Here is a 144,179-nt window from a genome sequence, read left to right on the forward strand (position 1 = left end):
CAATGCCCTACTCTACTCTGTTTTTGAGTATATACACCAACTCAATATGCTCTTTCATGTAAAATACAGAAATTTTATATTTAAGCGTATCGAAAAAAACTAAATGTTTCCTAGGCACCCCGATGTTAAAAACAATATTGCCCTGAGTATAGTCTATCAGAAAAAATATACAATGCCCTATTCTACTCTGTTTTGGAGTATATACACCAACTCCATATGCTCTCTCATGTAAAATGACGAAATTCTATATTTTACCGAATCAAAAAAAAATCTAAATATTATCTAGGCACCCGATTGTTAAAAGCAAAATTGCTCTGAATATAATCTGTCAGAATAAATATACAATGCCCTTTTCTACTCTGTTTTGGAGTATATACACCAACTCAATATGCTCTCTCACGTAAAATACAGAAATTTTAATTTTACGTGAATCAAAAAAAATCTAAATAATATCTAGGCACCCCAAAGTTAAAAGAAAATTGCTCTGAATATAGTCTGTTAGAAAAAATATACAATGCCTTATTCTACTCTGTTTTGGAGTATATACACCAACTCAGTATGCTCTCTCATATAAAATACAGAAATTCTAATTTTACCCGAATTGAAATAATCTAAATATTATCTAGGCACCCCAATGTTAAAAACAAATTTGCTATAAGTATAATCTCTCAGAAAAAATATACAATGCCCTATTCTACTTTGCTTTCGAATATATACATCAGCTCCATCTGCTCTCTCATGTAAAATACAGAAATTCCATATTTAAGCGAATCGAAAAAAATATAAATATTATCTACGCACCCCAATATTAAAAGCGAAATTGCTCTGAATATAGTCTGTCAGAAAAAATATACAATGCCCTTTTCTACTTTGTTTTATAGTATATAAACCAACTCAATATGCACTCTCATGTAAAATACAAAAATTCTAATTTTACCCAAATCGAAATTGTCTAAATATTATCTAGGCACCACAATGTTAAAAACAAAATTGCTCTGAATATAATTTTTAGAGAAAATATACAATGTTTTTTCTACTCTCTTTTGGAGTATATACACCAACTCCATATGCTCTCTCATGTAAAATACAGAAATTCTATATTTAAGCAAATCGAAAAAAATCTAAATATTATCTAGGCACCCGAATGTTAAAAGCAAAATTGCGCTGAATACACTCTGTCAGAAAAAATATACAATGCCCTTTTCTACCGTTTTGAAATATATACACCACCTCAATATGCTCTCTCATTTAAAATAACAAAATTGTAATTTTACGCAAATCGCAAAATATATAAATAATATCTAGGCGCCCCAAAGTTAAAAGAAAATGGCTCTGAATATAGTCTGTTAGACAAAATATACAATGCCTTTTTCTACTCTGTTTTGGAGTATATACACTAACTCACTCTGGTCTCTCATGTAAAATACCGAAATTCTACTTTTACGTGAATCGAAAATAATCTAAATATTATCTAGGCACCACAATGTTAAAAGCAAAATTGCTCTGAATATAATCCGTCAGAAAAAATATACAATGCCCTATTCTACTCTGTTTTGGTGTATATACACCAACTCCATATGCTCTCTCATGTAAAATACAGAAATTCTATATTTAAGCGAATCGAAAAAAATCTAAATATTATCTAGGAACCCGAATGTTAAAAGCAAAATTGTTCTGAATATAATCTGTCAGAAAGAGTATACAAAGTCCTATTCTACACTGTTTTGGAGAATATACACCAACTCAATATGCTCTCTCACGTAAAAGACAGAAATTCTATATTTAAGCGAATCGAAAAGAATCTAAATATTTTCTAGGCATCCCAATGTTAAAAGCAAAATTGTGCTGAATATAATCTGTCAGAACAAATATAATATGCCCTTTTCTACTCTGTTTTGGAGTATATACACCAACTCAGTATGCTCTCTGATGTAAAATACAGAAATTCTAATTTTACCCAAATCGAAAAAATCTAAATATTATCTAGGCACCCTAATGTTAAAAGCAAAATTGCACTGAATATAGTATGTCAGAAAAAATATACAATGCCCTTTTGTACTTTGTTTTGGAGTATATACACAAACTCAGTGTGCTCTATCATGTAAAATACAGAAATTCTATATTTAAGCGAATCAACAAAAATCTAAATATTATCTAGGCACTCCAATGTTAAAAGCAAAATTGCGCTGAATATAATCTGTCAGAACAAATATACAATGCCCTTTTCTACTCTATTTTGGAGTATATACACCACCTCATTATGCTCTCTCATTTAAAATACCGAAATTCAAATTTTACGTGAATCGAAAACACTCTAAATAAAATCTAGGCGCCCCAAAGATAAAAGAAAATGCCTCTGAACATATTGTGTTAGAAAAAATATACAAAGCCTTATTCTACTCTGTTTTGGAGTATAGAAGCCAACTCAGTATACTCTCTCATGTAAAATACCGAAATTCTAACTTTTCGTGAATCGAAAAAAAAGTAAATATTATCTAGGCACCCCAATGTTAAAAACAAAATTGCTCTGCATAAAATCTGTCAGAAAAAATATAAAATGCTCTATTCTACTCTGTTTTGGAGTACATGCAACACCTCCATATGTTCTCTTATGTAAAATAAAAATATTCTATATTTAAGCGAATCAAAAAAATTCTAAATATTATCTAGTCACCCCAATGTTAAAAGCAAAATTTCTCTGAATATAATCTGTCAGAAAATATATACAATGCCCTTTTCTACTCTGTTTTGTAGTATATAGACCAACTCAATATGCTCTCTCATGTAAAATACCGAAATTCTAATTTACGTGAATCGACAAAAACTAAATGATATCTAGGCGACCCCAAAGTTAAAAGAAAATGGCTCTGAATATAGTCTGTTAGAGAAAATATACAATGCCTTATTCTACTGTGTTTTGGCGTATATACACCAACTCAGTTGTCTTTCTCATATAAAATAACGAAATTATAAATTTACGTGAATCGAAAAAAATCTAAATATTATCTAGGCACCCCAATGTTAAGCAGAAAATTGCTCTGAATATAATCTGTCTGAGAAAATATACAATGCCATTTTCTACTTTGTTTTGGAGTATATACACCAACTCAATATGCTGTCTCATGAAAAATACAGAAATTATATATTAGAGCGAATCAAAAAAAATCTAAATATTATCTAGGTTCCCCAATGTTAAAAGCAATATTGCTCTGAATATGATCTGTCAGAAAAAATACACAATGCCCTTTTCTACTGTTTTGTAGTATATACACCAACTCTATATGCTCTCCATGTAAAATACCGAAATTCTAAATTTGCGCGAATCGAAAGAAATATAAATATTATCTGGGCAACCCAATGTTAAAAGCAAAATTGTTCTGAATATAAACTGTCAGAAAAAATATACCATGCCCTTTTCTACTCTGTTTGGAGAATATACACAAACTCCACATGCTCTTTCATGTAAAATACAAAAATTCTATATTTAAGCAAATCGAAAAAAATCTAAATATAATCTAGACACCCTAATGTTAAAAGCAAAATTGCTCTGAGTAAAAACTGTCAGAAAAAATATACAATGCCATTTTCTACTCTGTTTTGTAGTATATACACCAACTCAGTATGCTCTCTCATGTAAAATACCGAAATTCTAATTTTACGTGAATCGAAAAAAATCTAAATTTTACCTAGGCAACCCAATGTTAAAAAAAAAATTGCTCTAAATATAATCTGTCACAAAAAATATACAATGCCCTATTCTACTCTGTTTTGGAGTATATACACCAAATCAGGATACTCTCTCATGTTAAATACCGAAATTCTAAATTTACGTGAATCGAAAATATTCTAAATATTATCTAGGCACCCCAATGTTAAAAGCAAAATTGATTTGAATATAATCTGTCAGAAATAATATACAATGCTTTTTTCTACTCTGTTTTGGAGTATATACACCAACTCAATATGCTCTCTCATGTAAAATAGAGAAATACAAATTTTACACGAATCGAAAAAATCTAAATATTATGCAGGCACCACAATGTTAAAAACAAAATTTCTCTGAATATAATGTTTCATAGAAAACGTACAATGCCCTATTCTACTCTGTTTTGGATTATATACACCAACTCCATATGCTATCTCATGTAAAATACCGAAATTCAAATTTTACGTGAATCGAATAAAATCTAAATAATATATAGGCGCCCCAAAGTTAAAAGTAAATGGCTCTGAATATAGTCTGTTAAAGAAAGTATACAATGCCTTATTCTACTCTGTTTTGGAGTATATACACGAACAAAATATGCTCTCTCATGTAAAATAAAGAAATTCTAATTTTACCCGAATCGAAAAATCTAAATATTATCTAGGCACCCCAATGTGAAAAACAAAATTGCTCTGAATATAATCTGTCAGGAAAAATATACAATGCTCTATTCTACTCTGTTTTGGAGTCTATATATTAACTCCATATGCTCTCGCATATAAAATACCGAAATTCTAATTTTAACAAAATCGAAAAAATCTAAATATTTTATAGGAAAGCCAATGTTAACAACAAAATTGCTCTGAATATAATCTGTCAGAAAAGATATAAAATGCCCTATTCTACTCTGTTTTGGAGTATATACACAAACTCCATATGCTCTTTCATGTAAAATACAGATATTCTATAATTAAGCGAATCGAAAAATCCTAAATATTATCTAGGCACCCCAATGTTAAAAACAAAGTGTCCCTGAATGTAATCAGTCAGAAAAAATATACAATGCACTACTATACTCTGTTTTGGAGTATATACACCAACTCCATATGCTCTCTCACGTAAAATACAGAAATTCTATATTTAAGCGAATCGAAAAAAACCTAAATATTATCTAGGCACCCCAATGTTAAAAGCAAAATTGCTGTAAAAATAACCTTTCAGAGAAAATATACAATGCCCCTTTCTACTCGGTTTTGGAGTATATACACCAACTCAATATGCTTTCTCATGTATAATATCGAAATTCTAATATTACCCAAATTGAAAAAATCTGAATATTACCTAGGAAGCCCAGTGTTAAAAACAAAATTGCTCTGAATATAATCTGTCCGAAAAAATATACAATTCCCTATTCTACTCTGTTTTGGATTATATACACCAACTCAGTGTGCTCTCTCATGTAAAACAACGAAATAAAAATTTTATGTGAATCGAAAAAAATCTAAATATTATCTAGGCACCCCAATGTTAAAAAAAATATTGCTCTAAATATAATCTGTTAGAAAAAATATGCAATGCCCTATTCTACTCTGTTTTGGAGTATATACACCAACTCAATATGCTGTCTCATGAAAAATACAGAAATTATATATTAAAGTGAATCAAAAAAAATCTAAATATTATCTAGGTTCCCCAATGTTACAAGCAATATTGCTCTGAATATAATCTGTCAGAAAAAATATGCAACGCCCTTTTCTACTCTGTTTTGTAGTATACACACCAACTCAGTATGCTCTCTCATGTAAAATACAGAAATTCAAATTTTACTCGAATCGAATAAATCTAAATATTATCTAGGCACCCCAATGTTAAAAGCAAAATTGCTCTGAATACAATCTGTCAGAAAAAATATATAATGCCCTTTTCTACTGTGTTTTGTAGGATATACACCAACTCAATATGCTCTCTCAAGTTAAATACCAAAATTTTAATTTTACGTAAAATGAAAAATATCTAAATAATATCTAGGCGCCCCAGAGTTAAAAGAAAATGTCTCTGAATATAGTCTGTTAGAAAAAATATACAATGCCCTACTCTACTCTGTTTGGGAGTATATACACCAACTAAGTATGCTCTCTCATGTAACATACCGAAATTCAAATTTTACACAAATCAAAAATATCTAAATATTATCTAGGCACCACAATGTTAAAAATAAAGTTGCTCTCAATATATATGTCAGAAAACATATACAATGCCCTATTCTACTCTGTTTTGGAGTATATACACCAACTCAATATGCTCTATCATGTAAAATACAAAAATTCTATATTTAAGTGAATCAAAAAAATCTAAATATTATCTAGGTACCCCAATGTTAAAAACAATATTGCTATGAATATAATTTGTCAGAGAAAATATATAATGCCCTATTCTACTCTGTTTTGGAGTATATCCACCAATTCCATATGCTCTATTATGTAAAATACAGAAATTCTAATTTTACTTGAACCGAATAAATCTAAACATTATCTAGACACCCCAATGTTAAAAACAATATTTCTCTGAAAATAATCTGTCAGAAAAAATATAGAATACCCTATTCTATGCTGTTTTAAAATATATATACGAACTCCATATGCTCTCTCATGTAAAATACAGAAATTATATATTTAAGCGCATCGAAACAAATCTAAACATTATCTAGGCACCCCAATGTTAAAAGTAAAATTGCTGTGAATATAATCTGTCAGAAATAATATACAATGTTTTTTTCTACTCTGTTTTGTAGTATATACACAAACTCCATATGCTCCATCATGTAAAATACAGAAATTCAAATTTTACGTGAATCGAAAATAATATAAATAATATCTAGGCGCCCCAAAGTTAAAAGAAAATGGCTCTGAATACAGTCTGTTAGATAAAATATACAATGCCTTATTCGACTCTGTTTTGGAGTATATACACCAACTCAGTATGCTCTCTCATGTAAATTACAGAAATTCTAGATTTAAGCGAATCGAAAAATATCTAAATATTATCTAGGCCTCTTAATGTTAAAAGAAAAATTGCTCTGAATATAATCTCTCAGAAAAAATATACAATGCCCTTTTCTACTCTGTTTTGTAGTAAATACTCCAACTCAATATGCTCTCTCATGTAAAATAGAGAAATTCTAATTTTACCCGACTCGAAAAAATCTAAATATTATCTAGGCACCTCAATGTTAAAAACAAAATAGCTCTTAATATAATTTGTCAGAAAAAATATACAATGCCCTATTCTAAACTGTTTTGGAGTATATAAACCAACTCCATATGCTCTCTCATATAAAACACAGAAATTCAATATTTCAGCAAATCGAAAAAAATCTAAGTAATATCTAGGCGCCCCAAAGTTAAAGAAAATGGCTCTGAATATAGTCTGTTAGACAAAATATACAATGCCTTATTCTACTCTGTTTTGGAGTATATACACCAACTCAGTATGCTCTCTCATGTAAAATACCGAAATTATAATTTCACGTGAATCGAAAAAATCTAAACATTATCTAGGCACCCCAATGTTAAAAGCAAAATTGCTCTGAATATAATCTGTCAGAGAAAATATACAGTGTCATTTTCTACTTTGTTTGGAGTATATACACCAACTCAATTCTCTCTCTTATGTAAAATATGGAAATTCTAATTTTACGGGAATCGAAAAAAATCTCAATAATATCTAGGCGCCCCAAGGTTTAAAGAAAATGGCTCTAAATATAGTCTGTTAGAGAAAATGTGCAATGCCTTATTCTACTCTGTTTTGGAGTATATATACCAACTCCATATGCTCTCTCATGTAAAATTCCGAAATTCTTATTTTGCACGAATTGAAATAAATCTAAATATTATCTAGGCACCCCAATATTTACAACAAAATTGCTCTGAATATAATCCTTTAAAAAAATAAAATACAATGCCCTATTCTACTCTGTTTTGGATTATATACACAAACTCCATATGCTTTCTCATATAAAATACAGAAATTCTACATTTAAGCGAATCAAAATAAATCTAAATATGATTTAGGCACCCCAGTGTTAAAAGCAAAATTTCCCTGAATATAACGTGTCAGAAAAAATATACAATGCCCTTTTCTTCTCTTTTTTGGAGTATATACACCAACTGAATATGCTCTCTCGTGTAAAATACCGAAATTGTAATTTTACGTGAATCGAAAAAAATATAACTAATATCTAGGCGCCCCAAAGTTAAAAGAGAATGGCTTTGAATATAGTCTTTTCCAAAAAATATAGAATGCCTTATCCTACTCTGTTTTGTAGTATATACACCACCTCAGTATGCTCTCTAATGTATAATACAAAAATTCTAATTTTACGTGAATCAAAAAAAATCTAAATATTATCTAGGTACCCCAATGTTAAAAGCAAAATTACTCTGAATATAGTCTGTCAGAAAAAATATACAATGCCCTATTCTACTCTGTTTTGGAGTATATAAACCAACTCTGTATGCTCTCTCATGTAAAATACAGAAATTTTAATTTTACCAGAATCAAAAACATCTAAATATTATCTAGGAATCCCAATGTAAAAACAAAATTGCTATGAATATACTCTGTCAGAAAAAATGTACAATGCCCTATTCTTCTCTGTTTTGGAGAATATACACCAACTCCATATGCTCTCTCATGTAAAATACAGAAATTATATATTTAAGCGAATGGAAAAAATTCTAAATAATATCTAGGCGCCCCAAAGTTAAAAGAAAATGGCTCTGAATCCAGTCTGTTACAAAAAATATACAATTCCTCATTCTATTCTGTTTGGGAGTATAGACACCAACTCACTGTGCTCTCTCATGTAAAATACAGAAATTCTAATTTTACCTGAATCGAAACAGTCTAAATATTATCTAGGCACCACAATGTTAAAAACAAAATTGCTATGAATATAGTCTTTCAGACAAACTATACAATACCCCATTCTACTCTGTCTTGGAGTCTATACAGCATCTTTATATGCTTTCTCAGGTTAAATATAAAAATTCTATATTTAAGCGACTCGAAAAAAATCTAAATATTATCTAGGCACCCCAATGTTAAAAGCAAAATTGCTCTGAATATAATCTGACAGAAAAAATATACAATGACCTTTTCTACTCTCTTTTAAATTATATACACCAACTCACTATGCTCTCTCATGTAAAATACCGAAATTCTATTTTTAAGCGAATCGAAAATAATCTAAATATTTTCTAGGCACCCCAATGTTTAAAACGAAATTCCCCTAAATATAATCTGTCAGAAAAAAATATACAATGCCCTATTCTATTCTGTTTTGGAGTATATACACCAACTCCATATGATCTCTAATATAAAATACAGAAATTCTATATTTAAGCAAATTGAAGAAAATCTAAATATTATCTAGGCACCCCAATGTTAAAAGCAACATTGCTCTGAATATAATCTGTCAGAAACAATATACAATGGCATTTTCTACTTTGTTTTGGAGTATATACACCAACTCAATATGCTCTCTCACGTAAAATACCGAATTTCTAATTTTACGTGAATCGAAAAAAATGTAAATAATATCTAGGCGCCGCCAAGTTAATAGAAAATGGCGCTGAATTTAGTCTGTTAAAAAAATATACAATGCCTTATTCTACTCTGTTTTGTAGTATATACACAAACTCAATATGCACTCTCATTTAAATACCGAAAAACAAATTATACGCCAATCGAAAAAAATCTAAAAAATATCTAGCCACCCCAAAATTAAAAGAAAATGACTCTGAATATAGTTTGTTAAAGAAAATATACAATGCCTATTCTACTCTGTTTTGGAGTATATACACCAACTCCATATTCTCTCTCACATAAAATACAGAAATTCCATATTTAAGCGAATCGAAAAAAATCTAAATATTATCTAGGCACTCCAATGTTAAAAGCAAAATTGGTCTGAATATATTCTGTCACAAAAAATATACAATGCCCATTTCTATACTGTTTTGGAGTATATACACCAACTCAATATGCTCTCTCATGAAAAATACCGAAATTCTAATTTTATGCGAATCGAAAAAAATCTAAATAATATATAGGCGCCCCAAAGTTAGAAAATAATGGCACTGAATATAGTCTGTTGGATAAATTATACAATGCCTTATTCTACTCTGTTTTGGAGTATATACACCAACTAAGTTTGCTCTCTCATGTAAAATACCAAAATTCAAATTTTACGTGAATCGAAAAAAATCTAAATATAATCTAGGCAACCGAATGTTAAAAGCAAATTTGCTCTTAATATAATCTGTCAGAAAATATATACAATGCCCTTTTCTGCTCTGTTTTGGGGTATATACACCAACTCAATATGCTCTCTTATGTAAAGTACCGAAATTCTAATTTTACGCGAATAAAAAAAAATCTAAATAATATCTAGGTGCCCCAAAGTTAAAACAATATGGCTCTGAATATAGTCTGTAAAAAAAAAATATATTGCCTTTTTGAACTCTGTTTTCGAGTATATACACCAGCTAAGTATGCTGTCTCCTGTAAAATAACAAAATTATAATTTTACCCGAATTGAAAAAATCTAAATATTATGTATGCACCCCATGTTAAAAACAAAATTGCTCTGAATATAATCTTTCAGAAAATATATAAAATGCACTGTTCTACTCTGTTTTGGAATATATAGACCAACTCCATATGCTCTCTCATGTAAAATACAGAAATTCTAATTTTACGAGAATCGAAAATACCTACATATTATCTAGGCACCCCAATGTTAAAAAAAAATTGCTCTGAATATAGTCTGTTCGAAAAAATTTACAATGCCTTATTCTACTTTGTTTTAAAGTGTATACACCAACTAAGTACGCTCTCTCATGTAAAATACCGAAATTCTAATTTTACGTGAATCGAAAATAATCTAAATAATATCTAGGCGCCCCAAAGTTAAAAGTAAATGGCTCTTAATATACTCTGTTAGAGAAAATATAAAATGCCTTATTCTACTGAGTTTTGGACTATATACACCAACTCAGTATGCCGTCTGATGTAAAATACCGAAATTCTAATTTTACGTGAACCAAAAAAATCTATATATTATCTAGGCACCCCAATGTTAAAAGCAAAATTGCTCTGAATATAATCTGTCAGAGAAAATAGACAATGCCTTTTTCTACTTTGTTTTGTAGTATATTCACCAACTCCATATGCTCTGTCATGTAAAATACCGAAATTCTAATTTTACGTGAATCGAAAAAAATCTAAATAATATCTACGTGCCCCAAATTTAAATGAAAATGGTTCTGAATATAGTCTGTTACAAAAAATATACAATGCCGTATTCTACTCTGTTTTAGAGTATATACACCAACTCTGTGGGCTTTCTCATGTAAAATAAGAAAATTCTAATTTTCCGCGAATCGAAAAAAATCTAAATGGTATCTAGGCGCCCCAATGGTAAAACCCAAATTGCTCTGAATATAATCTGTCAGAAAAAATAAGCAATGCCCTTTTCTTCTCTGTTTTGGAGTTTATACACCAACTCAATATGCTCTTTCATGTAAAATACCGAAATTATAATTTTACGCAAATCGTAAACAATCTAAATAATATCTAGGCGCCCCTAAGTTAGAAGAAAATGGCTCTGAATATAGTCTGTTAGAAAAAATATACAATGCCTTATTCTAATTAGTTTTGGAGTATATAAACCAACTCAGTATGCTCTCTCATGTAAAATACCGAAAATTTTAATTTTAGTTGAATTGAAAAAAATTAAACATTATCTAGGCACCCCAGTGTTAAAAACAAAATTTCTCTGAATATAATCTCTCAGAAAAAATATACAATGCCGTATTCTACTTAGTTTTGGAGTATATACAACAACTCCATATGCTCTTTCATGTAAAATGCAAAATTCTATATTTAAGCGAATCGAAAAAAATCTAAATATTATCTAGGCACCCCAATTTTAAAAGGAAAACTGCTCTGAATGTAATCTTTTAGAAAAAATATACAATGCCCTTTTCTACTCTGTTTTGGAGTATATACACCAACTCAATATGCTCTCTCATGTAAAATACATAAATTCTAATTTTACGCAAATTGAAAAAAATCTAAATAATTAGGCGCCCCAAAGATAAAAGAAAATGGCTCAAAATATAGTCTGTTAGAAAAAATATACAATGCCTTATTCTACTCTGTTTTCGAGTATATACACCAACTCAGTATGCTCTTTCATGTAAAATACAGAAATTCTACATTTACCCGAATTGAAAAAATCTAAATATTATCTAGGCACCCCAGTGTTAAAAATAAAATTGTTCTGAATATAATCTTTAAGAAAAAATATATACTGCCCTATTCTACTCTGTTTTAGATTATATACAACAACTCCATATGCTCTCTCAAGTAAAATACAGAAATTCTATATTGAAGCGAATGGAAAAAAATCTAAATATTATCTAGGCACCCCAATGTTAAAAGCAAAACTTTTCTGAATATAATCTGTCAGAAAAAATATACAATGTCCTTTTCCTCTCAGTTTTGTAGAATATACACCAACTCAATGTGCCCTCTCATGTAAAATAGCAAAATTCTAAGTTTACGTGAATCAAAAAAAATCTAAATAATATCTAGGAACCCCAAAGTTAACAGAAAATGGCTCTCAATATAGTGTGTTAGAAAAAATATAGAATGTTTTATTCTACTCTCTTTTGGAGTATATACACCAACTCAGTATTCTCTCTCATGTAAAATAACGAAATTCAAATTTACGTGATTCGAACAAAATCTAAATATTATCTAGGGACCCCAATGTTTTAAAGCAAAATTGCTCTGAACATAATCTTTCATAAAAAATATACAATGCCCTGTTCTACTCTGTTTTGGAGTATATACACCAACTCCATATGGTCGCTCATGTAAAATACTGAAATTCTAATTATACCCGAATCGGAAAAAACTAAATATTATATAGGCACCCCAATGTTAAAAGCAAAATTGCTCTGAATATAATCTGTCAGAGAAAATATACAATGCCCTTTTCTAGGCTGTTTTGGAGTATATACACCAACTCCATATGGTCGCTCATGTAAAATACCAAAATTCTAATTATACCCGAATCGGAAAAAACTAAATATTATCTAGGCACCCCAGTGTTAAAAACAAAATTGCTCTGAATATAATCTCTCAGAAGAAATATACAATGCTTTATTCTACTCTGTTTTAGAGTATATAAAACAACTCCATATGCTCTCTCATGTAAAATGCAGAAATTCTACATTTAAGCGAATCGAAATAAATCTAAATATTATCTAGGCACCACAATGTTAAAATCAAAACTGCTCTGAATATAATCTGTCAGCAAAAATGTACAATGCCCTTTTCTACTCTGTTTTGTAGTATATACACCAACTCAATATGCTCTCTTATGTAAAATATACAAATTTTAATGTCACGCGAATCGAAAAAAGTTTAAATAATATCTAGGCGCCCCAAAGTTAAAATAAAATGGCACTGAATATAGTGTGTTAAAAAAAATATACAAGGCCTTATTCTACTCTGTTTTGGAGTATATACACCAACTCAGTATGCTCTCTCGTGTAAAATACAAAAATTCTAAATTTACGTGAACTGAAAATAATCTAAATATTATCTAGGCACCCCAGTGTTAAAAGCAAAATTTCTCTGAATATAATCTGTCAGAGAAAAAAGCCAATGCCCTTTTCTACTCTGTTTTGGAGTATATACACCAACTCAATATGCTCTCTCATGTAAAATAACAAAATTCTAATTTGACGTGAATCCAAGAAAATATAAATAATATCTATTGCCCCAAAGTTAATAGAAAATGGCTCTGAATATAGTATGTTACAAAAAATATACAATGCCTTATTCTACTGTGTTTTGGAGTATATACAGCAACTCCATATGCTCTCTCATCAAAAATAAAGAAATTCTAATTTTTCTTCAATCAAGAAAATCGAAATATTATCTAGGCAACCCAATGATAAAAACAAAATTTCTCGGAATATAATCTGTCAGAAAAAATATACAATGCCCTATTCTACTTTTTTTTAAAGTATATACACCAACTCCATATGCTCTCTCATGTAAAATACAGAAATTCTATATTAAAGCGAATCAAAAAAAATCTAAATATTATCTAGGCACCGCAATGTTAAAAACAAAATTGCTCTGAATATAATCTGTCAGAAGAAATATACAATGCCGTATTCTACTTTGTTTTGGAGTATATCCACCAACTCAGTATGGTCTCTCATATAAAATACCCAAATTCTAATTTTACCCAAATCGAAATAATCTAAATATTATCTAGACACACCAGGGTTAAAAACAAAATTGCTCTGAATATAATGTGCCAGAAAAAATATACAATGCCCTAGTCTACTCTGTTTTGTAGTATATACAACAACTCAATATGCTCTCTCATGTAAAATACAGAAATTCTAATTTTACACAAACCTAAAAAAATCTAATTTATATCTAGGCACCCCATAGGTAAAAGAAAATGGCTCTGAATATAATCTCGCAGAAAAAATATACAATGCCCTTTTCTACTTTGTTTTGGAGTATATACACCAACTCCACATGCTCTCTCATGTAAAATACAGAAATTTTAATTTTAAGTGAATCGAAAAAAATCTAAATAATATCTAGGCGCCCCAAAGTTAGAGGAAAATTGCTTTGAATATAGACTGTTAAAAAAACATATACAATGCCTCATTCAACTCTGTTTCAAAGTATATACACCAACTCATTATGCTCTCTCATGTAAAATACCGAAATTCTAATTTTACACGAATCGAAAAATATCTAAATAATATCTAGGCACCCCAATGTTAAAAACTAAATTTCTCTGAATATAATCTGTCAGAAAAAATATACAATGCCCTTTTCTACTCTGTTTTGGAGTATATACACCTACTCCATATGCTCTCTCATGTAAAATAAAGAAATTCTATATTTAAGCGAATCGAAAATAATCTAAATACTATCTTGGCACCCCAATGTTAAAAGCATAATTGCTGTCAATATAATCTGTCAGAAAAAATATACAATGCCCTTTTCTACTCCGTTTTGGTGTATATACAACAATTCAATATGATCTCTCATGTAAAATACCGATATTCTAATTTCAAGCAAGTCGAAAAAAGTCTAAATAATATCTAGGTGTCCCAATGTTAATAGAAAATGGCTCTGAATATAGTCTGTTAAAAAAATATACAATGCTTTATTCTACTCTCTGTTGGAGTATATACACTTATTCAGTATGCTCTCTCAAGTAAAATACCGAAATTGTAATTTTACGGAAATTGAAAAAAGTCTAAATATTATCTAGGCACGCGAATATTAAAAGCAAAATTGCTCTGAATATAATCTGTCAGAAAAAATATACAATACCCTATTCTACTCTGTTTTGGAGTATATAAACCAACTCCATATGCTCTCTAATGTAAAATACAAAATTTCCATATTTAAGCGAATCGAAAAAAATCTAAATAATATTTAGGCACCCCAATGTTAAAGGGAACATTGCTATGAATATAATCTGTTTGAGAAAATATATAATGCCCTTTTCTACCCTTTTTTGTAGTATATACAGCAACTCAATATGCTCTCTCATGTAAAATACAGAAATTGTAATTTTATAAGAATCGAAAAAATATAAATATTATCTAGGCACCCCGATGATAAAAACAAAATTTCTCTGAATATAATCTGTCAGAAAACATATACAATGCCCTATTCTACTCTGTTTTGGAGTATATACAGCAACTCAGTATGCTCTCTAATGTAAAAAAAAAATTATAAATTTACACGAATCGAAAAATATCTAAATATTATCTAGGAACCCCAATGTTAAAATCAAAATTGCTCTAAATATCATCTGTCAGAAAAAATATACAATGCCTTTTTCTACTCTGTTTTGGAGCATATACACCAACTCAGTATGCTCTCTCATGTAAAATACCGAAATTCAAATTTACGGGAATCGAAAAAATCTAAATAATATCTAGGCGGCCCAAAGTTAAGAGAAAATGGCTCTGAATATACTCTGTTTGAAAAAATATACAATGCCTTATTCTACTCTGTTTTGGAGTATATACACCAACTCAGTATGCTCTCTCATGTAAAATAGACAAATTGTATATTTAAGCGAATTGAAAAAATCTAAATATTATCTACTCACCCCAATGTTAAAAACAAAATTGCTCTGAATATAATCTGTTGGAAAAAATATACAATGTTCTATTCTACTCTGTTTTAAAGTGTATACACCCACTCAGTATGCTCTCTCATGTAAAATACCGAAATTCTAATTTTACGTGAATGGAGAAAAATCTAAATATTATCTAGGAACCCCAATGTTAAAAACAAAATTGCTCTGAATATAATCTGTCAGAAAAAATATGCAATGCCCTATTCTACTCTCTTTTGGAGTATATACACCAACCCAGTATGCTCTCTCATGTAAAATACCGAAATTATAAATTTACGTGAATCGAAAAATATCTAAATATTATCTAGGCACACCAATGTTAAAAGCAAAATGGCTCTGAATATAATCTGTCAGAGAAAATATGCAATACCCTTTTCTACTGTGTTTTGTAGTATATACACCAACTCAATATGCTCTCTCATGTAAAATACAGAAATTCTAATTTTACAAAAATCGAAATATTATAAATATTATCTCGGCCTTCAATGTTAAAAACAAAATTTGTCTGAATATAATCTGTCAGAAAAAATATACAATGCCATTTTCTACTCTCTTTATACTATATACACCATCTCACTTTGCTCTCTCATGTAAAATACCAAAATTCTAATTTTACGCAAATCAAAAAAAATCTAAATAATATCTAGGCGCCCCAAAGTTAAAAGAAAATGGCTCTGAATATAGTCTGTTAGAAAAAATACATAATGCCTTATTCTACTCTGTTTTGGAGTATATACAACAACTCAGTATGCTCTCTCATGTAAAATACCAAAATTCTAATTTTACGTGAATTGAAAATAATCTAAATATTATCTAGGAACCCCAATGTTAAAAACAAAATTGCTCTGAATGTAATCTGTCAGAAAAAATATACAATGCCCTATTCTACTCTGTTTTGGAGTATATACACCAACTCCATATGCTCTCTCATGTAAAATACAGAAATTGTATATTTAAGGGAATCAATGAAAATCTAAATATTATCTAAGCACCCCAATGTTAAAAGGAAATTTGCTTTGAATATAATCTGTCAGAAAAAATATACAATGCTTTATTCTACTCTTTTTTGGAGTATATACACCAACTCCATATGCTCTTTTATGTAAAATACAGAAATTCTTTGTTTTAGTGAATCGAAAGAAATCTAAATATTATGTAGGCACCCCAATGTTAAAAGCAAAATTGCTCTGAATGTAATCTGTCAGAGAAAATATACAATGCCCTTTTCTACTTAGTTTTGTAGTATATACACAAACTCAATATGCTCTCTCATGTAAAATACAGAAATTCTATAAGTGAATGAAAAAAGCGTAAATATTATTTAGGCACCCCAATGTTATAAGCAAAATTGCTCTGAATATAATCTGTCAGAAAAAATATACAATGCCTTATTTTACTCTGTTTTGGGGTATATACACCAACTCAGTATGCTCTCTCATGTAAAATACCGAAATTCTAATTTTACGTGAATCGAAAAAAATATAAATATTATCTAGGCACCCCAATGTTAAAAGCAAAATGGCTCTGAATATAATCTGTCAGAAAAAACATACAATGCCCTTTTCTACTCTGTTTTGTATTATATACACCAACGCAGTATGCTCTCACATGTAAAATACCAAATTTTAAATTTACGCGATTTGAAAAAAATCTATAAAATATCTAGGCGCCCGAAAGTTAAATGAAAATGTTTCTGAATATAGTCTGTTAGAAAAAAAATACAATACCTTATTCTATTCCGTTTTGGAGTATATACACCAACTAAGTATGCTCTCTCATGTAAAATACAAAAATTCTAAATTTACGTGAATCGAAAATAATGTAAATATTATCTAGGCACCCCAACGTTAAAAAAAAATTGTTCTGAATATCATCTGTCAGAAAAAATATACAATGCCTTATTCTACTCTGTTTTAAAAGATATACACCAACTCCATATGCTCTCTCAAGTAAAATAGAGAAAATCTATATTTACGTGAATCGAAAAAAATTTAAATATTATCTAGGCACCCCAATGTTATAAACAAAATTTCTCTGAATATAATCTGTCAGAAAAAATATACAATGACCTATTCTACTCTGTTTTGGAGTATATACACCAACTCAATATGCTCTCTCATGTAAAATACAGAAATTCTATATTTAAGCGAACCGAGAAAAATCTAAATATAATCTAGGCACCCCAATGTTAAAAGCAAAATGGCTCTGAATATAATCTGTCAGAAAAAATATACAATGCTTTTTTCTACTCTGTTATGGATTATGTACACCTACTCAATATTCTCTCTCATTTAAAATACCGAAATTGTAAGTTTACGTGAATCGAAAAAAATCTAAATATTATCTAGGCATCCCAATTTTAAAAGCAAAATTGCTCTGAATATAATCTGTCAGAGAAAATATACAATGCCCTTTTCTACTCTGTTTTGGAGTATATACACCAACTCAATATGCTCTCTCATGTAAAATACCCAAATCCTAACATTACTCTAAGTATCTCATAAAGTGCACAAGACCCCCGGGATGTTGTTTTTTATAACTAGGGGAATACAGATGACATTACTCACGATATTACTGAGGCTGTTTGCCGGTCCTGTGATAATGTTTCTAATATCCAGATAAGGAGAGGAGAATGTTTCTGCCCATAGGCAAATCCTCTAAATACGGCAAGAGGAGTACACCGTGCTGTGATATGGTCACTAATGTAAACAAGAAAACAATTATATTGAATTAAATATTGCAAGGTGTTAACCCCCCCTATAATTTTCCTTCTAATTTCAAGGGGGTGAGGAGGACATTTTTGTCAAAATGGTGGAGGTGTAACTACAGCTATTGCCTACTATATAATAAAAAAGGATAAAATTATTATTTACATATGATATGATTGCCAGTATCATATTACACCACATTTTCAAAATATCTCTGCCTCAGCAGCTGTTGGTCTGGCAGCCAAGCGAGGGTGTCCCTATGCAACCAGGTTGGGCTTTGCAGCTGCTACGGGCCCTTTGTGGTTTGTCTGGGGGCTGCTATGGGCCCTCTGGCTGTGGCTGTGGTAACAGCCACATAGCCAGAGGGTCTCTCAGCATCCAGGGAGGGCCTGGCGGCTGCTACTGACACTCTGGCAGGGGCTATGGGCACAGCCACCTAACCAGGGGGTCCCTAGGTAGCCAGGGTGGGGCTGGAAGCTGCTACAGGCCCTTTGGCGGGAGGTGTGGGGATACCCTGCTCTTCACAGGTACACAGTTTGCACCTATTTCTACATGTGTAGATCGTTTACATAATGGGCACATATTTGTACCCATGTACATATGTTATTATCACAATAAACATATATGTACATAATATGTGTAAAATAAATATGTACTTTATACGTACCTAATATAAACAATATGTACTTTTTGGTGATATTATGTGATATCTACATATTATTGATTATATATCTTAGTGCGATAATATGTATGTTACCACTGAAATTTTTAGAAATGTACATAGAGTACACTTTATGTACCTATGCATTGTGTACACATTATAGAAATAAATAGGTACATATTTTACAGATTATGTACATTTTTTTACATGTGTATTTTGTACACATATGTACAGCAGAGTAAATATACAGACTATACCTATTTTATACATTTATTGTGATATGTCAATATATGTACACATGAGTACATTCTGGGATATAATTTTTAGCATATTAGACAGGAATTACACCGGTGACCAAAGTGGGTTTACACCCAGGTGCGCACATAGTTTATACATGTACATGTGGTGCTTATCATGTACTCATGTACAGAATGTACATGTCTACATTATATATACATAGGTGTACGCAGCATACATAGGTACATACTGTGCACACATATGTACACGTGCATATATTGTACATCTGTACATAATGGGTACATGATGTACATGTGTACACATCATATCACAATAAATGTAAATATACATGTTTGCAATATGTACGTTTATATTATGTATTACATTTATTGTGATTATATATGCTGTTGTGATATGATATCATTGTGACATTACAAATGTACATATTATACACATTATGTACCTATGCATTGTGCACAGATTATAGAAATAGAAAGAAACATATTTTACAGGTTATGTACATTTTATTTACTTGTGTATTGGGTACACAGAGTAAATGTACAGATCTTACTTACTTTATACATTTATTGTGATATGCCCATAAATGTACACATTAGGAGTACATTCTGTGATATTACGTTTAGAATATAAGATAGAAATTACTCTGGTTACCAAAGTGGGTGTAAACTTATGTCTGCACATATTTTGTACATGTACATACTGTGCATATTATGTACTTGTGTACAGAAGGTAACTATCTACATTATATGTATGTATGGGTACAGAGCGTACATATGTACATACTATGTACATATATCTACACCTGAATTTATTGTACATCCGTACATAATGGGTCCATGCTGTACATGTAAACACATCGTCATACCACAATAAATGGTAATGTATGTAATGTGTGAAATACGTACATTTATATTATGTATTACATGTGTATTGTGATTGTATATGCTGTTCTGATATCATTGTGATATTACAAATCTACATATTGTACACATTATGGACATACCTATTATGTACATATTATGTACACATAAATGTACATATTGTACAGATTATGTATATTTATTGTACCTCTGTATGGTGCACACATATGTACATCACAGTCAACGTACGTATGGTACATTTTCTGTGCATTGTTTGTAATATTTCAGTAAGACTACACATTATAAGTATATTCTGGGATATGATTTTTAGTATGTTAGATAAAAATTACTTTCAATATCAAAGTGGGTATACACTTATGTGTGTCCATTTTGTGATATTATCCATCATATCCTGAGTAGGTATTTCTCTCATTGTGAAAGCAGGTTTACACTCTCGGATTGCTCCAATATCAAGGCAAACTAAAACTCGTCTGTGATGTAGTTAATAATATACTGAGGACAAAGGATGACCATACCCTGAATATCGCAGGAAGTGTACACCACCACTGTAGTATTGTTTCTAATGTTCAAAAACGGACAGGATATTACTCCAAATATCTCAGAAAGCACACAAGCCCCCAGTGATATTGTTTCTAATAACTAGAGAATTACAGATGACATTACCCACGACGTGACTGGGGCTGTACTCTGGTCCTGGAATATTGTTCCTAATATCCAGAGAAGGAGAGGAAAATGTTGCTGCCCATAGGGAAATACTCTTAATACGGCAAGAGGTGTACACCATGCTTTGATATGGTCACTAATGTAAGCAAGAAAACAATTACATTGAATTAAGCATTGCAAGGAATGAAACTCTCCTATGATTTTCATTCTAATGTCAATAGGGGTGAGGATGACATTTTTGTCAATATGGCAGAGGTGTAACTGGAGCTATTGCCTAATATACAAAAAAACAGAATAAGATTATGATTTTTATATAATATGGTTGCCAGTATCATATTACACCGGATTTGCAAAATAGCTGGGCCTCAGCAGCTGTGGGCAGAGCCCACAATCGAGGGGACCCCTAAGCAGCCAGGGTGGGCCTGGGGGCTGCTCTGGGCTTTTTGGTGGGGTCTGTGAGCACATCGACCCATCTAGGGGTCCCTGAGCAGCAGCCATGGTTGGACTGGGGGCTGCTACGGGCACTCTGGCATGGGCTGTGGGCACAGACACCTAGTCAGGGGGTCCCTAAGCAGCCAGACTGGGCCTGGGGGCTGCTTTAAGGGGGCTTTGGTAATAGCGTGCTGTGCATTGGTACATAGTTTGCACCTATTACTACATGTGTAAATAGTTTTAAAATCAGGCATATATATGTACATGCGTACATATGGTGTTATCACGATAAATTTATATTTACATAATATGTGCAAAATGCATATGTACCTAATGCATACCTAATGTGTACAATATGTACTTTTTTGTAATATTAGACAATATATATTACTGTGATTATATATCTTATTGTGATTAAATATATTTTATCACTAATATTTTAAGGAATGTGCATAGTGTACACATTATATACCTATGTATTCTGTACAAAATATAGAAATATATAGGTACATATTTTACAGATTATGTACACTTTTTCTACATGTGTATTGTGTACACCTATGCACAGCAGAGTAAATGTACAGACTGTACCTATTTTATACATTTCTTGTGATATGCCAATAAATGTACACATTATGAGTACATTCTAAAATATAATTTTTACCATATTAGAAATTACTCCATTGACCAAAGTGGGTGTACACTCAGGTGTGTACATAGTTTATACGTGTACATATTGTGCATATTAGGTACTCATGTACAAAATGTACATGTCAACATTATATGTATTTATGTGTACATAGTGTGCAAATGTACATACTGTTCACACATATGTACATGTGCATATTTTGTATATGTGTACATAATGGGTACATGATGTGCATGTGTACACACCGTGATACCACAATAAATGTAAATGTACATGATGTGTGCAATATGTACATTTATATTATGTATTACTTGTGTATTGTGATTTTATATGCTGTTGTGATTATATGATATCATTGTAATATTACAATAAATGTACCTATTGCACACATTTCATACATACCTATTGTGTACACATTATGTACCTGTAATTACACATATTGTACAGATTATGTACGTTTTGGGTACATCTGTATTGTGTACACATATGTACTTAACACTGTATGTACATATGGTATGTATTCTGCACATTGATTGTAACATCTCAATAAGTGTACACATTATGAGTATATTGTGATATATGATTTTTAGTATATTAGATAAAAATTTCTTTCTATATCAAAGTGGGTATACACCCATGTGTGTCCATTTTTTGATATTATCCATCATATTTTAAGTAGGTATTACTCTCATTTTGAAAGCAAGTGTTCACTCTGTGATTGTTCCAATATCACAGGCAAAGTACAAGGCTTCTTTAGTGTACTACCTAATGTCCTGAGGACAAACGATTATTATACCCTGAATATCGCAGGAAGTGTACACCACCACTGTAGTATCGTGTCTAATATCCAAAACCGGAAAAGGTATTACTCCAAGTATGTGATAAAGCACACAAGATCCCCGTGATATTTTTTCTAATAACTAAGGGATTACAGATGACATTACTCACGATATGACTGGGGCTGTCCGCCGGTCCTGTGATATTGTTCCTAATATCCAGAGAATGAGAGAATAATGTTGCTGCCCATAGGCAAATCCTCTGAATACGGCAAGAGGAGTACACTGTGCTCTGATATGGTCACTAATGTAAACGAGAAAACAATTATATTGAATTTAACATTGCAAGGGGTGAAACCCCCTTATGGTTTCAATTCTAATGTCCAGGGGTGTGAGGATGACATTTTTGTCAATATGGCAGAGGTGTAACTAGAACTATTGCCTAGTATATAAGAAACCAGAATAACATTATTACCATATGATATGGTCGCCAGCATCATATTACACCACATTTTCAAAAGAGCCGGGCACAGCGCCCTAGCCAGGGGGTCCCTAAGCAGCCTGCGTCAGCCTGGGAGCTGTTACGGGCCCTCTGGCGGGGAATGTGGTTACAGCTCCCTAGCCAGGGGCTCCTTAAGCAGCCAGGGTGGGCCTTGGGGCTGCTACGAGGGGGGCTGTGGTAATAGCCTGTTCTGCACAGGTACATAGTTTTAATAATGAACACATATTTGTATAAGTGTACACATGGTGTTATGATAAATATATATGTACATATGTGCACAATACATACAGACCTAATGCGTACCTACTGTGTACAATATGTACTTTTTTGTGATATTACATGATATATATATATATTACTGTGATTATATGGGTTATTTTGATTATATATATTTTATCACTGATATTTGAAGGAATGTGCATAGTGTACACATTATGTACCTATACATTGTTTACACATTATAGAAATATGTAGGTACATATTTTACAGAGTATGTACATTTTTTGTCCATGTGCATTGTGTACACATATGTACAGCAGGGTAAATGTACAGATTGTACCTATTTTATACATTTATTGCAATATGCCAATAAATGTACACACTATTACTACATTCTGAATTATTATATTTTGTATATTAGATAAAAATTTCTCCGGTTACCGAAGTGGTTGTACACCCAGGTGTGTACATCGTTTATATGTGTACATATTGTGCATAGAACGTACTCGGGTACAGAAGGCACATATCTACATTATATGTACACATGTGTAGTGTACATATGTACATGCTGTACCCACACATGTACACTTGCATATATTGTGCATCTGTACATAATAGGTACTGTACCCACACATGTACACTTGCATATATTGTGCATCTGTACATAATAGGTACATGATGTACATGTTTACATATCATATCACAATAAATGTAATTGTACATCATCTTTGCAATATGTACATTTATATTGATATTACATATTACATGTGTATTGTGATTTTATATGCAGTTGTGATTATATAACATTGTGATATTACAATAAATGTACATATTGTACACATGCGCATACCTATTGTGTGCACATTTCGTACATATATTCATACAAATGATACAGTTTATGTACATTTATTATACATCTGTATTGTGTACATGTATGTACATCAGAGGCAATGTACATATGTTACATATTCTGTACATTGAGTGTAATATCCCAATAAGTCTACACATTATAAGTTTTTTCTGGGTTATGACTTTTAGTATATTAAATAAAAATGACTTCCAATATCACAGTGGGTATATACCCATCTGTGTTCATTTTGTGATATTATCCATCATATCCTAAGTAGGTATTTCTCTCACAATGAAAGAAGGTGTACACTCTGTGATTCTTCCAATATAATAGGCAAAGTGCAACGCTTCTGCGATGTAGTTCCTAATATCCCAGGGACAGAGGATGAGTATACCCTTAATATCGCAGGAAGTGTACACCACCACTGTAGTATTGTTTCTAATATCCAGAAACTAAAAGGATATTACTCCAAATATCTCCAAAAGCACACAAGACCCCCGTTACATTGTTCTTAATAACTAGGGGATTCCAGATGACATTGCTCATGATGTGACTGGCGCTGTAAGCCGGTCCTGTGATATTCTTCCTAATATCCAGATAAGGAGAGAAAAATGTTGCTGCCCATAGAGAAATATTCTGAATACTGCAAGAGATGTACACCGTGCTCTGATATGGTCACTAATGTAAACAAGAAAACAATTATATTGAATTAAACATTGCAAGGGGTGAACCCCTCCTATGCTTTCAATTCTAATGTCAATGGGGTGAGGATGACATTTTTGTCAATATGCCAAATGTGTAACTAGAACTATTGCCTAATATGTAAAGAACCACAATAACATTATCATTTCTGTGTGATAGGTTGCCAGTATCATATTACACCACATTTTCAAAATAGCAGGGCCCCAGCAGCTGTGGGCACAGCGCCCTAGGCAGGGGGTCCCTAAGCAGCCAGCGTGGGCCTGGTAGCTGTTATGGGCCCTCTGGCGGGGGCTGTGGGTACAGCCCCCTATCCAGGGGGTCTTTAAGCCGCCAGGGTGGGCATTGAGGCTGCTACGAGCGGAACTGTAGTAATAGCCTGCTGTGCATAGGTATGTAGTTTGCACCTATTTCTGCATGTGTACATTGTTTAAATAGTAGGCACATATTTGTATATGTGTACATACGGTGTTATGATACATATATATTCTCATAATATGTGCACTATACATATGTACCTAATACATACCTACTGTGTACAATACGTACTTTTTGGTGATATTACACGACATATATGTATTACTGTGATTATATATCTTACTGTGATTATATATATTTTATCACTGATATTTTAAGAAATGTGCATAGTGTACACATTATGTACCTATGCATTGTGTACACATTATAGAAATATATAGGTACATATTTGACAGATTATGAACATTTTTTGTATATGTGCATGTGTACACCTATGTACAGCAGAGTACATGTACAGATTGTGCCTATTTAATACATTTATCACAATACGACAATAAATGTACACACTATGCCTACATTCTGGGATTTTATATTTAGTATATTAGATAGAAATCTCTCCGGTTACCAAAGTGGGTATACACCTATATGTGTACCTAGTATATACGTGTACATATTGTACATACTGTGTACTCCTGTACAGACGGTACATATCTACATTATATAAACATATGTGTAGTGTACATATGTACATACTGTGCACACTTATGTACACGTGTATATACCGCAAATCTGCACGTGTGCATGATGTACATGTGTACATATCATAATATCACAATAAATGTAAATGTATATGTGTGCAATATGTACATTTATATTGATATTATGTATTATGTGTATTGTGATTATATATGCTGTTGTGATTATATGAAATCATTGTAATATTACAATATATTTACATATTGTACACATTATGTACATACCTACTGTGTACACATTATGTACATATAAATGTACATATTATACAGATTATGTACATTTTTTGTACATCTGTATTGTGTACACATATGTACATCACAGTCAATGTACATATGGTACATATTTTGTACGTTGATTGTAATATCCCAATAAGTGTACACATTATGAGTATATTCTGGGATATGATTTATAGTATATAAGAAAAAAGTTACTTCCAATATCAATGTGGGTATACTCGCATGTGTGTCCATTTTGCTGTACCTTCTATTAATCTTTGCCATTGAACATGATAGCGAGAGGTGGTTCTTTTCTCTAACAAGGTTTTCTGTTAATATAACTCAACTCTACTACCTTGTGGCCTCTGTATCTTCCATTGTAAATTGTAATTACCTATAAAAGAGAATATTTTGACATCACGTATCTACCTCTTGGATCCATCAGCCAGAGGCCTAAAATAAAAAAGACATTCCCCCCACGAATGGTTATATAGTGGTTGACAACCCCACTTTCTTCTAGGTAAATAATATCCTCTCTTTAACAGTAGCTACTTACAAGATTTGTGCATAAAGAATGTGACTTTTTTATCAGTATCTAGTTTATTCTTACATAAATTTCTAAAATACTGAGAGAATATTCTGATCATTGGTTATGTGCTATTTTAATTTAATTTTTTCCTCTCAAATTTTATCTTAACTGCATACTCTACCCTGTTTATAAGACTGCCCTATGGTTAAATTTAGTAGGTAGTAAATTATCCTGAGCACACAGAACAATTCTTTTTGTAATCAACTCTGAAACATCATTGAAAGAGCAAGGATATGGGAATTAGATTTATCTGGCTTTTATTTCTGGTACTTACTTGCTCTCTGACCTTGGGCAACTTATGTATTGCTCTGAGTCTCATCTTCTTCATCTGTAAAATGATCATAGTAATACCTAATTCATATGCAGCTTGGAAATGTGTAATTTAGTGATTTATATAAAGTTCCTGATACAATTTCTGACAAAATAATAGACACCCCACGAGAGATAACCATAATAATCAGAGTTTATATTCACATTAACTGGGATAAAATTGATCTGAAAATACAGCATAAAAAAGCAGCCAAAAATTCACAAGCATATATTTCGCTTGCCTTTTTATACAGAGCTGGAAAAGTTCTCATCATTATCTCATCCATTGCCTGCAGCACGATCGTTCCAAAACTCCTCCTAAGACCGTCTGCCAAGGTGGAACACACTCAACTGCGTGTGACTCTGCCTTTTCTGACTATTTTTGCAAGATTTTTCTCATAGAGTATTATTAACAGAGAATGGGGCTGTTATCAAGGTGACTAGGAATGGTGCATTCTCAGTTCAGACTCTGATGGAATATCTACTTGATCTGGTGCAACTCCAGCTGTGCTCTTGGCTTTCCTCACTTTTGTGGTTCCGAGAATGCAAATATTCTCCCATGGCTTCCTTATTTTGTCTTTCTCCATGAGGTCTCATTCAAGTATAAACATTCCCTTCAATTTTCTCAACTCATTTTATATTGTCTGAATAACCTTGATAATTTTCCCTTTCCTAAAGCTATAGACCTTCTTTTTGTGTGTAAGAACAGATTACTCACAAATGTTTACTGTCCGCTAAACATTTATGTGTAATCGGTCCTTAATTCTACACACAAAATATCATCTCTACCAACATTTTACAACTATAGTCTTTCTATAGAGAACTATGAAAGGAACTTGCTCTAAAGGAGAAACTTCCAGAGCTAAACCAAGGGTCTGACAATTGTTAACAATATGTTATTCAGTAAAAATATTTTTTCAGTTAACAGAGAAGAATGCCATGGACAAAATGGCAAAACAGAACTTTTCAGCACTTATTCCTTCACAGAAACATCAATTTGAACAGCCATCCGTGCATCAAAGTGTCTTCAAAAGAGACAAGGAATCCAGGTGAGAGGTTATAGCACGTTTGTGGAGTAGAAAAGTAAGAAAAACGGCATAAAATAGAGTATAAAAGAGAGTTTTCTATTACCTGCATTACCCCGCCCCTAAACCTGGGTAGTGCAGCATGGAAAGAGATACTATGTATGTGCAGAGAGGAGAGTAAATGTAACACCTGACTTCAACATCAACTCCAATGCCAGGCACAATTCAGTGAACTCAACACCAGGCAGGTTTCTATAGCCACAGGCTATGGGACAGACCCTGTCAACCCAAGCTCCAGGCCTTCCCCTATGGCTCTAAGATCTAATGTCTGCAACCTCCATGGCTCCTATCGACATAGGCTCCAGGCCTTCGCCACAACCAGGCCATTTATGGCTTCCCCAGGCTCCACACTGGTTACTATAGACTCGTAAGTGCCTGGATAAACAAACCTCTACATCGACACAGTGGAATATTATTCAGCAATTAAAGCAATAATCTTTGAATGTGGCTTTTGTTGCATTAAAAAAGCACGTGAGCTATGAAGCCATTAAAAGACATAGAGGAAACTCAAATACATACTACTAAGTGAAAGAAACCAATCTCAAATGACCACTTACTATATGAATCCAACTATATGACATTCTGGAAAAGGCAAAACTATAGAGACATCAAAACGTTCAGTGATTGCTGGGGGTTGAACAGTGAGGAAGGATAAATGGGCAGAGCATAGAGGATGTTTAGGGCAATGAAACTACTCTGTGTGTTACTATAATGGTAGACACATGCCATTACACCCTTGTCACAACTCACTGAATATACGACAGCAAGAATGGTCCCTAATGTCAATTATAAACTATGGGTGACAGTGATAAGTCAATGTTGGTTCATCCATTGTAACAAATGTACCTCTCTAGTGAAGAAGGCTGATAGTGGAGGAGGCTGTGCATTTGGGGAGGTGGGAATGTAGGCACTCTCTGTACTTTCCACTATGCCTCACTATTCACTTTACACTGCTCTAAAAATAAAGCGTATTTTAAAAAAGATTGAGCTGTTGATATAAGCCCAATGTCTACTTTGATGTCCAGAAATGTTTCTTTTAAAACGCTAATACACCACTTCCTGGAAGAAAATATTTGTTAACAAATTCTTTTCTAGAACAATTATTTTTGTGGGTGTTCCTGTCACAACCATACATAAAAATCAGAATATGCAGCAACATCTTGATACTCTAAAAACACAATACCAAAAACGTTAAGAAAATCATTTCTAAATTTGATCTAAGCCAAAATGTGGAGAAGCAAGAGGGAAGAAAATTATTTCTGTATAATGAGATTATAGGTTGTTTCTCTGAACTCCTCTACAGTTTTCAGTATTTTCCAACTTCTATCATGGAGATATATAAATATATAAGTAGATATGTAGATATATAGTCATTATATATATATATATTTATATATAATAAATAAACAGATATTTTTATTTTTATTATTTATTAATGTATTTATTTTTTGAGACGGAGTTTCGCTCTTGTTTCCCAGGCTGGAGTGCAATGGTGCGATCTTGGCTCACCGCAACCTCCGCCTCCTGGGTTCAGGCAATTCTCCTGCCTCAGCCTCCTGAGTAGCTGGGATTACAGGCACGTGCCACCAAGCCCAGCTAATTTTTTGTATTTTTAGTAGAGATGGCATTTCACCATGTTGACCAGGATGGTCTCGATCTCTTGACCTCGTGATCCACCCACCTCGGCCTCCCAAAGTGCTGGGATTACAGGCTTGAGCCACCGCGCCTGGCCTACAGATACCATTTTTAAAAGATATATTTATGTATTTTATATATTCATACAATATACACATGTTCATATATACATCATGTTATCACCATTATGGATATAAAGAAGGACATTAAAATAGTGAAAAGATTAAAATAAAATGTACCAAAATGGAAACAGTGATTTAACTCTGCCTAGCTTTATGTGATTAAACAAGGTATTTTTCAAATCTATTTTTCTTTGCTTTCTAGAGGCTTTATAATAAATCTATATTTTTATATTTAAAAGCCTAATTTTTATTAAACAAAAATTCAGCAACACTGTCTTTAGAACATTTTTTAAATCAACTTGAGCATGAAGAAAATGTTATGACTATGGTGGTGAGCATTTTGAAAGATTAGCAGAAGCAGGGATAATGTGACATTTAGCTGATCTTTCAAGGGAAGCTAGACAAATGACACTTTTCGAAAAAAAAATAGTAACTAGTGTTGAAACATGGTATTGCCAGTATGATTAAGAAGGAAAGTGTCAACTTCTTCTGTGGAAAATCCTAACATTACCAAACGTAAGAAGGCAAATACTTCAACAACAGAAATGAAAAATATCTTGATTCATATATTTAACACTTTTTTAGAGTTTAATCGCAAAAAGTCTATTTTGAAGAAAAGAAAAAAATCTTACTCGTGTATATTACCCTTTGCAGTGAACTGGCCAAATAAGTCTATCCAAGGTAAGTTGAATACCGAGCATGCTGGAAACATTTTTATTGACATCATCTCTTATCCCTACAACAATAGTGCAAGGAAAGGTTTAACATCTTCTTTTTACAGAGAGGAAAGCTGAGGCTCAAAGACATATAGTAACTCATTTAACATCACACGTCTAATACGTGGTGGAGGTGGGACCTATACTACATCTGTCAGACCTTAAAGTCTGTGTTCTTCTTTCTACCTCTCTGCCTCAGTCCAACAATTGGGGTCTTTACCATGATGCCTCACGAGTTCACGAGGCACTTTTCAGGAAGTTTTTGACTCAGACTTTATCACTCAGCAAGATACCTCAAGTAATTTACGAAATGTGACTTGAAAAGCAGGTTGTAATTCCAAAAGCAAAAATCCAAACACAAAAGATAAAGTCTTAATCAGTAGAGCTTTACAGAAGGAAGTAATGTAGGTAGTAAGGGCACTTTCGGAAATGTCTGGAAGTAGAGGAGTCGATGTATCACCTGTTAGAAATTGTACTCGCTTGGTAGCAAAATTTTCCTTGTGTTCACTTAAAATAATAGTCTTGTTGTTTTAAAACCAACACACAGTCAGAGGGTGACTTGGATGTTTATTTTTTATTCTCTTTGCCTTCTTGTTTTGAGAATGGATTTTTCCTAAATTATAATTATTATTGTAACTTACATAAGTGCAGCCGATTTTGCTTTTAAGGATAAAACTACATTTAAGTAGCGTTGTCTGGATTATCAAAACCAGGCCCTGAAGAAGTGAGTTCCTAAAGGGTAGGAACTTCGCTTATGTCTATATCTCAGTTGTGTTAAACAGAATAACTGGCGCAAATTAGCAAATGATGCACTGAGTAATCATAGAACAAAAGACTTTATGAAGAACTAAGTTTCAGATTCAGGGTGACGCTAAAGAGCTAGTGTACCAGAGGATGGTATGCCTTCTGCAATCACAAAAGCAGCATTCAGTCTGATTTGGGCTCTAAGAAGTGCTCCTTGAGACCTGAAATTTTATCCTAACACTGCCACTAACAGGTTAAGTCAGAAAGAGTTCACTTCCCAGAGCTTTCGATTTCTGGTTTCCAAATCAGCACAATGAGAAACTGAAAAGAAGGAAAGAGAAAAAAAGAGAGGGTCAGAGATCCCTCCTGCTTCTACAATGCCATGATTTGGACACAGGGTTTGGGCAACCGTGGCCCATCCACCAATTCCTGCCTGTCGTCTCTTGTCAGACAGCTCATGAGCCACGAATGTGAAAGAATTCAAAAAAGTAACAATATTTTGGGACATGTCAACAATTATATAAAATGCAATTTTCAGTTCTCATAAAAGTACTTTGGAACTCAGCCCCACTCCTTTATTACCCATTTCTATGGCTGCTTTCACACCACAACCACAGAGATAAGTAGCTGTGACAGAGACCATATGGGCTGCTGAGCCTAAAATATTTACTGCCTAGACCTTTCCAGAAAAAAAAAGGATTGCTGATCTTTTACACAGACAATCAAGCAAGCGATCACCTGAGAACATTAAAATCTGTGTCTAGGACAAATGGGGTCTATCTAAACTAGGGAATAATCTTCCCCACTACTTATGCAAGAACATTCACCCTTGAGAGAGCAGGCTACATGGCTTGGCAGCGCTACTGCCACCAGTCCAGACTTCCCCTCACCTGTGCCCTATAAGTGACCAGCATTTCTAGGCATCCGTGGAGCAGCGGGGTGCATTCTCATGGCTGGCCCCACACCTTCCCTTCCTCCTGCTTCCTCACATTCTATTTTCTGAGTGGTTGTTAAAGGAACGCTGAATTTTGCTGTCACTTTTTCAGACCCCAATTCCACTTATGACAGTCTTGGTACCAGGAAGCATTCCAAGTTCCTATCTCATCACCACAACCGCCTGCTTCTCACTTAGTCCAGATGAGCTTGCCACAGTGCACTTGCTTTTTAATCGCTGTCTTTCTTCTTGCCTTCACCTCCTCTCCCTCCCTCTCTCCCTGGCTCTTTCTGTCACACGGGTGTGTGCACATACACAAGTTCCGATTAGATAAAAGAAGAAACACTTTTTAAGTTTCTTTCTAGACCTAATAGAAAATTCTTTTTTTTTTTTTTTTACAAAAACAGAGCTGTTTTTTTCCATTGAAAAAGTGTGGGTGTCCTTCCTTTTGGAGAGTGACAATCATTTTCTACATGGCCTTCTGACACATTGCATGTTGCACATATGTGTGTGTGCACATGTGCATATGAGTGTTAGAGTGTGTGTGTGTAGCAGGGAGGAAAGAGATGAAGGAGAGTGTGTATGTGCATGTTGGTTCATATGAGTGTGAGTGTGTGCATGCACGTGCCTGTGTGTGTGCACATGTGTATGAGCATGCTTGTATTTGCGTATGAGAATGTTCATGTGAGAGAAAGAAAGAATGCGTGTATGTGTGAATGTTTATGTGTGTGTATAGCAGGGAAGAAGGGGATGAAGGAGAGTATGCTAAAAAGAGGACACCTCAGAACAGTCAAATAAAAGATTCCATATTAACATCATATCTTGTTAAAATACAGGATTCCCAAGTCAGTCACCTTCAAGCTGGAAGCCTGGAGTGTAAAAAGAGTGGGTGTTCTTCTCTGACAACTTATTGTCAAAGACGATTTTATGATCAAAAATATATTCGAATAAAAGTACCTGAGAAAAGTACATAAAGAGAATATAGCAAAATGTTAACAATGGTTTTCTTTGGGTGAGAGGAAGAAGAGGCAGGTTGTGGGTGATCTGTTTCTTTTAGTTCAACTATTCTGCATTCCTCACTTCTAAATTTTGGATATTAAGCTGGAGAGAAAGAACATGAATATAAAGATGAATTCGCTGAATGGAGCAACGAATGCTGAGTTAGCCTAAAATGTATGGCTACCTTCTATATCTAATTATCTGTGGGCAAATCAGAAAACACCACTTTCAGAAATTTTTTTTTTTTTTTAGAAATGAAGTTTTGCTCTTGTTGCCCAAGCTGGAGTGCAATGGCACAATCTCGGCTCACCGCAGCCTCCGCCTTTTGGGTTCAGGCAATTCTCCTTCCTCAGCCTCCCGAGTAGCTGGGATTACAGGCACACACCACCATGCCCAGCTAATTTTTTGTATTTTTAGCAGAGACAGGGTTTCACAATGTTGACCAGGATGGTCTCGATCTCTTGATCTTGTGATCCACCCACCTCGGCCTCCCAAAGTGCTGGGATTACAGGCTTGAGAAACCGTGCCCAGCCAGAAATTTTTTTAAATGTGTTTTACGTTATTTTCCCTTTCAGCCTAAGGACTAAAAATTGAACACAACTGGATCTGCGCCATTGCCTCAAAGATTCTTAGCCTAGTTCGATATCCATTGTCTGGACACTCCTGCTTTTTAGACAGAAAACAGGGCTAAATTCCTATTGACTTCCAAATACACAGACCCACAGATTTGTCACAGTAGCCTCTCTCTCTCACCCTGTCTCTGTTTGTCTGAGTCTCTCTTTCTTCCTCTCTCTCTTTTCTCACATCATCCCCAAATCAGAATGCATATATAAAAATTTGATTAACTGAAACATAGAATAATCAAGATTTTACTACAAGAGAAAGACACAGACTTCAGCTAAGATGTTTGATTGAATACCTGCATATGCCTTCACTCCATCATTAAACCACATTAACACGGGATGATTAAAAATAAATAAACCAACAAAGATAAAAAGAAAATAAAGACAATCCCTTCAGCATATAGAAAACTGGCAAGCAGAAGCTGTCAGTGACACCAGACAGTAGACCCAGAGATGCTAAATCCCAAGCCAGTGGCAGGAAGGCAACCAGGATCCCCAAGGGTTCAAGAGTTGGCAGCTAAATTTACCTAGGGAATTTATGTTTCAGTAGTAGGTAGATCCCAGATCCTCTCCCTAGAATCGGTGACTGCATCCCACGGTGGTGCCAGGGCGGAGGTTTCCTCTCTATAGGGTAAAATTTGGTGTCTCTAGGCAGGAGCTCTCTAGACACAAGTGCTTAAATGTACACACTGAACACTGAGATCCTCCAGGTTTTTCTACCACTGAGTTCCAATGAGGGTGGCAGATACACTTGGTCAGAAGTTAAGATGATTTTTCTCTAGAGAGAATCTCTCTTGCTCAAAAAGAAAAGGTCTGACCCAGCAAGACCACCGCCCACAAAATGTTACAATCACAGAACTTCCATCAGCTTTTAGCTTTTCAGTGCTCCATTTTTTTCTTGCAGACACAGACAGCTAAGGGTCACCAGGCATGTGAGCAAAGCTTCTAACATGAATGGCCGAGACCAGAGCTAGAAGACACATAAATGCAGCCTGAATGAGGACTGTGCTAGGAGATAAGACCTTCTGAAACCCATATGAATGTTCTCGAAGAGATAAAAGTGTTACCATTTTCATGAAACAAGAACCAAATTTAAAGAAAAAGTAAACGCTTAGAAATTAAAAATATGACAGCAGAACTTGTGAAAAATTCTTGTTAGAATAGTAAGACAACCAAGTTGAGTAGATGAACCTTATGTCTTCCAGAAATAGCGATAAGAAAAAAGTTGAAATCCGGAAGAAAATTTGAACAGGTTCAACACTAAAATGATCAGAATTGCAAAGACAGAAATAGAGACAGACAGAGAGAGAGAAAAAAGAACAGACACACGCAGCAAATAAGAAAGAGAGAGATAAACCCTAACACAGTAATTGCTGGAGACTACAACACCCAACTTTCAGCACTGGACAGATCTTCCAGACAGAAAACCAACCAATCAACATGAAATTTAATCTTTACTACAGACCAAATGGAACTGATATTCAAGGAACATTTCATCCAATGACTGCAGAATACACATTTTTTCAACTCAACACATAGATCATTCATAAGTATAGAAGATACCTTAGGTCACAAAGCAGATGCAATCACATTTGAAATCAGGACTAAGAAATTCATTCAAAACCATACACTTACATGGAAACTGAGTAACTTGCTCCTGAATGACTCCTGGGTAAATCATGACATTAAGGCAGAAATCAAGAAGTTTAAGAAGTTCTTTGAAAATAATGAGAACAAAGGTACAACTTACCAGAGTTTCTGGGATGCAGCTAGTCAAGTAGTGTGGAGAGAAATGTATAGTACTAAATGCTCACATCAAGAAGTGAGAACTTGGAACAGCTGCGGTGACTCACTCTTGTAATCTCAGCACTTTTGGAGGCCAAGGCGGGCAGGTTACAAGGTCAGGAGTTTGAGACCAGCCTGACCAACATGGTGAAACCCCATTCTACTCAAAATACAAAAATTAGCTGGTGTTGTGGCACATACCTGTAATCCCAGGTACTCAGGAGGCTGAGGCAGGAGAACTGCTTGAACCCAGGAGATAAATGTTGCAGTGAGCCCATATCACACCACTGCACTCCAGCCTGGTTGAGAGAACAACACTCCATCTCTAAAACAAAATTGAGATCTCAAGTTAACTACCCAACATCACAATTAAAAGAATTAGAAATCCAAGAGCAAAGAACACCCTCAAAGCTATGCTGAATGGGAGTGGGGAGAGAGGGTATCTTTATCTTGTGCCAATTTTTAAGGGGAATGCTTTCAGCTTTTGTCCATTCAGTATGATGCTGGCTGTGGTTTTGTCACATGTGGCTCTTATTATTTTGAGGTATGTTCCTTCAATACCTGGTTTATTGAGAGTTTTTAACACACATGAAAGTTGAATTTTATCAAAAGCTGTTTTTGCATCCATTGAGATCATCATGTGGGTAATTTTTTTCTTTAGTTCTGTTTATGTGACGATGACATTGATCAATTTGCATAAGTTAAACCAAACTTGCATCTCAGGGAGGGTGGTTGTGACCAGGAATTGATCAGTTTCTTTTAGATTTCTCAATTTTTTCAGGTTCAGTGGCTCACATCTGCAATCCCAGAACTTTGGGAGGTCAAGGTGGGTTGATCACCTGAGATTGGGAGTTCAAGACCAGCTGGATCAACATGGAGAAACCCCATGTCTACTAAAAATACACAATTAACCAGACATGGTGGCACATGCATGTAATCCCAGCTACTCAGGAAGCTGAGGCAGGAGAATCGCTTGAACTCAGGAGGCAGAACATGCACTAAGCCGAGATCTCACCATTGTCCTCCAGCCTGAGCAACAAGCACAAAACTTCATCTCAAAATTAAAGAAAAAAAAGTGCCTACAGTTGTACATAATATTATCTGAGGGTGGTTTGTATTTCTGTGGGGTCAGTGGTAATATTGCCCTTATTGTTTTTGATGGTGGTTATTTGAATCTCTTCCCTTTCTCCTTCATTGGTCTAGCTTCAAGTTTATTATTTTTTAACCAGTATGATTTTAATAGACCAGTTACTGGGTAGTAAATTGAAACGTACAGAGTGCCATCTCCAAGAGCAGTCATGATTTCATTTGGGTTCTTGAAAAATGTTAAGAAGTAGGTTGAGTTTTATTATTTTTTTCAGAAAACCAGCTTTTGAAAAATTTATGTGGAACCAAAAACCGCCAAGGCAATCCTAAGCAAGAAGAGCAAAGCTGGAAGCGACATGCTACCAGACTTCAAACTGAATTACAGGGCTACAGGAAACAACAGCATACTACTGGTACAAAAACAAACACATAGACTAATGGAACAGAATAGAGAATCCAGAAACAAAACCAAGCTTCTACAACTATCTGATCTTTGGCAAACTTAACAAAAACAAGCAAGGGGGAAAAGATTCTCCCTATTCAATAAACGATGCCAGAATAACTGGATAGCCATATGCAAAAGACTGAAACTAGACCCCTTCTTTACATTACATACAAAAATTTGCTCAAGGTAGATTAAACACTAATATGTAAAACCAAAAACTATAAAAGCTCTGCAAGACACGAGACAATGCCATTCAAAACATAAGCACAGGCAAAGATTTCAACATGAACATGCCAGAAGAAAAGGTAACAAAAGCAAAATTGAAAACTGGGGTCAAATTAAAATGAGAAACTTTCACACAGCAAAATAAACTACCAACAGAGAAAACTGACAACCTACAGAATATGAGAAAATGTTTGTAAACTATGCATTCCACAAAAATCTAATATCAAACATCGGTAGGGAAATTAAATTTACAAGAGGAAATCAAACAACCCATAAAAACGTGGGCAAAGAACATAAACAGACAATTTTAAAACAAGACATATATGCAACAAGCAATCATATTAAAAAAGCTCAACGTCACTGATTATTAGAGAAATGCAAATGAATATTATAATAAGATACCATCTCACACCAGTCATAATGGCAATTATTAAAGCAAAAAAAAACCACATACTGGCAAGGTTAGAGAGAAAAACAACACTTACACACTGCATTCGGGAATGCAAATTTTAGTTCTGCCATTGTGAAAAAGTGTCATGATTCCTCAAAGACCTAAAGAGTGAAATACCATTTGATTCAGCAAACCTAGTAATGGGTTACTAGGTATGTACCCAAGGGAATATAAATCCTTCTGTTATAGAGACATGTGCACGCATATGTCCATGGCAGCACTGTTCACAATAGCAAAAATATGGAATCAAGCTAAATGCCCATCAATGGTAGACTGGATAAAGAAAATGTGGTACATATACAACAAAAAACACTAGGCAGCCACAAAAGAATGCGATCATGTTCTCTTCAGGGACATAGATGAAGCTGGAGACTATTATTCTTAGCAAACTAATGCAGGAACACAAAATCCAAATACCAGATATTTTCACAGGCAAGTGGGAGCTAAATGATGAGAACACAGGAACATACAACAGGAGGAAGAACAGCACACACTAGAGCCTTTCAGAGAGTGGAGAATGAGAGAAGGAAGAAGATCAGGAAAAACAACTAAATGGGACTAGGCTTAATACCGGAGTAATGAAATGATCTCTACAACAAACCTCATGACAGACTTTACCTAAATAACAAACCTGTGCTTGAACCTTTGGACTTAAATAAAAGTTAAAAAAAAAGGCAACTTCTCAAGTTGAATAACATAACCTCCTAGGTTTAAACACATGAACACGAACTCACACCAAGGAACATTGTCTTGAAAATCTGCAATATATGACAAAGGAAAACAGCTCTCCTAAGTTTTCAGAAAAGTTTTTTAAAAAACAGTATTTACAAAGAATCAAAAATCAGAATAATTTCAGGCTTCTCAACAGCACTACCAGAAGCTGGGAAATAATGGAATAGTATCTTTAAAACTTGAATGGGAAATTATTCTCAATCAAAAATTCTATGCCCCACCAGTCATGTAAGTGTAAGAAGAAATAAAGTCATATTTCAGAACAATTTGCTTCAGTGTATCCTTGCTTGAATAAGTTACTGGAGGATACAGTCCACAAACAAGAGATTCAGGGCACGGGGCAGTGCAAAACAACAGAGTGGGTTTGTATTTGTATTGAAAAGACAGCAGCATTCGAGAGTTAGGGAATACTGGAGGAGGAGTTTTCTCCAGCATCCCTGGAGCCCACACCTCTCATTTCCACATTCCTATGTCCCATTGCTGCCCATGAATTCTGATCACCTATTCCTTTGATAGAGGTATTTCTCTCACCGATTAGCTGTAGTCAAGTGGCTCTTTCTTGGGCTACAGGAGGAAATCTATTGCTTTTCATTAAACATCAATTGGATTAACCTAGGCTTAAGGTCAGCATTATGCCATCGGCTGTATGTTCTTGGGAAGACATCTACTCACAAACTGGTTAAAGAACGTGGCCCTCCTACCTCTGACTTGTGTGATTCTAAGCAAGCTATTTAGCACCCTCTCATCTGTGAAACAAACATAAAGTTCTTATCTTGGGCTCCACAAACAGAAAGTGTTGAACAAGAACAGTTTCTTCTCCTCCAAGGCCAGACCATATGGAGGACCCTAAGACAGCCACAGCCTTGGTCAGTAAGACAAACACAAGGTTCAAATTGCACCATTAAAACTGTGGCCAAACGTTTGCTCTGCCTCTGAGTCACTCACTGTCATAAGGCTCTACCAGTTCCTATTCCAGATAGGAAGTGGGCTTTTCTTGGTTTTTGTTGTGTTTTTTAAGAGATGGAGTCACCCAGGCTGGAGTACAGTGGCATGACCATAGCTCACTGCAGCCCCAAACTCCTGAGCTCAAGTGACCTTTCTGCCATGGCCTCCTGAAAGAAGCTGGGCCAACAGGGCAGCAGGTATGCATCCCCACCCCCAGTAATTTTTTTTGAGAGATGGGGTACCGCTATGTTGCCCAGACTGCTCTCAAATTCCTGGCCTGAAGCAATTTTCCCATATTAGCCTCGTAAATTTCTAGGATTACAGGTGTGAGCCACTGTGCCCAACAGGTGTTCTTAAATGCAATTTCCACACTGCTATTCTGAAGAAGGGCAAGAAGCAAAGAGACCCTCCTTGAAACATAGAAAATAAAAGCATTCACTATTAAGTGGAGGCAGAGTTGATGATCAGCCAAAACTACTTCAACTGTAATCCAGAAGTCCCATTGATACAGGAGTTCTAAAGAAATTATTTCGTCAGAGATTGAAAGTAAGGAAGTCTTTGGTAAGGTTTCCCTTTGAATAAAAAGCAGCCCCAAAACCATTTCTAACAAAGAGCGGCCTGTAAAATCGAGCTGCAGATATAGACAAGCAAGCTGGAAGCTTGCACAGGCGAATGCCAGCAGCTGTAACAATAGGAGGCTACTTGGGTGCCAGGCATGCTCAACCTGACGGCTTTATCTTCCTTTTTCTTTATCAACCACAAGTGCAGTAAGGGACAGACAACATGCACTGGACAAGTAGAAACCCTTTATGCGTAAGAAGATTTGGGTGGATAGCCAGCTTCTTCACGAGCTATGTAAAGCTCTCAGCTGGTCCAACCCATATTTGGACCCTATGTAAATCAAACACCACCTCCTCAACAAGTCTATAAAACCTTGTGCAGTTCACCAGAAAACCAGAAAACACACTCAGAAGCCCCCCTCTCTCTCTGCAGAAGAGAGAGATGTTCTCTTTTCTTATTTTGCCTGTAAAACCTCCATTCTTAACCTCACTCCATGTGTATTGACATCCTTGATTTTCTTGACATGAGGCAATGTACCTTGGGTATTACCTCAGATGGACAATGCTGCTTCATCATAGTTCTGTTTTGTTCAGGTTGTGGGACAAACGGCTCCTTTCCTCTGCAACCTCAGCTCAACCTTACTCAGGCCTCCTTCCAGCAGAATCACAGAGCCAAATGAAACCCCTTAAGTCTTCTTTTAAATTGGCAGCCGCTCCAAAGAAAGCAGCATGATGAGTTTCAGGTGGCCCGGGGTGGGGCAGTGCTACTTTGGCTTCTCCGTGCTCAGTCCCTCTCAGTTCAAAAGCGCACCACGTGGAGCAATACAACACCTGCTCATCTGAGTTTTAAAAATAGTGGGAGGAAAAGCGCTGTCTTCATGCTTATTTCCCTGGCAGAGGGGAGGTCATAAAACACTAATTTCTAAGCAGTGGACCAGAGTTTTACTGATCTCTTCTTTTACTGACCCATGTTTACCCAGAGAAACCACATCACAAATCTGAGTCTCCTCTGGCAAGAGAAGGAATCGGATTCATGATTCTCTCAGCCCCCTTTCCACAGTAGAGTTCTGACTCCACTTCTAAAATACTTTTCTGCAAGCCTCTGTACCTCATAAATGTTTTACTCTACTCGAGACAGCAAAGGGAAGCACAGATTAGCTACTGTTTCCAGAACAGTGGAAACATGCTGTCTTCTCCACGTTTGGCATTGGAGTCAAAGATCAAGCGCCAAAGAGTAGTTGTCAAGAATCCTTTCATTTACAGTCAGGTTCTAGACTTTTAAAATGGTGTGGGCAAAAACCAGTTTTGCCAGAATAGGTTATTATCTACCTCTTACCTTTATAGGATAGGACTAAAAATTCTCTTTTTTAAGACAGAGTCTTGCTCTGTTCCCGAGGCTGGAGTGCAGTGGCATGATCTCGGCTCACTACAACTTCTGCCTCTCAGGTTGAAGTGATTGTCCTGCCTAAGCCTCCTGCGTAGCTACAATTACAGGGGCCCACCAATACACTCAGCTAATTTTTGAATTTTTGGTAGAGACAGGGTCTCCCCATGTTTGCCAGGGTAGTCTCCAAAGCCTGACCTTATGATCTGCCTACCTGAGCTGCCCAAAGTACTGGGATTACAGATGTGAGCCACCACGCTGGGCATTTTTTTTTTAATTACACTGAAGACTTTTGAAAGGGTTGTGTGTTGTATGAACTCCCTCCTCACCCAATTCTCATGGATGGGAAAATGCTCCTGCTTCATTTTAAAGCTAATGAGCTGCCTGAACAGGAACTTCTAATTAACCATTCAAACTGATTAGCTCACGCCCCTGAAGGCTGGATAACAGGGGAACTGCTATCCCATCTGAATACAATCCAAAGGCAAAAGGCTGTGGCCAAGTTGAAATAATGGGGCAGATAGAAGCGATAAACACTGGAGCTGGGAGTGGCCCGTACTTCAAGTTAAGCCAAACAAAGGTGTTTGCATGTTTTATATGGGCAAAATAGGAATTCCATAATAGAGAAAACCATTGATTTTAAGGAGGACGCTGCCCTGAAAAGCTTCCTGCCAGGGGTAAGGAAGAGGCTGCCCAGGACCCCCAAAGGCAGGTGGTAGGAGGGCTCTTAGTGGCTTCCTAGAAACTGTATTACCTGAGGTAGTGAACTGCTGTCAGAGATCCCTACCAGGAGAATTTCTCAGGAACGCATGAGAAAGGGCCCAAAACTGCATGCCTGCTCCTAAAATGTGACACCATAATACAGCTGAACTATTCAATAAGGCCCTATCTGTTCCTCTGTCTCTCCTTTCTCCCTGCCCCTATCCAACCCTAGAAGAGCCAGAAAGCACTGCTAAGAAGTGAGGGTGGGTGGTCATAAACAAACACACTGCCCTCCTTTCCCTTCCCACTGTGGGTTTCTCAGGCTGAGGCTGTCACAGAGGAGGAGGGATGAAAATTGTTTTCGTTGATATTTTATCATGAACATTTATGAACGTACAGCGAAGCTGAAAAAACTTTACAGTGAACACTTTAACTGTATCTTCACCAACTTGGAGTCTTGTTTTATCTCATGTCCATCCATAGATCCATCTTTCTATCCATCCAGTAATCCATTATAATTTTTAGGCATTTTAAAGTAAATTTCAGACATCAGTAACTCAACGTGCATTAACTAGAATTTGGTACCTTTTTCTTTCCTTTTGGTGTAAAGTTTACAAATGATGAAATGCAAAAATTTTAAGTATGTATTTACCGAATTTTGACAAAAGTATACATATGTGTAACCCAAAACTCTATCAAATAAAGAACATTACTATAATCCCTGATATGGTTTGGCTGTGTCCTCACCCAAATCTCTTCTTGAATTGTAGCTCCCAGAATTCCCACGTGTTGTGGGAGGGACCTGGAGGGAGAGAATTTAATCATGGTGACAGTTTCCCCCATACTGTTCTTGTGATAGTGAATAAGTCTCACAAGAGCTGATGCTTCTATAAGAGGAAAGCCCCTTTGCTTGTTTCTCATTTCTCTATTGTCTGCCACCATGTAAGATGTCCCTTTGTCTTTCTGCCGTGATGATGAGGCCTCCCCAGCCAGGTGCAACTGTGAGTCCCTTAAACCTTTTTTGAATAAAGTACCCAGTATCACGTATGTCTTTATCAGCAGTGAAAAAACGGACTAATACAATCCCAGAAAGTTTCCTCATGACTTGTCTCAGTCTCCAGCTCTGTACCCTTAGATTTTTTTCATTGTAGACTAAGTTTGCCAACTTTAGAAATTCCACATAACTTGAATCATGTTGTGATCACCCTATATATAAGGCTCCCTTCAGTCCACAAAATAATTTTTATATTTATCAGTCAGGTTACACATATCAGTATCTCTTTCATTTTTATTGCTGAGTAGTATTTCATGCTATGAAATAACGTAGTTCGCTACCTGATCCTCTATTTGTGGTCACCAGAAATATTTTCAACTTTTGATTATTATGAGTAAAGCTATTGTGGTCTTCTATAAGTATTTTTATTAACATGTATTTTCACTAATTGGGGTAGATTCCTAACTCGGAAATTTATTAGAGATGAGATGTATATTCGTTCCATAAGAAAATTCCAGAAATTTGACAAAGTAGTTGTACTGTTTTATAGTCCCATTAGCAATAGTTATAGTTGTGCTGTATTCTTGCCAACATTTGGTGTTTAGTCTTTCCCAACCTAGTTATTTTGTGGGGTGTGTAGTAGTATCTCACTGTGGTTTTAATCTGCATTTCCTTGATGTTAACCATTTTGTCCCACTTGTATATTATCTTTGAAAAGTGGCTCCTCAAATTTTTTCCCCTTCTAAACAGGAATTGTTGTCTTTTTTTCTTTTAGTTGTTCTGTCATCCAGGCTGGAAGGCAATGGTGCAATCTTGGCTCACTACAGCCTCTGCTTCCTGGGCTCAAGCGATCCTCCCACCTCAGTCTCCCAATTAGCTGATACCAGGCTAACTTTTTGTATTGATATTAGCCAACACACAAGGTTAATTTTTTGTACTTATACTAGGTGTCAGGGTCTCACCATGTTGCCCAGACTAGTCTCAAACTCCTGGCCTTAAGCCATTTATCCTCCTCAGCCTCCCAAAGTACTGGCACTACAGGTGTGAGCCACTGTGCCCAGCCTTATTTTCAGATTATAAAACTGCTTCTTTTTTTTTTTCTTGTTACATTTACTTAATCTCAGTAGAAAGAAAAAAAAAGGGGGTAAACAGAAAGGAAATAGAAACTCCATAAAAAATAGTTATCAGGTGCTTGTGATATCCGCTCAGAAAGCAGTTTACAGGGGCTTGTGATAGTAGTTTACATTTCAGAGATTTTACATTTCAAAGATACAATGGAACCCTTAAGGTGGCTGGTTAAACCTGTTTTTCACCAGGAGCTAAAACAAAGGCTTGGCTCCAGGGAAAATATGGGCAGAGGTCTCTGCTCCTCTCAGGCATCTCAATTGCAGTAAGTTTATTGCTTACACAGAGACTGATGGGGACATGGAAGCAGACAGCACAATGTCCTCATAAACTGCAGGCCTTTGCTTTGCATTCTGTTGTTGCTTTTAGTGAGTCAGCTCATGGCCCTTTGTCTCACTCGACAGCTCTCGAGGTGGGGAAATGCAGACAGGTCCAGCAGCCAAACTGGGGCGAGTCAACTAGCTGCCTCGAGCCCTTGGCGCGAACACTACAAGGGCCCAAAGGGATTAACTACAAATACAGTTTCAAGAAATCCCTTCTATGATGGGTGTACACAGATAACGTGACTAAAATTCGAAACCCAAGCCTTCTATAAAATGAACCTATGTGTCCTATTCCACTACCAACTCCAAGCAGCAAACCCCCAACACCCAGTTAATGAAAAGGAACACGCTTACAATCTCGCACGTCCGAGAGAAAACAGGCGATATAGTAAGCTAGCCATCAACTTTGGACAATCGAATGAGTATGTACGTACCGCAATCAACATTAACTTTCACAGAATTAGATCAGTTAATCACAGCTATTTTCGGGAAAAAGTGGGCGGCTCTAAAAAGAGCCTTTGTGAGTTGGATTTAATTACTGCCCAGAAAGCTTTACGCTCTCTCCCCACGAATGCAGCGAGCGAGCTGAATGTCCTTGGGCATGATAGTCACCCGCTTAGCGTGGATGGCGCACAGGTTGGTGTCCTCAAAGAGCCCCACCAAGTAGGCCTCGCACGCCTCCTGCAGGGCCACCACCGCGGAGCTTTGAAAGCGCAGGTCAGTCTTGAAGTCCTGAGCAATTTCTCGCACCAGTCGTTGGAAAGGCAACTTTCGGATCAGCAGCTCGGTTGACTTCTGGTAGCGGCGAATCTCGCGCAGGGCCACGGTGCCGGGCCGGTAGCGGTGCGGCTTCTTCACGCCGCCGGCTGGAGCGCTTTTCCGAGCTGCCTTAGTAGCCAGCTGCTTCCGCGGCGCTTTCCCCCCAGTGGACTTACGTGCAGTCTGCTTAGTACGTGCCATTGTGAACTAACTGAAAACACAAAGCCCTAAATCAGGCTCTTCACTGAAAATAGATTTATGACCATTTTCTGTCAGGCTGTGGCTTGCATATTCTTTTGTTTAATGTATCTTTTAATTTTCCCGGACACATTTTCTGCAAAATTCGTGTTAGTTTTTGTTGTATTTTTCAGATACTTTGTTCATTTCATCTAAGTTGCAGAATTTGTCACCATGACGTTGTTTATGATAGTCTCTTATTATCCTTTTCACGTCTGCAGGATCTGTAGTGATAGTTTCACTTCGCTTTCACTTCTGATATTGATACTGACCATTTGTGTTTCCTCTCTTTTTTTCATGATCAGAGTAGCTTAAGGTTTATTAATGTTGATATTTTGAAACAACCAGCTTCTTTGATTTGTTAGTTTTCTCTATTATTTTGTCTGTCTTCAATTTGGTTTATCTCTGCACTTTTATCTTTATTGTTTCCTTCTTACTACTTCGTTGGAGTTTTCTTTGCTCTGTGTGTGTGTGTGTGTTTCCAATCTTCTTTAGGTGAACATTTACGTCATTGATTTTAGACCTTTCTCTTTTTCTTCTATTGCAGTATAAGCATGTACGGCTATACTTCCCTCTGGGAACTCCCATAGCTGTAATTCATAAGTGTTGGCATGTTGTATTTTGATTATCCCTTAGAATAAAATATTTTATATTCTACCTTTTGATTTCTTCTTGGGCTTGGGTATTATATTTAATCTCCAAGTACTTGGAGCTTTCCTAGTTCTCTTATTGTTAATTTCTGTTTTAATCCTATTGTGGTCAGGAAACATACACTGCATGAATTCAATTTGATTTAATCTATTCAGTCTTGTTTTACGACCTAGCATGTGACCTATCCTAGTGAACACTACATATACTTGAAACATACAGTATTCTGTGGTTATTGGGTGTCGTCTTCCATTGGTTTGTTTAAGATGGTGGAGAGTGTTGTTCAGGTCATCTGCATCTTGACTAAGATTTTGTCTAGTTTATCTATCAATTGCTTGGGAGATGGGTATTAAAATCATCAATAAAAATTGTGGATTGTTTATTCCTTTAGTTCAATTTTGTTTTGTGCAAATTGACGCACAAATTATTTTTAATCCATTTTTTGATGAAATGACTCTTCTGTAATCATGAACTATCCCTCTTTCTCTTTGGAAATACTGTTTTGACTTAAGCATATTTTATTTGGTATTAATATAGCTTCTTCACACTTCCATTACTGACTGTTTGTATAGTATATCATTTTAAATGTACTCATTTAGGGTCAGGTACAGTGGCTCACACCTGCAATCCCAGCACTTTGGGAGGCTGAGGCAGGTAGATCACTTGAGGTCAAAAGTTTAGGACAAGCCTATCCAATGCAGTGAAACCCCAGCTTTCTTAAAAATACCCCCACATTTAGCTAGGCGTGGTGGCAGGTTTCTGTATTCCCGGCTACTCAAAAGGCTGAGGCAGGAGAATTGCTCGAACCCAGGAGGCGGAGTTTACATTGAGCAGAGATCGCACCACTGTACTCCAGCCTGGGAGATAGAGTAGGACACTGTCTTAAAAAAATTCAAATGTACTTATTTAAACCTACGTATATTTGTCTTTTTTTTTCTATTCAAAGTGTGTATTTCATATACAGCACTGGGTCTTGTGGGTTTTTTAAATCAATTCTGGCAATCTGCACTTGAATTGGAGTATGTGGGATGATTCATTAACATTTAACGTTATTAAATATAGATTTATTAGTGGTTGAATGATGTAATTGGATTCAAGCTTACAATTTAATGGTTTGTTTCATTATTTTGTTTGTTTTTGTTTGCATCCCCTTCCCCACTTTTTGTCCTGTCCCTTTTCTCCTGATGTCTTTTGGACTCTTTAAATACTTTTAAAATTTCATTTTAAAGTATCCATGACTTATTAGATGTAGTGGTTGAATATTCCTTATCTGAATTCCTTGGGACTAGAAGAGTTTTGGATTTTAAACTTTTTTCATATTTTGGAACATTTACATATACATAAAGAGATCTCTTAAAGATATAACTGAAGTCTAAACACAAAATTCACCTATGTTTACGTACACCTCATACACATAACGCAAATAAAATTTTACATATTTTTAGCAATTTTGTGCACGAATCAAAGTTTGTATACATTGAACCATCAGAAAGCACACATATCGCTATCTCAGCCATCGATGTGGATGAATTTCAGATCTTGGAATATTTTGGATTTTGGGGTTTATGGATCAGAGATGCTCAACCTCTACCTGTTTTCATTGTTGATTATTTTATGTGTTAAATATGTAAAAAAGGGTTAAGTTTTCAGCTGAATGAGATTTTTGAGTTTGGAAATTAAACTAAACAGGATTTTTCTGAAGTTCCAGGATACAGGTGCAGAATGTGTAGGTTTATTATATAGGTATATGTGTACCATGGTGCTTTGCTGCACCTATCAACCGTTCATCTAGGTTTTAAGCTTCACATGCACTAGCTATTTGTCCTAATGGTCTCCCCATCTCACCCTCCTCTGACCCCCAACTGGCCCCAATGTGTGTTGCTCCCTCCCTGTGTCCATGTGTTCTCACTGTTCGACTCCCAATTATGAGTGAGAAAGTGTGGTGCTTGGTTTTCTGCTCCTGTTTTGAACTAGACAGAATTTCTTAATATCTTAAATTGCTCAGTGAAATAGAAAATATCAAAGATTCTACCCAACAGGTGGGTAAGAATGAGTCCACGTAGCAACTTTGATAAAGTGAAGGGAAATAGCAAACCATTTCTGATTGCTCCCTGCCACAGCCAGTGCATTCAACCTTTTTACTGTCCTTTTATTATTTTTTCATTGTTCTTACAGTCATTATTATTTTTCCCCACATGAAAAAATAAAAGTGGTGGGATTGATAGTGAGGAAACAGACTGACAGCTGCCCCTACACCTGAGTTTAACTTTTGAGAAATATAGTCAACATGATGATTTTCACACAGGGCTAGTAGGCCTTCTGCATCTGTTATAATTCCTGTTATGTTGTGGACAGAAAATAAATTTTTCTCTCCATGGGAACCTGTTAGTGATACTTGAGAACAATGTCAACTGTAGGCCAAAACCAAATACAAGTGGAAATATTGTTTCTTTTTTTTTGCAGTATTCCTTTTTTAAGACCTGAGATAGGAGGAAAAAAAAGGAAAGAACTATTGACATGTGCAACAACATGGCTGAATATCAAAAACATTTTCTTGACTAAAAGAAACCTTACATATGGAGTGATCACAATATAATTCTATTTCTATCAAACTTTAAAATCTGTGCTGAAAGAATATTTAAAAGTATATGTGGGTTCGGGACCGACTAAGAGGAGGCAAAACTGAACTTTTTACTCTCTGCTGTGATCCAAAACCCATGCTATAAACTTTGTACACAGTATCTCATTTAATCCTCAAAATCACCCTAACAGGTAGTTACTGTCACTCCCCCTGCTTCAAACAGAACATAAAGCTCAGAGAATCCAGGTACTGTGTTTTCTTTTTTTTTTTTTTTTTTTTTTTTTGAGACGGAGTTTCGATCATGCCACCCAGGCTGAAGTGCAATGGCGTGATCTCGGCTCACTGCAAGCTCCGCATTCTGGTTCAGGCAATTCTCGTGCCTCAGCCTCCCAAGTAGCTGGGACTACAGGAACGCACCACCATGCCCAGCTAATTTTTTGTATCTTTAGTAGAGATGGGGTTTCACCATGTTGACCAGGATGGTCTCGATCTCTTGACCTCGTGATCCACCTGCCTCGGCCTCCAGAAGTGCTGGGATTACAGGTGTGAGACACCATGTCTGACCCGGTACTGTGTTTTACACCTACTTAGAAGTCACCAATTCCTAAAGTTCTATAAAATGTTCTAAATAAAAATGAATAAAGTAGGCAAAAAAAAGACCATGTAAATAGCATTTCTACAAACATCTCCTAAGACAATTTTCACATCGATGTCCAAAGACATTTACAAGAACGTTTCCACAACACTGTTTAAAATAATAGAAAACTACAAGCAACCTAAATGTCCATGGAAGAGTTAGATTCTTTCTCTTATTTCCGTATAATGCAATACTGTGCTGATGTAGAGATATCATATTCATTTTTAAAAATTACATTCACCTTCTTCTCATGGATCCAAGGAGATATGTTAGAGAATATCTATTGCATTTGGACATAAACATAAATACAAAGGAAATAGTAGGGGCTCTCTACAAGTGGTTATATATTGGAAGAGGAAGAAGAGAAAAATAAAAGGGATCATGAACTTTGTATATGCTTTGGTAGTGTCTGGTTTTGTATATAACTTGAATTTTTTCATAAATATATTTTACAGTCTGCATAATTACTAGGTAAGAAGACAAGTAAGTCACTTTAGTATAAGTTCTTCCAATTACTGCAACTGATTTCTACAGCCAGAATGTTCCCAGAACCTGAAAAGAGGAAGCACTAGAAATGGAAGGCAGAAATACTGACACTAGAGGGCCAGAGCTGGAGAGGGTGGATCTAATGCAGCAAATCCATCAGCAGTTCTCATCGCCATCTTTGAGAAACCTCACAATTTTCCGTGCTTAATAAATGAGTTAAATTGAAAACAAACACATGACAGTGGTGCATGAGAAAGGTTACATGTGTCCCGAATAATAAAGTCTGTGCACAATATAAATTAAAACATACCATTTTACATTCATAAGATTGACAAACAAAAAGTAAAAGCCTAGGAATATCAAGTGAAGCCAAACACAAAACAAGTTTCCCCACATTTCCTGTGGGAATACAAATTGTTACAACTACTTTAAACAATTGGAAATTCATAGTAAAAATGAAGACAAGCCTCCCCTACAATTTACCAATCCCTCTTCTGGGAACACAGTAAGAGAGATTCTTCCCAAGAAACCTGTAAACAAATGTATATGGCACTATGCATGTAATTGTACATCGTGGTATTTCCATATGGTAAAGTATTATTCGGCAGGGAAAGTAAGTAGACCAGAGGTAGACATTTCAATATCAATAAGTTTTAGAAAAATAAAATGGAGTATAGGAAGCTGCAACTATATCTGTAATGCTTTGTTTAGCCAGGAAAATAAAGGGACACGTGGGGAGGGCAAAGGACAACAAAAACTAAACAATCTGAAACACATGCAGAAAAATACCCATATTTTAAAATTTTCCATTGCTGCTTATATTAGTTTCTGTCTTTTCTATACGCTTGAAGTACTTGATAATCAAGAAAATATAAAAGGCATAGGAAAAAGTATTCTGAGAAAATACATCGAAAAGTTTATGGTTATTAGATTTGGTAAGATTTTAAATGACTTTAATTTTCTTTGTTATAACTCTCTATATGTCCTAGTCATACCATATTAAATGTGTATTTCATTTATGACAATAAAAATGTACTATTTAAAAACTCATATATATGCAGTTTTATCTGACATATGATGAAACTCTACGAAACATAGATTCAGCAAAAATACTGAGAACAAGAACAAAAATAATGATATTAAGAGTTGTTGACTTTTAGATGGAGCTATGAGTGACTTTACATTTATCTCTAAACTCGATTTTTCTATAGTGGGCAAGTAAAACATTTGTGAAAGCTAGCTTAAATAGAAAGCTATAGGTTTTAAATGAAAAGGAATTCAAATAATTTTCCAGCATGATAAAATGTTCATATTCCTAAATATAAACTACTTTACAAAAGCACCAGTGATTTTAAAGAAACATTAGATGATTTTTAAAGGAAGTCAGTTATGATACTGCAGTTTATAGTGATACTGAGTGTTTGCTAGCTCCACTAATCAGGATATTAAGTTAATAGTATATAATATGCCATAAAGAAATTATATGAGCAGAGGTTACTGCAAAAGGAGAACACAATGATTTTAAGTGGGCTGGTGACCTGAATTTCTTCCAGGGAGGGGAAACATCAGAGTCATTTGATCAATGCAGTGCCTTTTATAAATCTTCAGGAAATTTCCTATGAAGGCCTTAAGAAGATGGATTTCTTATTACTTCTGATGTATGTTCCCATGAAATTTTTACAATTGCCACCATGGGCCTGCCCAGCCTAAGAGATGGAAACTGTGAGTCCAGCCCACTGATGCCCACCATCAGTAAGAAGATTGCACACTGAGGAGGCCATGACCAGCCTGCTGACTGAAATCTATACTGTAAAAGGACGATGCTTCTCCAGCAATCCTGAAACCCTGCCCTAGGATCAATGAAAAGTGGTGTCAACCTTAGAATTTCAATATGCCTAGGCAGATAGTTATCTTTAAATATAAGAACAGTATCATTTTCTGGAGAACCCAAAAGAATCCAGAAAAATTCTACAGTAGTCTACTCTGCCCTTCCTCCCCGTTCCGTCTTGTTAGTAACAGCCAAATCCAGGCACAAAGATGTCCTAACTTCTACACCTGAGGTTGCCCACAACGTGTGCTAGGTGACGCATCTTATAGAGCACATATGCAAACAATTATGGGATTTGAAAAACAATAACTCAGGCAGAAACATTAGGAATTAGTGCCCCTAAGTGAACCAGTGGGAATAAAGGAGGCTTAGAGAGTTTAAACAACTTTCCCCAGTAGCTGATAAGTTATGGTAGCCTTAGACAAGCTGACAAGAGTGGTAGCAAAAACGCTTCGAGGATTACAAATTGTTCTACTATAAGGTTTTAAATAGGTTTCAAAGGCAAAGAAGAGGAAATGAAGCCATGAATTTTACAATCTACATATTTTTAGCCCTTTCTCTTTTTTGCTTTTCTTGGGTAAACTAATTAGACCCTGCAAACACATTCCCACCCACAATGTTGTCTCCATTGCTTTAGGGCCTCACCTGTGAGCAGCCAGAGGAAATGCAGCTGACCCCTTATCTAGTTAACAACCTTTTATACTCTGCCCTTTCGCTTTGCTTTCTCCATGCCAACATAAGACATACAAAGATTCTTCTGCCTCCAAGATGCTGCAGCTTTCTTCTCAGCTAGTTACCCCCAGCTAAAAATAACTGTTCCACATACTCAGAGATATATGGCAATCAAGCAACCAAGTGCCCCTTTTGCCAATGACATGTTTTTAAAAAATATGTTCAATGAGAGGCTCTTTGAAAATTATTCACTTTTTTCTGAGTTGCAAAGGAAAACGAAAGGCAAATTATGGCTCTATAAGCAACTGTTTGCACAGATCCCATTAATTCGCCATCCACAGGGCTATTGACAACTAGCTCTTTTCTCTTGTCATTTCACTTACCAGGCAGAATTGATTACAAACTTAATTTCTTTGGGGGTTATTCAGGTTAGAGAGGGCCCCTTGATAATGCAGAAGTCATAACGGCCACCAGAGACAGGAGAACAATAGCTCCCAGTGCTTCCACAATGGAGAGAGAGATAACTGAATGTCATATTCGGAAGAAATTCAAACCATCATTGATTTTTTCAGATGAAAAAACTGAGGCTTAAAGAGGTTAGGGGGTTAACCACAGTCAGTCAGTGTTTTAGTTTGCAGCAAAGCTGAAAGCAGGCGCTAAGCATTGCAACATCTGGTGTCTTCCTTCCTCCCCTCCATCCTGCTGCTAGTAGTGTCAGGGCAAATACAAGCCAGTTCAAGGAAATGTGGCCTTCAGCGAGGAGTACTAAGGACCAAGCACCAATGCATCTTGCCATTTACAACAAATTTCTTAATTACAAGGCTTCATTTATTCACAGAAGCTGCCTCTTTTGTACAAAGCCAAACACACACACACACACACACACACACACACACACACACACAGTGTGACAGAGATAATTTATCATTATCTGAACGCACTCAGGGTGGTCAATTTCAACCAGAGTGAAGAACAGAGAAAGGCAGGGTCAAGGGCACTATAGAAATAGCTGTTCCTGCTTCACTTTTCAGCCCTCCCTCACCTCCCATCAGCCCACTTTCATTACTTTTCTCTTTGATGCAAAATCTGAAAATCTTGGTCAGGCAGCTCTGCTTATCAGTGGGTTCTGAATAACCCACTTTTATCAAACTTCATCTGATGGACCCAAAATATATTTGATCTTAGCAAAAAGTACCCTTATCAGTCCTAAAATGACACTGTCCCAAAGTGAATAGTGTTAGCAGCCAACTCCCTAGAACCAGAAAGAAGTATGTTTAAATCTTCAATCCATCACTTTCTAGCCATGCTGTCATGTCCAACTCATTCTTCTTAAACAATATCTCACTAAGCACACTAGACTGTAGAAATGCACACAGATAGGGCCTTACCTTTTCTGGCTTTATTGCTGCGAGGCAGCAGTGGACACTAACATATCTGTCACTCCAGTTAATGTAAAGCTTTAACTGGTACAAGTGCTTTGCAGGCAGGTCTCTGGAACAATGAGAGCACCCAGGAGAAGGCTTTGCTTTAGTTACAAAGGTCAGGAAAGGTTTCCCCTAGGGAGGGACCGAGATCAGAAGCATGAGTGGGTAGTAAGTGGGCAAAGTAAGGACGATCTGGCATTCCTGGCAAATATGTGGTGCAGGGGGACCTGGACCTTGGCCAGTACAAGATGCTGAGTCTTTGCAGTGCAGAGCAGAGAGGAGGGGCACGCCATGAGGACAGAGAAATGGAAAGAAGACTGTGGCCGTGGTGAGGTTTGTCCTCATTCTAAGAAGGACTGGGAGGTATGGGGCATGGTCTGACTTAAGTGGAGGACACATTGGAGACAACATGGACACAGACACACAGGTGGAAGGCCAGGAGGTAATCCACAGAAGGGCTGCAATGAGAATTTTAATGGAAAGAAAAAACAGAAGCTAAGGGATAATTAAGAACTAAAATCAGCAGGCCTGAATGGTAAGTTGGATATGAGAAGTGAGAGAGAAAGGGATAAACCAGAGCTCACTCATAGGACTTTGGCTTGTGTGACTGGATAGGTGGTGGCACCATTTTCTAAAAACCAGAATGGAAGAAGGAGCAGACTAGTGACTTAAACCTCATAGCCTCAGTTTTATCATCTGTAAAATGGGAATAGTCCTACATATATCACAATGTCTTTGAAAGCATTAGAAAATATTCCTAGAAAATGAAGCCTTCATACAAAGCGGTGTATGTTTCTCCCCCAAATAAATGGGACCTGATTCAGTAGTGAGCAAAGAGAAAAACAGGGGAGAGGGAGAATATGTTCAAAGGGATTTGAGAAATTTGCTCCCCACACACAATGTAAATTACTATGAAAATACTGTGTTAGAAAAAATATACAAGGCCCTTTTCTACACTATTTTAAAGTATATACACCGTCTCAATATTGGCTGTCTTGTAAAATACAAAAATTCTATTTTTATGCAGTTACAGAAAATATAAATACTCTAATTTAACCTTAAAAAATTACTCTGAAGACACTCTGATAGAAAAAATATACAATGCAATTTTCTACTAGGTTTTAAAGTATATGCACCGACTCAATATTCTCTATCTTGTAAAATATGAAAATTCTAATTTTATGCGTTTACAGAATATATATATACTCATTTTAACACAAATGTTAAACACAAAATTACTAAAAATATAAATATTCCCTTTTTTCCCCAACGTTAAAAACAAAATTGTTCTGACAATACTGTTAGAAAAAATATACAATGCCCTTTTCTATTCTGTTTTAAAGTATATACACCATCTCCATATTCCCTCTTGTAAAACATGGAAATTCTATTATTACGTGAAAAGAGAAAATGTAAGTATTTCCTTTTGACATCAATGTTAAAAACCAAATTACTCTAAAGACACTCTGTTAGAAAAAATACACAATGCTTTTTTTACTATCTTTTTTAGTATATACACAATCTCAATATTCTCTCACATGCAAAATACAAAAATTCTAAATTTACGTGGTTAGACACAAATATAAATATTCTCTATGCACCCCAATGTAAAAAACAAAATTGCGGGGAAGATACTCTGTTTGAAAAAAAATACAATGCTCTTTTCTACTCTCTCATGGTGTATATATACCATCTCAATATTCTCTGTCATGTAAAATACTGAAAATCTAAATTTATGCTGTTAGAAATAAATAGAAATATCCTCTATATCCCCGAATGATATAAGCAAAATTGCTCGAAAAATAATCTGTTAGGAAAAATATACAATGCCCTCTTCTACATTCTTTTGGAGTATATACACAATCTCAATATTCTTTGTCATGTAAAATAAAAAAATTATAAATTTCCGTGAATAGAAAAACATATAAATATTATCTATTTACCCAAATGCTGAAAGCAAAATTGCTCTAATGATAATCTGTATGAAAAAATATACAATGCCCTTTTCTACACTCTTTTGGAGTATATACACCAAATCAATATGCTCTCTCATGTAAAATATTAAAATTCTAAATTTACGCAAATAAAAAAATATATAAATATTATCTATGTAACACAATGTTAAAAGCAAAATGGCTCTATAGAAAATCTGTTCCAAAAAATATACAATGCCCTTTTCCACAATGTTTTGGAGTATATACACCATATCAATAAGCTCTCTCATGTAAAATATTTAAATACTCAATTTACGCAATTACAAAAAATATAAATATTTTCTATGTACACCAACGTTAAAAGCAAAATTGCACATAATATAGTGTGTAAGAGAAAATATACAATTCCCTATTTTACTCTTTCCTAAAGTATATCCACCAAATAAATAGGCTCTCTCATACAAAATACCGAAATTTTAAATTTACGCCAATATAAAAAAATCTAAATATTACCTAGGCACCCCAATCTTAAAAGCAAAATTGCACTGAATATCATCTGTCAGAAGAAATATACAGTGCCCTTTTCTACTCTGTTTGGAGTATATACATCAACTCAATACGCTCTCTCAGGTAAAATACCGAAATTCTAATTTTACGCGAATCGAAAATAATCTAAATATTATCTAGGCGCCCCACAGTTAAAAGAAAATGGCTCTGAATATAGTCTCTTAGAAACAATATACAATGCCTTATTCTACTCTGTTTTGGAGTATATACACCAACTCAGTATGCTCTCTCATGTAAAATACAGAAATTCTATATGTAAGCGAATCGAGAAAAATCGAAATATTATCCAGGCATCCCAATGTTAAAAGAAAAATTTCTCTGAATATAATCTGTCAGAAAAAATATACAATCCGCTTTTCTACGCTGTTTTGGAGTATATACACAAACAACATTCCCTCTCATGTAAAATACCAAAATTCTAATTTTACGTGAATTGAAAAAAATGTAAATATTATCTAGGCACCCCAATGATAAAAACAAAATTGCTCTGAATATAATCTGTCAGAAAAAATACACAATGCCCTATTCTACTCTGTTTTGGAGTATATACACCAACTCCGTATGCTCTCTCATGTAAAATACAGAAATTCTATATTTAAGCGAATTGAAAAAAATCTAAATATTATCTAGGCACCCCAATGTGAAAAGAAAAATTTCTCTGAATATAAGCTGTCAGAAGAAATATACAATGCCCTTTTCTACTCTGTTTTGGAGTATATACACCACCTCAATATCCTCACTCATGTAAAATAAAAAAATTCTAATTTTACCCGAACCTAAAAAATCTAAACATTATATAAGCACCCCAATGTTGAAAACAAAATTGCTCTGAATATAATCTGTCAGAAAAAATATACAATGCCCTATTCTACTCTGTTTAGGGGTATATACACCAACTCAGTATGCTCTCTCATGTAAAATACCGAAATTATAAATTTACGTGAATTGAAAAAAATCTAAATATTATCTAGGCACCCCAATGTTAAAAACAAAATTACTCTGAATATAATCTGTCAGAAAAAATATACAATGCCCGATTCTACTCTGTTTCGGAGTATATACACCAACTTCATATGCTCTCTCATGTAAAATACAGAAATTCTATATTTAAGCGAATCGAAAAAAATCTAAATAATATTTAGATGCCCCAAAGATAAAAATATGGCTCTGAATATAGTCTGTTAGAAAAAATATACAATGTATTATTCTACTCTGTTTTGGAGTATATACACCAACTCAATATGCTCTATCATGTAAAATACAGAAATTCTAATTTTACCCGAATGAAAAAAATCTAAACAATATCTAAGCACCCCAATATTAAAAACAAAATTGCTGTGCATATAATTTGTCAGAAAATATATACAATGCCCTATTCTACTCTGTTTTGGAGTATATACACCAACTCAGTATGCTCTCTCATGTAAAATACAGAAATTCTATATTTAGGCGAATTGAAAAAAATCTAAAGATTATCTAGGCACTCCAATGTTAAAAGCAAAATTGCTCTGAATATAATCTGTCAGAAAAAATATACAATGCCCTTTTCTACTGTTTTGTAGTATGTACGAAAACTCAATATGCTCTCTACTGTAAAATATCGAAATTCTAATTTTATGCATATCGAAAAAAATCTAAATTATATGTCGGCTCCACAAAGTTAAAAAAAAATGGCTCTGAATATAGTCTGTTAAAAAAATATACAATGCCTTATACTACTTTGTTTTGGAGTATATACCAACTCAGTATGATCTCTCATGTAAAATACCGAAATTCTAATTTTACGTGAATCGAAAAAAATCTAAATACTATCTAGGCACCCCAATGATAAAAACAAAATTGCTCTGAATATAATGTGTCAGAAAAAATATACAATGCCCTATTCAACTTTGTTTCGGAGTATATACACCAACTCCATATGCTATCTCATGTAAAATACAGAAATTCTATATTTAAGGGAATCAAAATGAAACCTTAATATTATTTAGGCACCACAATGTTAAAAGCCAAATTGCTCTGAATATATCCTGTCAGAAAAAATATACAATGCTTTTTTATACTTTGCTTTGTAGTATATACACCAACTCAATATGCTCTCTTATGTAAAATACAGAAATTCTAACTTTACCCAAATCCATAAAATCTAAATATTATCTAGGCACCCCAATGTTAAAAACAAAATTGCTCTGAATGTAATCTGTCAGAAAAAATATACAATGCCCTATTCTACTCTGTTTTAGAGTATATACGCCAACTCAGTATGCTCTCTCATGTAAAATACCGAAATTCTAATTTTCCGTCAATCGAAAAAAATATAAATATTATCTAGGCACACCAATGTTAAAAGAAAAATTGCTCTGAATATAATCTGTAAGAAAAAATATACAATGCCCTTTTCTACTCTGTTTTGTAGTACATACACCACCTCAATATGCTCTCTCATGTAAAATACCGAAATTCTAATTTTACGTGAATCAAAATAAATCTAAATGATATCTAGGTGCCCCAAAGTTAAAAGAAAATTGCTCTGAATATAGTCTGTTAGAAAAAATATACAATGCTTAATTCTACTCTGTGTTGAAGTACATACACCAACTCAGTATGCTCTCTCATGTAAAATACCGAAAGTCTAACTTTACGTGAATCGAAAAACATATAAATATTATATAGGCACCCCAATGTTAAAAGCAAAATTGCTCTGAATATAATCTGTCAGAGAAAATATACAATACCCTTTTGTGATTTGTTTTGGAGTATATACACCAAATCAATATTCTCTCTCATGTAAAATACGGAAATTCTAATTTTACGCGAATCGAAAAATCTAAGTAATGTCTAGGTGCTGCAAAGTTAAGAGAAAATGGCTCTGAATATACTCTCTTAGAAAAAATATACAATGCCTTATTCTACTCTGTTTTGGAGTATATACAACAACTCAGTATGCTCTCTCATGTAAAATACACAAATTCTAATTTTACCTGAATTGAAAAAATCTAAATATTATCAAGCACCCCATTGTTAAAAACAAAATTGCTCTGAATATAATCTTGCAGAAAAAATATAGAATGCCCTATTTTACTCTGTTTTGGAGTAGATACACCAACTCCATATGTTCTCTCATGTAAAATCCAGAAATTCTATATTTGAGCGAATCGAAAAAAATCTAAATATTATCTAGGCACCCTAATATTAAAAACCATACTGCTCTGAATATAATCTGTCAGACAAAATATACAATGCCCTATTCTACTCTGTTTTGGAGTATATACACCAACTCCATATGCTCTCTCATGTAAAATTCAGAAATTCAATATTTAAGCAAATCGAATAAAATCTAAATATTATCTAGGCACTTCAATGTTAAAAGAAAAATTTCTCTGAATATAATCTGTCAGAGAAAATACATAATGCCTTTTTCTACGGTGTTTTGTAGTATATACACCAACTCAATATGCTCTATCATGTAAAATACAGAAAATTCTAATTTTACCTAAATTGAAAAATCTAAATAGTATGAAGGAACTTCAATGTTAAAAACAAAATTGCTCTAAATAGTATCTGTCAGAAAAAATATACAATGCCCTATTCTACTCTGTTTTGTTGTATATACAACAACTCAATAAGCTCTCTCATGTAAAATACAGAAATTCAAAATTTACCAAATTCGAAAAAATCTAAATATTATTTAGGCACCCCAATGGTAAAAACAACATTGCTCTGAATACAATCTGTCAGAATAAATATACAATGCCCTATTCTACTCTGTGTTGGAGTATATACACCCACTCAGTATACTCTCTCATGTAAAATATCGAAATTCTACTTTTACGCGAATCGAAGAAAATCTAAATAATATCTAGGCGTCCCAAAGTTAAAAATAAATGTCTGTGAATATAGTCTGTTAGAAAAAATATGCAATGCATTATTCTACTTTGTTTTGGAGTGTATACACCAACTCAGTATGCTCTCTCAGGTAAAATACAGAAATTCTAATTTTACGTGAATCGAAATAAATCTAAATATTATCTAGGCACCCTAATGTTAAAAGGTAAATTGCTCTGAGTATAATCCGTCAGAGAAAATATACAATGCCCTTTTGTGCTCTGTTTTGGAGTATATACACCAAATCAATATGCTCTCTCACGTAAAATACCAAAATTATAATTTTACACGAATCGAAAAATATAAGTAATATCTAGGTGCCGCAAAGTTAAAAGAAAATGGCTCTGACTATAGTCTGTTTGAAAAAATATACCATGCCTTATTATACTCTGTTTTGGATTATATACACCAACTCAGTATGGTCTCTCATGTAAAATACAGAAATTCTAACTTTACCCGAATTGAAAAAATCTAAATATTATCTAGGCACCCCAATGTAAAAAGCAAAATTTCTCTGAAAATAATCTGTCAGAAAAAATATACAATGCCCTTTTCAACTCTTTTTTGTAGAATATACAAGAACTCAATATGCTCTCTCATGTAAAATACCGAAATTTTAATTTTACATTAATCGAAAGACATCTAAATATCCTCTAGGCACCCCAATGTTAAAAGCAATATTGCTCCGAATATAATCTGTCACAAAAAATATACAATGCCCTATTTTACTTTGTTTTGGAGTATATACACCAACTCAGTATGGTCTGTCATGTAAAATACCGAAATTCTAATTTTACGTGAATCGAAAAAAATCTAAATATTATCTAGGCACCCCAATGTTAAAAACAAAATTTCTCTGAATATTATCTGTCAGATAAAATATACAATGCCCTATTCTACTCTGTTTAGGAGTATATACACCAACTCAGTATGGTCTCTCATGTAAAATATTAAAATTCTAATTTTACGTGAATCGAAAAAAATCTAAATATTATCTAGGAGCCCCAATGTTAAAAGCAAAATTGCTCTGAATATACTCTGTGTGAAAAAATATACAATACTTTTTTCTATTCTCTTTTGGAGTATAGACACCAACTCACTGTGCTCTCTCATGTAAAATACGGAAATTCTAATTTTACGCAAATTGAAAAAAATCTAAATAATATCTAGGCACCCCAAAGTTAAAAGAAAATGGCTCTGAATATAGTCTGGTAGAAAAAAAACACAATGCCTTATTCTACTCCGTTGTGGAGTCTATACACCAACTCAGTATGCTCTCTCTTGTAAAATACAGAAATTCTAATTTTACGTGAATAGAAAATAATCTAAATATTATCTAGGCACCCAATGTTAAAAGCAAAATTGCTCTTAATATAATCTGTCAGAAAAAATATACAATGTCCTATTCTACTCTGTTTTGTTGTATATACAACAACTCAATATGCTCTCATGTAAAATACAGAAACTCTGATTTTACCAGATTCGATAAAATATAAATATTATCTAGGCACCCCAATGTTAAAAACAACATTGCTCTGAATATAATCTGTCAGAATAAATATACAATGCCATATTTTACTCTGTGTTGGAGTATATACACCCATTCAGTATGCTCTCTCATGTAAAATACCGAAATTCTAATTTTACGTGAATCGAAAAAAATCTAAATAATATCTATGCGCCCCTAAGTTAAAAGAAAATGGCTCTGAATATAGTCTGTTAGATAAAATATACAATGCCTTATTCTACTCTGTTTTGGAGTGTATACACCAACTCAGTATGCTCTCTCATGTAAAATACCATAATTCTTATTTTACGTGAATCGAAATAAACCTAAATATTATCTAGGCACCCCAATGTTAAAAGGAAAATTGCTCTAAATATAATCTGTCAGAGAAAATATTAAATGCCCATTTGTGCTCTGTTTTGGAGTATATACACCTAATCTATGTGCTCTCTCATGTAAAATACCGAAATTCTAATTTTACACGAATCGAAAAATCTAAGTAATATCTAGGTGCCACAAAGTTAAAAGAAAATGGCTCTCAACATAGTCTGTTAGAAAAAATATACAATGCCTTATTCTATTCTGTTTTGGAGTATATACACCAACTCAGTATGCTCTCTCATGTAAAATACGGAAATTCTAATTTTACCCGAATCAAAAAAATCTGAATAATATCTAGGCACCCCAATGTTAAAAACAAAATGGCTTTGAATATAATCTGTCAAAAATAATATACAGTGCCCTCTTCTACTCTGTTTTGGAGTATTCAAACTAACTCAGTATGCTCTCTCATGTAAAATACCGAAATTATAATTTAACGTGAATCGAAAAAAATCTAAATATTATCTATGCACCCCAATGATAAAAAGAAAATTGCTCTGAATATAATCTGTCAGAAAAAGTGTACAATGCCCTATGCTAGTCTGTTTTGGAGTATATACCCCAACTCCATATGCTCTCTCATGTAAAATACAAAAATTCTATATTTAAGCGAATCGACAAAAATCTAAATATTATCTAGGCATCCCAATGTAAAAAGCAAAATTGCTCTGAATATAATCTGTCAGAAAAAATATACAATGCCCTTTTCTACTCTGTTTTGTAGTACATACACGAACCCAATATGCTCTCTCATGGAAAATACCGAAATTCTACGTTAATCGAAAAGCATCTAAATAATCTCTAGGCACCCCAATGTTAAAAGCAATATTGCTCTGAATATAATCTGTCAGAAAAAATATACAATGCCCTATTTTACTCTGTTTTAGAGTATATACACCAACCCAATATGCTCTCTACTGTAAATTACCGAAACTCTAATTTTACGCAAATCGAAAAAAATCTATATAATATGTAGGTGCCACAATGTTAAAACAAAATGGCTCTAAATATAGTCTGTTAGAAAAAACATACAATGCCTTATTCTACTTTCTTTAGGAGTATATACACCAACTCAGTATGATCTCTCATGTAAAATACCGAAATTCTAATTTTACGTGAATCGAAAAAAATCTAAATACTATCTAGGTACACCAATGTTAATAAGAAAATTGCTCTGAATATAATCGGTCAGAAAAAATATAGAATGCCCTATTCAACTTTGTTTCGGAGTATATACACCAACTCCATATGCTCTCTCATGTAAAATACAGAAATTCTATATTTAAGGGAATCAAAATAATACCTAAATATTATCTATGCACCACAATGTTAAAAGCAAAATTGCTCTGAATATAACCTGTCAGAAAGAATATACAATGCTTTTTTATACCTTGCTTTGTAGTATATACACCAACTCAATATGCTCTCTCATGTAAAATACAGAAATTCTACTTTTACCCGAATCCAAAAAATATAAATATTATCTAGGCACACCAATGTTAAAAACAAAATTGCTCTGAATATAATCTGGCAGAAAAAATATACAATGCTCTGTTCTACTCTGTTTTGGAGTATATACACTAACTCAGTATGCTCTCTCATGTAAAATACCGAAATTCTAATTTTACGTCAATCGAAAAAAATCTAAATATTATCTAGACACCCCAATGTTAAAAACAAAATTGCTCCGAATAAAATCTGACAGAAAAAATATACAATGCCCTATTCTACTCTGTTTTAAATTGTATACACCAACTCCATGTGCTCTCTCATGTAAAATAAAGAAATTCTATATGTAAGCAAATCGAAAAAAATCTAAATATTATCTAGGCACACCAATGCTAAAAGAAAATTTCTCTGAATATATTCTGTCAGAAAATTTATACAATGTTCCTTTCTACTCTGTTTTGTAGTACATACACCAACTGAATATGCTCTCTCACGTAAAATACAGAAATTCTAATTTTACCCGAATCGAAAACATCTAAATATTATCTAGGCACCCCAATGTTAAAAACAAAATTGTTCTGCATATAATCTGTCAAAAAAAAGATACAGTGCCCTAATCTACTCTGTTTTGGAGTATATCCACAAACTCCATAAGCTCTCTCATGTAAAATACAGAAATTCTATATTTAAGCGAATCAAAAAAAATCTGAATATTATCTAGGCACCCCAATGTTAAAAACAAAACTGCTCTGAATATACTCTATCAGAAAAAAAATACAATGCCCTATTCTACTCTGTTTTGGAGTATATACACCAACTCAATATGGTCTCTCATATAAAATCACGAAATTCTAATTTTACGCAAATCGAAAAAAATCTAAATAATATCTAGGCACCCCAAATTTAAAAGAAAATGGCTCTGAATATAGTCTGTTAGAAAAAATATGCAATGCCTTAATCTACTCTGTTTTGGAGTGTATACTCCAACTCAATATTCTCTCTCATGTTATATACCGAATTTCTAATTTTACGTGAATCAAAAAATCTAAGTAATGTCTCGGTGCCTCAAAGTTAAAAGAAAATATCTCTGAATATAGTCTGTTAGAAAAAATATACAATGCCGAGGGGGACTCAACATGGCGCTGTGAGAACAACCCAGGATTGGAGCCCGCGTTGAATCCGCAAACGGTGAGTCAGTGCTGCATTTCCAGACTGATCTTTGTTGCCCACACAACGGGGAAACTCCCAAGTATAAAAAGACACGGGACACCAGGCAGTAGGTCTGCCTGGCGAAGCCGGCAGCCGGGGCGGCGGTGGCCGGCCCTACCCAGCAATCCCCACATGGCGCGCTTGTCCGGGTGCCTTGTTTAACCGGCAGCCTGAGACTTGAGAGGGCTGGACTTGAGACTGAACGAGACTTGCACAGTAGCCCAGCCCAGGGGATTGCAGGGACAGATCGTTTGGGATACCCAGTGGGACGAACAAAACCGCGATTTCAAACTATCCAGGGCAGACGGTCCGAGACGCTCTGTGGGGGAGGGGCGTCCACCACTACGGAGGCAACCTGCCCCAACCGAGATACACGCCCACTGCTGACGCAGCCAGCCGGTGCCGAGGCAACCCGCCCCAACTGAGATTCACGCCCACTGCTGACGCAGCCAGCAGTTACCGAGGCAACCCGTCCCTACTGAGATACATGCCCACTGCTGATGCAGCCTGCCGTTGCTGAGGCAACACGCTACAACGAAGAGACTCCGCCGCAGGGCGTGGCAGAGACCACAGCAGAGCCGGCAAGAACAGCGCGAATCACACAACAGCAGGGCGGAGCCTCGGCAGCCAAACAGTGGCTAGTCTGCCTTCGAGCTGGGCAGGACACCTGATCGGACATCCAAAAATGAAGCCCAAACCCCTCAACACAGAGCATTTGAGAAAAAAAAAAGGGTTGTTTAATGAGCTGTGTTGCAGCAGAATCAAACATAGCAGCCTAACAGCCCTGAATGAACAACAGAGTGCACAGCTCAGCAATTAAACCCCTATAAAGTACAAACTGTCTCCTCAAGCAGCTCCCTGACCCCTCTATATCCAAAAGACTTTCATTAGGCAGGCATCATCCTGGGACAAAGAGAGCAGAAAAAGAAACTGGTAGCATCCCTCGCTGTGCCATGGCTACTAGAGGTGCACCCCAGACAAGCAGGGTCTGGAGCGGACCTCAAGAGTCATACAGCGAAGGGGCTAAACTGGTAGAAGGAAAACCAAGCAACAGAAATACTTCATCATCAAAATTCTGGGTGTCCACTCAGAGACCCAAACGAAAAGTCAGCAACTACGCAGACGACCAGCGGACAAATCCACAAAGATGGGAAGAAACCAGCGCAAAAAGGAGGAAAACACCCGAAACCAGAACACATCGCCTCCTAGAAAGGACCAAAACTCCTCACCAGCAAGGGAACAAAGCTGGACGGAGAATGACTGTGACGAAATGACGGAATTAGACTTCAGAAGATGGATAATGAGAAACTTCTGTGAGCTAAAAGATCATGTATTAAATCAATGCAAAGAAACTAAGAACCTTGAAAAAAGATTTGAAAAAAGATTCGAGGAAATGATAACAAGAATGGATACCTTAGAGAGGAATATGAATGAATTAAAGGAGCTGAAAAACACAATACGAGAACTTCGCGAAGCAAACGCAAGTTTCAATAGCCGAATTGACCAAGCAGAAGAAAGAATATCTGAAGTCGAAGACCAACTCAATGAAATAAAACGAGAAACCAAGATCAGAGAAAAAAGCGCAAAAAGGAATGAACAAAGTCTCCAAGAAATGTGGGACTATGTGAAAAGACCTAACCTACGTTTGATAGGTGTACCAGAAGGGGATGAAGAGAATGAATCCAAGCTGGAAAATACTCTTCAGGACATCATCCAGGAAAATTTCCCCCACCTAGCAAGACAGGCCAACACTCAATTGCAGGAAATACAGAGAACACCACAAAGATATTCCGCAAGAAGAGCAACCCCAAGGCACATAATCGTCAGATTCAACAGGGTTGAAATAAAGGAGAGAATACTAAGGGCAGCCAGAGAGAAAGGTCGGGTCACCCACAAAGGGAAGCCCATCAGACTCACAGCAGATCTCTCGGCAGAAACACTACAAGCCAGAAGAGAGTGGGGGCCAATATTCAACATTCTTAAAGAAAAGAACTTTCAACCCAGAATTTCATATCCAGCCAAACTGAGCTTCAGAAGTGAAGGAAGAATAAAATCCTTTGCGAACAAGCAAGTACTCAGAGATTTTGTCACCACCAGGCCTGCTTTACAAGAGCTCCTAAAAGAGGCACTACACATAGAAAGGATCAATCAGTACCAGCCATTCCAAAATCACACTGAATGCTAAAGAGCTTCAACATAATGAAGAATCTACAACAACTAACAGGCAAAACAGCCACTTAGAATCAAAATGGCAGTATCAAATTCACACATAACCATATTAACCCTAAATGTAAATGGACTAAATGCACCAATCAAAAGACACAGACTGGCAAATTGGATAAAAAGCCAAAACCCATCAGTGTGCTGTATCCAGGAAACCCATCTCACATGCAAGGATACACAAAGGCTCAAAATAAAGGGATGGAGGAAGATTTACCAAGCTAATGGAAAGCAAAAAAAAAGCAGGAGTTGCAATTCTCATCTCTGATAAAATAGACTTTAAAGCAACAAAGATCAAAAGAGACAAAGAAGGCCATTACATAATGGTAAAAGGATCGATACAACAAGAAGAACTAACGATCATAAACATATATGGACCCAACACAGGAGCACCCAGATACATAAGGCAAGTTCTTAATGACTTACAGAAGGACTTAGACTCCCACACAATAATAGTGGGAGACTTTAACACTCCACTGTCAATACTAGACAGATCAACCAGACAGAAAATCAACAAGGATACCCAGGGCTTGAACTCAGACCTGGAGCAAGCAAACCTGGTGGACATTTACAGAACTCTCCACCCCAAATCCACAGAATACACATTCTTCTCAGCACCACATCACACCTACTCAAAAATTGACCACATAATTGGAAGTAAAGCACTGCTCAACAAATGCAAAACAACCGAAATCATAACAAACAGCCTCTCAGACCATAGTGCAATCAAGTTAGAACTCAGAATTCAGAAACCGACCCAGAACCGCACAGCTTCATGGAAACTGAACAACTGGCTCTTGAATGTTGACTGGGTAAACAACGAAATGAAGGCAGAAATAAAGAAGTTCTTCGAAACCAATGAGAACGAAGACACAACTTGCCAGAACCTCTGGGACACATTTAAAGCAGTCTCTAGAGGAAAGTATATAGCAATAAGTGCCCATATGAGGAGAATGGAGAGATCCAAAATTGACACCCTATCGTCAAAATTGAAAGAGCTAGAGGAGCAAGATCAAAAAAACTCAAAACCCAGCAGAAGACAAGAAATTACTAAGATCAGAGCTGAGCTGAAGGAGATTGAGACACGAAAAACCCTTCAAAAAATCAATAAATCCAAGAGCTGGTTTTTTGAAAAGATCAACAAAATAGACAGACCACTAGCCAGATTGATTAAAAAGAAAAGAGAGAACAACCAAATAGATGCAATAAAAAATGATAAAGGGGAAATCACCACAGATTCCACAGAAATTCAAACCATCATCAGAGAATATTACAAACAACTCTATGGGCATAAACTAGTAAACCTGGAAGAAATGGATAAATTCCTGGACTCCTGTGTCCTCCCAAGCCTAAACCAGGAGGAAGCTGAAACTATGAATAGACCAATAACAAGGTCTGAAGTTGAGGCAGCAATTAAGAGCCTACCTCACAAAAAAAGCCCAGGTCCAGACGGGTTCACAGCCGAATTCTACCAGACACACAAGGAGAAGTTGGTACCATCCCTTCTAAAACTATTTCAAACAATCCAAAAAGAGGGAATCCTTCCCAAATCATTTTATGAGACCAACATCATCCTGATACCAAAACCCGGCAGAGACCCAACGAGAAAAGAAAACTTCAGGCCAATATCCATGATGAACATAGATGCAAAAATCTTCAATAAAATATTGGCAAGCCGATTGCAACAGCAAATCAAAAAACTTATTCATCATGATCAAGTAGGATTCATCCCGGGGATGCAAGGCTGGTTCAACATACGCAAGTCTATCAACGTAATTCACCACATAAACAGAACCAAAAACAAAAACCACATGATTATCTCAATTGACGCAGAGAAGGCATTTGACAAAATTCAACAGCCCTTTATGCTAAAAACCCTCAATAAACTCGGTATCGATGGAACGTATCTCAAAGTAATAAAAGCTATTTATGACAAACCAACAGCCAATATCATACTGAATGGGCAAAAACTGGAAGCATTCCCTTTGAAATCTGGTACTAGACAAGGATGCCCTCTCTCACCACTCCTATTCAATATAGTACTGGAAGTTCTAGCCAGAGCAATCAGGCAAGAAAAAGAAATAAAGGGTATTCAAATAGGAAAGGTGGAAGCCAAATTGTCTCTATTTGCAGACGACATGATAGTATACCTAGAAGACCCCATCGCCTCAGCCCAAAAACTCCTGAAACTGATAAACAACTTCAGCAAAGTCTCAGGATATAAAATCAACGTGCAAAAATCACAAGCATTCGTCTACACCAATAACAGACTTAAAGAAAGCCAAATCAAGAGCGAACTGCCATTCGCAATTGCTACAAAAAGAATAAAATACCTAGGAATACAACTCACAAGGAACGTAAGGGACCTCTTCAAGGAGAACTACAAACCACTGCTCAACGAAATCAGAGAGGACACAAACAGATGGAGAAACATTCCATGTTCATGGTTAGGAAGAATTAATATCGTGAAAATGGCTATACTGCCCAAAGTAATTTACAGAATCAACGCTATCCCAATCAAGCTCCCATTGACTTTCTTCACAGAACTGGAAAAAACCACCATGAACTTCATATGGAACCAAAAGAGAGCCCGCATAGCCAAGTCAATTCTAAGCAAAAAGAACACACCGGGGGGCATCACACTACCGGATTTCAAACTATACTACAAGGCTACAGTAATCAAAACAGCATGGTACTGGTACCAAAACAGAGATATAGACCAATGGAACAAAACAGAGGCACCGGAGGCAACACAACATACATACAACTATACAATCTTTGATAAACCTGACAAAAATAAGCAGTGGAGCAAGGATTCCATGTTTAACAAATGGTGTTGGGAAAACTGGCTAGCCATGTGCAGAAAGCAGAAACTGGACCCCTTCCTGACACCTTACACTAAAATTAACTCCAGATGGATTAAAGACTTAAACATAAGACCTGGCACCATAAAAACCCTAGAAGGAAATCTAGGCAAAACTATCCAGGACATAGGAGTAGGCAAGGACTTCATGAACAAAACACCAAGAGCATTGGCAACAAAAGCCAAAATAGACAAATGGGACCTAATCAAACTCCACAGCTTCTGCACGGCAAAAGAAACAGTCACTAGAGTGGATCGGCAACCAACAGAATGGGAAAAAATTTTCGCAGTCTACCCATATGACAAAGGGCTGATATCCAGAATTTACAAAGAACCCAAGCAGATTTACAGGAAAAAACAAACAAGCCCATTCAAAAGTGGGCAAAGGATATGAACAGATACTTTACGAAAGAAGACATATATGAGGCCAACAATCATATGAAAAAATGCTCATCGTCACTGGTCATCAGAGAGATGCAAATCAAAACCACATTGAGATACCATCTCACGCCAGTTAGAATGGCGATCATTAAAAAATCTGGAGACAACAGATGCTGGAGAGGATGTGGAGAAAAAGGAACACTTTTACACTGTTGGTGAAAGTGTAAATTAGTTCAACCATTGTGGAAGACGGTGTGGCGATTCCTCAAGGCCTTAGAAATAGAAATTCCATTTGACCCAGCAATCCCATTACTGGGTATATATCCAAAAGACTATAAATCGTTCTACTATAAGGACACATGTACACGAATGTTCATTGCAGCACTGTTTACAATAGCAAAGACCTGGAATCAACCCAAATGCCCATTGATAATAGACTGGATTGGAAAAATGTGGCACATATACACCATGGAATATTATGCAGCAATCAGAAATGATGAGTTCGTGTCGTTTGTAGGGACATGGATGAATCTGGAAAACATCATCCTCAGCAAACTGACAAAAGAGCAGAAAATGAAACACCGCATATTCTCACTCATAGGTGGGTGATGAAAAATGAGAACACATGGACACAGAAAGGGGAGTACTAAACACTGGGGTCTATTGGGGGGAAAAGGGGAGGGCCAGTGGGAGGGGGAGGTGGGGAGGGATAGCCTGGGGAGAAATGCCAAATGTGGGTGAAGGGGAGAAGAAAAGCAAAGCACACTGCCATGTGTGTACCTACGCAACTGTATTGCATGCTCTGCTCATGTACCCCAAAACCTGTAATCCAATAAAAAATTAAAAAAAAAAAGAAAAAAGAAAAAATATACAATGCCTTATTCAACTCTGTTATGGAGTATATACACCAACTGAGTATGCTCTCTCATGTAAAATACAGAAATTCTAATTTTACCCAAATCGAAAAAATCTAAATATAATCTAGGCACCCCAATGTTAAAAACAAAATTGCTCTGAATATAATCTAACATAAAAAATATACAATGCCCTATTCTACTCTGTTTTGGAGTATATACACCAACTCCATATGTTCTCTCATGTAAAATACAGAAATTTTATATTTAAGCAAATCGAAAAAAATCTAAATATTATCTAGGCACCCCAATGTTAAAAGCAAAATTGGTCTGAATATAATTTGTCTGAAAAAATATACAATGCTTTTTTCTACTCTTTTTTGGAGTATAGACACCAACTCTGTGTGCTCTCTCATGTAAAATACCGAAATTCTAATTTTTCACGAATCGAAAGAAATCTAAATAATATCTAGGCGCTTCAAAGTTAAAAAAAATGGCTCTGAATATAGTCTAGTAGAAAAAATATACAATGCCTCATTCTACTCTGTTGTGAAGTCTATACACCAACTCAGTATGCTCTGTCATGTAAAATACAGAAATTCTAATTTTAAGTGAATCGAAAAAAACCTAATAATATCTAGGTACCCCAATGTTAATAGAAAACCTGCTCTGAATATAATCTGTCAGAAAAAATATAGAATGCCCTTTTCTACTCTGTTTTGGAGTATATACACCAACTCAATATCCTATCTCAAGTAAAACACCGAAATTCTAATTTTACGTGAATCTAAAAAAATCTATATAATATCTAGGCGCCCAAAGTTAAAAGAAAATGGCTCTGAATATAGTGTGTTAGAAAAAATATACAATGCCTTATTCTACTCTGTTTTGGAGTATATACACCAACTCAGTATGCTCTCTCAAGATAAATACCGAAATTCTAATTTTACGTGAATCGAAAAAATCTAAATATTATCTAGGCACCCCAATGTTAAAAGCAAAATTTCTCTGTATATAATCAGTCTGAAAAAATACACAATGCCATTTTCTACTCTTTTTTCGAGTATAGACACCAACTCAGTATGCTTTCTCATGTAAAATAACGAAATTCTAATTTTACGTGAATCGAAAAAATCTAAATAATATCTAGGCACCCCAAAGTTAAAAGAAAATGGCTGTGAATATAGTCTGGTAGAAAAAATATACAATAAGTTATTCTGCTCTGTTTTAAAGTCTATACACCAACTCAGTATGCTCTCTCTTGTTAAATACAGAAATTCTAATTTTACGTGAATCGAAATAAATCTAAATATTATCTAGGCACCCCAATGTTAAAAACAAAATTGCTCTGAATATAATCTTTCACAAAAAATATACAATGACCTATTCTACTGTGTTTTGGAGTATATACACCAACTCGCTATGCTCTATCATGTAAAATACTTAAATTCTATATTAAAGCCAATCGAAAAAAATCTAAATATTATCTGGGCACCCCAATGTTAAAAGCAAAATTGCCCTGAATATAATCTGTAAGAAAAAATATACAATGCCCTATTCTACTCGGTTTTCGAGTATATAAAAAAACTCAATATGCTCTCATGTAAAATACAGAAATTCTAATTTTACCCGAATTGAAAAAATCTAAATATTATCTAGGCACCCCAATGTTAAAACAACATTGCTCTGAATATAATCTGTCAGAATAAACATATAATGTTCTATTCTACTTTGTGTTGGAGTATATACACCCACTCAGATTGCTCTCTCATGTAAAATACCGAAATTCTAATTTTACGCGAATAGAAAAGATTCTAAATAATATCTAGGCGCCCCAAAGTTAAAAGAAAATGGCTCTGAATATATTCTGTTAGAAAAAATATGCAATGCCTTATTCTACTCTATTTTGGAGTATATACACCAACTCTGTATGCTCTCTCATGTAAAATACCGAAATTCTAATTTTACGTGAATCGAAGAAAATATAAATATAATATAGGTACCCAAATGTTTAAAACAAAATTGCTCTAAATATAATCTGTCAGAAAAATAAAAAAAATGCCCTATTCTACTCTGTTTTGGAGTATATACACAAACTCCATATGCTCTCTCATGTGAAATAGAGAAATTCTATATTTAAGCGAATCGAAAAAATCTAAATATTAATTAGGCACCCCAATGTTAAAAACAAAACTGCTCTGAATATAATCTGTCAGAAAAAATATACAATGACCTATTCTACTCTGTTTTGGAGTACATACACCATCTCAATATGCTCTCTCATGTAAAATACCGAAATTCAAATTTTAACCGAATTGAATAAAATCTAAATATTATATGGGCACCCCGACGTTAACAGCAAAATTGCTCTGAATATTATCTGTCAGACAAAATATACAATGACATTTTCTACTCTGTTTTGGAGTATATACACCAACTCAATATGCTCTCTCATGTAAAATACCGGAATTCTAATTTTACGCGATTCGAAAAAAATCTAAATAATATCTATACGCCCCAAAGTTAAAAGAAAATGGCTCTGAATACAGTCTGTTTGAAAAAATATACAAAGCCTTATTCTATTGTGTTTTGGAGTATATACACCAACTCAGTATGCTCTCTCATGTAAAATACTGAAATTCTGTATTTCAGCGAATTGACAGAAATCTAAATATTATCTAGGCACCCCAATGTAAATAGCAAAATTGCTCTGAATATAATATGTCAGAAAATATATACAATGCCCTTTTTTAATGTGTTTTGGAGTATATATATCAACTCAATATGGTCTCTCATGTAAAATACCAAAATTCAAATTTTACGCGAATCGAAAAAAATCTAAATACAATCTAGGCGCCCCAAAAATAAAAGAAAATGGCTCTGAATATAGTCTGTTACAAAAAATATACAATGCCTTATTCTACTCATTTTTGGATTATATACACCATCTCAGTATGCTATCTCATGTAAAATACCGAAATTCTAATTTTACGTGAATCAAAAAACATCTAAATATTATCTAGGCACCCCAATGTTACAGCAAAATTGCGCTGAATATAATCTGTCAGAAAAAATATACAATGCCCATTTCTACTCTGTTTTGGAGTATATACACCAACTCAGTATGCTCTCTCATGTAAAATACCGAAATTCCAATTTTACATGAATCGAAAAAAATCTAAACAATATCTAGGTGCCCCAAAGTTAAAAGAAAATGTCTCTGAATATAGTCTGTTACAAAAAATATACAATGCATTATGTAAAATACTGAAAATCTAATTTCACCCGAATCCAAAATATCTAATATTATCTAGGCTCCCCAATGTTAAAAGCAAAATAGCTATGAATATAATCTGTCATAAATAATATACAATGCCCTTTTCTACTTTGTTTTGGACTATATAAACCAACTCAATATGCTCTCTCATGTAAAATAGAGAAATTCTAATTTTACCCGAATCGAAAAAATCTAAATATTATCTAGGCACCCCAATATTTAAAGCAAAATTGCTCTGAATATAATTTGTCAGAAAAAATATACAATGCCCTATTCTACTCTGTTTTGGAGTATATACACCAACTCAGTATGCTCTCTCATGTAATATACTGCAATTCTAATTTTAGGTGAATCGAAGAAAATCTAAATATTATCTAGGCACCCCAAATTTAAAAGAAAAATTGCTCTGAGTATAATCTGTCAGAAAAAATATACAACTCCCTTTTCTACTCTGTTTTGTAGTATATACATCAACTCAATATGGTCTCTCATGTTAAATAGTGAAATTCAAATTTTAAGCGAATCGAAAAAAATCTAAATAAAATCTAGGCTCCCCAAGGTAAAAGAAAATGGCTCTGAATATATTTTGTTAGAAAAAATATACAATGCCTTATTCTACTCTGTTTTGGATTATATACACCAACTCAGTATGCTCTTTCATGTAAAATACAGAAATTCAAATTTTACGTGAATCGAAAAAAATCTAAATAATATCTAGGCGCCCCAAAGTTAAAGGAAAATGGCTCTGAATATACTCTGTCAGAAAAAATATACAATGCCGTATTCTACTCTGTTTTGGTGTTTATACACCAACTCCATATGCTCTCTCATGTAAAATACAGAAATTCTATATTTAGCGAATCGAAAAAAATCTAAATACTATCTAGGCTCCCAAATGTTAAAAATAAAATTGCTCTGAGTATAATATGTCAGAAAATATACACAACGCCCTATTCTACTCTGCTTTGGAATATATTCACCAACTCCATATGCTCTCTCATGTAAAATACCGAAATTCTAATTTTACGCGAATCGAAAAAAATCTAAATAATATCTAGGGCCCACAAAGTTAAAATAAAATGGCTGTGAATTTAGTCTGTTAGATAAAATATACAATGCCTTATTCTACTCTGTTTTGGAGTATATACACCAGTCAGTATGCTCTCTCATGTAAAATACCGAATTTCTAAATTTACGTGAATCTAAACAAATCTAAATAGTATCTCAGCATCCCAATGTTAAAAGCAAAATTGCTCTGAATATAATCTGTCACAGAAAATATACAATGACCTATTCTACTCTGTTTGGACGTATATACACCAACACAATATGCTCTCTCACGTAAAATACAGACATTCTATATGTAAACGAATTGAATAACATCTAAATATTATCTGGGCACCCCAATGTTAAAAGCAAAATTGCTCTGAATATAATCTGTCAGAAAAAATATACAATGCTCTTTTCTACTCTGTTTTGTAGCATATACAACAACTCAGTATGCTCTCTCACGTAAAATACAGAAATTCTAATTTTACCAGAAACGAAAAAAGCTAAATATTATATTGGCACCCCAATGTTGAAAACAAAATTGCTCTGAATGAAATCTGTCAGAAAAAATATACAATGCCCTATTCTACTCTGTTTTGGAGTATGTACACCAACTCAGTATGCTCTCTCATATAAAATACTGAAATTCTAAATTTACGTGAATCGAAAAAATCTAAATATTATCTAGGCACCCCAACGTTAAAAGCAAAATTGCTCTGAATATAATCTGTCAAAGAAAATATACAATGACCTTTTCTACTCTGTTTTGGAGTATATACACCAACTCAGTATGCTCTCTCATGTAAAATACCCAAATTCGAATTTAACGTGACTTGAAAAAAATCTAAATATTATCTAGGCACCCCAATGATAAAGCAAAACTGCTCTGAATATAATCTGTAAGAAAAAATATAAAATGCCTTATTCTACTCTGTTTTGGAGTATATACACAAACTAGGTATGCTCTCTCATGTAAAATACCGAAATTCTAATTTTGCACGAATCTAAAAAAATCTAAATAATATCTAGGCGCTCCAAAGTTAAAAGAAAATGGCTCTGAAGATAGTCTGTTAGAAAAAATATAAACTGCCTTATTCTACTCTGTTTTGGAGTATATACACAAACTATGTATGCTCTCTCATGTAAAATACTGAAATTCTATTTTTACGTGAATCGAAAAAAATCTAAATAATATATAGGTGCCTGAAAGTTGTAAGAAAATTGCTCTGAATATTGTCTGTTAGAAAAAATATAGAATGCCTTATTCTACTCTGTTTTGGACTATATACACCAACTCCACATGCTCTCTCATGTAAAACACAGAAATTCAATATTTCAGTGAATCAAAAGAAATCTAAATATTATCTAGGAACCCCAATGTTAAAAGCAAATTGATCTCAATATAATCTGGCAGAAAAAATATACAATGCCCTATTTTGCTGTTTTTTGGAGTATATGCACCAACTCCATATGCTTTCTTATGTAAAATACAGAAATTCAATATTCAAGCGAATTGAAGAAAATCTAAATAATATCTATATGCCCCAAAGTGAAAAGAAAATCACTCTGATTATAGTCATTTAGAAAAAATATACAATGCCTTATTCTACTCTGTTTTGGAGTATATACACCAACTCTGTATGCTCTCTCATGTAAAATAACGAAATTCTAATTTTACGTGAATTGAAAAAAATCTATATATTATCTAGGCAACCCAATGTTAAAAGCAAAATTTTTATTAATATAATCTGTCAGACAAAATATACAATGCCCTTTTCTACTCTGTTTTGGAGTATATACACCAACTCATTATGATCTCTCATGTAAAATACAGAAATTCTAATTTTACGTGAATCGACAAAAATCTAAATAATATCTAGGCGTCCCAAAGTTAAAAGAAAATGGCTCTGAATATAGTCTGTTAGGAAAAATATACAATATCTTATTCTACTCTGTATTGGAGTATATAAACCAACTCAGTATGCTCTCTCATGTAAAATACCGAAATTCTAATTTTACGTGAATCGAAAAAAATCTAAATATTATATAGGCACCCAAATGTTAAAAGAAAAATTGCTCTGAATATAATCTGTCAGAAAAAATATACCATGCCCTTCTCTACTCTGTTTGGGAGTATATACACCAACTCAATATGCTCTCTCATGTAAAATACAGAAATTCTAATTTTACACGAATCGAAAAAAATCTAAATAATATCTACGCGCCCCAAAGTTAAAAGCAAAATTGCTCTGAATATAATCTGTCAGAAAAAATATACAATGCCCTATTCTACTCTTTTGTGGAGTATATACACCAACTACAATGCTCTCTTATGTAAAATACAGAAATTCTATATTTAAGCGAATCGAAAAAAGTTTAAATATTATCAAGGCACGCCAATGTTAAAAGCAAATTGCTCTGAATATTATCTGTCAGAATAAATATACAATGTTCTTTTCACCTCTGTTTTGTAGTATATACACCAACTCAATATGCTCTCTCATTGAAAATACAGAAATTCTGATTTACCCGAATTGAAAAAAATCTAAATATTATCTAGGCACACCAATGTTAAAAACAAAATTGCTCTGAATATAATCTGTCAAAAAAAATATACAATGCACTATTCTACTCTGTTTCAAAGTATATACACCAACTCAGTATGCTCTCTCATGTAAAATAAAGAAATTCAATATTTAAGCAAATCGAAAAAATCTAAATGTTATGTAGGCACCCCAATGTTGAAATCAAAATTGCTATGAATATAGTATGTCAAAAAAAATATACAATGCTTTATTCTACTCTGTTTTGGAGTATATACACCAACTCAGTATGCTCTCTCATTTAAATACTGAAATTCTAATTTACGTGAATCCAAATAAATCTAAATATTTTTAGGCACCCCAATGTTAAAAGCAAAATTGCTCTGAATATAATCTGTCAGAAAAAATATACAATGCCCTTTTCTACTCTGTTTTGGAGTATATACACCAACTCCATATGCTCTCTCATATAAATTACAGAAATTCTACGTTTAAGCGAATCAAAAATAATCTAAATATTATCTAAAAACCGCAATGTTAAAGCAAAATTGCTCTGAATATAATCTGTCAGAAAAAATATACAATGCCTGTTTCTCCTCTGTTTTTTAGTAAATAAACTAACTCAATATGCTCTCTCATGTAAAATAACGAAATTCTAATTTTACCCGAATCGAGATAATCGAAATATTATCTAGGCACCGCAATGTTAAAAACAAAATTGCTCTGAATATAATCTGTCAAACAAAATATACATTGCCCTTTTCTACTCTGTTTTGGAGTATATACACCAACTCCATATGCTCTCTCATGTAAAATACAGAAATTTTAATTTTACCAGAATCGAAAAATCTAAATATTATCTAGGCACCCTAATGTTAAAAACAAAATTGCTCTGAATATAATCTGTCAGAAAAAATACATAATGTCCTATTCTACTCTGTTTAAAATTATATACACCAACTCAGTATGAACTCTCATGTAAAATACCGAAATTTTAATATTACATGAATCGAAAAAAATATAAATATTATCTAGGCACTCCAATGTTAAAAGCAATATTGCTCTGAATATAATCTGTCAGAAAAAATATACAGTGCCCTATTCTACTCTGTTTTGTAGTATATACACCAACTCCATATGCTATCTAATTTGAAATAGAGAAATTCTATATTTAAGTGAATCGAATAAAATCTATATATTATCTAGGCAGCCCAATATTAAAAGAAAAATTTCTCTTAATATAACTGTCAGAAAAAGTATACAATGCCCTCTTCTACTCTGTTTTGTTGTATATACCACAACTCAATATGCTCTCTTTTTTAAAATACCGAAATTCTAATTTTACCCGAATCGAAAAAATCTAAATATTATCCAGGCACCCGAATGATAAAAACAAAATTTCTCTGAATATAATCTGTCATAAAAAATATACAATGACCTATTCTACTTTGTTTTGGAGTATATACACCAACTCAGTAATGTCTCTCATGTAAAATACCGAAACACTAATTTTACTTGAATCGAAAAAAATCTTAATATTATCTAGGCACCCCAATGCTAAAAACAATATTGCTCTGAATATAATCTGTCAGAAAAAAGGTACAATGCCTATTCTACTCTTTTTTGGAGTATATACACCAACTACATATGCTCTCTTATGTAAAATACAGAATTTCTATATTTAAGCGAATCGAAAAGAATCTAAATATTATCTAGGCACCCCAATCTTAAAAGCAAAATTGCTCTGAAGATAATCTGTCAGAAAAAATATACAATGCCCTATTTTACTCTGTTTTGTAGTATATACACCAATTCAATATGCTCTCTCATCTAAAATACAGAAATTCTAATTTTACACGAATAGAAAAAAATTTAAATATTATATAGGCACCTTAATGTTAAAAGCAAAATTTCTCTGAATAGAATCTTTCAGAAAAAATATACAATGCTCTTATCTACTCTGTTTGGTGTATATACACCAACTCAATATCCTCTCTCATGTAAAATACCGAAATCCTAATTTTATTTAAACTGAAAATAAGCTAAATAATATCAATGTGCACGAAAGTTAAAAAAAATGGCTCTGAATATAGTCTGTTAGAAAGAAAATACGATGCCTTATTCTACTTTGTTTTGGATATGTACATCAACTAAGTATGCTCTCTCATATAAAATACCGAAATTCTAATTTTACCGGAAACAAAAATATCTAAATATTACCTAGCACCCCAATGTTAAAGAAAAATTGCTCTGAATATAATCTGTCAGAAAACATATACAATGTCCTTTTCTACTTTTTTTTGTAATATATACACCAAAGTAATATGCTCACTTATATAAAATAGAGAAATTCTAATTTAACGAGAATCGAAAATTTCTAAATATTATCTAGGCACACCAATGTTATAAACAAAATTGCCCTTAAGATAATCTGTCAGAAAAAATATACAATGCCCTATTCTACTCTGTTTTGGAGTATATACACCAACTCCATATGCTCTCTCATGTAAAATACAGAAATTCTATATGTAAGTGAATCGAAAAATATCTAAATATTATCTAAGCACCCCAGTGTTAAAAGCAAAATTGCTCTGAATATAATCTGTCAGAAAAAATATACAATACCCATTTCTACTCTTTTTTCGAGTATATACACCAACTCAATATGCTCTCTCATGTAAAATTTTGAAATTCTAATTTTACGCGAATCGAAAAAAATCTAAATAATATCTAGGCGCCTCAAAGTTAAAAGAAAATGGCTCTGAATATATTCTGTTAGAAAAAATATACACTGCCTTTTTCTACACTGTTTTGGAGTATATACACCAACTCCATATGCTATCTCATGTAAAATACAGAAATTCTATATTTAAGTGAATCGAATAAAATCTATATATTATATAGGCACCACAATATTAAATGAAAAATTGGTCTGAATATAACCTGTCAGAAACAGCACACAATGCCCTTTTCTACTCTGTTTTGTAGTATATACCCCAACACAATATGCTCTCTCATGTAAAATACCAAAATTGTAGTTTTACCCGAATCGAAAAAACTAAATATTATCTAGGCACCCCAATGATAAATACAAAATTGCTCTAAATATAATATGTCAGAAAAAATATGCAATGCCCTATTCTACTCTGTTTTGGAGTATATACACCAAGTCAGTATGCTCTCTCATGTAAAATACTGAAATTCTAATTTTACGTGAATCGAAAAAAATCTAAATATTATCTAGGCAACACAATGATAAAAACAAAATTGGTCTGAATATAATCTGTCAGAAAAAATATACAATGCCCTATTCTACTCTGTTTTGGAGTATATACACCAACTTCATATGCTCTCTTATGTAAAATACAGATATGTTATATTTAAGCGAATCGAAAAGAATCTAAATATTATCTAGGCACACCAATGTTAAAAGCAAAATTGTTCTGAATATAATCTGTCAGAAAAAATATACAATGCCCTTTTCTACTCTGTTTTCTAGTATATACACCAACTCAGTATGCTCTCTCATGTAAAATACCGGAATTATAATTTCATGCGAATTGAAAAAAATCTAAATAATATCAAGTCGCCCAAGAGTTAAAAGAGAATTGCTCTGAATACAGTCGGTTAGAAAAAATATACAATGCCTTATTCTACTCTGTTTTGAATATATACACCAACTAAGTATGCTCTCTCATGTAAAGTACCGAAATTCTAATTTTACACCAATCAAAAAAATCTAAATATTATCTAGGCACCCTAATGTTAAAAACAAAATTGCTCTGAATATAATCTGTCAGAAAAAATGTACAGTGCCCTATTCTAGTCTGTTTTTGAGTACATACACCAACTCCATATGCTATTTCATGTAAAATACAGAAATTCTATATTAAAGCGAAACGAATAACATCTATATATTATCTAGGCACCCCAATATTAAAAGAAAAATTGCTCTCAATATAATCTGTCAGAAAAAATATACAATGCCCTTTTCTACTCTGTTTTGTAGTAAATACACCAACTCAATATGCTCTCTCATGTAAAATACCGAAATTCTAATTTTACCTTAATCGAAAAAATCTAAATATTATCTAGGCACCCCACTGTTAAAAGCAATATTGCTCTGAATATAATCTGTCAGATAAAATATATAATGCCCTTTTCTACTCTGTTTGGAGTATATACACGAACTCAATATACTCTCTCATATAAAATACAGAAATTCTATATTTAAGCGAATTGAAAATATCTAAATATTATCTAGGCACCCCAATGTTAAAGCAAAATTGCTCTGAATATAATCTGTCAGAAAAAATATACAGTGCCCTTTTCTCCTCTGTTTTGTAGTATATAAACCCACTCAATATGCTCTCTAATTGAAAATACAGAAATTCTAATTTTACCCCAATCGAAAAAATCTAAATATTATCTAGGCACCCCAATGTTAAAAACAAAATTTCTCTGAATATAATCTGTCAGAAGAAATGATAAATGCCCTATTCTACTCTGTTGCGGAGTACATACACCTAATCAGTATGCTCTCTCATGTAAAATACCGAAAATCTAATTTTACGTGAATCGAAAAAATCTAAACATTATCTAGGCACCCCAGTTATAAAGACAAAATTGCTCTGAATATAATCAGTCAGAAAAAATATACAATGCCCTATTCTACTCTGTTTTGGAGTATATACACCAACTTTATATGCTCTCTCACATAAAATCCAGAAATTCTATATTTAAGCGAATCGAAAAAAATCTAAATATTATCTAGTCACCCCAATGTTAAAAGGAAAATTTCTCTGAATATAATCTTTAAGAAAAAATATACAATTCCCTTTTCTACTCTGTTTTGTAGTATATACACCAACTCAATATGCTCTCTCATCTAAAATACAGAAATTCTAATTTTACGAGAATTGAAAAAAATTTAAATATTATATAGGCACCTTAATGTTAAAAGCAAAATTGCTCTGAATAGAATCTTTCAGAAAAAATATACAATGCCCTTATATACTCTGTTTGGAGTATATACACCAACTCAATATGCTCTCACATGTAAAATAACGAAATCTTAATTTTATGAAAATCGAAAAAAATCTAAATAATATCAAGGTGCACGAAAGTTAAAAAAAATGGCTCTGAATATAGTCTGTTAGAAAAAAAATACAATGCCTTATTCTACTCTGTTTTGGATATATGAATCAACTAAGTATGCTCTCTCATGTAAAATACCGAAATTCTAATTTTACCCGAAACAAAAATATCTAAATATTATCTAAGCACCCCAATGTTAAAGGAAAATTGCTCTGAATATAATCTGTCATAAAAAATATACAATGCCCTTTTCTACTCTGTTTTTTAGTATATACACCAACTGAATATGCTCTCTCATGTAAAATAGAGAAATTCTAATTTTACCAGAATCGAAAATTTCTAAATATTATCTAGGCACACCAATGTTATAAACAAAATGGCTCTTAAGATAATCTGTCAGAAAAAATATAGAATGCCCTATTCTACTCTGTTTTGGAGTATATACACCAACTCCATATGCTCTCTCATGTAAAATACAGAAATACTATATTTAAGAGAATCGAAAAATATCTAAATATTATCTAGGCACCCCAATGTTAAAAGCAAAATTATTCTTAATGTAATCTGTCAGAAAAAATATACAATGCCCTTTTCTACTCTTTTTTCGAGTATATACACCAACTCAATATGCTCTCTCATATAAAATAATGAAATTCTTCTACGCAAATCGAAAAAAATCTAAATAATATCTAGGCGCCCCAAAGTTAAAAGAAAATGGCTTTGAATACATTCTGTTAGAAAAAAATGTACAGTGCCTTATTCTACTCTATTTTGGAGTATATACACCAACTCAGTATGCTCTCTCATGTAAAATACCGAAATTCTAATATTATGTGAACTGATAAAAATCTAAATATTATCTAGGCACCCCAATATTGAAGCAAAATTGCTCTGAATATAATCTGTCAGAAAAAAATACAATACCCTTTTCTAATGTGTTTTGGAGTATACACACCAACTCAGTATGCTCTCTCATGTAAAATACCGAAATTCTAATTTTACGAAAATCGCAAAAAATCTAAATATTATCTAGGCACCACAATGTTAAAAACAATATTGCTCTGAATATAATCTGTCAGAGAAAATATACAATTCCCTATTCTACTATGTTTGGAGTATATACACCAATTCCATATGCTCTCTCATGTAAAATACAGAAATTCTATGTTAAGGCGAATCGAAAAAAATCTAAATATTATCTAGGAATGCCAACGTTAAAAGCACAATTTATCTTAATATTATCTGTCAGAAAAAATATACAATGCCGTTTTCTACTCTGTTTTGGAGTATATACACCAACTCCATATGCTATCTCATGTAAAATACAGAAATTCTATATTTAAGCGAATCAAATAAAATCTATATATTACATAGGTACCCCAATATTAAAATGAAAATTGCTCTGAATATATCCTGTCATAAAAAGTATACAATGCTTTTTTCTACTCTGTTTTGTAGTATATACCTTAACTCAATATGCTCTCTGATGTATAATACCACAATTCTAATTTTACCCGAATCGGAAAAATCTAAATATTATCCAGGCACCCCAATGATAAATACAAAATTGCTCTGAATATAATCTGTCAGAAATAATATACAATGCCCTATTCTACTCTGTTTTGGAATATATACACCAACTCCATATGCTATCTCATGTAAAATACAGAAATTCTATATTTAAGCGAATCGAAAAAAATCTAAATATTATCTAGGCACCCCAATGTTAAAAGCAAAATAGCTCCGAATATAATCTGTCAGAAAAAATATACAATGCCTTATTCTACTCTGTTTTCTAGTATATACCTTAAATCAATATGCTCTCTGATGTATAATACCACAATTCTAATGTTACCCGAATCGAAAAAATCTAAATATAATCCAGGCACCCCAATGATAAATACAAAATTGCTCTGAATATAATCTGTCAGAAATAATATTCAATGCCCTATTCTACTCTGTTTTGGAGTATATACACCAACTCTGTATGCTCTCTCATGTAAAATACCGAAATTCAAATTTTACGTGAATCGATAAAAATCTAAATATTATCTAGGCACCCCAATGCTAAAACCAAATTGCTGTGAATATAATCTGTCAGAAAAAATATACAATGCCTATTCTACTCTGTTTTGGAGTAAATACACCAACTACATATGCTCTCTTATGTAAAATAAAGAAATTCTATATTTCAGTGAATCGAAAAGAATCTATTATCTAGGCACACCAATGTTAAAAGCAATATTGTTCTGAATATAATCGGTCAGAAAACATATACAATGCCCTTTTCTACTCTGTTTTGTAGTATATACACAAACTCTGTATGCTCTCTCATGTAAGATACCGTAATTATATTTTTATGTGAATCGAAAAAAATCTAAATAATATCAAGTCGCCCGAAAGTTAAAAGAAAATAGCTCTGAATATTGTCTGTTAGAAAAAATATACAATGCCTCATTCTACTCTGTTTTAAATATATACACCAACTAAGTATGCTCTCTCATGTAAAATACCGAAATTCTAATTTTACACAATTCAAAAAAATCTAAATATTATCTAGGCACCCTAATGTAAAAAACAAAATTGCTCTGAATATAATCTGTCAGAAAAAACGTACAGTGCCCTATTCTACTCTGTTTTGGAGTATATACACCAACTCCATATGCTCTCCCATGTAAAATACAGAAATTCTATATTTAAGCAAAACGAATAAAATCTATATATTATCTAGGCACCCCAATATTAAAAGCAAAATTGCTCTGAATATAATCTGTCAGAAAAAATATACAATGCCGTTTTCTACTCTGTTTTGTAGTAAATACGCCAACTCAATATGCTCTCTCATGTAAAATACCGAAATTCTAATTTTACCCAAATCAAAATATCTAAATATTATCTAGGCACCCCAAGGTTAAAAACAAAATTTCTCTTAATATAATCTGTCAGAAAAAATATACAATGCCTTATTCTACTCTGTTTTGGAGTATATACACCAATTCCATATACTCTCTGATATAAAATAGAGAAATTCTATATTTAAGCGAATCGAAAAAATATAAATATTATCTAGGCACCCCAATGTTAAAGCAAAATTACTCTGAATTTAATCTGTCAGAAAAAATATACAATGCCCATTTCTCCTCTGTTTTTTTAGTATATTAACCCACTCAATATGCTCTCTCATTGAAAATACAGAAATTCTAATTTTACCCGAATCGAAAAAATCTAAATATTGTCTAGGCAGCCCAATGTTAAAAACAAAATTGCTCTGAATATAATCTGTCAGAAGAAATAAAAAATGCCGTATTCTACTTTGTTTTGGAGTATATACACCAACTCAGTATGCTCTCTCATGTAAAATACCTAAATTTTAATTTTACGTGAATCGAAAAAAATCTAAATATTATCTAGGCACCCCAATATTAAAAAAAAATTGCTCTGAATATAATCTGTCAGAAAAAATATACAATGCACTATTCTACTCTGTTTTGGAGTATATACACCAACTCCATATGCTCTCTCATGTAAAATCCTGAAATTCTATATTTAAGCAAATCGAAAAAAATCTAAATATTATCTAGTCACCCCAATGTTAAAAGCAAAATTGCTCTGAATATAATCTTTAAGAAAAAATATACAATTCCCTTTTCTACTCTCTTTTGGCGTATATACACCAACTCCATATGCTCTCTCCTGTAAAATACAGAAATTCTATATTGAAGCGAATCGAAAAAAATCTAAATATTATCTAGGCACCCCACCGTTAAAAGCAAAGTTGCTCTGAATATAATCTGTAATAAAAAATATACAATGCCCTTTTCTATTGTGTTAGGGAGTATATAGACCAACTCCATATGCTCTCTCATATAAAATACAGAAATTGTATATTTAAGCGAATCGAAAAAATCTAAATATTATCTAGGCCCCCCAATGTAAAGGCAAAATTGCTCTGAATACAATCTGTGAGAAAAAATATACAATGCTTTTTTCTCCTCTGTTTTGTAGTATATACAACAATTCAATATGCTCTCTCATTTAAAATAGCGAAATCCTAATTTTAAGTGTATCGAAAAAAATATAAATAATATCTAGGCGTCCCAAAGATAAAAGAAAATGGCTCTGAATGTATTCTGTTAGAAAAAATAGACAATGTTCTTTTCTACTCTGTTTTGAAGTATATACACCAACTCAGTAGGCTCTCTCTTGTAAAATACAGAAATTCTAATTTTACGTGAATCGAAAAAAATCTAAATAATATCTAGGCGCCCCAAAGTTAAAAGAAAATAACTCTGAATATAGTCTGTCAGAAAAAATATACAATGCCCTATTCTACTGTGTTTTGGAGTATATACACCAACTCGATATGCTCTCTCATGTAAAATACAGAAATTCTATATTTAGCAAATCGAAAAAAATCTAAATATTATCTAGGCACCCCAATGTTAAAAGCAATATTGCTCTGAATATAAGCTGTCAGAAAAAATATACAATTCCCATTTCTACTCTGTTTTGTACTATATCCACCAACTCAATATGCTCTCTCATGTAAAATACAGAAATTCTAATTTTACACGAATCGAAAAAAATCTAAATATTATCTAGGCACCCCAATGGTAAAAGCAAAATTTCTCTGAATATAATCTGTCAGTCAAAATATACAATGACCTTTTGTACTCTATTTTGTAGTATATACACCAAATCAATATGCTCTCTCATGTAAAATAGCAAAATTCTAATTTTACGCGAATCGAATAAAATCTAAATAATATCTAGGCGCCCCAAAGACAGTGGAAAATGGCTCTGAATATATTCTGTTAGAAAAAATATACAAGGCCCTATTCTACTCTGTTTTGGAGTATATACACCAACTCAGTTCGCTCTCTCATGTAAAATATAGGTATTCTAATTTTACGTGAATCCAAAAAAATCTAAATAGCATATAGGCACGCCAATGTTAAAAATAAGATTGCTCTGAATATAACCTGTCAGAGAAAATATACAATGCCCTTTTCTACTCTGTTTCGGAGTATATACATCAACTCACTATGCTCTCTAAAGTAAAATAGAGAAATTCTAATTTTACCCGAATCGAAAAAATCTAAATATTATCTAGGCACCCAAGTGTTAAAAGCAATATTGCTCTTCATATAATCGGTCAGAAAAAATATACAATGCCCTTTTCTACTCTCTTTTGGAGTATATACATCAACTCAGTATGCTCTCTCATGTAAAATACTGAAATTCTAATTTTACGTAAATCGGGAAAAGTCTTAATAATATCTAGGCGCCCCAAAGTTAAAAGAAAATGGCTCTAAATATAGTCTGTTAGAAAAAATATACAATGCCTTATTCTACTCTGTTTTGGAGTATATACTCCAACTCAGTGTGCTCTCTCATGTAAAATACCGAAATTCTAATTTGACCCGAATCAAAGAAATCTAAATATTATCTAGGCAACCCAATGTTAAAATCAAAATTCCTCCGAATATAATCTCTTAGAGAAAATATAAAATGCCCTATTCTACTCTGTTTTGGAGTATATACACCACCTCCATATGCTCTCATGTAAAATACAGAAATCCTATATTTTAGTGAATCGAAAAAAATCTAAATAATATCTAGGCATTCCAAACTTAAAACAAAATGGCTCTGAATATAGTCTGTTAGAAAAAATATACAATGCCTTATTCTACTCTGCTTTGGGGTATATACACCAACTCAATATGCTCTCTCATGTAAAATATAGAAATTCTAATTTACGTGAATCGAAATAAATCTAAATAAAATCTAGGGGTCCCAAATTTAAAAGAAAATGTCTCTGAATATAGTCTGTTAGAAAAAATATACAATGCCATATTCTACTTTGTTTTGGAGTATATACATCAACTCAGTATGCTCTCTCATGTAAAATACAGAAATTATAAATTTACGTGAATCGAAAAAAATCTAAATATTATCTAGGTACCCCAATGTAAAAAGCAAAATTGCTCTGAGTATAGTCAGTCAGAATAAATATACAATGCCCTTTTCTACTCTGTTTTGGAGTATATACACCAACTCAATATGCTCTCCCATTTAAAATACCGAAATTCTAATTTTACGCGAATCGAAATAAATCTGAATAATATCTAGGTGCCCCAAAGATAAAAGAAAATGGCTCTGAATATATTCTGTTAGAAAAAATATACAATGCCTTATTCTACTCAGTTTTGGGGTATATACACCAATTCAATATGCTCTCTCATGTAAAATACAGAAATTCTAATTTTACACAAATCGAAAAAAATCGAAATAATATCTAGGCTCCCCAAAGTTAAAAGAAAATGGCTCTGAATATAGTCTGTTAGAAAAAATATACAATGCCTTATTCTACTCTGTTTTGCAGTATATACACCAACTCAGTATGCTCTCTAATGTAAAATACCGAAATTCAAATTTGACCCGAATCAAAGAAATCTAAATATTATCTAGGCAACCCAATGTTAAAATCAAAATTCCTCCGAATATAATCTCTTAGAGAAAATATAAAATGCCCTATTCTACTCTGTTTTGGAGTATATACACCACCTCCATATGCTCTCATGTAAAATACAGAAATCCTATATTTTAGTGAATCGAAAAAAATCTAAATAACATCTAGGCGTTCCACACTTAAAACAAAATGGCTCTGAATATAGTCTGTTAGAAAAAATATACAATGCCTTATTCTACTCTGTTTTGGAGTATATACACCAACTCAATATGCTCTCCCATATAAAATACAGAAATTCTAATTTTACGCGAATCGAAATAAATCTAAATAATATCTAGGGGTCCCAAATTTAAAAGGAAATGGCTCTGAATATAGTCTGTTAGAAAAAATATACAATGCCTTATTCTACTTTGTTTTGGAGTATATACACCAACTCATTATGCTCTCTCATGTAAAATACAGAAATTCTAAATTTACGTGAATCGAAAGAAAATCTAAATATTATCTAGGCACCCCAATGTTAAAAGCAAAATTGCTCTGAGTATAATCAGTCAGAAAAAATATACAATGCCCTTTTCTACTCTGTTTTGGAGTATATACACCAACTCAATATGCTCTCCCATTTAAAATACCGAAATTCTAATTTTATGCAAATCGAAATAAATCTGAATAATATCTAGGTGCCCCAAAGATAAAAGAAAATGGCTCTGAATATATTCTGTTAGAGAAAATATACAATGCCTTATTCTACTCTGTTTTGTGGTATATACACCAACTCAATATGCTCTCTCATGTAAAATACAGAAATTCTAATTTTACACGAATCGAAAAAAATAGAAATAATATCTAGGCTCCCCAAAGTTAAAAGAAAATGGCTCTGAATATAGTCTGTTAGAAAAAATATACAATGCCTTATTCTACTCTGTTTTGCAGTATATACACCAACTCAGTGTGCTCTCTCATGTAAAATACGGAAATTATAATTTTACGTGACTCGAAAGAAATCTAAATATTATCTAGGCACCCCAATGTTAAAACAAAATTGCTCTGAATATAATCTGTAGGAAAAAATATACAATGCTCTATTCTACTCTGTTTTGGAGTATATACACCACATCCATATGCTCTCTCAAGTAAAATACAGAAATTCTATATTTAAGGGAATTGAAAAAATTCTAAATATTATCTAGGCACACCAATGTAAACAGCAAAATTGCTGTGAGTATAATCTGTCAGGAAAAATATGCAATGCCCTATTCTACTCTGCTTTGGAGTATATACACCAACTCCATATGCTCTCTCATGTAAAATACCGAAATTCTAATTTTAGGTGAATCGAAAAAAATCTAAATAATATCTAGGCACCTTAAAGTTAAAAGAAAATGGCTCTGAATATCGTCTGTTAGAAAAAATATACAATGCCTTATTCTACTCTCTTTTGGAGTATATACACCAACTCAGTTTCCTCTCTCATGTAAAATACAGAAATTCTAATTATACATGAATCGAAACAAATCTAAATATTATCTAGGCACCCCAATGTTAAAAGCGAAAAGCTCTGAATACAATCTGTCAGAATAAATATACAATGCACTTTTATACCCTGTTTTGTAGTATATAGAGCAACTCAATATGCTCTCTCATGTAAAATACAGAAATTCAAATTTTACGCGAATCAAAAAAATGTAAATAATATCTTGGCACCCCAATGTTAAAAACAAAATTGCCTAGATAATATTTAGATTATTTCAATTCGGGTAAAATTAGAATTTCTGTATTTTACATGAGAGATCATATGGAGTTGGTGTATATACTCCAAAACCGAGTAGAATAGGGCATTGTATATTTTTTCTTACAGATTATATTCAGAGCGATTTTGTTTTTAATATTGCGGTTCCTAGATAATATTTAGATTATTTTCGATTCGCTTCAATATAGAATTTCTGTAATTTACATGAGAGAGCATATGGAGTTGGTGTATATGCTCCAAAGCAGAGTAGAATAGGGCATTGTATATTTTTTCTGACGGATTATATTTAGAGCAGTTTTTTTTTAACACTGGGGTGCCTAGATAATATTTAGATTTTTTCGATTTGGGTAAAATTAGAATTTCTGTATTTTACATGAGATAGCACCCTGAGTTGGTATATATACTCCAAAACAGGGTAGAATAAGGCATTGTATATTTTTTCTAACAGACTATATACAGAGCCATTTTCTTTTAACATTGGGGTGCCTAGATAATTTTAGAGTTTTTTCGATTCACGTAAAATTAGAATTTAGGTATTTTAAATGAGAGACCACACTGAGTTGGTGTATGTACTCTAAAACAGAGTAGAAAAAGGCATTGTATGTTATTTCAAACAGACTATATTCAGAGCCATTTTATTTGAACTTTGGGGCGCCTAGATATAATTTAGATTTTTATCGATTTGCGTAAAATTAGAATTTCGGTATTTTACATGAGAGAGCATATTGAGTTGGTGTATATACTACAAAACAGAGTAGAAAATGGCACTGTATATTCCTTCTGACAGACTATATTCAGAGTAATTTTGCTTTTAACATTGGGGTGCCTAGATAATATTTAGATTTTTTTTGATTCGCTTAAATATAGAATTTCTGTATTTTACATGAGAGAGAATATGGAGTTTGTGTATATACTTTAAAACGGAGTAGAATAGGGCATTGTATATTTTTCCTGACAGATTATATTCCGTGAAATTTTGTTTTTAACATTGGGGTGCCTAGATAATATTTAGATTTTTGCGATTTGGGTAAAATTAGAATTTCTGTATTTTACATGAATGAGCAAATGGAGTTTGTGTATATACTACAAAACCGAGTAGAATAAGGCATTGTATATTTTTTCTAACAGACTATATTTGGAGCCATTTTCTTTTAACTTTGGGGCACCTAGATAATATTTAGATTTTTTTCCATTCGCGTAAAATTATAATTTCGATATTTTACATGAGAGAGCATATTGAGTTGGTGTATATACTCCAAAAAAAAGTAGAAAAGGGCATTGTATATTTTTTACAACAGATTATATTCAGAGTATTTTACTTTTAACATTGGTGTGCCTAGATAATATTTAGATTTTTTCGATTCGCTTTAATATAAAATTTTTGTATTTTACATGAGAGAGCATATGGAGTTGGTTTATGTACTCCAAAACAGAGTAGAAAAGAAAATTGTACATGTTTTCTGACAGACTATATTTAGAGCCACCTTCTTGTAACTTTCGTGTGCCTAAATATTATTAATATTTTTTACCGATTGGCGTAGAATTAGAATTTCTGTATTTTACATGAGAGAGCATATGGATTTGGTCTATATACTTCAAAAAAGAGTAGAATAAAGCATTGTATATTTTTTCTGACAGATTATATTCAGAGCAATTTTGTTTTTAACATTGGGGTGCCTAGATAATATTTAGATTTTTTCGGTTCACATAAAATTAGGATTTCGATACTTTACATAAGAGAGCATACTGAGTTGGTGTATATACTCCAAAACAGAGTAGAAAAGGGCATTGTATATTTTTTCTGAGAGATTATATTCAGAGCAATTTTGAAATTTATATTCTGGTGCCTAGATAATAGTTAAATTTTTTTCAATCCATATAAAATTTGATTTTCAGTATTTTACTTGACAGAGCATACTGAGTTGGTGTATATACTGAAAAATAGAATAGAATAGGGCATTGTGTAATTTTTCTGACAGATTATATTTAGAGCAATTTTGCTTTTAACATTCGGGTGCCTAGATAATATTTAGATTTTTCGATTCGGGTAAAATTATAATTTCTGTATTTTACATGAGAGAGCATACTGAGTTGGTTTATATACTCCAAAATAGAGTAGAATAGGGCATTGTATATTTTTTCTGACAGATTATATTAAGAGAAATTTGGTTTTTAACATTGGGGTGCATAGATAATATTTAGATTTTTTTCTATTCACGTAAAATTAGAATTTCGGAATTTTACATGAGAGAGCATACTTAGTTGGTGTATATACTCTAAAACAAAGTAGAATAGGGCATTGTATATTTTTTCTGACAGATTATATTCAGAGTAATTTTAATCTGTCAGAAAAAATATACAATGCCTTTTTGTACTCTGTTTTGGAGTATATACAGCAACTCAGGATGCTCTCTCATGTAAAATATAGAAATTCTAATTTTACCCGAATAGAAAAAATCTAAATATAATCTAGGCAACCCAATGTTAAAAGCAAAATTGCTCTGAATATAATCTGTCATAAAAAATATACAATCACCTTTTCTACTTTGTTTTGGAGTATATACACCAACTCAATATGCACTCTCATGTAAAATACCGAAATTTTAAATTTACGTGAATCGAAAAAATCTAAATATTATCTAGGCACCCCAATGTTAAAAGAAAAATTGCTCTGAATATAATCTGTCAGAGAAAATATACAGTGCTCTTTTCTACTCTGTTTTGGAGTATATAAAAAAACTCAATATGCTCTCTCATGTAAAATACAGAAATACAAATTTTACGCGAATCTAAAAAAACTAAATAATATCTAGGTGCCCCAAAGTTAAAAGAAAATGGCTCTGAATATAGTCTGTTATAAAAAAATATACAATGCCTTACTTTACTCTGTTTTGGAGTATATACACCAACTCAGTATACTCTCTCATATAAAATACAGAAATTCTACATTTAAGTGAATCGAAAAAAATCTAAACAGTATCTAGGCACCCCAATGTTAAATGCAAAATTTCTCTGAATATAATTTGTCAGAAAAAATATAAAATGCCTTTTTCTACTTTGTTTTTCAGTATATACAACAACTCCATATGCTCTCTCAAGTAAAATACAGAATTTCTTAATTTACCCAAATAAAAAAAAATCTACATATTATCTAGGCACCGCATTGTTAAAAACAATTTTTCTCTGAATATAGTCAGTCAGAAAAAAATGTACAAAATCCCTATTCTACTCTGCTTTGGAGTATATACACCAACTCCATATGCTCTCTAATGTGAAATACAGAAATTCTTTATTTAAACGAATTGAAAGATATCTAAATATTATCTAGACACTGCAATGTTAAAAGAAAAATTGCTGTGAATATAATCTGTCAGAAAAAATATATAATGCCCTTTTCTACTCTGTTTTTTAGTATATACACCAACTCAATATGCTCTCTCATGAAAAATACCGGAATTCTAAATTTACGCAAAACGAAAGAAATCTAAATAATATCTGGGCACCCCAAAGTTAAAAGAATATTGCTCTGAATATAGTCTGTTAGAAAAAATATACAATGCCTTATTCTACTCTGTTTTGGAGTATATACACCAACTCAGTATGCTCTCTCATGTAAAATACAAAAATTCTAATTTTACCCGAATCGAGAAAACCTAAATTTTATCTAGGCACCCCAATGTTAAATACAGAATTTCTCTGAATATACTGTGTCAGAAAAAATATACAATGCCCTATTCTACTCTGTTTTGGAGTATATACACCAACTCCATATGCTCTCTACAGTAAAATACAGAAATTCTGTATTTAAGCGAATCCAAAAAAAATCTAAATATTATCTAGGCACCCCAATGTTAAAAGAAAAATTGCTCTTAATATACTCTCTCAGAAAAAATACACAATGCCCTTTTGTACATTGTTTTTTAGTATATAAACCAACTCAATATGCTATCTCATGTAAAATACCGAAAATCTAATTTACGCTAATCGAAAAATATCTAAAAAATATCTAGGCTCGCCAAAGTTAAAAGAAAATGGCTCTGAATATAGTTTATTATAAAAAATATACAATGACTTATTCTACTCTGTTTTGGAGTATATACACGAACTCAGTATTCTCTCTCATGTAAAATACAGAAATATTAAATTTACGTGAATCGAAAAAAATCTACATATTATCTAGGCACCCCAAGGTTATTAACAAAAGTTCTCTTAATATTATCTGTCAGAAAAAATATACAATGTCCTATTCTCTGTTTAGGAGTATATACACAAACTCCATATGCTCTCTCATGTAAAATACAGAAATTCAATATTTAAGCGAATCAAAAAAAATCTAAATATAATTTAGGCACCCCAATGTTAAAAGCAAAATTGCTCTGAATATAATCTGTCAGAAAAAATATACAATGCCCTTTTCTGCTGTTTTGTAGTATGTACATTAATTCATTTTGCTCTCATGCAAAATACGGAAATTCAAATTTTACGCGAATCGAAAAAAATCTAAATAATATCTAGGTGCCCCAAAGTTAAATGAAAATGGCTCTGAATATAGTCTGTTAGAGAAAATATACAATGCCTTATTCTACTCTGTTTTGGAGTATATACACAAACTCAGTATGCTCTCTAATGTAAAATACCGAAATTGTAATTTTACGTGAATCAAAAAAAAACTAAATAATATGTAGGCGCCCTAAAGTTAAAAGAAAATGGCTCTGAATATAATCTGTGAGAGAAAATATACAATGCCTTATTCTACTCTGTTTTGGAGTATATAAACCAACTCAGTATGCTCTCTCATTTAAAATACAGAAATTCTAAATTTACGTGAATCAAAAAATCTAAATATGATCTTGGCATCCCAATGTTAAAAACAAAATTCCTCTGAATATAATCTGTCAAAAAAAATATACAATGCCCTATTCTACTCTGTTTTGGAGTATATACCAACTCCATATTCTCTCTCATGTAAAATACAGAAATACCATATCTTAGCGAATCGAAAAAATCTAAATATTATCTAGGCACCCCAATGTTAAAAACAAAATTGCTCTGAATATAATCTGTCAGAAAAAATAAACAATGCCCTATTGTACTCTGTTTTGCAGTATATACGCCAATTCCATATGATCTCTCATGTAAAATACAGAAATTCTAATTTTCCAGGAATCGAAAAAATCTAAATATTATCTAGGCACCCCAATGTTAAAAACAAAAATGCTCTGAATACAATCTGAAAGCTAATATATACAATCCCTTCTTCTATTCAGTTTTGGAGTATATACACCCACTCAGTATGCTCTCTGATGTAAAGTACCGAAATTCTAATTTTACGTGAATCAAAAAAATCTAAATATTATCGAGGCAACCGAATGTTAAAAGCAAAATTGCTCAGAATACAATCTGTCAGGAAAAATATTCAATGCCCTTTTGTAAGTTGTTTTGTATTATATACACCAACTTAATATGCTCTCTCATGTAAACTACAGAAATTGTATATTTAAGCGAATCAAAAAAAATCTAAATATTAATTAGGCATCCCAATGTTAATAGCAAAATTGCTCTGAATATAATCTGTCAGAAAAAATATACAATGTTCTTTTCTACTATGTTTTGGAGTATGCACTCCAACTCAATATGCTCTCTCATGTGAAATATCGAAATTGTAATTTTACACAATTCGAAAAAATCTGAATTGTATCTAGGCCCCCCAAAGTTAAACGAAAATGGCTCTGAATATAGTGTGTTAGAAAAAATATACAATGCCTTATTCTACACTGTTTTATAGTTTATACAACAACTCAGTGTGCTCTCTCTTGCAAAATACAGAAATTCTAATTTTACGTGAATCAAAAAAATCAAAATATTATCTAGGCACACCAACGTTAAAAACAAAATTTTTCTGGATATAATCTGTCAGAAAAAATATACTAAGCCCTTTTCTACCCTGTTTTGGAGTATATACACCAACTCCATATGCTCTCTCATGTAAAATACAGAGATTCTATATTTAAGTTAATTGAAAAAAATCAAGTATTATCTAGGCACCACAATGGAAAAAGAAAAATTGCTCTGAATATAGTCTCTCAGAAAAAATATACAATGTCCTTTTCTACTCTGTTTTGTAGCATATATACCAACTCAATATGCTCTCTCATGTAAAATACAGAAATTCTAATTTTACACAAATCGAAAAAATGTAAATATTATCTAGGCACCCCAATGTTAAAAACAAAATTGCTCTGAATATAATCTGTCAGAAAAAATATACAATGTCCTATTCTACTCTGTTTTGGAGTATATACACCAACTCCATATGCTCTGTCATTTAAAATACAGAAATTCTATAATTAAGCGAATGGAAAATAATCTAAATACTATCTAGGCACCCCAATCTTAAAAGAAAAATTGCTCTGAATATAATCTTTCAGAAAAAATATACAATGCCCTTTTCTACTCTGTTTTGTAGAACATACACAAACTCTATATGCTCTCTCATGTAAAATTTTAATTTTACGTGAATCGAAGAAAATCTAAATAAAATCTAGGCGCCCCAAAGGTAATAGAAAATGGCTCTGAGTGTAGTCTGTTAGAGAAAATATACAATGCCTATTTCTACTCTGTTTTGGAGTATACACAACAACCCAGTATGCTCTTGCATATAAAACACCGATATTCTAATTTTACGTGAATCCAAAAAAATTTAATATTATCTAGGCACCCGAATGTTAAGAGCAATATTGTTCTGAATATAATCTGTCAGAAAAAAATATATAATATCATTTTCTACTCTGTTTTGGGGTATATACACAAACTAAATATGCTCTCTCATGTATAATCCCGAAATTTTATGCGAATCAAAAACAATTTAATAATATCTAGGCACTCCAAATTTAAAAGAAAATGGCACAGAATATAGTCTGTTAGGAAAAATATACAATGCCTTATAGTACTCTGTTTTTGAGTATATACACCAACTCAGTCTGCCCTCTCAGGAAAATTACCGAAATTCTAATTTTACGTGAATCTAAAAAAATCTAAATATTTTCTAGGCACCCCAATGTAAAAAGGAAAATGGCTCTGAATATAATCTGTCAGGAAAAATATACAATTCCCTATTCTACTCTGTTTTGTAGTATATACACCAACTCAATATGCTCTCTCGTGTAAAGTACAGAAATTTTAAATTTACCCAAATCGAAAAAATCTAAATATTATCCTGGAAACCCAATGTTAAAAGCAAAATTGCTCTGCATATAATCTGTCAGAGAAAATATACAATGTTCTTTTCTATTCTGTTTTGGAGTATATACACCAAATCAATATGCTCTTTCATGTAAAATACTGATGTTATAATTTTACGCGAATCGAAAAAAATGTAAATAATATCAACGCGCCCAAAAGTTAAAAGAAAATGGCTCTGAATATAGTCTGTTAGAAAAAATATACAATGGCTTATTCTACTCTGTTTTGGAGTATATACACCAACTCAGTATGCTCTCTCAGGTAAAATACAAAAATTCTAATTTTACGTAAATCGAAAAAATCTAAATATTATCTTGGCACCCCAATGTTAAAAACAAAATTGCTCTGAATATAATTTGTGATAAAAAATATTCAATGCCCTATTCTACTCTGTTTTGTAGTATACACACCAACTCAATATGCTCTCTCATGTAAAACTAAGAAATTCTATATTTAAGCGAATCGAAAAAAATCTAAATATTATCTAGACACCCCAATGTTAAAAGCCCAATTGCTCTGAATATAATGAATGAGAAAAATATACAATGCCCTTTTCTACTCTGTTTTGGAGTATATACACCAACTCAATATGCTCTCTCACGAAAAATACCAAAATTTTAATTTTACACGAATTGAAAGAAATCTAAATAATATCTAGGTGCCCCAAAGTTAAAAGAAAGTATCTCTGAATATAGTCTGTTAGAAAAAATATACAATGCTTTATTCTCTGTTCTGAAGTATATACACCAACTCCATATGCTCTCTCATGTAAAATACAGAAATTCTAATTTTACCCGAATTGAAAACATCTAAATATGATCTAGGCACCCCAATGTTAAAAACAAAATTGTTGTGAATATTGTCTGTCAAAAAAACATACAATGCCCTATTCTAGTCTGTTTTAAAGTATATACACCAACTCAATATGCTCTCTCATGTAAAATACCGAAATTTTAATTTTACCCGAATCGAAATATATCTAAATCATATCTACGCGCTCAAAGTTAAAAGAAAATGGCTCTGAAGATAGTCTGTTGGAAAAAATACACAATGCCTTATTCTAGTCTGTTTTGTAATATATACACCAACTAAGTATTCTCTCTCATGTAAAATAAAGAAATTCGAATTTTACCCGAATCGAAAAAATCTAAATATTATCTAGGAACCCCAATGTAAAAAACAAAATTTCTCTGAATATAATCTGTCAGAAAAATAATACAATGCCCTTTTCTACTCTGTTTTGGAGTATATACACCAACTCCATATGCTCTCTCATGTAAAATACAGAAATTCTATATTTCAGCGAATCGAAATAAATTAAAATATTATCTAGGCACCCCAATGTTAAAAACAAAATTGCTCTCAATATAATCTGTCAGAAAAGATATACAATGCCCTATTCTACTCTGTTTTGGAGTATATACACCAACTCAGTATGCTCTCTCATGTAAAATACAGAAATAGTATATTTAATCGAGTCAAAAAAAATCTAAATATGATTTAGGCACCCCAATGTTATAAGCAAAATTACTCTGAATATAATATGTCAGAAAAAATATACAATGCTTTTTTCTACTATTTTTTGAAGTATATACATTAACTCAATATGCTCTCTCATGTGAAATACTGAAATTATAATTTTACGTGAATCGAAAAAATTCTAAATTATATCTAGGTGCCCCAAAGTTAAAAGAAATTGGCTCTGAATATAGTCTGTTAGAAAAAATATACAATGCCTTATTCTAATCTGTTTTGGAGTATATACACCAACTCCATATGCTCTCTCATGTAAATTACAGAAATTCTATATTTAAGCGAATCGAAAAAATCAAAATATCATCTAGGCACCCCAATGTTAAAAACAAAATTGTTCTCAATATAATCTGTCAGACAAAATATACAATGCCCTATTCTACTCTGCTTTGGAGTATATACACCAACTCAGTATGCTCTCTCATATAAAATACCGAAATTCCAATTTTACGTGAATCGAAAATAATCTAGATATTATCTAGGCACCCCAATGTTAAAAACAAGATTGCTCTGAATACAATCTGTCATAAAAAATATACAATGCCCTTTTCTACTCTGTTTTGGAGTATATACACCATCTCCATATGCTCTCTCATGTAAAATACAGACATTGTATATTTAAGGAAATTGAAAAAGATCTAAATATTTCCTAGGCCCCCCAATGTTAAAAGAAAAATTGCTCTGAATATAATCTGTCACAAAAAATATACAATGCCCTTTTCTCCTCTGTTTTGAGGTACATACACCAACTCAATATGCTCTCTCATGTAAATCACCCAAATTCAAAATTTACGTGAATCGAAAAAATCTAAATATTATCTAGGAAACCCAATGTTAAAAGCAAAATTGCTCTGAATATAATCTGTCAGAGAAAATATACAATGACCTTTTCTACGATGTTTTGAAGTATATAAACCAATTCAATATGCTCTCTCACGTAAATTACATAAATTCTAAATTCATGTGAATAAAAATAAATCTAAATATTATCTAGGCACCCCAATGTTAAAATAAAAATTGCTCTGAATATAATCTGTTAGAAAACATATACAATGACCTGTTCTACTTTGTTTTGGAGAATATACACCAACTTAATATGCTCTCCCATGTAAAATACCGAAATTCTAATTTTAGGCGAATCGAAAATATTCTAAATATTATCCAAGCACCCCAATGTTAAAAGCAAAATTTCTCTGAATATACTCTGTCAGAAAAAATATACAATAGCCTTTTCTACTGTGTTTTGGAGCATATACACAAACTCAATATGCTCTCTCATGTAAAACAATGAAATTCTCAATTTACGCGAATCGTAAAAATTCTAAATATTATCTAGGCACCCCAATGTTAAAAGCAAAATTACTCTGAATATAATCTGTCACAAAAAATAAACAATGCCCTTTTCTACTCTGTTTTCGAGTATTCACACCAACTCCATATGCTCTCATGTAAAATACCGAAATTCAAAATTTACGAGAATTGAAAAAAATCTAAATATTATCTAGGCACCCCAATGTTAAAAACAAAATTGTTGTGAAAATAATCTCTTAAAAAAATATACAATGCCCTATTCTACTTTGTTTTGGAGTACATAAAGCAACTCTATATGCTCTCTAATGTAAAATACCGAAATTCTAAATTTACGAAAATCGTAAAAAATCTAAATACTAACTAGTCACCCCAATGTTAAAAGAAAAATTGCTCTGAATATAATCTGTCAGAAAAAATACACAATGCTCTTTTCTACTCTGTTTTGGAGTATATACAAGAACTCAATATTCTCTGACTTGTAAAATATGGAATTTCTGATTATACATGAATCGAAAAAATAGTATCAAGGCACCCCAATGTTAAAAGCTAAATTGCCCTAAATATAATCTGTAACAAAAAATATACAATGTCCTTATCTACTCTGTTTTGTAGCATATACACCAACTCAATATGCTCTCTCATTTAAAATACAGAAATTCTAATTTTACACGAATCGAACAAATCTAAATAATATCAAGGCACCCCATTGTTAAAAACAAAATTGTTCTGAATATAATCTGTCAGAAAAAATATACAATGTCCTATTCTACTCTGTTTTGGAGTATATACACCAACTCCATATGCTCTCTCATGTAAAATACAGAAATTCTATAATTAAGCGAATCGAAAAAAATCTAAATAATATCTAGGAGCCCCAAAGGTAAAAAAAAATGGCTCTGAGTATAGTCTGTTAGAGAAAATATACAATTTCTTATTCTACTCTGTTTTGGAGTATACACAACAACTCAGTATTCTCTCGCATATAAAATACTGATATTCTAATTTTACGTGAATCAAAAAAAATCTAAATATTATCTAGGCACACGAACGTTTAGAGGAACATTGTGCTGAATATAATCATTCAGAAAAAAATATACAATGCCCTTTTCTACTGTGATTTGGGGTATATACACCAACTCAATATGCTCTCTCATGTAAAATCCCGAAATTATAATTTTACACGAATCGAAAAAAATTTAATAATATCTAGGCGCTCCAAAGTTAAAAGAAAATGGCTCTGAAAATAGTCTGTTAGAAAAAATATACAATGCCTTATTCTACTCTGTTTTGGAGTATATACACAAACTCAATATGCTCTCTCAGGAATAATACCGAAATTCTAAATTTACGTGAATCGAAAAAAATCTAAATATTTTTTAGGCACACCAATGTAAAAAGCAAAATTTCTCTGTATATAATCTGTCAGGAATGATATACAATGCCCTTTTCTACTCTGTTTTGCAGTATATACACCAATTCAATATGCTCTCTCATGTAAAATACCGATGTTATAATTTTACACGAATCGAAAAAAATGTAAATAATATCTAGGCGCCCCAAAGTTAAAAGTAAGTGGCTCTGAATATAGTCTGTTATAAAAAATATACAATGCAGGATTCTACTCTGTTTTGGTGTATATACAGCAACTCAGTATGCTCTGTCAGGTAAAACACCGAAATTCTAAATATACGCGAATGGAAAAAAATCTAAATATTATCTAGGCACCTTAATGTTAAAAACAATATTGCTCTGAATATAGTCTCATAAAAAATAGACATTGCCCTATTCTACTCTGTTTTGGAGTATATACACCAACTCAGTTTGCTCTCTCATGTAAAATAGAGAAATTCAATATTTAAGCAAATCTAAAAAAATCTAAATATTATCTAGGCACCCCAATGTTAAAGCAAAATTGCTCTGAATATATTCTGTCAGAAAAAATATACAATGCCCTATTCTACTCTGTTTTGGAGTATATACACAAACTCAATATGCTCTCTCATGTAAAATATCGAAATTATAATTTTACGGGAATCTAAAATATCTAAATAGTATCTAGGGACCCCAATGTTAAAAGCAAAATTGCTCTGAATATAATCTGTCAGAAATAATATACAATGCTTTTTTCTACTCTGTTTTGGAGTATATACACCAACTCCATATGCTCTCTTATGTAAAATACAGAAATTTTATATTTAAGCGAATTGACAAAAATCTAAATATCATCTAGGCACCCCAATGTTAAAAACAAAATTTCTCAAAATATAATCTGTCAGAAAAAATGTAGAATGCGCTATTCTACTCTGTTTTGGAGTATATACAACAACTCAGTATGCTCTCTCATGTAAAATACCGAAATTCTAATTTTACGTGAATCGAAAATGATCTAAATATTATCTAGGACCTCCAATGTTTAAAACAAGATTGCTCTGAATATAATCTATCATAAAAAATATACAAAGTTCTATTCTAATCTGTTTTGGAGTATATACAGCAACTCCATATGCTCTCTCATGTAAAATACAGATATTTTATATTTAAGCGAATCTAAAAAAATCTAAATATTATCTAGGCACCCCAATGTTATAAAAAAATTGTTGTGAATATTATCTGTCATGAAAATATACAATGCTTTATTCTACACTGTTTTACGTATATACACCAATCAATATGGTTTCTCATGTAAAATACCGAAATTCTAATTTTACCCGAATCTAAAAATACCTAAATCATATCTAGGCGCCCCAAAGTTAAAAGAAAATGGCTCTGAATATAGTCTGTTGGAAAAAATATACAATGCCTTATTCTAGTCGGTTTTGGAATATTTACACCAACTAAGTATGCTCTCTCATGTAAAATACAAAAATTAGAAATTTACCCGAATTGAAAAAATCTAAATATTATCTAGGCACCCCAATGTAAAAAACAAAATTGCTCTGAATATAATCTGTCAGAAAAATAATACAATGCCCTTTTCTACTCTGTTTTTGAGTATATACACCAACTCAATATGCTATCTCATTTAAAATACAGAAATTCTAATTTTACGCGAATCGAAAAAAACCTAAATTATATCTAGGTGCCACAAAGTTAAAAGAAAATGGCTCTAAATATAGTCTGTTAGAAGAAATATACAATGCCTTATTCTAATCTGTTTTGGAGTATATACACCAACTCCATATGCTCTCTCATTTAAAAATAGAAATTCTATATTTAAGCGAATTGACAAAAATCTAAATATCATCTAGGCACCCCAATGTTAAAAACAAAATTTCTCTAAATATAATCTGTCATAAAAAAAATAGAATGCGCTATTCTACTCTGTTTTGGAGTACATACACCAACTCAGTATGCTCTCTCATGTAAAATACCGAAATTCTAATTTTACGTGAATTGAAAAAAATCTAAATATTATCTAGGCACTCCAACGTTAAAAACAAAATTGCTCTGAATATAATCTGTCAGAAAAAATATACAATGCCCTATTCTACTTTGTTTTGGAGTGTATAGAACAACTCAGTTTGCTCTCTCATGTAAAATAGCGAAATTATAATTTTAGGTGAATCAATAAAAATCTAAATATTATATAGGCAACCCAATGTTACAAGCAAAGTTGACCTGAATATAATCTGTCAGAAAAAATATACAGTTCCCTTTTCAACTCTGTTTTTGAGTATATACACCAACTCAATATGCTCTCTCATGTAAAATACCAAAATTTTAATTTTCTGCAAATCACAAAAAATCTAAATAATATCTAGGCACACCAAAGTTAAAAGAAAATGGCTATTAATATAGTCTGTTAAAAAAATATACAATGCCTTATTCTACTCCGTTTTGGAGTATATACACCAAATCAGTATGCTTTCAAATGTAAAATACAGAAGTTGTAATTTTACCTGAATCGAAATAATCTCAATATTATCTAGGCACTCCAATGTTAAAAACATAATTGCTCTGAATATAATCTGTCAGAAAAAATATTCAATGCCCTTTTCTACTCTGTTTTGGAGTATATATACCAACTCTATATGCTCTGTCATGTAAAATACCGAAATTCTAAATTTATGCAAATGTAAAAAATCTAAATATTATCTAGGCACCAAAATGTTAAAAGCAGAATTTCTCTGAATATAATCTGTCAGAAAAGATATACAATGCCCTATTCTACTTTGTTTTGGAGTATATAAACCAACTCAATATGCTCTCTCATGTAAAACATCAAAATTCTAATTTTACGTGAATCGAAAAAAATCTAAATAATATCTACGCACCCCAAAGATAAAAGAAAATGACTCTGAATATAGTCTGTTAGAAAAAATATAGAATGCCATATTTTACTTTGTTTTGGAGTATATAAACCAACTCAGGATGCTATCCCTAATAAAATACAGAAATCCTAATTTTACCTGAATCGAAGAAATCTAAATATTATCTACACACCCCAATGTTAAAAACAAAATTGCTCTGAATATGATCTGTCAGAGAAAATATACAATGCCCTATTCTACTCTGTTTTGGAGTATATACACCAACTCTACATGCTCTCTCATGTAAAATACAGAATTTCTATATTTAAGGGAATTGAAAAAATCTAAATATTATATAGGGACATCAATATTAAAAGCAAAATTGCTCTGAATATAGTCTGTCAGAAAATATATACAATGCCCTTTTCTACTCTGTTTTTAAGTATATACAACAACTTCATAAGCTCTCTTATGTAAAATACCGAAATTCTAATTTTATGCGAATCGAAAAAAATCTAATTAATATCTAAGCGCCCCAAAGTTAAAAGAAAATGGCTCTGAATGTAGTCTGTAAGAAAAAATATACAATGCCTTATTCTGCTCTTTTTTGGAGTATATACACCAACTCAGTATGCTCTCTCATGTAAAATACAGAAATTCTAATTTTACATGTATTGAAAAAATCTAAATATTATCTAGGCACTTCAATGTTAAAAACAAAATTGCTCGGAATATACTCTGTCAGAAAAAATATACAATGCCCTATTCTACTCTGTTTTGGAATATATACATCAACTCCATACGCTCTCTAATGTGAAAAACAGAAATTCTGTATTTAAGCGAATCGAAACAGACCTAAATATGATCTAGTCACCCCAATATTAAAAAAAAAATTGCTCTGAATATCATCATTCAGAAAAAATATACAATGCCCTATTCTACTCTGTTTTGGAGTGTATACACCAACTCTGAATGCTCCCATGTAAAATACAGAAATTCTATATTTAAGGGAATTGAAAAAATCTAAATAATATCTAGACACCCCAATGTTAAAAGCAAAATTTCTATGAATATAATGTGTCAGAAAAAATATACAATGCCCTTTTCTACTCAGTTATGCAGTACATACACCAACTCAATATGCACTCTCATGTAAAATACCGAAATTCTAATTTTACGTGAATCGAATAAAATCTAAATAATATCTAGGCGCCCCAAAATTAAAAGAAAATGGCTCTGAATATAGTCTGTTAGAAAAAATATACAATGCCCTATTCTACTCTTTTATCAAGTATATACACCAACTCATTGTGCTCTCTCATGTAAAATACCGAAATTATAATTTTACGCAAATCTAAATAAATCTAAATATTATCTAGGCACCCCAATGTTAAAATCAAAATTGCTCTGAATATAATCTGTCAGAATAAATATACAATGCCCTTTTCTACTCTATTTTGGAGTATATACACCAACTCAGTATGCTCTCTCATGTAAAATACCAAAATTCTAATTTTAGGTGAATCGATAAAAATCTAAATATTATCTAGGCAACCCAATGTTAAAAGCAAAATTGCTCTGAATATAATTTGTCAGCAAGAATATACAATTCCCTTTCATACTCTGTTTTGTAGTATATACAACAGCTCAATAAGCTCTCTCATGGAAAATACAGAAATTCTACTTTTACGTGAATCGAAAACAATCTAAATAATATCTAGGCACCCCAAAGGTAATGGAAAATGGCTCTGAATATAGTCTGTTGGAAAAAATATAAAATGCCATATTTTACTCTGTTTTGGAGTATATACACCAACTCAGTATGCTCTCTAATATAAAATACAGAAATTCTAATTTTACATGAATAGGGAAAATATAAATATAATTTAGGCACCCCAATGTTACAAGCAAATTGCTCTGAATATAATCTTTCTGAAAAATGTAAAATGCCCTTTTCTACTCTGTTTTGTAGTATATACACCAACTCAATATGCTCTCTCAGGTAAAATACAGAAATTCTAATTTTATGCAAATGGAAAAAAATCTAAATACTATCTAGGCACCCAAAAGTTAAAAGAAAATGGCTCTGAATATAGTCTGTTTGAAAAAATATACAATGCCTTATTCTACTGTCTTTTAAAGTATATACACCAACTCAGTATGCTCTCTCTTGTAAAATACAGAAATTCTATATTTAAGCGAATCGAAAAAAATCTAAATATTATCTAGGCACCCCATTGTTAAAAACAAAATTTCTCTGAATATAATCTGTGAGAAGAAATATACAATGCCCTATTCTACTCTGTTTTAAAGTATATAAACCAACTCCATATACTCTCTCATATAAAATACAGAAATTCTATATTTAATCGAATCGAAAAAAATGTAAATATTATCTAGGCACCCCAACGTTAAAAGAAAAATTTCTCTGAATATAATTGGTCAGAAAAAATACAGAATGCCCTATTCTACTCTGTTTTGCAGTATATACACCAACTCAATATGCTCTGTCATTTAAAATACAGAAATTCTATATTTAAGCGAATCGAAAAAAATCTAAATATTATCTAGGCACTCCAATGTTAAAAGCACAGTTGCTCTTAATATAATCGGTCAGAAAAAATATAAAATGCCCTTTTCTACTCAATTTTGTAGTATATACACAAACTAAAAATGCTCTCTCATGTAAAATACCGAAATTCTAATTTCACGGGAATCGAAAAAAATCTAAATTATATCCAGGCGCCGCAAAGTTAAAAGATAATGGCTCTAAATATAGTCTTTTAGAAAAAATACACAATGCCCTATTCTACTCTTTTTGCAGTATATACATCAACCCATTATGCTCTCTCAGGTAAAATACAGAAATTCTAATTTTATGAAAATGGAAAAAAATCTAAATACTATCTAGGCACCCCAAAGTTAAAACAAAATGGCTCTGAATATACTCTGTTAGAAAAAATATACAATGCCTTATTTTACTTTTTTTTGGTGTATATACAAGAACTCAGTGTACTCTCTAATGTAAAATAAAGAAATTCTAATTTTAACCGAATCGAAAAAATCTAAATATTATCTAGCCATCCCAATGTTAAAAACAAAATTGCTCTGAATATATTCTTTTAGAAAAAATATACAATGCCCTATTCTACTCTGTTTTGGAGTATATACACCAACTGCATATGCTCTAAAATATAAAATACAAAAATTCTATATTTAAGTGAATCGAGAAAAATCTAAATATTGTCTAGGCACCCCAATATTAAAAGCAAAATTACTCTGAATATAATCTGTCAGAAAAAATATACAATGCCCTTTTGTTCTCTGTTTTGTAGTATATACACCAACTCAATATGCTTTCTCCTGTAAAATACCGAAATTCTAATTTTACGCGAATTGAAAAAAATCTAAATAATATCTAGGCGCCCCAAAGTTAAAAGAAAATGGCTCTGAATATAGTCTGTTAGAAAAAATATACAATGCCTCATTCTACTCTGTTTTGGAGTATATACAACAACTCAGTGTGCTCTCTCAAGTAAAATACAGAAATTGTAATTTTACCCGGATTGAAAAAATCCCAATATTATCTAGGCAGCCCAATGTTAAAAGCAGAATAGCTCTGAATATAATCTGTCAGAGAAAATATAGAATTCCCTATTCTACTTTATTTTGGAGTATATACACCAACGCAATATGCTCTCTCATGTAAAATATAGAAATTCTATATTTAAGCGATTCGAAAAAAAATCTAAATATTATCTAGGCACACCAATGTTCAAAACTAAATTACTCTGAATATAATCAGTAAGAAAAAATTTACAAAGTTCTATTCTACTCTGTTTTGGAGTATATACACCAACTCCATATGCTCTCCCATATAAAATACAGAAATTCTATATTTAAGTGAATTGAAGAATATCTAAATATTATCTAGGCACCCAATGTTAAAAGCATAATTGCTCTGAATATAATCTGACATAGAAAATATACAATGCTTTTTTCTACTCTGTTTTGTAGTATATACAGCAACTTAATATGCTCTCGAAGTTAAATAGCTAAATTCTAAGTTTACGCGAATCGAAAAAAATCGAAATAGTATCTAGGCGTCCCAAAGTTAAAATAAAATGGCTATGAATATAGTCTGTCAGAAAAAATATACAATGTCCTTTTCTACACTCTTTTGTAGTATATACACCAACTCAGTATGCTCTCTCAGGTAAAATACTGAAATTTTAATTTAGGTGGATTGATAAAAATCTAAATACTATCTAGGCAAACCAAAGTTGAAAGAAAATGGCTCTGAATATAGTCTGTTTGAAAAAATATACAATGCCTCATTCTAATTTTTTTTGGAGTATATACACCAACTCAATGTGCTCTCTCTTGTAAAATACAGAAATTTTATATTTAAGCGAATCGAAAAAAATCTAAATATTATAAAGGCACCCCAATGTTAAAAACAATATTGCTCTGAATAAAATCTGACTGAAAAAATATACAATGCCCTATTCTACTCTGTTTTGGAGTATACACACGAACTAAGTAAGCTCTCTCATGTAAAATACAGAAAATCTAATTTTACCCGAATCGAAAAAACTAAATATTATCTAGGCACCCCAATGTTAAAAAACAAAATGGCTCTGAATGTAATCTGTCACTATAAATATACAATGCCTTATTCTACTATGTTTTGGAGTATATACACCAACTCCATATGCTCTCTCATGTAAAATACAGAAATTCGATATTTAAGCGAACCAAAAATAATCTAAATATTATCTAGGCACCCCAATGTTAAAAGCAAAATTTCTCTGAATATAATCTGTCATAAAAAATATACAATGCCCTTTTCTACTCTGTTTTAGAGTATATACACCAACTCAATATGCTCTCTCATGTAAAACACCGAAATAGTAATTTTACGCGAATCGAAATAAATATAAATAATATCTAGGCGCCCTAAAGTTAAAAGAAAATGTCTCTGAATATAGTCTGTTAGAAAAATAATACAATGCCTTATTCTCCTCTGTTTTGGAGTATATACACCAACTTATTATGCTCTCTCATGTAACATATACAGAAATGCTAATTTTACCCATAACAAAGAAATCTAAATATTATATAGGTATCCCAATGTTAAAAACAAAATTGTTCTGAATATAATCTGTCAAAAAAAATATACAATGCCCTATTCTACTCTGTTTTGGAATATATACCCCAACTCAATATGCTCTCTCATGTAAAATAAAAAAATTCTATATTTAAGAGAATCGAAAATAGTATAAATATTATCTAGGCACCCCAATGTTAAAAGCAAAAGTGCGCTGAATATAATCTGTCAGAAGAAATATACAATGCCCATTTCTACTCTGTTTTGGAGTATATATTTCAACTCCATATGCTCTCTCATGTAAAATAAAGAAATTCTATATTTAAGAAAATCGAAAATAATATAAATATTATCTAGGTACCCCAATGTTAAAAGCAGAAGTGCACTGAATATAATCTGGCAGAAAAAATATACAATGCCCTTTTCTACTCTGTTTTGGAGTATATACACCAAATCCATATGCTCTCTCATGTAAAATACAGAAATTCTATATTTAAGCGAATCGAAAAGAATCTAAATATAATCTAGGCACCCCAATGTTAAAATAAAAATTGCTCTGAATATCATTTGTCAGAAAAAATATACAATGCCCTTTTCTAATCTTTTTTGTAGTGTATACACCAACTCAATATGCTCTCTCATGTAAAATACCAAAATTCTAATTTTACGCGAATCGAAATAAATCTAAATAATATCTATGTGCCCCATAGTTAAAAGAAAATGGCTCTGAATATAGTCTGTTTGAAAAAATATACAATGTTCTATTCTACTCTGTTTTAAAGTATATACACCAACTCAGAATTCTCTCTCATGTAAAATACAGAAATTCTCATTTTACCCGAATCGAAAAAATCTAAATATTATCTAGGCACCCCAATGTTAAAAACAAAATTGCTCTGAATATAATCTGTCAGACAAAATATACAATGCCCTATTCTACTCTGTTTTGGAGTATTTACACCAACTCAATATGCTCTCATGTAACATACAGGAATTCTATATTTATGCGACTCGAAGAAAATCTAAATATTATTTAGGCACTTCAACGTTAAAAGCAAAATTGCTCTAAATATAATCTGTCAGAAAATATATACAATGCCCTTTCCTACTCTGTTTTGGAGTATATAAACCAACTCAATATGCTCTCTCATGTAAAATACGAAAATTCTAATTTTACACGAATCGACAAAACTCTAAATAATATCTAGTCGCCCCAAAGTTAAAAGAAAATGGCTCTGAATATAGTCTGTTAGACAAAATATAGGATGCTTTACTCTATTCTGTTTTGACGTATATAGACCAACTCAGTATTCTCTTTCAGTTAAAATACAGAAATTCTTTATTTAAGCGGATCGAAAAAGATCTAAATATCATCAAGGCACCCCAATGTTAAAAGCAAAATTTCTCTGAATATAGTCTGTCAGAAAAAATATACAATGCTTTTTTCTACTCTGTATTGGAGTATATACATCAACTCAATACGCTAGCTCATGTAAAGTACAGAAATTCTAATTTTTCACGCATCGAAAAACTCTAAATAATATCTAGGCACCCCAATGTTAAAAGCAAAATTGCTCTGAATATAATCTGTCAGAAAAAATATACAACGCCCTATTCTACTCTGTTTTGGAGTATATACACAAACTCCATATGCTCTCTCATGTAAAATACTGATATTCTATATTTAAGCGAATCGAAAAAATCTAAATATTATCTAGGCACCCCAATTTTAAAACCAAAATTACTCTGAATATAGTCTGTCAGAAAATATATACAATGCGTTTTCTACTTTGTTTTGGAGTATATACACCAACTCAATATGCTCTCTCATGTAAAATACAGAAATTATAATTTGACGCGAATTGGAAAAAATATAAATAATATCTTTTTGCCCCAAAGTTAAAAGAAAATGGCTCTAAATATAGTCTGTTAGAAAAAATATACAATGCCTTATTCTACTCTGTTTTGGAGTATATACGCCAAATCAGTATGCTCTCTCATGTAAAATACAGAAATACTAATTTCTCCCAAATCAAAAAAATCTAAATATTATCTAGTCACACCAATGTTAAAAGCAAAATTAGTCTTAATATAATCTGTCAAAGAAAATATACAATGCACTCTTCTACACTTTAATGAGGATCTACACCAACTCCATATGCTCTCTCATGTAAAATACAAAATTTCTATATTTAAGCGAATTTGAAAACATCTAAATATTATCTAGGCACCCCAATGTTAATAGCAAAATTGCTCTGAATATAATCTGTCAGAAAAAATATACAATGCTCTTTTCCACTCTGTTTTTCAGTATATACATCAACTCAATATGCTCTCTAAAGTCAAATACCGAAATTCTAATTTTACGCGAATCAGAAAAAATCTAAATAATATCTAGTCACCCCATTGTTAAAAAAAATTGCTCTGAATATAATCTGTCAGAAATAATATACAATGCCTTATTCTACTCTGTTTTGGAATATATACACCAACTCAGTATGCCCTCTCATGTAAAATACCGAAATTCTAATTGTTCGCAAATCAAAAAACATCTAAATAATATCTAGGTGCCCCACAGTTAAAAGAAAATGACTCTGAATAATATCTGTTAGAAAAAATATACAATGCCTTATTCTACTTTGTTGTGGAGTATATACCACAACTCAGTATGCTCTCTCATATAAAATACAGAAACTATGATTTTACCTGAATCGAAAATATCTGAATACTATCTACGCACACAAATGTTGAAAATAAAATTTCTCTGAATATACTCTGTCAGAAAAAGTGTACAATGCCCTATTCTTCTCTGTTTAGGAGTATATACACCAACGCAGTATGCTCTCTCATGTAAAATAAAGAAATTCTAATTATACCCGAATCGAAAAAATCTAAATATTATGTAGGCAACACAATGTTAAAAGCAAAATTGCTCTGAATATAATCTGTCAGAAAAAAAATACATCGCCCTTTTCTACTCTGTTTTGTAGTATATACACCAACTCAATATGCTCTCTCATCTAAAATACCGAAATTCTAATTTTATGCAAATTGAAAAAAATGTAAATAATATCTAGGCGCCCTGAAGTTAAAGGAAAATGGCTCTGAATATAGTCTGTTAGAAAAAATATACAATGCCTTATTCTACTCTGTTTTGGAGTGTATACACCAACCCACTGTGCTCTCTCATGTAAAATACAGAAATTCTAATTTCACCCGAATCGAAAAAATCTAAATATAATCTAGGCACCGCAATGTTAAAAACAAAATTGCTCTGAATATAATCTGTCATAAAAAATATAGAATGCCCTATTCTACTCTGTTTTGGAGTATATACCATAACTCAATATGCTCTCTCATGTAAAATACCAAAATTCTAATTTTACGTGAATCGAAAATAATCTAAATAATATCTAGGTGCCCCAAAGTTAAAAGAAAATGGCTCTGAATATAGTCTGTTATAAAAAATATACAATTCCTTATTGTACTCTATTTTGGAGTATATACACCAACTCAGTATACTCTCTCATATAAAATACAGAAATTATATTTTTAAGTGAATCGGAAAAAATCTAAATATCATCTAGGCACATTAATGTTAAAAGCTAAATTGCTCTTAATATGGTATGTCAGAAAAAATATACAATGCCTTAATCTTCTCTGTTTTGGAGGATATACACCAACTCAGTATGCTCTCTCATGTAAAATACCGAAATTCTAATTTTTTGCGAATCGAAAATAATCTAAATATTATCTAGGCAACCCAATGAAAAAGCAAAATTTCTCTGAATATAATGTGTCAGAGAAAATATACAATGCCATTTTCTACTCTGTTTTGGAGTATATACACCAACTCAATATGCTCTCTCATGTAAAATACGATAATTCTAATTTCACACCAATCGAAAATAATTTAATAATATATAGGCGCCCCAAAGTTAAAAGAAAATGGCTCTGAATATAGTCTCTTAGAAAAAATATACAATGCCTTATTCTACTCTGTTTTGGAGTATATACACCAACTCAGTATGCTCTCTCATGTAAAATATTGAAATTATAATTTTAGCAGAATCGAAAGACCTAAATATTATCTAGGCACCCCAATGTTAAAAGCAAAGTTGCTCTGAATATAATCTGTCATAAAAAATATAGAATGCCCTTTTCTACTCTGTTTTGGACTATATACAAAAACTCAATATGCTCTCTCATGTAAAATACCGAAATTCTAATTTTATGCGAATCGAAAAATATCTGAATAATATCTTGGCGCCCCAAAGTTCAAATAAAATGGCTCTAAATATAGTCTGTTATAAAAAATATACAATGCCTTATTCTACTCTGTTTGGGAGTAAATACACCAACTCTGTATGCTCTCTCATGTAAAACACAGAAATTCTAATTTTACACGAATCAAAAAAATATAAATATTATCTAGGCACCAAAATGTTAAAAGCAAAATTGATCTGAATATAATCTGTCAGAAAAAATATACAATGCCCTGTTCTACTCTGTTTCACAGTATATAGACCAACTCAATATGCTCTCTCATGTAAATACGGAAATTCTAATTTTACGCGAATTGAAAAAAATCTAAATATGATTGAGGCACGCCAATGTTAAGAGAAAATGGCTCTGAATATATTCTGTTAGAAAAAAATATACAATGCCTTATTCTACTCTGTTTTGGGATATATACACCAACTCAGTATGCTCTCTCATTTAAAATACCGAAATTCTAATTTTACATGAATCAAAAAAATCTAAATATTATCTAGGCTCCCGAATGTAAAAAGCAAAATTTCTCTGAATATAATCTGTTAGAAAAAATGTACAGTGCCCTTTTCTACTGTTTTGTAGTATATACAACAACTCAATATACTCTCTCTTGGAAAATACCAAAATTCTAATTTTACACGAATAGAAAAAAATCTAAATATTATCTAGGCACCCCAATGTTAAAAACGAAATTGCTCTTAATATAATCTGTCAAAAAAAATACAATGCCCTATTCTAATCTGTTTTAAGGTATATACAGAAACTCAGTGTGCTGTTTCAGGTAAAATATGGAAATTCTAATTTTACATGAAACAAAAGAATTCTAAATATTATCTAGGCTCCCGAATGTTTAAAGCAAAATTTGTCTGAATATAATCTGTTATAAAAAATGTACAATGCCCTTTTCTACTGTTTTGTAATATATACAACAACTCAATATACTCTCTCTTGTAAAATACTGAAATTCTAATTTTAAGTGAATCGAAAAATATCTAAATAATATCTAGGCGCCCCACAGTTAAAAGAAAATGGCTCTGAATATAGTCTGTTAGAAAAAATATACAATGCCTTATTCTACTCTGTTTTGCGTATATACACCAACTCAGTATGCTCTCTTATGTAAAATACCAAAATTCTAAATTTACGTGAATCGAAAAAAATCTAAATATTTTCTAGGCACCCCAATGTTAAAAGCAAAATTGCTCTGAATATAATCGTTCAGAAAAAAATAAACAATGTCCTTTTCTATTGTGTTTTGGAGTATATAAACCAACTCAATATGTTCTCTCATGTAAAATACTGAAATTCTAACTTTACGTGAATCCAAAGAAATCTAAATAATGTCTATGCACCCCAAAGTTAAAACAAAATGGCTCTGAATATAGTCTGTTAGAAAAAATACACAATGCCTTATTCTACTCTGTTTGGTAGTATATAAACCATCTCAGTATTCTCTCTCATTTAAAATACCGAAATTCTAATTTTACGTGAATCGAAATAAATCAAAATATAATCTAGGCACCCCAGTGTTAAAAACAAAATTGCTCTGAATATAATCTGTCAGAAAAAATATACAATGCCCTATTCTACTCTGTTTTGGTGTATATACACCTTCTCCATACGCTCTATAATGTAAAATACAGAAATTCTATATTTAAGCGAATTGAAAAAAATATAAATATTATCTAGGCATCCCAATGTTAAAAACAAAATTTCTCTGAATATAATCTGTCAGAAAAAACATACAATGCCCTTTTCTACTCTGCTTTGGAGTATATACACCAACTCAATATGCTCTCTCATGTAAAATACCGAAATTCGAATTTTACACGAATCGAATAAATTCTACATTTTATCTAGGCACCCGAATGTTAAAAGCAAAATTTCTTTGAATACAATATGTCAAAAAATATATACAATGCCATTTTCTACTATGTTTTGGAGTATATACACCAACTCAGTATGCTCTACTATGTAAGATACCGAAATTATAATTTTATGCGAATCGAAAAAAATCTACATAATATCAAGGCGCCCATTGTAAAAAGAAAATGGCTCTGAATATAGTCTGTTAGAAAAAATATACAATGCCTTATTCTACTCTGTTTTGGAGTATATACACCAACTCAGTATGCTCTCTCATGTAAAATCCAGAAATTAAATTTTACCCGAATCGAAAAAATCTAAGTATAATCTAGTCACCGCAATGTTTAAAAAAACTTGCTCTGAATATAACCTGTCAGGCAAAATATACAATGCCCTATTCTACTCTGTTTTGGAGTATATACACCAACTCCATATGCTCTCTCATGTAGAATACAGAAAGTCTATATTTCAGCGAAATGAAAAAAATCTAAATATTATCTAGGCACCCCAATGTTAAAAACAAAATTTCTCTGAATATAATCTGTCAGAAAAAATATGCAATGCCCTATTCTACTCTGTTTTGCAGTATATACACCAACTACATATGCTCTCTCTCCTGTAAAATACAAAAATTCTATTATTGAGCGAATCAAAAAATAATCTAAATAATATCTAGGCACCCCAATGTTAAAAGGAAAATTGCTCTGAATATAATCTTTCAGAAAAAATATACAATGTTCTATTCTATTCTGTTTTGGAATATATACAATAACTCAATATGCTCTCTCATGTAAAATGCCAAAATTCTAATTTTACGCGAATCGAAAAAAATCTAAATAATATCAAGGCGCCCCAATGTTAAAAGTAAAATTGCTCTGAATATAATCTATCAGAAAAAATATAAACTGGCCTTTTCTAATCTGTTTGGGAGTATACACACCAACTCAACATGCTCTCTCATGACAAATATCAAAATTCTAATTTATATGAACCGAAAAAATTTAATTTTATCTTGGCACCCCAATGTTAAAAGCAAAATTTCTCTGAATATCATCTGTCAGAAGAAATATGCAATGCCCTTTTATACTCTGTTTTGGGGTATATACACCAACTCAATATGCTCTCTCATGTAAAATACCGAAATTCTAAATTTACGCGAATCTAAAAAAATCGAAATATTATCTACGCACCCCAATATTAAAAGCAAAATTGCTATGAATATTATTTTTCAGAAAAAAATATACAATGCCTTTTTCTACCTTGTTTTGGAGTATATACACCAACCCAATATGGTCTCTCATGTAAAACATTGAAATTCTATATATACTCGATCGAAAAAATCTAAATATTATCTAGGCACCCAAATGTTGATAAAAAATGGCTCTGAATATAATCTGTCAGAAAAAATATACAATGCGGTTTCTACTCTGTTTTGGAGTACATATACCAACTCAGAATGCTCTCTAATGTAAAATACCAAAATTATAAATTTACGTTAATCAAAGGAAATTTAAATATTATCTAGGCACCCCAATGTTAATAGCAAAATTTTTCTCAATATAAAATGTCAGAAAAAATATACAATTCCCTTATCTACTTTGTTTTGGAGGATATACACTAACTCAATATGCTCTCTCATGTAAAATAAAGAAATTCTAAATTCACTCGAATTGAAAAAAATCCAAATATTAATTTGGCATCCCGATGTTAAAAGCAAAATTTCTCGGAATATTATATGTCAGAAATAATACACAATGCCCTATTCTATTCTGTTTTGGAGTATATACACCAACTCAATATACTCTCTCATGTAAAATACCAGAATTCTAATTTTACGGGAATCGAAAAAAATCTAAATATTATTTAGGAACCCCAATGTTAAAACCAAATTGCTCTGAATAAAATCTGTCAGAAATAATATACAATGCCCTTTTCTACTCTGTTTTGGAGTATATACAGCTACTCAATATCCTCTGTCATGAACAATACAGAAATTCAAATTTTTCACGAATCGAAAAAAATCTAAATATTATCTAGGAACCCTAAGGTTAAAAGAAAACGGCTCTGAATATAATCTGTAAGTAAAAATATAGAATGACTTTTTCTATTTCGTTTTGGAGTATATACACCAACTCAATATTCTCTCTCATGTAAAATACCGAAATTATAAATTTATGCACATTGAAAAAATTCTAAATATTATATAAGCACGTCAATGTTAAAAGCAAAATTGTTCTGAATGTAATCTGTAAGAAGAAACATAAAATGCCTTTTTCTACTCTCTTTTGAAATATATACACCAACTCAATATGCTCTCCCATGTAAATTGCAGAAATTATAATTTTACACGAACCGAAAAAATCTAAATATTATCTAGGCATTCCAATGTTAAAACCAAAATTGCTCTGAATATAATCTGTCACAAAAAAATACACAATATTTTTTTCTATTCGGTTTTGGAGTACCTACAGCAACTCAATATGCTCTCTCATGTAAAATACCGAAATTCTAAATTTACGCGAATCATAAAAAATCTAAATATTATCTACACACCCCAATGTTAAAAGCAAAATGACTCTGAAAAAAATCTGTCCGAAAAAATATACAATGCACCTTTCTACTCTGTTTCGGAGTATATAAACCAACTCAATATGCTCTGTCATGTAAAATACTGAAGTTCTATTTATACGCGAATCGAAAAAATCTAAATATTATCTAGGCAGCCCAATGTTAAAAGAAAATGGCTCTCAATATAATTTGTCAGAAAAAATATACAATGCCCTTTTCTACTCTGTTTTGGAGTATATACACCAACTCAATATGCTCTCTCATGTAAAATACCAAAATTCTAATTTTACACGAATCGAAAAAAATCTAAATGTCATCTAGGCAACCCAATGTTAGAAGCAAAATCGCTCTGAATATTATCTGTCAATGAAAATATACAATGCCCTTTTCTACCCGATTTTGGAGTATATACACCAACTCAATATGCTCTCTCATGTACAATACTGAAATTATAAATTTACATGAATCGAAAAAAATATAAACATTATCTAGGCACTGCAACGTTACAAGCAAAATTTCTCTGAATATAATGTGTCAGAAAAAATATACAATGCGATATTCTACTCTGTTGTGGAGTATATACAACAACTCAAAATGTTCTCTCACGTAAAATACCGAAATTCTAATTTTACGCTAATCGAAATAAATCTAAATCTTATCTATGTACCCCAATGTTGAAAGCAAAATTGCTCTGAATATAATCTATCAGAAAAAATATACAATGCCCTTTTATACTGTTTTGCAGTATATAAACCAACTCAATATGCCCTCTCATGTAAAATACCGAAATTCTAAATTTACGTGAATCAAATAAAATCTAAATATTATCTAGGCACCACAATGTTCAAAGCAAAATTTCTCTGAATATAATTTCTCATAAAAAATATACAATGCCCATTTCTACTCTGTTTTGGAGTATGTACACCAATTCATTATGCTCTCTCATGTGAAATTCCGAAATTCTAATTTTACCCGAATAACAAAATATCTAAAATAATCTAAAGATTATCTAGGCACCCCAATTGTTAAAAGCAAAATTTCTCTTAATATAATCTGTCAGAAAAAAATATACAATGCCCCTTTTTACTCTCTTTTGGAGTATATACACCAACTCCATATGCTCTCTCATGTAAAATACCGAAATTCTAATTTTAGGCGAATCAAAAAAAATCTAAATATTATCTAGGCACCCCAATGTTAAAAGCAATATTGCTCAGAATATAATCTGTCAGAAAAAATATACAATGCCCTTTTCTACTCAGTTTTGTAGTATATACACCAACTCAATATGCTCTCTCATGTAAAATACAGAAATTCTAATTTTACGTGAATCGAAATAAATCTAAATATTATCTAGGCACATCTATGTTAAAAGCAAAATTGCTCTGAATATAATCTGAAAGAAGAAATATAAAATGCCCTCTTCTATTCTGTTTTGTAGTATAAACACCAACTCAATAGGCTCTGTCATGTAAAATACAGAAATTCTAATTCTACCCGATTCGAAAAAATATAAATATTATCTAGGCACCCCAATGTTAAAAGCATAATTGCTCTGAATATAATCTGTCAGAAAAAATATACAATGCCCTTTACTACTCGGTTTTGTAGTATATACACCAAATCAATAGGCTCTCTCATATAAAATACCGAAATTCTAATTTACGTGAATCGAAAAAAATCTAAATAATATCTAGGCGCCCCAAAGTTAAAAGAAAATGGCTCTGAATATAGTCTGTTAGAAAAAATATACAATGCCTTATTCTAATCTGTTTTGGAGTATATACACAAACTCAGTACGCTCTCTCATGTAAAACACAGAAATTCTAAATTTACGTGAATCCTAAAAAATCTAAATATTATCAAGGCACCCCAATGTAAAAAACAAAATTGCTCTGAATATAATCTGTAAGAAAAAATATACAACGCCCTATTCTACTCTGTTTTGGAGTATATACACCAACTCCATATGCTCTCTCATGTAAACTACAAAAATTCTATATTTAAGGGAATCGAAAAAAATCTAAATATTATGTAGGCACCCCAATGTTAAAAGAAAAATTGCTCTGAATATAATATGTCAGAAAAAATATACAATGCACTTTCCTACTCTGTTTTGTAGTATATACACCAACTCAATATGCTCTCTCATGTAAAATACAGAAATTCTAATTTTACGTAAATCGAAAAAATCTAAATATTATCTAGGCACCCTACTGTAAAATCAAAATTGCTCTGAATATAATCTGTCAGAAGAAATATACAATGCCCTTTTCTACTCTGTTTTGTAGTATATACACCAACTTAATATGCTATCTCATGTAAAATATTAAAATTCTATTTATACGCGAATCGAAAAAAATCTAAATAATTTCTAGGCGCCACAAAGTTAAAAGAAAATGGCTCTGAATATAGTTTGTTAAAAAAATATACAGTGTTTTATTCTACACTGTTTTGGAGTATATACATCAACATCGTGTACTCTCTTATGTAAAATATAGAAATTTTAATTTTACCAAAATAGTTAAATCTAAATATTACCTAGGCAACCCAATGGTTAAAACATAATTGCTCTGAATATAATCTGTCAGAAAAAATATACAATGCCCTTTTCTAATCTGTTTTGTAGTATATACACCAACTCCATATGCTCTCTCATGTAAAATACCGAAATTCTATATTTTAGCAAATCGAAAGAAATCTAAATAATATCTAGGCATCCCAAAGTTAAAAGAAAATGGCTCTGAATATAGTCTGTTAGAAAAAATATACAATGCCTTATTCTATTGTGTTTTGGAGTATATACATGAACTCAATATGCTCTCTCATGTAAAATACAGAAATTCTATATTTAGGCGAATCGAAAAAAAACTAGATATTATCTAGGCACCCCTATGTTAAAAACAAAATTTCTATGAATATAATCTGTCAGAAAAAATATACAATGCCCTATTCTACTCTGTTTTGATGTATATACACCAACTCCATATGCTCTCTCATGTAAAATACCGGAAGTCTAATTTTAGGCGAATCAAAAAGATCTATATAATATCTAGTTGCCCCAAAGTTAAAAGAAAATGGCTCTGAATATAGTATGTTAGAAAGAATATACAATGCCTTATTCTACTCTGTTTTGGAGTATATACAGCAACTCAGGATGCTCTCTCATGTAAAATATAGAAATTCTAATTTTACCCGAATTGAAAAAATCTAAATATTATCTAGGCACCTCAATGTTAAAAACAAAATTGCTCTGAATATAATCTGTGAGAAAAAATATACAATGCCCTATTCGACTCTGTTTTGGAGTATATACAGCAACTCTGTATGCTCTCTCATGTAAAATACAGAAATTCTAATTTTACACGAATCGAAAAAAATGTAAATAATATCTAGGCGCCACAACGTTCAACAAAAATGGCTCTGAATATAGTCTGTTGGAAAAAATATACAATGCCTTATTTGACTTTGTTTTGGAGTATATACACCAACTCCATATGCTCTCTCATGTCAAATACAGAGATTGTAATTCTACCAGAATCGAATAAATATAAATATTATCTAGGCCCCCCAATGTTAAAAAAAATATTGCTCTTAATATAGTCTGTCCGAAAAAGTATAAAATGCCCTATTCTACTCTGTTTTGGATGTATATACATCAACTCCATATGCTCTCTCATGTAAAATACAGAAATTCTATATTTATGCGAATCCAAAAGAATCTAAATATTATCTAGGCACCCCAATGTTAAAAGCAAACTTGCTCTGAATATAATCTGTCAGAAGAAATATACAATGCCCTTTTCTACTCTGTTTTGTAGTATATACACCAACTCGATATGCTATCTCATGTAAAATACAGAAATTCTAATTTTACGAGAATCGAAAAATATATAAATAATATCTACACACCCCAATGTTAAAAACAAAATTTCTCTGAATATACTCTGTCAGAAAAAATATACAATCCGCTATTCTAATGTCTTTTAAAGTATGTACACCAACTCCATATGCTCTCCCATGTAAAATATTGAAATTCTATATTTAAGCGAATTGAAAAAAATCTAAATATTATCTAGGCACCCCAATTTTAAAAGCAAAATTGCTCTGAATATAATATGTCAGAAAAAATATACAATGCCCTTTTCTACTCTGTTTTGGAGTATATAAACCAACTCAATATGCTTTCTTGTAAAATACGGAAATTCTATATTTTAGCGAATCAAAAAAAATATAAATAATATCTAGGTGCCCCAAAGTTAAAAAAAATGGCTCTGAATATAGTCTATTAGAGAAAATATACAATACCCTATTCTATTCTCTTTTAAAGTATATACACCAACTCAGTATGCTCTCTCATGTAAAATACCGAAATTCTAATTTTACGTGAATCAAAAAAATTCTAAATATTATCCAGGCACCACAATGTTAAATGCAAAATTGCTCTGAATATAATTTGTCAGAAACAATAAACAATGCCCTTTTCTTCTCTGTTCTGGAGTATATACACCAACTCAATATGCTCTCTCACGTAAAATACTGTAATTATAATTTTATGCAAATCGAAAATTCTAAATAATATCTAGGCGCCTCAAAGGTAAAAGAAAATGTCTCTGAATATAGTATGTTACTAAAAATATACAATTCCTTATTCTACTCTGTTTTGGAGTATATACACCAACTCAGTATGCTCTCTCATGTAAAATACCAAAATTCTAATTTTACCTGAATCAAAAAAATCTAAATATTATCCAGGCACCCCAAAGTTGAAAGCAAAATTGCTCTGAATATAATCTGTCAGAATAAATATCCAATGCCCTTTTCTACTCCGTTTTGTTGTATATACACCAACTCAGTATACTCTGTCATATAAAATACCGAAATTCTAATTTTACGCGAATCGAAATAAACCTAAATAATATCGAAGCGCCCCAAAGTTAAAAGAAAATGGCTCTGAATATAGTCTGTTAGAAAAAATATACAATACCTTATTCTACTCTGTTTTACAGTATATGAACCAACTCAGTATGCTCCCTCATGTAAAATACAGAAATTATAAATTTACACGAATCGAAAAAAATGTAAATAACATCTGGGCACCCCAAAGTTAAAAGAAAATTGCTCTGAATATAGTCTGTTAGAAAAAATATACAATGCCTTATTCTACTCTGTTTTGGACTATATACACCAACTCAGAATGCTCTCTCATGCAAAATACAGAAATTCTAGTTTCACCAGAATCGAAAAAATCTAAATATTTTCTAGGCACCCAAATGTTAAAAACAAAACTGCTCTGATTATAATCTGTCAGAAAAAATATACAATGCCCAATTCTACTTTTTTTTGGAGTATATACACCAACTCAGTATCCTTCCTCATGTAAAATACGGAAATTCTAAATTTACGTGAATCGAAATAAATCTAAACATTATCTAGGCACCCCAATGTTAAAAGCAAAATTGATCTGAATATAATCTGTCAGAAAAAATATACGTTGCTTCTTTCTACTCTGTTTTGTACTATATACACCAACTCAATATGCTCTCTCATGTAAAGTACCGAAATACTAATTTTACGCTAATCGAAATAAATCTAAATAATATCTAGGCACCCGAAAGTTACAAGGAAATGGCTCTGAATATAGTCTGTTAGAAAAAAAATACAATGCCTTATTCTACTCTTTTTTGTAGTATATACACCAACTCAGTATGCTCTCTCTGATAAAATACCGAAATTCAAATATTAAGCGAATCGAAAAAATCTAAATATTATCTTGACACCCCAATGTTAAAAACAAAATTGCTCTGAATATAATCTATCAGAAAAAATATAAAATGCCTTATTCTACTCTGTTTTGGTGTATATACACCAACTCCATATGCTCTCTTATGTAAAATCCAGAAATTCTATATTTAAGCGAATCGAAAAAAATCTAAATATTATCTAGGCAACCCAATGTTAAAAACGAAATTTCTCTGAATATAATCTGTCAGAAAAAATATACAATGCCCTATTCTACCTTGTTGTGGAGTATATACACCAACTCAATATTCTCTCTCATGTAAAATACCGAAATTCTAATTTTACGTGAATCGAAAAAAATCTCAATAATATCTAGGCACCCCAAAGTTAAAAGAAACTGGCTCTGAATATAGTCTGTTAGAAAAAATATACAATGCCTTATTCTAGTCTGTTTTGGAGTATATACACCAACTCCATTTGCTCTCTCATGTAAAATACATAAATTCTATATTTGAGGGAATAGAAAAAAATCTCAGTATTATCTGGGCACCCGAATGTTAAAAGCAAAATTGCTGTGAATAAAATCTGTCAGAGAAAATATACAATGCCCGTTTCTACTCTGTTTTGGATTATATACACCAACTCAATACGCTCTCTCATGTAAAATAACGAAATTCTAATGTTACGCGAATTGAAAAAAACCTAAATAATATCTAGGTTCCCCAAAGTTAAAAGAAAATTTCTTTGAAAATAGTCTGGTGTAAATAATATACAATTTCTTATTCTACTCTTTTTTGGAGTATATACACCAACTCAGTATGCTCTCTGATGTAAAATAACGAAATTCTAATTTTACGTGAATCGATAAAAAAATCTAAATATTATCTAGGCACCCGAACGTTAACAATACAGTTGCTCTCAATATAATGTGTCAGAAAAAATATACAATGCTTTTTTCTACTCTGGTTTGTAGTAGATACACCAACTTATTATGCTCTCTCATGTAAAATAAAGCAATTCTAATTTTACGCAAATAAAAAAACCCTAAATATTATCTAGGCACCCCAATGTTAAAAGCAAATTTGCTCTGAATATAGTCTGTCAGAAAAAATATACAATGCCCTTTTCTACTCGGTTTTGGAGTATATACACCAACCCAATATGCTCCCTTATGTAAAATACCGAAATTCTAATTTTACGCAAATCGAAAAAAAACTAAATAATATCTAGGCGCCCCAAAGTTAAAGAAAAATGGCTCTGAACATAGTCTGTTAGAATAAATATACATTGCCTTATTCTACTTTGTATTGGAGTATATAAACAAACTCAGTATGCTCTCTCATATAAAATACAGAAATTCTAAATTTACATGAATCGAATAAAATCAAAATATTATCTAGGCACCCCAATGTTAAAAACAAAATTGCTCTGAATATAATCTGTCAGAAAAAATATACAATGCCTTATTCTACTCTGTTTAGGAGTATATACACCAACTCAGTATGCTCTCTCATGTAAAATACAGAAATTCTATATTTAAGAGACTCGAAAAAATCTAAATATTATCTAGGCACCCCTATGTTAAAAACAAATTTGCTCTGAATATAATCTGTCAGAAAAAATATACAATGCTTTTTTCTACTCTGTTTTGTAGTATATACACCAAGTCAATATACTCTCTCATGTAAAATAAAACTCTAATTTTACGTGAATCGAAAAAAATCTAAATATTATCTAGGCACCCCAATGTTAAAAGCAAAATTGCTCTGAATAAAATCTGTCAGAAAAATAAACAATGCCTTTTCTACTCTCTTTTGGAGTATATAAACCAACTGAATATGCTCTTTCATGTAAAATACGGAAATTCTTATTATTCACGAATCGAAAAAAATCTAAATAATATCTAGGCACCACAAAGTTAAAAGAAAATGGCTCGGAATATAGTCTGTTAGAAAAAATATACAATGCCTTATTCTACTTTGTTTTGGAGTATATACAACAACTCAGTGTGCTCTCTCATGTAAAATAACAAAATTCTAATTTTACCCGAATCGAAAAAATATGAATATTATTTAGGCACCCCAATGTTAAAAACAAAATTGCTCTGAATATAATCTGTCAGAGAAAATATACAATGCCCTATTCTACGCTGTTTTGGAGTATATACACCAACTCCATATGCTCTCTCATGTAAAATACAGAAATTGTATATTTAAGAGAATAGAAAAAAATCTAAATATTATCTAGGCACCCCAATGTTAAAAACAAAATTGCTCTAAATATAATCTGTCAGAAAAAATATACAATGCCCTATTCTACTTTGTTTTGGAGTATATACACCACCTCAATATGCTCTCTCACGTAAAATACAGAAATTCTATATTTAAGCGAATCGAAGAAAATCTAAATATTATCTTGGCACCACAATGTTAAAAGCAAAATTGCTCTGAATATAGTGTGTTAGAAAAAATACACAATGCCTTATTCTTCTCTGTTTTACAGTATATACACCAACTCAGTATGCTCTCTCATGTAAAATACCGAAATTATAATATTACCGGAATCGAAAAAACCTAAATATCATCTAGGCACCCGAATGTCAAAAACAATATTGCTCTGCATATAATCTCTCAGAAAAAATATACAATGCCCTTTTCTACACTGTTTTAAAGTATATACCACAACTCAATATGCTCTCTCATGTAAAATACTGAAATTCAAATTTTACATGAATCGAAAATAATCTAAATAATATCTAGGCACCCCAAAGGTTAAAGAAAATGGCTCTGAGTATAGTCTTTTAAAAAAATACACAATGCCTCATTCTACTCTGTTTTGGAGTATATACACCAACTCAGTATGCTCTCTCCCATAAAATACAGAAATTCTAAGTTTACCCGAATCATAAAAATCTCAATATTATCTAGTCACCCCAGTGTTAAAAACAAAATTGCTCTGAATATAATCTGTCATAAAAAATATACAATGCCCACTTCTATTATGTTTTGCAGTATATACACGAACTCAATATGCTCTCCCTGGTAAAATAGAGAAATTCTATATTTAAGCAAATCGAAAAAAATCTAAATATTATCTAGGCACCCCAATGTTAAAAGCAAAATTGCTCTTAATACAAACTGTCAGAAAAAATATACAATGCTTTATTCTACTCTTTTTTGGAGTATATACACCAACTCTATATGCTCTGTCATGTAAAATACCAAAATTCTAATTTTACGCGAATCGAAAAAAATCTAAATAATAACCAGATGACCCAAAGTTAAAAGAAAATGGCTCTGAATATAGTCTGTTAGAAGAAATATACAATGCCGTATTCTACTATGTTTTGGAGTATATACACCAACTCAGTATGCTGTCTCATGTAAAATACAGAAATTCTAATTTTACCAGAATCGAAAAAATCTAAATATTATCTAGGCACCCCAATGTTGAAAACAATATTTTTCTGGGTATGATCTGTCAGAGAAAATATACAATGCCCTTTTCTACTCTGTTTTGTAGTATATACACCAACTCAATGTGCTCTCTCATGAAAAATACAAAAATTCTAATGTTACCCTAATCGAAAATATCTAAATATTATCAAAGCTCCCCAATGTTAAAAAAAAAAACTGCTCTAAATATAATCTGTCAGAAAAAATATACAATTACCTACTCCACTCTGTTTTGGAATATATACACCAACTCCATATGCTCTCTAATATAAAATACAGAAATTCTATATTTCAGTGAATTGAAAGAAATCTAAATATTATCTAGGCACCCGAAGGTTAAAAGCAAAATTGCTCTGAACATAATCTGTCAGAAATAATATATAATGCCCTATTCTATTCTGTTTCAGAGTATATACAACAACTCCATATGCTCTCTCATGTAAAATACAGAAATTCTATATTTAAGCGAATCGAAAAAATCTAAATATTATCTAGGCACCCGAAGGTTAAAAGCAAAATTGCTCTGAACATAATCTGTCAGAAATAATATATAATGCCCTATTCTACTCTGTTTTGAAGTATATACAACAACTCCATATGCTCTCTCATGTAAAATACTGGAATTCTAATTTTACGTGAACGGAAAAAAACCTAAAAGATATCTAGGGGCCCCAAAGTTAATAGAAAATGGCTCTGAATATAGTCTGTAAGAAAAAATATACAATGCCTTATTCTACTCTGTTTCGGAGTATATACACCAACTCAGTATGCTCTCTCATGTAAAATACCGAAATTCTAATTTTATTCGAATCGAAAAAATCTAAATATTATCTAGGCACCCCAATGTTAAAAACAAAATTGCTCTGAATATAATCTGTATGACAAAATATACAATGCCCTATTTTACTTTGTTTTGGAGTATATAAACCAACTCTATATGCTCTCTAAGGTAAAATACAGAAATTCTATATTTAAGCGATTCAAAGAAAATATAAGTATTATCTAGGCACCCCAATGTTAAAAACAAAATTGCTCTTAATATAAACTGTCAGAAAAAATATACAATGCCCTATTCTACTCTGTATTGGAGTATGTACACCAACTCAATATGCTCTCTCATATAAAATACAGAAATTCTATATTTAAGCGGATCAAAAAAAATCTAAATATGATCTAGGCACCCCAATGTTAAAAGCAAAATTGCTCTGAATATAATCTGTCAGATAAAATATACAATGCCCTTTTGTACTCTTTTTTGGAGTATATACACCAACTCAATATGCCCTCTCATGAAAAATACCGAAATTCTAATTTTACCCGAATCGAAAAAATCTAAATATTTTCTAGGCAACCCAATGTTAAAAGCAATATTGCTCTGAATATAATCTGACATAAAAAATATAAAATGCCCTTTTCTACTCTCTTTTGTAGTATATACACCACCTCAATATGCTCTCTCACGTAAAATACAGACATTCGAAATTTACGTGAATCTAAAAAAATCTAAATAATATCTACGCACCCCAAAGTTAAAAGAAAATGGCTCTGAATACAGTCTGTTAAAAAAATATGCAATACCTTATTTTACTGTGATTTACAGTATATACACTAACTCAGTATGCTCCCTCATGTAAAATACCGAAATTCTAAATTTACGCGAATCGAAAAAAATGTAAATAATATCTAGATGCCCCAAGTTAAAAGAAAATGGCTCTGAATATAGTCTGTTAGAAAAAATATACAATGCCTCATTCTAATCTGTTTTGGAGTATATACAGCAACTCAGTATGCTCTCTCATGTAAAATACCGAAATTCTAATTTTACACGAATCGAAAAAATCTAAATATTATCTAGGTACCCGGAGATTAAAAGCAAAATTGCTCTGAATATAATCTGTCAGAAAAAATATACAATGCTTTTTTCTACTCTGTTTTGGAGTATATACACCAACTCAATATGCTCTCTCATGTAAAATACCGAAATTATTTATTTACGTGAATTGAAAAAAATCTAAATATTATCCCGGCACCCCAATGTTGAAAACAAAATTGCTCTGAATATAATCTTTCAAAAAAAAATATACAATGCCCTATTCTACTCGTTTTTGGAGTATATACACCAACTCCATATGCTCTGTCATGTAAAATAGAGAAATTCTAATTTTACCCGAATCGAAAAAGCTAAATATTATCTAGGCACCCCAATGTTAAGAACAAAATTTCTCTCAATATAATCTGGCAGAAAAAATATACAATGCTTTTTTCTACTCTGGTTTGGAGTATATACACCAACTCAGTTTGCGCCCTCATGTAAAATACAGAAATTCTAATATTACCCAAATTGAAAAAATCTAAATATTCTGTAGGCACCACAATGTTAAAAACAAAACTGCTTTGAATATAATCTATCAGACAAAATATACAATGCCCTATTCTACTTTTTTTTGGGTATATACACCAACTCCATATGCTCTCTCATGTAAAATACAGAAATTCTATATTTAAGCGAATTGAAAAAAATCTAAATATTATCTAGTCACTCCAATGTTAAAAGCAAAATTTCTTTGAATATAATCTGTCAGAAAAAATATACAATGCCCTTTTCCACTCTATTTTGGAGTATATACACCAACTCAATATGCTCTGTCTTGTAAAATACCGAAATTCTAATTTTACACGAATGTAGAAAAATCTTAATAATATCTAGGCGCCCCAATGTTAAAAGAAAATGGCTCTGAATATAGTCTGTTAGAGAAAATATACAATGCCTTATTCTACTCTGTTTTGGAGTATATACAACAACTCAGTAAGCTCTCTCATGTAAAATAACGAAATTCTAATTTTACCCAAATCGAAAAACTCTAAATAATATATAGGCGCCCCAAAGTTTAAAGAAAACGGCTCTGAATATAGTCTGTTAGAAAAAATATACAATGCTTTATTCTATTCTGTTTTTTGAGTATATACACCAACTCCATGTGCTCTATAACAGAAAATACATAAATTCTATATTTAAGCGAATCGAAAAAACTCTAAATTCTATCTAGGCATCCCTATGTTAAAAGCAAAATTTCTCTGAATATAATCTGTCAGAAATAATATACAATGCCCTTTTCTACTCTGTTTTGGCGTCTGTACACCAACACAATATGATCTCTCATGTAAAATACCGAAATTCTAATTTTACGCGAATCGAAATAAATCTAAATAATATCTACGCACCCCAAAGTTAAAAGAAAATGGCTCTAAATATAGTCTGTAAGAAAAAATATACAATACCTTATTCTACACTGTTTTACAGTTTATACACCAAATCAGTGTGCTCCCTCATGTAAAATAACGAAATTCTAATTTTACCCCAATTGAAAAAATCAAAATATTATTTAGGTACTTCAATGTTAAAAACAAAATTACTCTGAATATAATCTGACATAAAAAATACACAATGCCCTATTCTACTTTTTTTTTGGAATATATACACCAACTCCATATGCTCTGTCATGTAAAATACAAAAAATCTATATTTAATCGATTCAAAGAAAATATAAAATTATCTAGGCACCTCAATGTTAAAAACAAAATTGCTCTGAATATAATCTGTCAGAAAAAATATACAATGCCCTTTTCCACTTTGTATTGGAGTATATACACCAACTCGATATGCTCTGTCATGTAAAATACCGAAATTATAATTTTACATGAATCGATAAAAGTCTAAATAATATCTAGGCGCCATAAACTTAAAAGAATATGGCTCTGAATATAGTGTGTTAGAAAAAATATACAATGCCTTATTCTACTCTCTCTTAAAGTATATAAACAAACTCAGTATGCTCTGTCATGTGAAATACCGAAATTGTAATTTTAACAAAATCGAAAATATCTAAATATTATCTAGGCACACAAATGTTAAAAACAAAATTGCTCTGAATATAATCTCTCAGAAAAAATATACAATGCCCTATTCTACTTTTTTTTTTGGAGTATATACACCAAGTCCATAGGCCCTCTCATGTAAAATACAGATATTCTATATTTAAGGGATCCGAAAAAATTCTACATATAATCTAGGAAGCCCAATGTTAAAAGCAAAATTGATCTGAATATAATCTGTCAGAAATAATATACAATGCGCTTTTCCACTTTGTTTTGGAGTTTATACACCAACTCAATATGCTCTGTCATGTAAAATACCGAATTTCTAATTTTACACGAATCGAAAAAATGTAAATAATATCTAGGAGCCCCAAAGTTGAAGGAAAATGGCTCTGAATATAGTCTGTTAGAAAAAAATATACAATGCCTTATTCGACTCTGATTTGGAGTATATACACGAACTCAGTATGCTCTCTCATGTAAAATACAGAAATTCTAATTTTACATGAATTGAAAAAAATCTAATTGTTATTTAGGGACCCGAATGTTAAAAGCAAAATTGCTCTGAATATAATCTGTCAGAAAAAATATACAATATCCTATTCTACTTCTTTTTGGAGTATATACACCCACTCAATATACTCTCTCATGTAAAATACCGAAATTCTAATTCTACGCAAATCGAAAAAAAATCTAAATAATATCTAGGTGCCCCAAAGTTAAAAGAAAATGTGTCTGAATATAGTCTCTTAGAAAAAATATACAATGCCTTATTCTATTCTTTTTTGGAGTATATACACCAACTCAGTATGCTCTCTCATGCAAAATAATGAAATTTTGATTCTGCCCGAATCGAAAAAATCTAAATTTTATCTAGGCACCCCAATGTTCAAAACAAAATTGCTCTGACTATAATCTGTCAGAAAAAATATACAATGCCCTATTCTACTCTTTTTTGGAGTATATACATCAACTCAATATGCTCCTTCATGTAAAATACGGAAATTCTAAATTTACGTGAATCGAAATAAATCTAAATATTATCTAGGCACCCCAATGTTAAAAGCAAAATTGATCTGAATATAGTCTGTTAGAAAAAATATACAATGTTTTATTCTACTCTGTTTTGTAGTATATACACCAACTCAATACGCTCTCTCTTGTAAAATACCGAAATTATAATTTTAAGCGAATCGAAAAAATCTAAATAATATCTAAGCGCCCCAACGTAAAAATAAAATGGCTCTGAATATAGTCTGTTATAAAAAATATACAATTCCTTATTCTACTCTGTTTTGGAGTATATACACCAACTCCATATGCTCTCTCAAGTAAAATACAGAAATTCTATCTTTAAGCGAATCGAAAAAAATCTAAATATTATCTAGGCACCAAAATGTTAAAAGCAAAATTGCTCTGAATATAATCTGTTAGAAAACATATACAATGCCCTTTTATACTCTGTTTTGTAGTATATAAACCAAATCAATATGCTCTCTCATGTAAAATACAGAAATTCTAATTTTACCAGAATAGAAAAATCTAAATATTATCTAGGCACCCCAATGTTAAAAGCAAAATTGCTCTGAAGATAACCTGTTAGAAAAAATACACAATGCCCTTTTCTACTCTGTTTTGTAGTATATACACCAACTCAATATGCTCTCTCATGTAAAATACTGAAATTCTAATTTTACCCGAATCGAAAAAAATCTAAATATTATCTAGGCACCCCAATGTTAAAATCCAAATTGCTCTGAATATAATTTGTCAGAAAAAATATACAATGCCCTATTCTACACTGTTTTTCAGTATGTACACCAACTCAGTATGCTCTCTCATGTAAAATACCATAATTCAAATTTTACATGAATCGAAAAAAATCTAAATATTATCTAGGCACCCCAATGTTAAAAGGAAACTTGCTCTTAATATACTCTGTCAGAAAAAATATACAGTGGCCTTTTCTACTCTGTTTTGGAGTATATACACCAACTTTATAGGCTCTCTCATGTAAAATACAGAAATTCTAATTCTACAAGAATCGAAAGAAATCTAAATAGTATCTAGGCGCCTCTAAGTTAAAAGAAAATGGCTCTTAATATAGTCTGTTAGAAAAAATATACAATGCCTTATTCTACTCTGTTTTGGAGTATATACACCAACTCAGTATGCTCTCTCATGTAAAATACACAAATTCTAATTTTACCTGAATCTAAAATATCTAAATATTATTTAGGCAACTCAATGTTAAAAAAAAATTGCTCTGAATATAATCTGTCAGAGAAAACATACAATGCCCTATTCTACTCTGTTTTGGAGTATATACACCAACTCAGTATGATCTCTCGTGTTAAATACCGAAATTCTAATTTTACGTGAATCGAAAAAAATCTAAATATTATCTAGGCACTTCAATGATAAAAACAAAATTGCTCTGAATATAATCTGTAATAAAAAACATACAATGCCCTATTCTACTCTGTTTTGGAGTATATACAGCAAATCTATATGCTCTCTCATTTAAAATACAGAAATTGTAATTTTACACAAATCGAAATAAATCTAAATAATATCTAGGCGCCCCAACGTTCAACAAAAATGGCTCTGAATATAGTCTGTTAGAAAAAATACACAATGCCTTGTTCTACTCTTTTTTAAAGGATATACACTTACTCAGTATGCTCTCTGATGTAAAATAGAGAAATTCAATATATAAGCGAATCAAAAAAAATCTAAATTTTATCTAGGTCCCCCAATGTTAAAAACAAAATTGCTCTGAACATAAACTGTCAGAAAGAATATCCAATGCCCTAATCTACTCTGTTTTATAGTATACACACCAACTCCATATGCTCTCTTATATAAAATAGAGAAATTCTATATTTAAGCGAATCGAAATAAATCTAAATATTATCTAGGCATTCCAATGTTAAAAGCAAAATTGCTCTGAATATAAACTGTCAGAAAAAATATACAATGCACTTTTCTACTCTGTTTTTTAGTATATACAACAAATCAATATGCTCTCTCATATAAAATAACAAAATTGTAATTTTACGTGAAATGAAAAAAATATAAATGTTATCTACGCACCCCTATGATAAAAGCAAAATTGCTCTGAATATTGTCTGTTAAAAAAATATACAATGTTTTATTCTCCTCTGTTTTGGAGTATATACACCAACTCAGTATGCTCTCTAATGTAAAATAACGAAATTCTAATTTTACCCAAATCGAAAAAATCTAAATATTAACTAGACACCCCAATGTTAAAAACAAAATTGCTCTGAATATAATTTGTCAGAAAAAATATACAATGCCCTATTCTACTCTGTTTCGGAGTATATGCAGCAACTCCATATGCCCTCTCATGTAAAATACAGAAATTCTATATTTAAGCGAATCGAAAAAAATCTAAATATTATCTAGGCACCGCAATGTTAAAAACAAAATTCCTCTGAATATAGTCTGGCAGAAAAAATATACAATGACCGATTCTACTCTGTTTTGGAGCATATACACCAACTCCATATATTCTCTCATGTAAAATACAGAAATTCTATATTTAAGTGAATCAAAAAAATCTAAATAATACGTAGGCACCCAAAGTTAAAAGAAAATTGCTCTGAATATAGTCTGTTAGATAAAATATACAATGCCTTATTCTACTCTCTTTTGGAATATATACACCAAATCAGTATGCTCTCTCATGTAAAATACAGAAATTATAATTCTACCCAAATCGAAAAAATCTAAATATTATCTCGGCACGCCAATTATAAAAACAAAATTGCTCTGAAAATAATCTGTCAGAAAAAATATACAGTGCCCTATTCTACTCTGTTTTGGAGTATATACACGAACTCCATATGCTCTCTCATGTAAATACAGAAATTCTATATTTAAGCAAATCGAAAAAAATCTAAATATTATCTAGGCACCAAAATGTTAAAAGCAAAATTTCTATGAATATAATTTGTCAGACAATATAGACAATGCCATTTTCTACTCTGTTTTGGAGTATATACACCAACTCAATATGCTCTCTCATGTAAAATACCAAAATTCTAATTTTACGTGGATCAGAAAGAAATCTAAATAATATCAGGAACCCCAATGTTAAAGGAAAATGGCTCTGAATATAATCTGTCAGAAAAAATATCCAATGCTTTCTTCTACTCTGTTTTGTAGTATATTCACCAACTCAATATGCTGTGTCATGTAAAATACCGAAATTCTAATTTTACGCGAATCGAAAAAAATCTAAATATTATCTAGGCACCTTAATATTAAAAGTAAAATTGCTTTGAATATAATCTGTCAGAGAAAATATACAATGCCCATTTCTACTCTGTTTTGGAGTATATAACCCAACTCAGTATGCTCCCTCATGTAAAATACCAAAATTCTATATTTAAGCGAATCGAAAAAAATCTAAATATTATATAGGCACCCCGATGTTAAAAACATAATTGCTCTGAATATAATCTGTCAGAAAAAATATAAAATATTCATTTCTACTCTGTTTTGGAGTATGTCCACCAACTCAGTATGCTCTCTCATGTAAAATACCGAAATTCTAATGTTACCAGAATCTAAAAAATCTAAATATTATGTAGGCACCACAACGATAAAAAAAAAATTCTCTGAATATAATCTGTCAGTAAAAATATACAATGCCGTATTCTACTCTGTTTTGGAGTATATAAACCGACTTAGTATGCTCTCTCATATAAAATACCGAAATTCTAATTTAACGTGAATCGAAAAAAATCTAAATATTATCTACGCACCCTAATGTTTAAAGCAAAATTGCTTTGAATATAATCTGTCAGAAAAAATATACAATGCCATTTTCTACTCTGTTTTGGAGTATATACACCAACTCAATATGATCTCAAATGTAAAATACAGAAAATCTAATTTTACGTGAATCGAAAAAATCCTAAATAATATCTAGGCGCTCCAAAATTAAAAGAAAATGGCTCTGAATTTAGTTTGTTAGAACAAATATACAATGCCTTATTCTACTCTGTTTTGGAGTATATACACCAACTCAGTATGGTCTCTCATGTAAAATACAGAAATCCTTATTTCACCCGAATCAAAACAATCTAAATATTATCTAGGCACACTAACGTTAAAAACAAAATTGCTCTGAATGTAAACTGTCAGAAAAAAGATACAATACCCTATTCTACTTGTTTTGGAGTATATACATTAACTCCATACGCTCTCTCATGTAAAATACAGAAATTCTATATTTAAGCGAATCGAAAAAAATCTAAACATTATCTAGGTACCACAATGTTAAAAACAAAATTGCTCTGAATATAATCTGTCAGATAAAATATACAATGCCCGATTCTACTCTGTTTTGGAGTATATACAACAAGTCCATATGCTCTGTCATGTAAAATACAGAAATTCTATATATAAGCGAATCGAAAAAAATCTAAATATTATATGAGCACCACAATGTTAACAGAAAAATTTCTCTGAATATAGTCTGTTAGAAAAAATAAACAATGCCCTTTTCTACTCTGTTTTGTAGTATATACACCAACTCAATATGCTCTCTTATGTAAAATACCAAAATTCTAATTTTACGTGAATTGAATAAAATCTAAATAATATCTAGGAGCCCGAAAGTTAAAAGAAAATGGCTCTGAATATAGTCTGTTATAAAAAATTTATAATGCCTAATTCTACTCTGTTTTGGAGTATATACACCAAGTCAACATGCTCTCTCATGTAAAATACAGAAATCCTAATTTTACCCTAATCGAAAAAATCTAAATATTATCTAGGCACCCCAATGTGAAAAACAAAACTGCTCTGAAAATAGTCTGTCATAAAAAATATACAATGCCATATTGTACTCTGTTTTGAAGCATATACCCCAACTCCATATGCTCTCTCACATAAAATACAGAAATTTTATATTTAAGCGAATCGAAAAAAATCTAAATATTATCTAGGCAACCCAATGTTAAAAGGAAAATTTCTCTGAATTTAGTCTGTCAGAAAAAATATACAAGGCTTTTTTCTTCTCTGTTTTGGAGTATATAAACCAACTCAAAATGCTCTCTCATGTAACATACTGAAATTCTAATTTCACCTGAATCGAAAAAAATCTAAATATTATCTAGGCACCCCAATGTTAAAAGGAAAATTGCTCTGAATATAATCTGTCAGAAAAAATAAACAATGCCGTTTTCTACTCTGTTTTGTAGTATATAAACCAAATCTATATACTCTCTCATGTAAAATACCGGAATTCTAATTGTACGCGAATCAAAAAAAAATCTAAATAATATGTATTCGCTTTAAAGTTAAAAGAAAATGGCTGTGAATATAGTCTGTTAGAAAAAATATAGAATGCCTTATTCTACTCTGTTTTAGAGTATATACACCAACTCCATATGCTCTCTCAAGTAAAATAGAGAAATTCTATATTTAAGCAAATTGAAAAACATCTAAATATTATCTAGGCACCCCAATGTTAAAAGCAGAATTGCTCTGAATATAATCTGTCAGAAAAAGTATACAATGCCCTTTTGTACTGTGTTTTGGAGTATATACACTAACTCAATATGCTCTCTCATGTAAAATACCGAAATTCTAATTTTACAAGAATCGAAAAAAATCTAAATAATATCTAGGCACCCCAAAGTTAAAAGAAAATAGCTCTGAATATAGTCTTTCAGAAAAAAACTACAATGTCCTATTTTATTTTCTTTTGATGTATATACACAAAATCAATATGCTCTGACACGTAAAATAGCAAAATTCCAATTTTACGTGAACCGAAAGAAATCTAAATAATATCTAGGTGCTTCAAAGTTAAAAGAAAATGGCTCTGAATATAGTCTGTTAGAAAAAATATACAATGCCTTATTCTACCCTGTTTTAAAGTATATACAAAAACTCAGTATGCTCTCTCAGTTTAAATACCGAAATTTAAATTTTACGTGAATCAAAAAATAATCTAAATATTTTCTAGGCACCCCAATGTTAAAACTAAAATTGCTCTGAATATATTCTGTCAGAGAAAATATACAATGCCGTATTCTATGCTGTTTTGGAGTATATACACGAACTCTGTATGCTCTCTCATTTAAAATACCGAAATCCTAATTATACGCGAATCAAAAAAAAATCTAAATAATATCTAGGCACTTAAAAGTTAAAAGAAAATGGCTGTAAATATAATCTGTTAGAAAAAATATAGAATGCCTTATTCTACTTTGTTTTGGAGTATATACACCAACTCCATATGCTCTATCAAGTAAAATACAAAAATTCTATATTTAAGCAAATTGAAAAAAATCTAAATATTATCTAGGCAACCCAATGTTAAAAGTAAAGTTGCTCTCAATATAATCTGTCAGAAAAATTATACAATGCCCTTTTGTACTCTGTTTTGGAGTATATACACCAACTCAATATTCTCTCTCATGTAAAGTAACGAAATTCTAATTTTATGCAAATGAAAAAAATCTAAATAATATCCAAGCGCTTAAAAGTTACAAAAAATGGCTCTCATTATAGTCTGTTAGAAAATATATACAATGCCTTATTCTACTCTGTTTTGGAGCATATACACCAACTCAGAATGTTCTCTCATGTAAAATACCGAAAGTTTAATTTTACGCGAATCGAAAGAAATCTAAATAATATCTAGGCGCCCCAAAGTTAAAAGAAAATGTCTCTGAATATAGTATGTTAGAAAAAATATACAATGCCTTATTATACTCTGTTGTGGAGTATATACACCAACTTCATATGCTCTCTCCTGTAAAATACAGAAATTCTATATTTAAGCGAATCGAAAAAAATCTAAATATTATCTCGGCACCCCAATGTTAAAATCAAAATTGCTCTGAATATATTCTGTCAGAAAAAATATACAATGCCCTATTCTACTCTGTTTTGGAGTATATAAACCAACTCCATATGCTCTATCATGTAAAATGCAGAAATTCCATATTTAAGGAAATCGAATAAAATCTAAATATTTTCTAGGCACCCCAATGTGAAAAGCAAAATTGCTCTGAATATAATCTGTCAGAAAAAATACACAATGCCATTTTCTACTCTGTTTTGTAGTATATACACCAACTCAATATGCTCTGATATGTAAAATACAGAATTTTTAATTTTATCTGAATCAAAAAAATCTAAATATTATGTAGGCACGTCAATGTTAAAAAAAATTGCTCTGAGTATAATCTTTCAGAGAAAATACACAATGCCATTTTCTACTCTTTTTTGTTTATATACACCAACTTAATATGCTCTTTCATGTGAAATACAGAAATTCTAATTTTAAATGGATCGAAAATATCTAAATATTATCTAGGCAACCCAATGTTTAAAACAAAATTGCTCTGAATATAATCTGTCAGAAAAAATATACAATGCCTTATTCTACTCTGTTTTGGAGTATATACACCAACTAAGTATGCTCTCTCATGTAAAATACCGAAATTCTAATTTTACCCGAATCGAAAAAATATAAATACTGTCTAGGCACCCCAATGTTAAAAACAAAATTGCTCTGAATATAATCTGTCCGAAAAAATATACAATGCCCTATTCTACTCTGTTTTGCAGTATATACACCAACTACATATTCTCTCTCATGTAAAATACAGAAATTCTATATTTAAGGGAATCGAAAAAAATCTAAATATTATCTAGGCACCCCATTGTTAAAAGCAACAATGCTCTGAATATAATATGTCAGAAAAAATATACAATGCTCTTTTCTACTCTGTTTTGTAATATATACACCAACTCAATGTGCTCTCACATGTAAAGTACAGAAATTCTAATTTTACCTGAATAAAAAAAATCTAAATATTATCTAGGCACACCAATGTTAAAATCGAAATTTCTCTGAATATAATTTGTCATAAAAAATATACAATGCCCTATTCTACTCTGTTTTTGAGTATATACACCTACTCAGTATGCTCTCTCATGTATAATAAAGAAATTCTAATTTTACGTGAATCGAAAAAAATCTAAATATTATCTAGCCACCCCAATGGTAAAGCAAAATTGCTCTACATAAAATCTGTCATAAAAAATATACAATGCCCTATTCTACTCTGTTTTCGAGTATATACACCAACTCAATATGCTCTCTCATGTAAAATAAAGAAATTTCATATTTAACCAAATCGAAAAAAATCTATATATAATACCTAGGCACCCGAATGTTAAAATCAATATTCCTCTGAATATAATTTGTCAGAAAAAATAAACAATGCCCTATTCTACTCTGTTTTGGAGTATGTTCACCAACTCTGTATGTTCTCTCATGTAAAATATAGAAATTCTAATTTTACCCGAATCGAAAAAATCTACATATTATTTTGTCAACCCAATGTTATAAACAAAATTTCTCTGAATATAATCTGTCAGAAAAAAATATAGAATGCCCTATTCTACTTTGTTTTGGCGTATATACACCGACTCCATATGCTCTCTCTTCTAAAATACAGAAATTCTATATTTAAGCGAATCGAAAAATATCTAAATACTACCTAGTCACCCCAATGTTAAAAGCTAAATTGCTCTGAATATAATCTGTCAGAAAAAGTACACAATGCCATTTTGTACTCTGTTTTGTCGTATATACACCTACTCAATATGCTCTGATATGTAAAATACAGAAATTCTAATTTTATCCGAATCGAAAATATCTAAATATTATGTAGGCACGTCAATGTTAAAAACAAAATTGCTCTGAGTATAATCTTTCAGAGAAAATACACAATGCCATTTTCTACTCTGTTTGGTTTATATACAACAACTTAATATGCTCTTTCATGTAAAATACAGAAATTCTAATTTTAAACAAATCGAAAACATCTAAATATTATTTAGGCAACCCAATGTTAAAAACAAAATTGCTCTGAATATAATCTGTCAGAAAAAATATAAAATGCCTTATTCTACTCTTATATGGAGTATATACACCAACTCAATATGCTCTCTCATGTAAAATACAGAAATTTTATACTTAAGCAAATTGAAAAAAATCTAAATATTATCTAGGCACCCCAATGTTAAAAACAAAATTGCTCTGAATATAATCTGTCAGAAAAAAATACAATACACTAATCTACTCTTTATTGGAGCATACAAACCAACTCCATATGCTCTCTCATGTAAAATACAGAAATTCCATATTTAAGCGAATCAAAAAATATCTAAATATTATCTAGGCACCCCAATTTTAAAAGAAAAATTTGTATAAATATAATCTGTCAGAAAAAATATACAATGCCTTATTCTACTCTATTTTGGAGTATATATACCAACTCAGTATGCTCTCTCATGTAAAATACTGAAATTCTGTATTTAAGAGAATCGAAAAGAATTTAAATATAATCTAAGCACCCGAATGTTAAAAGCAAAATTTCTCCGAATATAATCAGTCAAAAAAAATATACAAGGCATTTTTCTACCCAGCTTTTAGTATATACACCAATTCAATATGCTCTCTCATATAAAATACAGAAATTCTAATGTTACCCAAATCGAAAAAATCAAAATATTATGTAGGCACCCCAATGTTAAAAACAAAATTGCTCTGAATAAAATCTGTCAGAAAAAAATATACAATGCCCTATTCTACTCTGTTTTGGAGAATATACACCAACTCCATATGCTCTCTCATGTAAAATACAGAAATTCCATATATAAGCGAATCGAAAACAATCTAAATATTATCTAGGCACCACAATGTTAAAAGCAAAATTGCTCTGAATATAATCTGTCAGAAAAAATATACAATTCCCTTTTCTACTTTGTTTTTAGTATATACACCAACTCAATATTCTCTCTCCTGTAAAATACAGAAATTCTAATTTTACCCGAATCGAGAAAATGAAAATATTATGTAGGCACCCCAATGTTAAAAACAAAAGTGCTCTGAATATAATTTGTCAGAGAAAATAAACAATGCCCTATTCTACTCTGTTTTAAACTATATACACCAACTCAGTATGCTCTGTCATGTAAAATACAGAAATTCTAATTTTACGTGAATCGAAAAAAATCTAAATATTATCAAGGCACCCCAATGTAAGAAGCAAAATTGCTCTGAATATAATCTGTCAGAAAAAATATAAAATGCCCGATTCTACTCTGTTTTGGAGTATATACACCAACTCCATATGCTTTCTCATGTAAAATACCGAAATTCTA

At 32.2% G+C, this 144,179-nt stretch overlaps 1 protein-coding gene across 1 annotated transcript; it reads right to left on the reverse strand.

Annotated features, from left to right (window-relative positions):
• Positions 1-45,512: 45,512 nt before the first annotated feature.
• On the reverse strand, positions 45,513-46,000 carry LOC144582846 (histone H3.1-like). The gene has a single exon (XM_078375460.1). The coding sequence runs from the start codon at positions 45,972-45,974 to the stop codon at positions 45,567-45,569; it is 408 nt and encodes a 135-aa protein (XP_078231586.1). The 5' UTR covers positions 45,975-46,000; the 3' UTR covers positions 45,513-45,566.
• Between the last annotated feature and the right edge of the window lie 98,179 nt (positions 46,001-144,179).

Source organism: Callithrix jacchus, chromosome 5 (genome assembly GCF_049354715.1).
Source record: "Callithrix jacchus isolate 240 chromosome 5, calJac240_pri, whole genome shotgun sequence".
Lineage (NCBI taxonomy): Eukaryota > Metazoa > Chordata > Mammalia > Primates > Cebidae > Callithrix > Callithrix jacchus.

Bases quoted from the DNA above. Each gene is read 5' to 3' on its own strand.
- LOC144582846 (XM_078375460.1), bottom strand. From the start codon at position 45,974: ATGGCACGTACTAAGCAGACTGCACGTAAGTCCACTGGGGGGAAAGCG.